Source organism: Rutilus rutilus (genome assembly GCF_951802725.1).
Source record: "Rutilus rutilus genome assembly, chromosome: 21".
Lineage (NCBI taxonomy): Eukaryota > Metazoa > Chordata > Actinopteri > Cypriniformes > Leuciscidae > Rutilus > Rutilus rutilus.
The window spans coordinates 17,465,809-17,609,987 of NC_140226.1; the positions used below are offsets into that span (position 1 = coordinate 17,465,809).

General features: G+C 38.1%; 2 protein-coding genes across 8 annotated transcripts; both read right to left on the bottom strand.

Annotated features, from left to right (window-relative positions):
- Nucleotides 1-924: 924 nt before the first annotated feature.
- On the bottom strand, nt 925-16,880 carry ccdc6a (coiled-coil domain containing 6a). Its single transcript, XM_084393221.1, has 9 exons — nt 16,441-16,880; nt 15,254-15,403; nt 13,262-13,390; nt 12,778-12,881; nt 12,515-12,675; nt 10,308-10,464; nt 7,176-7,276; nt 5,773-5,894; nt 925-2,160 (listed from the first exon to the last, which is right to left on the bottom strand). The coding sequence occupies exons 1-9, from the start codon at nt 16,738-16,740 to the stop codon at nt 1,981-1,983; spliced, it is 1,404 nt and encodes a 467-aa protein (XP_084249347.1). The 5' UTR covers nt 16,741-16,880; the 3' UTR covers nt 925-1,980.
- Nucleotides 16,881-21,789: 4,909 nt separating this feature from the next.
- Nucleotides 21,790-118,565, bottom strand: ank3a (ankyrin 3a). 7 transcript variants are annotated; one of them, XM_084393202.1, is made up of 49 exons: nt 118,310-118,565; nt 96,413-96,514; nt 94,878-94,976; nt 94,451-94,549; nt 92,599-92,697; nt 90,966-91,151; nt 90,246-90,269; nt 86,883-86,981; nt 86,117-86,215; nt 85,200-85,298; nt 82,384-82,581; nt 81,926-82,024; nt 81,638-81,736; nt 80,840-80,938; nt 80,478-80,675; nt 80,208-80,306; nt 77,091-77,288; nt 76,902-77,000; nt 76,664-76,762; nt 76,476-76,574; nt 75,609-75,704; nt 74,768-74,840; nt 74,119-74,157; nt 70,108-70,231; nt 66,780-66,791; nt 62,706-62,793; nt 59,745-59,795; nt 59,146-59,255; nt 58,025-58,057; nt 55,687-55,911; nt 55,258-55,412; nt 54,945-55,156; nt 54,002-54,209; nt 53,110-53,206; nt 51,887-52,115; nt 51,427-51,552; nt 49,148-49,270; nt 48,814-48,840; nt 48,158-48,236; nt 39,386-46,585; nt 38,628-38,702; nt 38,055-38,186; nt 37,773-37,916; nt 32,928-33,987; nt 31,845-32,025; nt 30,902-30,985; nt 30,476-30,610; nt 23,422-23,508; nt 21,790-21,927 (listed from the first exon to the last, which is right to left on the bottom strand). In XM_084393202.1, the coding sequence occupies exons 1-48, from the start codon at nt 118,424-118,426 to the stop codon at nt 23,446-23,448; spliced, it is 13,491 nt and encodes a 4,496-aa protein (XP_084249328.1). In that variant the 5' UTR covers nt 118,427-118,565; the 3' UTR covers nt 21,790-21,927; nt 23,422-23,445. The 7 variants fall into 7 exon arrangements, with proteins under 7 accessions (XP_084249328.1, XP_084249330.1, XP_084249329.1 ...); XM_084393204.1 differs by lacking the exons at nt 66,780-66,791; nt 74,119-74,157; XM_084393203.1 differs by lacking the exons at nt 66,780-66,791; nt 74,119-74,157 and having other exon boundaries at nt 62,706-62,808.
- Nucleotides 118,566-144,179: the final 25,614 nt, after the last annotated feature.

The window sequence follows — 144,179 nt, forward strand, 5'->3', positions numbered from 1 at the left end:
ATGTCTGTTCATGCAAACTGAAGTTTCACACACCCATTTAGAATTGCCTACTGATAGGACATCTTGGTAATGACTGAATGCCGAAAAGGAAATGGAACATCCTCAGAAACCGATCAATAGCACAGGAAACACATATGGTACTATTTGAAAGCTATAGTTTTCTACAGAACTCCACTGATTTAATATTTTCTAGGTCTTCAATATCAGCTTGTATTATCTAGCTCAGCGTTTCTCATCTGGTTTTATACTTGGAGCCAGACAGTGTTCCAATGCAGAATCAAAACTATTTTCTATCATATAAAAACGAACAAATGTTCTTTCAAATGAAGCAGTATTAATATTATTATGAACTGTAAAGGCCCTATGACATTCCTGAATAGGAAAATATAAATGTCTCTTGAGTTTTGGTTGTATTATGCTCTCGGCCCACAGAAATGAGTTAAGACTAAGTGTTTGTCTCATTTATGTCAGTTTCTTAGGATCATGATTTGAGGATGAGGGCATGCATCTCTTTCAAAAATGTACATCAATGGCTAGAAGTTTTTTTTTTTTTTTGCTTTTTGCAATTAAGATATTTGTTTTCTCTCATAATATAACCTTTTAACTAACTATTTTTAATGAATCATAGAAGGATATCAATTTAACGAACCTGGAAATTCATTGATTTAAAAAATATGTATTTTAAAATGTTTTGGACTCACATAAACCCTGGGTAGTTCATGTTAAAAAACATGAGCAATCACTCATGACTTCAGAAGCTTTCCCCCTGGATCTGACATCGAAAATGAAAGAAAACAACCTTCAGAATTACAATATACTTAAAGATTCAAAAGTCCAATCACTTGCACACACATTTCAGGCAAAAAAACAAATAAATAAGGAATCACGCATACAAGATTTTTTTTTTTTTTTTTTTTTTTTTTTGTACAAGCATTTAATCATGTTGAGTTATTATTCAACAGTACCTTGTTTTGTTGCATCAACATGTCGGTTCATATTTAGGTGTTATATGACACTGGCATTAAGCAAAATTCCCCATCTGAATAAGCATTCAGAGCACTCACTTTACAGCGAAGGCTCCGAGAGAGGTTGAGCTGCTGATCAGAAACCAGTATTGACTTTGTTTTTGTAGCGGGTCATGTTTGGATTCTAGCAGGGAGAGACTGGTCCCCGACCAGCAGTCGTGGGAAACCTCTATGGCTGTGCAGAAACACACAAACACCCGCACACACAAACACTATAATCCCACTATAATACACACGCAGAGAGGCAACAAGTGCTGTTTCAGTACAATTCAGTCTGTCTTCTTTACCATCTACATGCTGCCAACGAGAGACACACACACACACCTGTTTTACAAACAAAAGCGGCCTAAAACAAACAGACAATAAAACAAAAGAAAAAACTAAACATTTTACTGCCGCCCCCACGGCAAATGTGCTGGGATTCAGTTCTTTTTCAGCCTTTGTGAAGACAGTCATTTGAGAGGAAGGATTTATCCAATCGAGCATTCAGTTGTTTATTAAATGTAGAATTTTGATTCGACATAACAGTCAATCTTTTAAAACAATTAAGATTAAATGGGGGCATGGGAAAGATTTTCCACAAACAAAATGCAGACATTCGCGGCTGACAACCCTCTCGTACAATCTTCTAAACCTTTCCCAATTGTTTCCTGAGCCAGCTTGATCACTTGACACACACACACACACACACACACACACACAAAAAATGGTAAGAATAACGAAATTTAACGGCATGGGGGTGGTTATGGATCTGTCAGTCGGCCAAGCATCTACACATTCTCCCTTTTCACATTCCCATTCCTTTGGTTCCCCAGTTCAACTGTCCTCTAATTCCATATCCGCTCCAAAACCCTTCCAACCTTGCCCAGTGGAGGATCACTGAGTTGTTATCATTATAGTAGTAGTATAGCCTAGCTTGGAGCAGCCTAGCTTAAGGTAGCGCACGGTGCATGCATTAAGGCTGAGAGGGGGGATTCTGTGATGTCACAGAGTGGGAGGAGCCGGACTGAACCATCGGCTGTGCGGGTGGTGGAGGAGGAGGAGGGTGCTGTGCTCCAGAGTGTGTGTTCGGGGAGGGAGGCGGCGTCGGCCGCTTGAACTTATCTGGGCTGGTGCTCCTCCTTGGGGATGGCCTCTGTATGTGGGAAGGAAATAAAAGACAAGCTCATAATGTGATACTGGTCATTGGTCACTGGTACAGGGTCATTAATGTAAAAAAAAAAATATATTAATACTTTTATTCAGCAAAGACATATGTTACAAAAAAAATCTATTTTTTAGGGAAAAAAAATAAAAATTCTATAGCATTTCTAAGGATACTGATTTTTAGAAGGCAGCTGTCTGACTCGGAGATGATGAACGGGAACATGGTTTGTGTAATATAAGCAACACATTACTGGCTGATTGATAACGTAGTCAAGCCAAAGGCTAATCATATCAATTACTGCTATGTGTCCGACATTGTAGGGAGCGATACATAAAACGCATTACCATTCTGATACATACACTTGTAAACGACTCTAGTTCTAGTTCTTAGTTTCTAGTTCAAACATCTATGGCTGAATTTTATGACCAATATTTCCAACATCAACAACCTAAAGAGCTCTGACTTGTACAACCTGTCAGCTGCAGATTCATTTCGGCGTTGATAGTGTTGCAATAGAAATGCACAATTAGAGTCCGAGGATGTGAACAGCTCCGAGTAGAACGTCATGGGTTCTTGTAATCTTGTACATGGGTTCATGGGTAATCTTGTAATGACGGCATAGCCTGAACGCACCATAAACTTGTTGTTTTGGTTCAGGAGGAACTGTAAAAGGTGGCTGCTGTTTGTTTGCTGCGCTCGGTGACTGTCTGTCTGCAACTCTACATAGCCTTAAGAAACACGCTGACGGCGTGTGATGTCTGTGCGAGCAGGGTTGCATGGAGGTATGCAAATACATATGCTGACAGGCAGGTAGGACATCCAATCATTGCATTCAGACTGAATTATTGGACGAGTATTCTATTATTGATTGCTATAAGGATTTGAAGAGTTTCAACCAGTATAACAAAAAGTGTTCATGAAAAATCATCACCTTTAAAGGATAAAACTGTTGACTGCAGGGGGACTTTAAAATATTTTAAATTTAAATAATATTTCACAATATTAGAGTTTTTGCTGTTTTATCAATCAAACAAATGCAGCCTTGGTCAACATAAAAGACTTCTTTCAAAAACTTACCACAAACTTTTGAATGGAAGTGTAACTCATAAGTTATTCAAACACATTTCAACAGTTTCTAACAATTGCGGTCACGCTTTTGCTAAAATTAACACTAACACTCTTACACATAGAATGTGCACTGGTATCATCACCTCTAGTTTATTTGACACATGAGTGTTTACATGTGAAAACAGAGAGTGAAAGTGTAAATGTGACCCCTCTGAGTGTGTTGGAGGAGTCTGGCTCTGCTGTCACTCCTTGGTTTATCAAAACAAGCGGACTTTTTCATGGCACCGCGGGACATGAAAGTGAGCCAACCGCTCTTCGCTAAAACAAACAGATCACTGTTGCTATAGCCAACAGCTCCCCAACAAGAAAATATAATCCACTATGTTCAAATGGGTATTGGGAAAGCAAAAAGAAGCAAAAATAATGCTAATCCAAACATGTCACTAAATATTATTCTTCGAAAGCCTGAGGTGATCATCCATGTAGTAAGAAGATCAAATTCTTCATTACATAACCAAATCAGTTCAGCTCTCATACCAGACCATATCTGTTGAAAAGTACAAAGAATGTTGATCAAGTGACTGGATTTACTGACAGATTGCTAATACTACTGCAAAAACAACACACACAAGCATATCTTAGATTTTTTTTATTTGTCTTGATAACCTACCTCAGAAGTTTACCTAGAATATTTAAATTGTTTACAAAGGAGTTTTGTTAAAAGGACGAGCACTCGGATGAAGTCTTATTAAACATAAGTTCTTGCGTCTTAGTGTTGATGTTTTTGGTTATTTAGATTGCTATGTTAAAGCTTGCAATGAGCCATCCCATTAAGGGATGGTGAGGTTATTTACCTAGTCAGTCACTTCATCAGAAGTCTTTGCTGGTACATAGAGGGGTCATTTTTGTGCAACAGATATAAACATGATGACTTATTGCTGCTGCAACCAGGCTAATCTTACATTGTTGGCCTCCGCTCAACTGGACAATATCCAAAGGGTGTTGCGGAACATTCATAAGCTGAAATTGAGACCGGTTAAAATGGTTACTTCACTGCTGTACATTTATAGATCATTTATTTATCTGCTAGCTAACATTAACCAGATAAAGTGACACATTAAATCTACACTGCACCGGTCATTTATCTCAAATGGTACTAAACAGCTTGAAAAGGCAATATACACTTCCGTTCAAAAATCTGGGGTCAAGAAGTTTGTTTGTTTTAAAGAAAAATGTCAAACTTTGATTCGGCATGGATACACTAAATTGATCAAAAGTGGCAGTAAAGACATTTATTTAAATAAAATAAAAATGTATATAAGATTTATATTTCAAATAAATGCTATCTTTTGAACATTCTCCTCAAAGAATCCTGAAAAATCAGGATCCACAAAAATATTAAGCAGCACAACTGTTTTCAACATTGATAATAAGAAATGTTTACATGCAGCCCTTTCATTTGGAAATCAAAAGCTGAAGTGCGACCAATTATTCTGCTGCCATGAATGACAGAAAGTGATAAAGAATGTCTAGGTCTCGTCTCAGCTGGCATGAACCTGGTTCTGACACACATATAGAAAAAAATCTTCAAAGTAATTTTTAAACCACTTTGTCTGACTTTCCTAAACATTACTGCCATTTCACTTTTTTTGTGTGGGGAATAAAACTGTGCTTTTACCCTAGATAGTCAATATTTAATCTCAGCAAACCAGATAAAGGTGGTAATTTCATCAACATACTCTTTTTTTATGTTCCTTGGGTAAAGTGAAATGAAATGGTGAAAAAAAAAACGGACTGAATGGGTGTTTAACATCAAAAAACATTTTCTTACAATTCAATTTAAATTTAAATTAAAAAATTTAGTCCATCACTAAATGTGATGGGGTCATAGAGGTACCTACAGTATCATACTGTAGGTACCTCTATGTACAAAAACACTGTGGATGTCTTTGTTCAGTGAGTTTGTTATCTTATCAGGGTTTCTGCATTATAATACAATTGAAAATCTCTGTTACATAATACAAGTACCATGGCACCTTTGGGATTGTGATTGATAAGAACAAAGGTTTTGTGTGGTGTACTAGATTCTCTATTGAAGGGACTCCCTGCTATCTCTCCATCTGAAAGGTCAGAATACACTGCAAAGGACACAGCAAGGGAGGAGATGCAAGAGAAAAAGAGAATGCTGCTTTTGTGCTTTATCTTATTTAGATGGCTGAGGATTCCCGGAACTGGTCTATATTAACTTAAACATACAAAGGGGATGAGGAAGAGCATTCTGAGGTTGAGTGTTACCAGGTGATTCTAGGATGAGTCATCTAATGTCCTGTTAGCAATTCAACTGAATGGTGTTACGACGGATATTAACTGAAAACAGGCCATCCATGATACACACTACTTCCTGCATGAAAACATCTTGCTGCTCATCGACATGAGCTTGTGCAAAGAGTGAGTGTGTTACTGTATATATATACACATATATACACACACACTGATAGAGATGCTGGACATGTGCATATAGTGTACACGCACCTGTACAGCGTGTGAGGGTCCTGGGTGGATGTGTAGCCCGGGAGATGTGTAGTGGGGGAGTGGTGCTCGGCTCAGCGTGGCTGGAGGGGTGAAACCAACCGTGTGACTAGCGTAAGACAAACCTGGAATGAAAAAACAGCGTCTGCGAATCAGTTTTAGTGAGATCCTTTATACAGTTGTTTTTTGTCACATCTATGTAGTGCCAATATATCCAAAAAACGATGAAACCTGGCCCACCATACTGACAGTATGCAGAACAAATATAAATAGCTCTTGCAGATCACTCCTCTGGGATCATGGGAAAATGTATAAATAACTGGACTCCTTTTTCAATGGAACCTAATGAAAGAAGACTATAAACCAGCAATAGAATATAAAAAATGGCTTTCACTCCTTCAAATATGCACTGTTATACTTTCCATCATGCATATGTAAATTCTATCTAATAAACTAAAGCAAACTTTTTTCTTTTTTTTTTACATGATGCAACCCGTTAATGCTGTTTTTAAAAAAACAGCAATAAACAGTACACTGTGCCTAAATGCTGACTTTTTTCCCCTTATTTAAACACTCCTTATTGACATGAATCTTTGGACATTTGAACAACATACAATTTTGATTTACATAACTTGATATACTTGTTCATTGGGCACTTTTTTTTATCTTATTAAAGATTGTTTTAGTTTATTATCTAGTTAATCTATTTTGTGTTTATCAATACCTGCAATATATGCAAAGCAAATGTACCACCCATAAAAATCGCAGCATCGGTCTGAAAGAATCTTGTTTGAAGTCCTCAAAGGTTATTCATCAGTTTGTTCTCAGAATGGGAATGAAAGAAAGTCTTTGACCTATTATACCTTCACATCACAGCACAGTACAACTTGTATAATAATTAACACTCCATCAAAAACATGTTTGTCTAATCAATTATAATCTTATGAACTGACCAAAAGGCTGTGTGCCATAAGCCTTGAGTGTTATAAAGACAAAGCACATACAATCTGTTTATCATAAACACTTGTACAAAAGTCTGTACCAGTTTTTAAAGAAGTTTCTTGTGCTCATCAAGGCTGCATTTATTTGTATCAGAAATAAAAGTATAACTAGTAAATAAATATAAAAGTACAAGTAACTAACACTAATATTGTGCAATATTATTACAATTTAAGATAACGGTTTTCTATTTTAATTGTTTAAAATGTAATTTACTCCTGATGACGACAAAGAACAGCATTTTTTTTACTGCCACTTTTGATTAATTTAATGCGTCATTGCTGATAAAAGTATTAATTCCTTTAAAAAAATAAAAAAATCTTACTGACACCAAACTTTTGAACAGAACTGTATATTTTGCTATTAAAGAGAGATACATTTACAAAGCTAACTGTGTGGACACATACCAGGGGAGATGGGGCGGCTGGAGGAAGGAGAGGGGGTGTAGGGGATTGGGCTGGACACCGTACGAGCTCTCAGTCCCTGAGCAGACATCTCATTAAAATATCTAGAGAGAGAGAGAGAGAGATTCAATACAACTAAAATGCAATTTCCAAGGTTTAAACGTAGCCAAGGCTGTGATTCCCAAAAGCATCATAAGCCTAAATAGATCATAGAACTATTGCTACCAATGGTCTCTATAGCCATGTTTCCACCGCAGGAAATTTCCCAAGGAACTAGGAACTTTGGGGTGGTACTCGGTGTGTTTACACCGCAGGAACCAGGGTCTAAATGAAGTTCCGGATAAATACTCCCCCCTCCGAAAGTCCCTGCTCGCGAGGTAGTACTTTTTTCAAAGTTCAGGAACTTTCAGGGATGGGACTTGGGCGCTGAACATGCTGATTGGTTGAGTTCATGCCGCATTTTGATTGGTTGACTCCATGCAGCATTTTATTCAACCACCATCTGCTGCGTTGCTTGCAGTAACAGTCGTCTGCTATTCGAATCAACAATGGAGTTTAAAAAATACGGCCAATGGACCGACGACGAGGTTCAGACTTTATTAAGCTTAAAGAGATACTCCACTTTGTTTGGAAATAGGCTCATTTTACAACTCCCCCAGGGTTAAACAGTTGAGTTTTACCGTTTTCGAATCCATTCAGCTGAACTCCGGGTCTGGCGGCACCACTTTTAGCATAGCTTAGCATAGATCATTGAATCGGACAAGACCATTAACATCTCTCTCAAAAAAATGACCAAAGAGTTGATATTTTTCCTATTTAAAACGTGACTCTTCTGTAGTTACATCGTGTACTAAGAGCGACGGAAAATGAAAAGTTGCGATTTTCTAGGCTGATATGGCTAGGAACTATACTCTCATTCCTGCGTAATAATCAAGAAACTTTGCTGCCGTACCATGAGTCCAGCAGGCGTAATGATATGACGCAGCGCCTGAAAATAGTCCCCAGCTCGGTAACTTCCAACGTGACCGGGACTAAGCTTGTCTAACCCAGGGGTCGGCAACCCAAAATGTTGAAAGAGCCATATTGGACCAAAAAAAATTAAAATAAAAAATAAATCTGTCTGGTGCCGCAAAAAATTAAAAGCCTTATATAAGCCTTATAATGAAGGCAACACATGCTGTAAGTGTCTATATTAGCTTTATTAGCCCCCTAGTATCAAAATGATAAGTAGGCTACAAATACATAATAAGCATTCATGATTAAATGTTTATTTTCCCTGCAAGCGCATCCTGGAGAGAATGACGCACCACGTGACTACTCCCCAGTTAACACAGAACGTTCCCCTAATGTTATTTTTTGGTTATTTTTTTGGGAACCAAATACTTACGTTAGGGGAACGTTCTTTTTTGGTTTTATTTTTATGTAACAATAAAATAACGTTCCCAGAACGTTGCTGGGTGGTTACCATAAAAAATAACGTTCTGGGAACCATAAACTAACATTCTGAGAATGTTCTGGGTACCAAAAACTAACGTTATGGGAACCAAAAATTGTTAGCTGGGTCGTACGATCGTGCTTTAAGTTTAACTTCCATTATAATTTTTATGTATTATGTTTCGTTTTATTTATTCGTGTATTATTTTTAAAACGTTGAAAAACTTTAACCCTTTCACACGTAAGTTTAAAATATTCTGACTGACCCCCCAGCGTGAGTTTTTCAAGGCGACCGTTATTTAGAATGTGTCACTTTATGGTTTCCATGGTGACGCGTCATTGCGTGTCACGTGACACACCGCAGCAACAACAAAGCTGAATGAATGATGATCTGCTTTTATGTCATTTTTCCTTTTTTATTCAAAATATTCACAAATTTGTTAGATATGGCATGAAATATCTGATATTCCGATTGTCAAATATATGCAAGTGGAAGTGTTTTGTTGTTTAAACACCTTTATAACGATCGTGTTATTTGAGCTGTATGCGCGATGGGCGCCGCCATCTTAGTTTGTGCCGCAGACGCAGTTCAGATAATCGGATCTGTTGGATTTAAAACACGTGAATTCATCCCCTTCTCCCGAAATACGTAACAGTAAGATGCTGGTGAACTGGGAGAAGAATAGAGTAAACTTTAAAGTTACTTACACAATGTGTATCTGATATGAATAAAACGTGTCTAATTATAATGGAAAGGATTATTATTGCCTCTTCCTTTAACATCAGTGTGTATTTTACAAACTCTAAATGTATTTTTAGTACTTATATGTCTGAAACCTAAAATAAACATTATGTGGTTGAAAACACTGAAAAGTTGTGATATATGACAGCTCTGAGCGCGCCTGTCTCTGGCTCAGCGCCAGCCAACGCGCGAGAGCACATTTGAATTTAGCAGTTGATCACGTCATGCACTGACCGTTCTAATCACACCGATGTGATCGTACGTGCGAAATGTTTGTCATGTTTTTCCTCCTACAGAAATTATATTAAAACAAAAAATATTTTTTCCATTTTCATATTTTTGAAAAAGCCACTAGGGCGGCGCTTAAGGGTTGCCGACCCCCGGTCTAACCTATTAGACCTATTTTCAGGCGCTGCGTCGAAACTCTTTGGTCATTTTTTTGAGAGAGATGCTAATGGTCCTGTCCGATTCAATGATCTATGCTAAGCTATGCTAAAAGTGGTACCGCCAGACCCGGAGATCGGCTGAATGGATTCGAAAACGGTAAAACTCAACTGTTTAACTCTGGGGGAGTTGTAAAATGAGCCTATTTCCAAAAAAAGTGGAGTATCCCTTTAAATTCAGAGGATGAAATCCACTGGGAATTGTAAAGTCGCGCGCAGTCCTACGTCACTAGACTATTTGCCTAATCTTCACGGTACTGTAGATCGTGGTGAAAACGCGGCTACCAACAGGTCTGGGGGACAAAAGTTCTGGGACAAACTGTTCCGGGTAATTTCGGTGGAAACGCGGCTTATGATCAACTTAGCTCATGATGCTTTCGGGAAACACAGCCCTACGTTAAGAAAGACATGTCCGGTTATTTTCATATTTTCATATATCATATTCAGACCGTCCAAAACATTGTATATAGATAAGGTTATGATTCCAGTCATCTTTTCTGTATGTGTTCAATGCACCTCTCATCATCCATCTCAAGGCTGCTCTCGCTCTCTGACAGTTGTCTACACAGCGCCTCTCTTCTCTCCATTTCTCTCTGGAGTTTCCTCTGAAGACGGATGTTCTCTTCCCTCATCTGCCTTTCCTCCTCAATGTACTGAGCCCGCTTCTCTGTGTCTGGAGGGAGTGATGATGGAAAACAAACAAATGTTACAAAGATATACAAACTGTAATAAACTGAAGATGAAGAAGATGCTCCTTGAATCATTTTCAAAATACATGATTACATGATCATAATTTTAAACTTTCAAATACTAAGAAATATTTAGTCAAGCTAACATTTTCACTGCTTGAAGTCCACTTATAGTCTTAATAAATAAAACTTAAGTTAATATCTTTAAATAATTTAAGTAGTTTTAAAACACACACACACCCCCTTTAATGGGTGCGATACCATGAGCTAGATTAAGCTATGGTTGTCTTACAATGCAGATGTCTCCCTCTAGTGGCCATAACACAATTAAAAAAAGTATTCAAGCTAAGAATAAAACCACTGTGTGCATTGCAACTCACTGCAGTGTGCCACAAGCTAAGGCTGCATCCCAATCTGTACTACAAAAGTAAAACCATGTAATTCACTGGTCAGTATACAAGAGTACATCATAGTGTTGTCACGATACTGGAATTTCTAACTTCAATAAGGAAAAAAGACAAGAAAACAATTGGTAATAAAATAAGAACAAATAAACAAACTGCAAACAATAACACAAATAAATCGATTAAAATAAAGACAAACGAAAAACAGCATTACGTTTTTCAGGTGGGTCTAACAGTTTTCAGACAAGAAATGAAATAAAGAAATTTTTCTTTGTCTTTTGTGTAGGGCTGGGTATCATTCGAAAAGAATTTATACCGATACCTTGACTTTGATAACGGTTCCTGAACGATACTTTTTTCGATACCAATTTTATGAAATCCATTTTTAACAAGATTACATTATCTCAAAAAAACTTTGGTTTTATTTTTTTCAGATTGTTGACTTTTTTTTTTACAGACTCAGACACTAGAAGTCTTTGAGTCTGTAAAAAAAGCACCAATGCAAAAAAGTGCTTCATCAGATTTGTCGTGTTGCCGGTCTTGGCAGCAATCGTCATGTCGCAAATATTGCATGATGTTGGCATTGAGCCTGGTGAAATGTAGCCACACTTTTGATCTTTTCCAGATCTATTACATCTATGGGGGTTGGGACGCCTACACACTATAGCCTCACGTGTGAGCCAAACACTGACGTTGATGAGATTAACCCCTTAGGTATCGAACAACATGCAATGTTTTGATACTCGATAGTAGAGGCAATTCGGTCAGTACCTAAAAAGTATCGAACTCGATACCCAGCCCTAATTGATGAACATGACAGACAGCAGCAGGTTTATTAGGCTGCTGTCACTTTAAGACCATATCCAGCACGGATCCAATATACTGTTACACAACATGCGCTATCTCTCTCAACTATTTGCGTACCAAAACTGACTTGTGTTTACCTGAATACTCGCCAAGACGGGCATTTTGACAATGTTGTGTGTATTTGACTGTTTAAGCCCAATTCGCCACGAAAAACAACTCAATTTGGTACTCACAAGCTGTTTGAGAGGCGGCTTTATGTGTGCGCCACTTACATATAGATAAGTGGTGCGCATTCTTTTGATTTGAATGCGAAACCTGCGGGAATTAGTAAAATGATGAGTAATACCGGCACTATTCAACCAGAGCGAATGAGATGAGTGAGTGACAGAAGGCAAGTGTGTCAAACTGTAAATTCAGAGCGAAACAGCGCAGCTGGTATCAGTGTATTAAAACAGTATTGGAACTGTTTCAAATATTTCCGTATCGATACATATCGCAATATCAATATTTTTGACAACACTAGTACACCACAACATAAAATTGCACTTTAAAACCTCACTATCAAACTGTTAATATTTGCATCTTTTTATATTTACATGCAAACATTAGCTCAACAATCTGGCAATACCATCTGGGTATCTTTTAGTGTACTATTTCCACTGTACTATATTGGGTCATACTTATCCTAATCTGGAATTCTATTTAGTATGAATACCATGAGCGGATGTATCCAAATTTGCAGTGCAATTTGTTTTCCTCTGGTTGAGTATGATGGCAGAAAGACTGTGTTGGTGCAGGAGTGCGTAATGAGGCAAGGACTCACGCTGTAGTTCTGTAGTGCGGAGGCTGCGCTTCAGCCTCTCCACTTCACTCTTCAGGAAGCGGATGTGCCGCATCATGTTCTCGGGAGAGTCAATCTCCATGGAAACTTCACGTGGAGAGGGAGGGGCTGACACAGGCTGGTCAAGCTTCTCCTGCAAAATCCTGCCAATCAGAATGAAGAGGTAAAATTGTGAAATGTGTGCTTAGACATACAAAGTTTTTTTTACACTGAATAAAAAAAGACCACATTACAAGGGACATTACCTTTTCTCTGCCTCAAGTTTGTCCATGCGCTTCCAAAGCCGGTTGACCAGTGCCTCCTGCTCCTGTTCCAGAGTGTTTTCCAGATCAATCTTCTCACGCCGGAGCTGCACACATTACATGGAATTAATAAAACAATATGGCATTTTAACAATACAATGCATGGTCTTAAGGAAAAATGTTGGGCCACAATAATAATCGTGGGACTTTCTGAAAGTACAAATGATGTGTTTGTTCCTGAATAACCTGTTCTAATCCGAGAAGATTGCTGAATGCGTGTTCCAGAGCCAGGTACTGGCAGATGCCTAAGCTAACAAAAAAAAAAAAACGAGGTTATTGGAAGCACCTGTTCTGTTTTGAAAGCGCAACTGGTTTAGACCAATTGATCTGAAAAATTGTCTGTGCAATAGATGGTGGCCAGTCAAGAATGAGTGGTTTAGAGAGTAGAGACTATCTTGTTCTACAGGAAGTTGTTTGAAGAAGGTACCTGCTCTAGAGTGAGCTGTTTGGTGATGGTGTCGTTCTCCAGTTTTTTTATCTTCTTCATCAGTTTATTGACCTGGAACTCCTGCTCCTGCTCCAAATGCTGCTCCAACTCTGCCTTTTCATGCTGAAGCTGAAAACAAAAGAGCGAATAAGAGAAGAAAAGTAAAAAAAGATGCAACACAGTCCTGAATCTAAACATGATGGGCAAAGCCTGTGATGCAAAGCAGTAATGTTATACTGTCACATTTGACCCTGATGTCCTTTCCATGATAACTAATCGTTCATGGTAACTATCTTGAACGCTCATGCATAGTTACTAGTGTTGCAAATATACTAGGGCTGTCCCTGAAGTCGTCAGTTAGTTGTTCATTTAAGCCATTAGTCGATCAGTCCGGGGAGAAATACTCAACCATAATAATGAGTATTTAAAATATAAATGAAATGTTACAGCACGCTATCGCATAAAGCTTGCTGCAAACATTGCATGAATTTGTCTGCGATCAGAACGCAAACAAAAAATAACCTATAATTAATTAACAGCTTTATCTTAAAAAAAATGTAGGACTTAAATATAAATAAACATAAATATACAACAAACTGAAACCCTTAAAAGAGAAATATCAGTGCAAACATAATAAGGTCAATGAACAAGTAGCCTTAACATCAAATGAAAACTCAGAAGTCTGAACAAAAACTAAATAAATATACATTATATAAAAACGAATAAATAAATAAAAATGTATACCAGCAAACTGAAACACTACAATATGGCCAATCACTGATCTCCATCATCTTCACATTATGAGAAAGGAATAAGAGTTACTTTCTAATGTCCACATTGTCAGGGAGAAGTGAGCTTACTTACAATGAAGCCGTAACACTGGGCGGTACTAATTTGGCTTCCACACAAACACTTGGCTATTCACCTAATATTAGCACACATTTATCGGGCGGCCATGTAAAGTGGCTTACTTTACACTACTTATGTTTTAAATCAATCATGTTTGAGGTTGCACGTCACCTTTTTGTGGTCATTCTTTACCCTCTCGAAAGTTTTTTTTTCTGCTGAATAACGTTTAGTCGACTATTAGGAGGCAGCCATAGAATATACCGTGCAGTTTACCACTGCAACACATTTTAACCAGAAGAGTCTGCAACAGTGTTACAAATTCAATCCAAAACTCTTCCATACTGGGCCAACCTTTCATTGTTGAGCCATGTCTGCATATATTATATTTATATCACTAGTACCATTCAAAATTTGAGGTCAGTAAGATTTGTTTTTGAAAGAAATTAATAATTGTATTCAGAAAGAAATGCATTAAATTGATCAAACAGTAATCAATAAGACATAATGTTACAGAAGATTTCTATTTCAAATAATTGCTGTTCTTCTGAACTTTCTATTATAACAATATCATGATTTCCACAAAAATATTATGCAGCACAACTGTTTTCTTAAACACCCAAACAGCATATTTAAATGAATCTGGAGGTTCATGTGACACTGAAGAAACACATTATTTAAAAAAGGAAAACAGCTATTTCAAATTTTTCAGCCTTGGTAAGCATAAGAGACTTTCAAAAACATTACAAAATCTTACCGCCTTTTTAACGGTAGTGTAAATATTAATGAATCACACCAACTGTATACGCACACTATTTCCATAATCTCTCTCTTTACTCCTCCACACAATACAACACACCTACTAAACACACGCACCATAAACAATGTCATCTGGTCTCAGCTAAGAAGAGCCAGATTCAGTCTGACTAATGGCCACAACACCAAAATAATCTCTCACACGATTTAATGAGCTATTGTTCACCAGCTTAATTTAGTTGCCTCTGAACAATAACTTTGAAATAGGTGTCTCGCTGTATCTCAATGTGAAAGTTACCTTTAGGGGATGATTCTAAGGGCAAGCGATTGAATTTCCCACCCATGACCTCAAACGCCACTGATGGGCTCATTCCTTCTAGAGTTTCTCACCTGCATGAGCTTCCGGGACAAGTCATTGGTGAGGAACTCCTCTTCTTTCTCATAGTTGACAGCGAGCGTCTCCTTCTCTTTCTGCAGAGCCTGAATCTTCTTAAATAAAGTGTTGGAGATGAACTCCTCCTCTTGTTCTGCCCGCGCTTGCTGCAGAAAAAAAAAGGGAAAAAAAACTCTCATGCATTTGAAAAAGGCAATTATTCTTAAAGACTTCTCTTGGAAAAATAATTGACATTATATTTCCACATACTTCTGTAACCAAATAATTCATATTTGATCTTGAAACATGATTTCAAAACTATTATTTACCATATTTTAGATCACAAATACTGATTACAAAGGAAATAGGCATTCAGACAATAATTATTACTAGTATTGACAATGATACATTTAATACCCACTCTGCACAATAAATCCAGCAGAATTATTCAGAAATGCATTTCACACAGTAAACAACTGCACAACCAACAATAAACACATTCCACTATCAATTTCCACCATTACAGATTGCCAAAAATGCAAACGCAGTGGAAATAGGTGTCAGTGTTTCTATAGTGACACTTGAGTTTTGGCTCATTGTCTAAAATGCAGATGGTCTGATTCACATTCAGGATGTTGACGCATTAGAGCCAAATATTCAGAGTGCCAACTTCCCACCCTGACACAGGCCTCAAATATGAAGTCCTGATGACAACCTCATTCGCTCAACACAAAGTATCAGACGTGCAAAAACACGTTCTGCATTAGATGCATGATGATAATTAAGCTTGTGGTAAATCAGTAAACGCCTTATGTGGCCAGTATACACACACACACACACACACACACCTGCAGAGTACTACTAACCATATAAAACAACGTTGAGACGAAAAACATACATAAAGACAGATACATTGTAGGCTATAACAGTCCATGTTGAAATCTAAACTATTTTTAAGGAGCTGGCCTGTGATATACATTTTCACTGAAACTATGAACGTGCCATCAGGCTTTTGTTGGATATTTTCACAGTTAGCTCGAAGGCTAGCAGGTTTAGCGACCTTAAACTCTTTTATTTTCCCACAAACAAGTTAACTTGGCACCCCAATGTGGTGTATAATGTGCCTCAGACGTCTTTGCATGCCGTGATGGTGTTGTCAGGTGTGCCGCGGAGATTAAAGTGATAAAAACACGGGCTGACTCACGATGGTGACGCTAGCTTTGCGCAGGTCGCGGTTCTCCTCCTGCAGCGCTTTGCACTTCAACTTGAACGTCTCGAGCTCGATCTTCAGCACTTTGTTCTCCTGCTGCAGTGACGCGAGTCGGTTTGTCAGCTCCTCCAGTCGGGACTGCGAGATCACGACGCCCTGTGCTTTGCTGGCGGTGTTCGTTGTGGTCGTAGTGGTGTTGGAGGCGGCCGCCGAGGTGCAGGAGGACTGCGGGGTGGCGGAGCTGCTGCTGCTGCCCGCGCCGTCCGTGTCGCTCTCGCTCGCGCTGTCCGCCATGGTGTCGCGCGCTCGTTACCTAGTGCTCGCGACGGATTTCAATGGAGAGGAAGTGTGTTTCAGGGGCCAGGGAGAAAGAGGGATGGAGCAAGTGTGGCAACTAGACTGGAGAGGGAACGGTCCAAGAAATGACTGGGCGGTGCTGAAAGTGCAGGCGAATGGGGAGGGTGGCGCCGTCATGTGGCGGAGAGGACAGTGTGTGTTTTTTTGTTGTTGTTGTTTTTTTTTTTCATCCCAGTGACTTTTAATCCATTCTGGATTCTGCTAAAGCGGCCCTTACATTAGGTTACATCATTACGCCATAATGCAATGAGCAGTCTTCTTGTGTATCGTGAGTGAATCTTTGAATCATTCACTCAACCGTTTTTAAACACTGGCTCCTTTACGACCAAAACAAGAATATATATTTGTTATATTCTGATGCTTTTTGTTTTGTTTTATATAGCTCACATCTGTATTTGTTCATTTGTGAAAGTGTTTTTATTGGTGTCTCCACTGTATGGTGTAAAGTTTATGTAAAAATCTGTTATAGTGGCCCAGAAAAATATGCTGACACTTAAAAATAAATGTCATTGCTGTATATAGCAAAATATTAAACAGAACAACATTTATGCATATAGAAGCACACTTGTAAAGCAAAACATTTCACACTAATAATTTTAACTATAAAAAAACCCCCACAAAAACAATATTGTGACACTTTCTGGTTGTCAAACATATAGTAGTCATGTAACCAGTTAACGGGTTGAACTACACATGTGATCTAGCTTTATTTGTAATGTAAATTCTACTTGTTTTGATATTTTGTTATCAAATGCAATTAGGTGACATAAGTGTTCAAACACACCAAGTCACAGCTTGTTCTGCACTGTAACGCCTGGTAACACTCGTTTTTTACTATCACACAAGAGAGAAAAAACAAACCAATAAACTTATTTGACTTACCATGTCAGTCTTCAATATACAAGTTCACCCTTAGGGATGTAATATTTCTATAGAGTGGAAAGGTGTGATCGTTACCAATTGTACTGTGTTATTATAGGGGCCAAAGCATGTTTAGTTAAGTTAGATTTTGTGACAAAATGTTAGTTGATACATCATGATTGTTTTGCTCTGCAAGCTGTTTTCATGGTTCTGATTTCAGTAATGATATATGGAGCAAAGTTTAAAGAGAAGTCAGCATCTGTGTGAGGTACAACATGAGAAATTCAATTTCACACATTTCTAGAAAGAAAGATTGTATGTAGCCCACAAAAAAGTCATCAGGGCATATACTCTGTCAAAATGACACATATGAATCCAGTTATATTTAGTTACATGAAGAGTGTATCATATCTCTGCAGACATTTTCAAAGATGAGGATAAATAATCATAATGTCATGACTTACAGTGAGGAAAATAAGTATTTGAACACCCTGCTATTTTGCAAGTTCTCCCACTTAGAAATCATGGAGGGGTCTGAAATTGTCATCGTAGGTGCATGTCCACTGTGAGAGACATAATCTAAAAAAAAAAATCCAGAAATCACAATGTATGATTTTTTAACTATTTATTTGTATGATACAGCTGCAAATAAGTATTTGAACACCTGAGAAAATCAATGTTAATATTTGGTACAGTAGCCTTTGTTTGCAATTACAGAGGTCAAACGTCTCCTGTAGTTTTTCACCCGGTTTGCACACACTGCAGGAGGGATTTTGGCCCACTCCTCCACACAGATCTTCTCTAGATCAGTCAGGTTTCTGGGCTGTCGCTGAGAAACACGGAGTTTGAGCTCCCTCCAAAGATTCTCTATTGGGTTTAGGTCTGGAGACTGGCTAGGCCACGCCAGAACCTTGATATGCTTCTTACAGCCACTCCTTGGTTATCCTGGCTGTGTGCTTCGGGTCATTGTCATGTTGGAAGACCCAGCCTCGACCCATCTTCAATGCTCTAACTGAGGGAAGGAGGTTGTTCCCCAAAATCTCGCAATACATGGCCCCGGTCATCCTCTCCTTAATACAGTGCAGTCGCCCTGTCCCATGTGCAGAAAAACACCCCCAAAGCATGATGCTAACACCCCCATGCTTCACAGTAGGGATGGTGTTCTTGGGATGGTACTCATCATTCTTCTTCCTCCAAACACGTTTAGTGGAATTATGACCAAAAAGTTCTATTTTGGTCTCATCTGACCACATGACTTTCTCCCATGACTCCTCTGGATCATCCAAATGGTCGCAAACTTAAAACGGGCCTTGACATGTGCTGGTTTAAGCAGGGGAACCTTCCGTGCCATGCATGATTTCAAACCATGACGTCTTAGTGTATTACCAACAGTAACCTTGGAAACGGTGGTCCCAGCTCTTTTCAGGTCATTGACCAGCTCCTCCCGTGTAGTTCTGGGCTGATTTCTCACCTTTCTTAGGATCATTGAGACCCCACGAGGTGAGATCTTGCATGGAGCCCCAGTCCGAGGGAGATTGACATTCATGTTTAGCTTCTTCCATTTTCTAATGATTGCTCCAACAGTGGACCTTTTTTCACCAAGCTGCTTGGCAATTTCCCCGTAGCCCTTTCCAGCCTTGTGGAGGTGTACAATTTTGTCTCTAGTGTCTTTGGACAGCTCTTTGGTCTTGGCCATGTTAGTAGTTGATTTCTTACTGATTGTATGGGGTGGACAGGTGTCTTTATGCAGCTAACGACCTCAAACAGGTGCATCTAATTTAGGATAATAAATGGAGTGGAGGTGGACATTTTAAAGGCAGACTAACAGGTCTTTGAGAGTCAGAATTCTAGCTGATAGACAGGTGTTCAAATACTTATTTACAGCTGTATTACACAAATAAATAGGTAAAAAATCATATATTGTGATTTTTGGATTTTTTTTTTTTAGATTATGTCTCTCACAGTGGACATGCACCTACGATGACAATTTCAGACCCCTCCATGATTTCCAAGTGGGAGAACTTGCAAAATAGCAGGGTGTTCAAATACTTATTTTCCTCACTGTATGAACATAGATACACATTACATGCATAATAATACATTCAACTATGATGTGGTGCACAAAATACATAGATTGAAAAAGATGGTCAAATAACTGTAAATAAAAAATGCAGAAAGTTTGTAAAATCAAAGCGTTTATTTTTAAATCAGATTTTTGTAAGACATTTGAAACATTATGGTGGCATCATAGCTGCTAGTTTCTAAAAGAGAAGACCTCTAATAACCAAAGTGCTATTATAGTTACATTTAAATGGCTTCACTCGTTGTAAGAATTGTACATCAAAAATGTTGCTTAGGTGAAAACATATTATATTAAACAAAATCAACCACTGGACCATGCCAGGCCCCTCCCACAGTTTGATTGACATGTAACAGGGAAGCAGAACCACACCCCATCATGACCTAGTTTCCTTATAAAGTCTTTCAGATCTCATTGCCATAGCCAAGTTCAGCACACTTAAGGATATTTCACACCATACACACCACAAGCTAAAAAGACTTGAGCTCTATTGGAGGAAAACAAAACAAACAAACAAACAAACAAACAAAAAGTAATATCTAAAGAAAAATTATATATTATTAAAACCGATGCAGAACACTGCAACACATTGACTCTCTGGTCTAAAATATATCACACAATTTCAAAATTGGAAAAGATTTCTGGTAATACTTTAAATTAGAATGACCATCCAGTGTGTGTCATTTGTAATACATAAGCTATTAAATCTACAAGTAATAAAGGTCTAAAGACTTCCCACACATGTAAGGGTGACTCAGATGAAAAAGTTAAATATTCACCTAACCTGAAACAAATTGACAAAATGTTACTTCAAAACCTCAGCAATCAAAATGAAAAGAAAAAAATGAAGACATTCCTATCATGATAACAAACAGCCTTAAGGACAAAGAGAGACCTCTACATTGTACAGCCAATACACATGATACAGTGATAGTTGAACAGAGATGCTGATAACTAGCATATACATTCTGAACACCTCATACTTGCAGCGCTCAGGCTAATATCAGCAGACACTCTCTTTCATACAAATGATAACAGACACTACACTGAACTCCTAAGGAAGCAATCTGGTTAGAGCTTTTCGCACTTAACCGTTTCTACACGATGGACACCTGTAGGGTGACATTTTGGAATATAAAAGTCGAGACATGTTAGAGTTGTATGTGTACACAAGAAAAAGTCTTTTCTTATTTGTCTTTTTAAATACAGTGTTTTGCAAACTTAGAAAAAAGGTTCTTAAAATAAGGTGAACTGCATGCATCAAAATATTAGTCCTCTGTATGACTTCTTCACAGAATTTGATAAATTCCCATTTTGGGAATAGTTGAAATTCGCAGAGGATTTTAAGGAAATGTCCCCTGAAAACCGAACCAACTTTTCTCATATACAAACATACCTGCTATAATAATTAATTATACAAGAGCATGTGAAGTTTCACTGTCTTTAAAATGTCGAAAGCACTTATAAAGTGTATGTTTGCAGTGCTCTCGCCAAAACCTAACTACTAAATTTTATTTGATTTTTACATAATGTGATTTATGTACAGAAAAGTCCACCACATAATTTATTTTGTTTTATAAATTAAAAAAAAATTAAAACACAGGGATCCTCCTCCTGACGTCATGGGTCCACGGTAACGTGTAAGGCGAATGTAAGGTGTGGTTCAACAGCATCTATTGTTTTTTTCCCCCTAAAACACGAAAAAGAGCTTTTGTGCCATCTTTGGTCACAGGGAAATTTGTGTGAGTATACGGTTTGAAGTTTAAGGGGTATTTTGAATATACCCCTTCACTTATGCATCTGATATTCATGGCACACAAAACAGTTTCTGATTTCCTGATGGTCCAGGTCAGCATAGGTATTTACCAGCAAGAAAAATGAAGTGTAATCTCGTAGGTCCCCCAGAAACAGGAAGTAGAATTATACAGGACCCAACAGAGAGAGGAAGTAGAATTCGCCAGGACCCATCTCAGGAAGTAGAATTGATCAAGACCCCCTTGGAACAGGAAGTGTGTCAGCAGTGTGATGCATGCTCATGCGCAAGCGAATAGGCCAAAGTTCTGTCTCTTTGAAGACCATGCGTTTCAGAGTGGAAGCCATAGACGGTTTTTCAGGCCAAATGCCCCTTTTCATCTTTTGTGGCCCTGCCGCTCAGGAAACAGATCAACCATATACCTGCAAGCCTTGAGAGACACAAAACAGACCATAAAAGAATAAAAGTAATCTCTAATTGTAATGTAACAGTTATATGGGGAATGATTTGACATACAGAACCATTCAAAAGTTTAGGGTTACTAAGATTTTTCATGTTTTTGAAAATAAGTCTCATGCTCACCAAGGCTGTACTTGTTTCATCAAAACTTGTTAAAACGGTAATATTGTGAAATATTATTTGAGTCAATAACTTTCAGCAGCTATTACTCCAGCCATCAGTGTCACATGATCCTTCAAAAAAAAAAAAAAAAAAACCGTACAGACCCCAAACCTTTGAACAGTAGTACCAGGGGTAGGCTTAACCAATAAGCAAGGTAAGCGGGTGCTTAGGGCCCCAGGGAATCATCTGATTTGGTGACACATATTTGGCTAACACTCAAGTGCATGTTTGCGCTCTGGAGAGCGTGAAGTTTCTATTTACAATGTGTTTTTGCAGAGTTGCGCAATGTAGCCAATCACAGACATATCTGTTGATTTCTGAACGCAATGACAAATGAGAGGTGTTTAAGTTAGTCAGAATCCACTCACCACTCAAAACGGCAGTTTTTGTTTAGTGCTGAGTTCTAAACGCTCTTGAATCCTCTCATTATAATTAACAAAGGTAAATAAAGAGATTCAGAATGCAGTGTAGAGAGCTTCATTGATTATAATGGAACTTGGTGAGATCGCGATGAAATGAAATGAGTGACAGACATTTAGTGATTCTAAGGGGCGGGCGCTTTGCGTGCTTTCTTGGCTATATATAAACAAAATGATTAAATGTTTAGTTTCAAATTATTAAAGTGTGTTAGTAATTAAAATGATTTAATTTACAACTAAAGAAAATAATAATATATTGTGTTGGGTATAGCCTACTACACACTATTCGTGCACGTGACAATCTGACGGTCTGACGATACTCACCTCAGAGGAAAAAAAGTATGCTTTTGAGGTTTATAGGCCGTGTGTTTCGTGCCATGATTTTATTTGTCTTGATTTCTCAAAATGTGCTTTTCCCGTGTGCGCGAACTGCTGCACACTTGCATGAATGTACACAGGAATGCAGCAACTAAATATTTTCGCTTAATAATAGATTACATTTTCGGTTTGTTTTTCACCAAACACTACCATATGCCTTTAGAACACTTGGAATTCAGAGTGAGTTGCATGGGATTATTGTTTGAATTATTTATTTATTTTTAAGATTGTAGAAGGCCACATTCACTGCAAGTGCAAGCATGATTTTTTTTGTGTTTAATTTATTCTTTTGTAATACAAAAAAGTTATGTAATATGGCTTTAGAACAACATCAGGTTGACTAATAAATTGCTGAATTTTCAAAATCCCAAAGACAAGTTATGAAGGGGTAAATTTGCTTAGGGCCCCACATCACTAAGTCGTAGTACTGAGTAGTACATGAGGCACAGAGAATAATTAATAATATAAAAAAATAATAATAATAAACAGAGCTATTTGAAGTGTACCTGCCTATAGTGGTGAAGTCACATCTAAGAATGATGTTTTCTCTCTGAACGCTTTTCTTCCTTCTTCCTCGCCTTGGAAACGTCGCCCTGTTTACACATAAACAGAGAGAACAATCTGTATCAAAGAGATGGATAATTACTTCAACAAATCTTTTAGGAATAAATTATAGTTCAGAATCAATACAATCACCCTGAAAATAGCCAGACACCATCATTTGATAACCGTCTATCAGTAACAATTAACAGGAAGTTAATATTAAATAGATCAGGTCAGTTCATGTTATTTGTTCCTGTAGGAAAGGCATGGAAGGAAGGCAAAAAATGGTTAAAAGGGAAGGAAACAAGTTGAAGGTTAGAAGAGATAAGGCTGAAGAAACATTTTCATCAGTTTCGGTAAAAAATAAAATAATTCTCAATAAACCCTCACACAAATTCACAGCAAATACTTTTGGTTAGTTCTGGTCTCCAGTCTGTGTGGATATAATGAGGATTTCTGGTATCCAAATCTGTCTACTAGGCCAGTATACCAAAAACCTCATGTGCATTCATTATAGTTCCCTTTCGAAAGGGAACTCTACACTACGTCAGAATGACGCTATGGGGAACGCCTCAGGCGTGACAGGTGTCTGAAATAAATATCAACTCACGTCAATCATGTTGACCGGCGACAGCCTGTGCATCATCAGCTTGAATGATGAGCGCGCGACCTGGATGTATAAAGGGGAGCCTTGCACACATGACAACATCTTTTCGTCTTCAGGGACTGTTTGTCTGTTTTGAGAATATCGCTGAAGCGCGCGGGAGGCTCTCTCGAGAGCCTCTTGTGCAAACTGTGAGCGTTTTTCATTTAAAGATGCTCCGCTCTCGTCGGACCCTTTTCTCGAGGGAGGAGGGTTCAGCATCTGAGCCCCGTGGTGCACGCGATTTGTGAAACAATACTGTTTGGGTACGAGCCGTTCACAGCAGTTCCTGAGGGTGCTGACAGTGTTCATTAAGAAATATCTCGGCGCGCGTGAGAAAGAAAAAGTCCGTGCGCTGTCGGATGTTTCAACCTCGCGCCTGTTGACTTTCTTCTCGAGAGATGAAAGCCAAATATATTTTAACGACTCGTTCTCGCGCTTGCCGAGGCAGTGTGTAGATTACGAGAACGTATATTAAATATTAAAACAGTATTGTCTGGTGATTATGGCTGCATTTAATTCTATGAATTAAAATGATGGAATATTATCTGACTTTTAAGAAGTTAGATATTTAGTAATTCAGCCTATCATCCAGATCGCGTTATCCAGTGTTTTTGGCTGCATTTTAATTGAGGAATTAAAATGATGAGCAGCGAACAAAAAGAGCAGGTGTAATTCTGGTCTTTTTGTAAAATGTGAAATTAACATATTTCTGTTTCTTTTCAGACCACGTCTCCTGTTTTAGAGTCTGGGGCAAAATGTTTTGGGTAAGAAAATCTTGATTTACTTTTTCGATGGTCAGGTAGTAGGTCTTAACAGGCCTCCTTGACCATACAGTCCCCATTTTGCAACCGGACAGCGCTTGGGCCTCCCTGAGGTGAGCTCCCAGGATTTGACTGTCAAGGAGTAATGTGGTTATCAGGTCATAGGCCTCACTAGGCCTTCCTGAAAATAAGCTCCCACATACTGTGGTTGAATATGAGCTCCCACATTCTGTGGTTATCAAGTTATAGGCCTCACCAGGCCTTCTTGAATATGGGCTCCCACATACTGTGGTTATCAGGTCATAGGCCTCACTAGGCCTTCCTGAGTATGAGCTCCCACATACTGTGGTTGAATATGAGCTCCCACATACTGTAGTCGCCAGGTTATAGGCTTCACCAGGCCTTCCTGGTTATGAGCTTCCACATGTCAGGTTACAGGCCTCACCGGCCTTCCTGAATGTGAGCTCCCACATACTGTGGTAATCAGGTTACAGGCCTCATCCGGCCTTCCTGGTTATGAGCTCCCACATACTGTGGTCGCCAGGTTACAGGCCTTACTAGGCCTTCCTGAATATGAGCTCCCACATACTGTGGTCACCAGGTTACAGGCCTCACCGGCCTTCCTGGTGATGGGCTTCTACATGTCAGGTTACAGGCCCATCCGGCCTTCCTGAATGTGAGCTCCCACATTCTGTGGCCGCCAGGTTACAGGCCTCACCCGGCCTTCCTGAGTATGAGCTCCCACACACCGTGGTCGCAGGTCTTCCTAGTTATGAGCTTCCTCATGTCAGGTTATAGGCCTCATCCGGCTTTCCTGAATGTGAGTTCCCACATACTGTGGTCACCAGGTTTCAGGCCTCATAGGCCTTCCTGAGTATGAGCTCCCACATGCTGTGGTCGCCAGGTTTCAGGCCTCTCAGCCTTCCTGAGTGTTAAGCTCCCACATTCAGTGGTCACCAGGCTTCAGGCCTCCTAGGCCTTCCTGGTTATGAGTTTTCACATGTCAGGTTACAGGCCTCACCAGGCCTTCCTGGATGTGAACTCCCACGCACTGTGGTCGCTAGGGTATAGGCCTCACTGGTTGTGAGCGTCCACATGTCAGGATGCAGGCCTCATCAGGCCTTCCTGAATGTGAGCTCCCACGCATTGTGACTATCAGGCCTCGTCTGGCCTCCGGATCATTGGTTCCCACATGCTGTGGTTCCCAGGTTACAGGCCTCACCGGCCTCCTGGATACAAGCTCCCACATTCTGTGGTCGTCAGGTCACAGGCCTCAGCGGCCTTCCTGAGGATGAGCTCCCACTTACTGTGGTCGTCAGGTTATAGGCCTTACTAGGCCTTCCTGAGTATGAGCTCCCACATGCTGTGGTCGCCAGGTTAGAGGCCTCACCAGGCCTTCCTGGATTCAGAATGGATAAGTGCATGCACTTTCGTTTCATGCACTTTCTAAAATCCATATTTATGGTAGGGGTTATGCGCTGTACGCTTCGTTCCCTTTTTTATGTGTGGTTCAGACTCCGGTTTTTCACCTTGGGTCCCACTCTAGATGCGTCTTCTGTCGCAATGTTTTACGACAGGCGCTTCCCTTTCAAGCTATCTCCCACATTCTGTGGTTACAGGCCTCATTAGGCCTTTCTGAAGGTAGCCCCACATTGTGTGGCTGTCAGGTTACAGGCCTCTCCGGCCTTCCTGAATACGAGCTCCCACTTACTGTGGTCGCCAGGTCTCAGGCCTCACAGGCCTTCCTGAGTATGAGCTCCCACACGCTGTGGTCGCCAGGTTAGAGGCCTCACCAGGCCTTCCTGGATTCAGAATGGCTAAGTACACGCACTTTCGTTTCGTGTACTTTCTAAAATCCATATTTATGGTAAGGGTTATGCGCTGTCCGCTTCATTCCCTTTTTTACGTGGCTCAGACTCCGGTTTTTCACCTTGGGTCCCACTCTAGATGCGTCTTCTGTCGCAATGTTTTACGACAGGCGCTTCCCTTTCAAGCTATCTCCCACATTCTGTGGTTACAGGCCTCATTAGGCCTTTCTGAAGGTAGCCCCACATTGTGTGGCTGTCAGGTTACAGGCCTCTCCGGCCTTCCTGAATACGAGCTCCCACTTACTGTGGTCGCCAGGTCTCAGGCCTCACAGGCCTTCCTGAGTATGAGCTCCCACACGCTGTGGTCGCCAGGTTAGAGGCCTCACCAGGCCTTCCTGGATTCAGAATGGCTAAGTACACGCACTTTCGTTTCGTGTACTTTCTAAAATCCATATTTATGGTAAGGGTTATGCGCTGTCCGCTTCATTCCCTTTTTTACGTGGCTCAGACTCCGGTTCTTCACCTTGGGTCCCACTCTAGATGCGTCCTCTGTCGCAATGTTTTACGACAGGCGCTTCCCTTTCAGGCTATCTCCCACATTCTGTGGTTACAGGCCTCATTAGGCCTTTCTGAAGGTAGCCCCACATTGTGTGGCTGTCAGGTTACAGGCCTCTCCGGCCTTCCTGAATACGAGCTCCCACTTACTGTGGTCGCCAGGTTTCAGGCCTCACAGGCCTTCCTGAGTATGAGCTCCCACATACTGTGGTCGCCAGGTTAGAGGCCTTACCAGGCCTTCCTGGATTTGGACTGGCTAAGTACACGCACTTTCGTTTCGTGTACTTTCTAAAATCCAGATTTATGGTAAGGGTTATGCGCTGTCCGCTTCATTCCCTTTTTTACGTGGCTCAGACTCCGGTTCTTCACCTTGGGTCCCACTCTAGATGCGTCTTCTGTCGCAATGTTTTACGACAGGCGCTTCCCTTTCAGGCTATCTCCCACATTCTGTGGTTACAGGCCTCATTAGACCTTTCTGAAGGTAGCCCCACATTGTGTGGCTGTCAGGTTACAGGCCTCTCCGGCCTTCCTGAATACGAGCTCCCACTTACTGTGGTCGCCAGGTCTCAGGCCTCACAGGCCTTCCTGAGTATGAGCTCCCACATACTGTGGTCGCCAGGTTAGAGGCCTCACCAGGCCTTCCTGGATTCAGAATGGCTAAGTACACGCACTGTCGTTTCGTGTACCTTCTAAAATCCATATTTATGGTAAGGGTTATGCGCTGTCCGCTTCATTCCCTTTTTTACGTGGCTCAGACTCCAGTTCTTCACCTTGGGTCCCACTCTAGATGCGTCCTCTGTCGCAATGTTTTACGACAGGCGCTTCCCTTTCAGGCTATCTCCCACATTCTGTGGTTACAGGCCTCATTAGGCCTTTCTGAAGGTAGCCCCACATTGTGTGGCTGTCAGGTTACAGGCCTCAGCGGCCTTCCTGATATGAGCCCTCATGTACTGGAGCTCCCCACATGAGGGGGTCATCAGGTCTTAGGTCTCAGTAGACCTTCCTGGGTTTGAACCCTCTCTTACTTCCCCAGTGTTCGGATCGAGCACTGGGTAGACCCGTGGATTGAGTGGACGACTTCCGTCGTTTCTTGAGGTTAAGTCACACTCTCTGGGAGATCCCGTCTCTGTGATCCGGAACTGAATGGTTTCTGCCAGCTTTACAGGCCTTCAGTTTCTGGATGCCTTATCCAAGGCAACTTCCAGAGGCTCTGTCTTGGACAGACAGGCAATGGCCAGACTGTGAGTCTTAGTATAGATCACCAGGCCAGCCTGGTGGCATTTCAGGAGGCATGCTCCCCTGAATAGTGACTGGCTGGGAGTCCCTTGGGTCCCCTAGCCACACTCCCTAGAAGGGACCCCTTCTATTGGAAGTTGTGGTCCTAAGCCTTTGAGCTGGCCCAGATATACCCCCCATTAACTATGTTCTGGCGGTTTCTTGGTTCATTAGCTTGGGCTATGACCGGTAGGGAGTGCTGTCACTGACAGCCCGATGTGACCTAAGGGTGAGTGGTTCCAGTGTTTCTGATTTACTGGTTCGGACAGTTGTCACTGCCTTTGGGCACGCACTCCCCTCAGCATGGTGGCGTTGGTATATCGTTCCCCATAGCGTCATTCTGACGTAGTGTAGAGTTCCCTTTCGAAAGGGAACGTCTCAGGTTACGACTGTAACCTATGTTCCCTGAGAACAGGGAACGAGACACTACGTCTTCCTGCCATGCCTCGGGGCCTGCCTGCAACAGTCCCTTCAGACGATAGGATGTTGTCATGTGTGCAAGGCTCCCCTTTATACATCCAGGTCGCGCGCTCATCATTCAAGCTGATGATGCACAGGCTGTCGCCGGTCAACATGATTGACGTGAGTTGATATTTATTTCAGACACCTGTCACGCCTGAGGCGTTCCCCATAGCGTCATTCTGACGTAGTGTCTCGTTCCCTGTTCTCAGGGAACATAGGTTACAGTCGTAACCTGAGACGTTTTATTATTACAGCACATACACAACTATTCAAAAGTTTTGGGTCAGTAAGGGGTTTTTTTTATTTGAAAGAAATACATTTTTAATATTGTTATTCTGCAAGGATTCATTAAATTGATCAAAAGTGACAGTAAAGATATTTATAATGTAAAAAAAAAAAAACTATTCATCAAAGAATCCTAAAAGAATTGATCAGTTTCCACAAAAATATTATGCATTTAACTGTTTTCAACATTGATAATAACAATAATAATAATAATAATAATAAATGTTTCTTGAGCATCAAATCAGCATATTACAATGATTTCTGAAAGATCATGTGACACTGAAGACTGGAGTAATGATGCTGAAAATTCAGCTTTGCATCACAAGAATAAATTACATTTTAATATATATGAAAAAAGAAAATAATTCTTTTTAAATTATAATAATATTTCATAATATTAGTATATTTATTTTAAATTCAACCTTGAGTGGTGAGCATAAGAGACTTATCAAAAACATAAAAAAAAACCTTACTGAACCCACACTTTTGAAATGTATCATGAAATGCTTCTCGAGTAGTTTTCTTCACTGTGTTAATGAATTTCCTATTTCATGAAATAGGGCATATAGTCATGTGAAAAAGAAAGTACAGCCTCTTTGAATTTTTGGTTTTACGTATCAGGACAATAAAAAAAATCATCTGGTTGTTAGCAGCTCTTAAAAATAGGTAAATACAACCTCAGATGAACAACAGCACATGACATGATATTACACTGTGTCATTTATTTAACAAAATTAGAGACAAAATGGAGAAGCCATGTGTGGAAAAACGAAGTACACCCTACGATTTAATAGCTTGTAGAGCCACCTTTAGCAGCAATAACTTGAAATCTGTATGACTATGACTTTTTCAGTCTCTCATCGTTGTGGAGGATTTTGGCCCACTCTTCTTTACAACATTGCTTCAAATCATTGAGGTGGGCATTTGTTTATGCACGGCTCTCTTAAGGTCCTGCCACAGGAATTGAATCGGGTTGAGGACTGGACTTTGACTGGGCCGGTGCAACACCTTGATTCTTTTCTTTTTCAGACATTCTGTTGTAGATTTGCTGGTGTTCTTGGGATCATTGTCCTGTTGCAAGGCCTAATTTCGGATTCTTCATTAACATGCTAGTTGTTATTGGCAAAAAAATTTGATCCATTTTCCCAAAAGAGATTTTAAATGTATTATAATATTAATATGCAAGTATCCGGAAAGAGAAAAACTCCACACAGACTGTGCAAACCTCAGCATGTGCAGCGAGGTGGGTGTGGATGTCAGGGACCAGGGTGGCAGGCTCTCCTTGTGACTCCATGCCACTCCCCAAGCCCTGGTTTTCAGGAGTGGGAGTGTCCACACGGCAAATCACCTTTCGAATGATCTATGGATGGGTATTAAAGGTCAGAGGTCATCATGAATACTTGGCATGGAAAAATAAAAGAATGTGAGGAAAAACAGGAAAGGATTGGTTAAGGTTATAGAGGAGTGAGCTGCAAGAAAAATGTATTATGTATGTCTTTTAGTATTTAATCTTTGTCTCACTGCCTCTAAATCAGCTCTGAAGAGGTAAAGCTAAAAAACTACAAGCAACCTAAGGGAGTAAAATATGCCGCTAAATTAGAAATGGATAAGAAAGTAGGAGAAAAATAAACAAAGGGAACAATGGAGATACTTTTCTAGTGACGATGTTTCCATCTTCATCAATAAACTGTTCCTCTGAAACTGACTCGCCAGGAATGTTCCGCGCCTCCTCTCCCTAAAGCAAGACAGCGCTTAGTTCAATATGCAGACACATACCCAGGACACCTTCAAAAGCAGCACACCACACCTACAATTATGGTTCCACACACCCAGAGCCATGTGAACCTGCAAGCAAAGCTGGAACTTTAAATACGAGCCAACAAACCTTCATGCCCAGCATCACCACCAAAATCACACAAAGCATTAACAGAAACACACTCTTGTATGTGCATATATCACATGTATTTATCACACAAGCAAAAAGAAGATAAAATGTCGAAAAAGATGTGAACCCAAACCAAGCACCTGTAAGCACAAAGAAAAAGCAAACAACACACAGCAAGAATAAAGTGATGTAAAAATAAACATGCGATCAAAGATCAGATCACACTGAGTTTCTAACTGGACGAATCAGATTCACTCCACCAGCTACACCGAAATCAGACTCTGACCAAAATCGAATCTTAACCCGACCGTCCTGCAGTTTAGCAGGTGGATACCTTAAGAATGAGACGTCTACGAAACACTTTGGTGGTGACGGTACGCTCTTCATCCAGCCCAGTCTCTGTTGATGAGCGCTGCTAATGGATGCATATAAAATACATCTTAATATGTGCTGTATTTGTGTGATTTCAGTTCTCTCATTTAATTAGTCTAAATTGTCATCAGTGTATTCTTTTTTCTGGAGCAAATGCATGTATTAGGATGTGAAGGATTTCACACTTTCATTTAACATGAATTTGTATCTCATTCCACTGTAACAAAGTTAAGAGAGTTAGTTCATAACAGTTATCACAACTGAGGCAAAGGGAGCAGCAGAGTCTTGAACTGGCTGTAGCAGCATTATCTAATCAGCTATTATATGATGATCTCACCTGGACTTTGTGCTCAGCGATCAGAGCTCCTTCTTGCTTGCCCGCCCCTGTTTTCACACCACTGGCTGTTTCCTGAGACACTGAGCTGCGGGGCATGGCATTGGAGTGCTCACCATTTTGTCGAGGTTTGCCTGAATCACCTCTGGATGATGATGTCATTGAGTCGCTGGAGTTCTCCTGACTGCAAGAGGGTTGAAATGTACAAATGTAGCAAGTTAGGAACAAATAACTTGAAATGATACTGGGTAAGAATTAATTAAAAACAAACCCAGAGTTTACACTGCGTCATCCATCAAGATGGATTGACAAGTTCGCTACACAAGACTATAACAGACGTTGGGACCAGTGGCGTAGCATCTGGGCATGCAGGGTATGCATGTGCAAATGGGCCTGGGCCGATAGGGGGCCCCCCCCCATGGGGAACTTTTAATTAAAACGAGGGAATTCATTTTTAATTCGTGGCAGGGTTAGTGGGGCCATACAATTTTTTTTTTGCATATGGGCCCGGGACTGACTTGACTTCCCACTGTTTGGGACAGAATTCTTGTAATGCACAGAAAAAAGCAATTACACAAAATTTTATGATGAAAAGGCGTTCCTTGGTTTTTAACTGTTATAACTAGTGTGCTCACTCACAGAATCAGACACTGCTGCTTTTTACACAACCCATTTCCCGTTATGAATTATAATACCGCTTAGTTCATTACTCCGCAGGGTTGGATTACGTTCTCATCTCAACCGAACCACCCCAGAGTTAATTTTCAATCGGGCCGAGACCACCTCGTTCAGGTGATCTCGGAGCGATTGTTTTAGTGAAGATTTGAGCGCAATTGCTTAAAATATGCTTAAACAAACCGAACTAAGGGAAAAAACACACCAGGTTCTGAAACAAACGCTCCAAACAAGCCAGGTGTGGAAACAACCTTAGTCTCAATAGATGGTCTTTTTGGAAAAGTTACGGTATGATTTTCTAGTACTTCAAACACACTCAAAAGATCAAGTTTCAAATTTGATTTCTCTAGATATAATCCCTTCAAATGTGGGTTTATGTAAGCATAATAGTAACTGTGTAAAGTGAAGTACCTGTTGTCCTGTCTGTCCATGTAGTCTGACCCATGGCTCCGCCCTGAAGTGGGCGGCTCCGCATTAACGTTTGATGTCTCAGTGAGCCAGCCTGTGGAGAGCGAGCACATCTCAGACTCAATTTGTTCAACACCTCTCACTACCTCTCTCACTTTCTCCTTAGTCATCTCCTCATTCACTTCCCTCTCCCTCTCTCTGACGTGGCCTCCTGACACCTCCAATCGCTCCTGTCTCTTCTCGGCTTCCTCCTCCTCCTCCTCCTCCTCCTCCTCCTCCTCTCCTCCTGAGCCAGATTCCCTCAGGACCTCTGCCCAGGGTCGCAAAGGGGATGAATCATGATCTTTGACCTCTTTCAGAGTCACTCTCTCCTGTCCCTGCATGTTAACATTTGTTTCTTCTAATGGTGATGGTAATAATGGTGATGAGGGACTCTTACACTCTTCTTTCCCCTTGTATGTTAGGTCAGTCTGTTCCACCGTAGGGGACGATTTCAGTTGGAAGTGAAAAGACTCTTTTTCCTCATTTCCTTCTCTCTGTTCCCTTTGTTGAGATTCCTGGTTCCCCTGTCTATTGTGGTCCTGTTCGATCAGAGAGGGTTGGTCTGTTTTTGGGACAGACTGAAGTGGTACAGAGCAAACCGAGGAGTTTAGAGGAGGTTCATCATTGTCTAGTGGAGAAAGCTCAGGGATAATGTGTGAGTCAGGGTCACATGTGACAGCTGCGGGTTGTGTTGTGCATTTGGGGTTGTCGGGAGGGAGCTGAGAGTGTGTATGAGGATCAGGGGAGAGTATGTGTGTGTGTATTTCTGCAGATGTTTCAGAGAGAGTGTGAGGCTGGTTTACAGGTTTGGACAGGGGCAGGTCACAGGGTCTGGATGGGGTGATCCTGACAGACTCGTCCTCATTGTCCTGCACTAGCCCCCAGGAGGGGCAATAAGGGGGAGGATCAAAGGGCAGATCTAAGATTGCTTCGAGGTCATCAGAACTAGAGGGGCAGATAGGGGGTGTGGTGGGATAGGGGTTGGTAGTTGACTGCAGTTGAGCCAGGATGTTGTGGAAACCTGGGTGAGATGATACACAGATGGATGGACATGACAGGACACAATTACGATCACACACACACAAACACACACACACACACACACACACACACACATGCTTAAAGGAGAAGTATACCAACAATTATTTCCAGATTATTTCCTCAACCTCATGTTGTTTTGAAACTGCATTCTGTTCACTTTTTTTTTTAAAGAATCTTTGTACAAATGTTTTTTTTTCATACAATGATGGATTGAAACAACATGAGGAGGAGTAAATATTGACAATTTTCATTTTTTGGTGAACTATTTATTTAAATGTAGACAGACAACCACCTAAGCCCAACTTGAAGAACAAATGCAGTTTTAGACAGAATTTCCCAGAGCTTCAGCAGACGCACAGGCCAACAAACACACAGTTAATACACAATGAAAATGAAACAGATTCAGATTTCCAAAAACAGAGGGCTTGTGATTGCATATACACTACCATTCAAAAGTCCCCTGAAAAAAGTGATTTCTGAAGGATCATGTGACACTAAAGACTGAAGTAATGAAGCGGAAAATTCATATTTGCCATCACAGGAATAAATTACATTTTAAAATATATTAAAATAGAAAACAGTTATTTTAAATTCTAATAATATTTCACATTACAGTTGTACTGTATTTTTGACCAAATACATGCAGCCTTGGTGAGCATAAGAGACTTTTGAACGGTATATATGTGTATATGTACGTGTGATCTCCCCATAGTAAAAGAGCTGTGTGTGTTCATCTTTAACTTTGACTTTAAAAAAAGTACAGCATTAGAGTTAACATTATAGTCTAGAATAATAAAAAGTGGGTGTTACTTGTGCTAGTTGGACACCATTACATATGCTGCATAACTGCAAAGAAGCATAGTCTTAATTTCATAAGCCAAGTTTCCATCCAGTTTTTGCGCTATTGAAAAAAGTGAATTTGCGTTAAAAAAAGCTGGCTGAATTTCCAGTCTGTTTCCAATAAAATGGTGTGCGTAATGATGTAATCCCTAAAAAGATAAGTTTCGCTGTACTGCTAAAAAAATCTGCCCTTAGCTGTTTCCATATATAATTTCACATATATTGCAAATTATACTGTCTTTCGCATCCAAAATATTTGTAAAATGTAGGAAGTAATGAGACAACTGAAATTTGTCAACTTACTACTTACCATTTTCACAAATAATAGGCCATTATTATTATTATTATTAGGAAACTATTATTATTACTATTATTAGGAAATAGCTTATCCATGTTACTGCCTTTGTGTGACAAAACCCATGGGTTTGGACACATGGCAGCTCATTTGTCCTGTATGCAGAGTTTTAAGGTACAGTGAAATGTTCAGTATTTGCATTTGTCATGTAGCTTAGGACAGCTTCTAACCATAACATTAAAACAGACTTACGATTTTATTAATCGTGATTCTATCTACTACCAAATGGAATCAATTCACAAATTTCTAAAATCTTTTTTTTATTTTTTATGTTTGTTAATATCGTGATGTTGCCGGAACAAAGGTGGCGGGAGTCAACTGCGAGAGTAGTGCATCACCTGGACAGTTTAGAGTGTGCACAGGCTTGCAACGGGGGAAGCATTATAAATTAAGCTTACTTGGCAACAACAATTCCTATATCAATATCTTAACAAATAGAAAATAGCCTTAAATAATGTATAGTTACCTGAACACATCAAGCTTTTCTTGCGATCTTGCAGACTCTTATGTGTACAGGCATTTTTTACACACGAGAAACGCGTTCAACGTGGACGCAAGCGGTTGCCGTGGTAACGAACAATACCTGCTTGTAAAAAGTGAATGAACAAATTCTGTATCTGATGTTAAATCACTAAATATTGACAATGCCACAGCACGCATTATACTTTCTAACTCCAAATGATCGGCCACTGATCGGAACCAGCTGATAAACACTTCCTTGGATTCGATACATCTATAAACTTGACGCACACATAAACCGATCAATTTTAATGATGCAAAACATGCGTGCATGCTCATGCCGTGAGAGGCGAATATGAAAGGCTGAACGATGGCAGCGGTGTCTCAGTTTCCACCAGGCTAGAGTAAAATAGTAACGTATACTTTAAACTACTTTATTGAATAACTCCCGACCAATCACCACTAACAGTAGCTGCTGTTCATTTTGCAAACTGCTGCTCTACTATTCTCTTTTAAACATCTGGCATTTCCATCAGCTATATAGATAACCATTTTGAAGAAACCATTTTCGCACAAAAAAAAAAACTTGGATGGAAACCTGGCTATAGTCATAGTCAAGATGTGTGTTGCAACTCAATATGAGGAGGACTCAAAATCTGGCTAAACAAAAATGAGGATAATTATGTCTCTTCAGATGAAAAGCTCAATAGTAGAGGAGTTGGGACAGAGGGATGGAGTGGTGAGAGGCGGTCCTGGGGGCACGCAGGGGTAGTGACAGCACGCACAAGGGGGTAATGGCGTGGGCGGTGGCGAGAAGGAGGCAAGACACAGGCAACGGGATGTACAGGGAGAGAAAGAGGGGAGAAGAGAATGGCAGGGTGAGGGAGAGAGACAAATTCTACGTGCGGAAATGGGAGATGAAAGACTGAGAGCAAGAGAAGGAGAGAGAGAAGAGAGAGAGAAAGAAGACTTGAGAGGAGCACATGGGAAGAGAGAACTGGATGATGAGTCTTGGGCCACATCAGGATAAAGTTGTATGTGTTGTGTGATGGAGCATTGGGAGTGTGGGGCGACCAAAAAAAAAGAAAAAAAAAAAAGAACATGCAAGTTAGAAAGACATGACAATGACTGTGAATGACAAGAATGAACAGGAGGGGCTGGGGGGGATGAGGGATTGTACTGGAGGAGAGGAGAGGACATGTCATTTTGTAGCTGACAGAGGGGGGCATAGGAGATTGTCAGGAGGAGACGACTACGGAGAGAAGGATGATCTCCTTCTTTCTCTTCTTTTTCCCCTCTCTCTTTTTATCCCTTGCTCCAGGGCAGGGGAGGAGAGGAGAGAAGGATAGATGGAGGAGGAAGCAGATCGACAGCTAGAGAGGTAGAGGACAGCTGACTCTTTTAGCTGAGGCATGCGCTGTGGTCCAATATGTAAAAAAACAGCTGGTATATAACACTCTTACAAACTAATATCAAAACAGCTTAATCAGGATACAGCTGATAACAACATGCATTTGGTTTAGAATTAACTCTTTCCTGTCCTTTCAATAACAGAATTAATGTCATGGCTGAGAACTGTTTTATGTTCCACTGGCAATATTCTCTAGGGCATACATTAAAACTGTAAGAAAAGTGTGTACATGTGTAACAGGAAAATACTGTTTCGAACGGCCCTTCCTACACTTCTTGAGGCAAAGCATCATGCTGTGATTGCTTCACACTACATGACCATATACATGCATGTTCAAACCAGGTCCATGCATATGGTGTTGGGAGGAAGGGAAAGGGGTAACAGAAATGAAGAGTCTCTGAATACAGAAAGTCTTTAAAATAAGAGAATAGTAAGTGATTCAACACACTGTGTGTGTGATTGGGGCCTTTAAGAAGATGCTTGTGATCTGATCTTATATAAATGTGCCAAAGGCAATGTCTGAATGTAGACTTCAAGTACAAGATAGTTACTATTTGTGGTCCATCTGTGATTAACACTTTGGCAAATTGCACAGGGAGGTTGTAGAGGAAAAAACACAGGTGACAATAATAAAGGAATGAGTTGGAGGGTAGGGGGTGAGGTCAGGTGGGGGGGTCAGCTAGATGGGGCTAAACTTTACCATCCGCCTTTTCCTGGCACACAGCGCTATCATCTGCAAAACTTCTGGTGCCTGAAATGTTACCATAGTCAAATATGGGCCCTTCCAGCAGAGTCACAATATCCATCCGGTTCACTTTAGTCAGGACCGTCGTCAGTGCATCCGCTAAGAAAAAATTTTAAGTAACTTAATTTTATATGGTTAAGATATTATAATAACATCACAGTATAAGAAAGAAAGAAAAAAAAAAAAAAAAAAAAAAAAAAAACAGGCCAGGAGAGCTGGATAGAAATTGATTCTCACTTGTGGCGTTTTTCCCATCCCGACTGACCCACTTCTTAAGGAGCATAAAGCTCTGGGCTGTGAGAGAGTTTGGGTTCTCTGTGCGAATGTGGTTTATCTCATCTACAGAAAAATTCATCTCTCGAGCCAGCTCTATAGAACAGCAAAACACATCATATTATAACTAGCATCATATAACTAGCATCATCTCTGCACAGACAGTTAGTAAAAGGAAGACAGATATAAAGACAAATTAGTAATAAACTAAAAAATGCTACAACTTTTTTAGCCCTTCAACATTTGCTGTGCTCTGAGTTTGTTGAAGAATTCCTGTTTCTGACCTTAAAGTAAAGACTTGAAAATGTAATCAGAATGATACATCCAGGACTGCACTGCAATAACACATACCGCCACAAGAGGGCACTGCAGCAGAGCAGTGTTGAGAATTGTTTCCCTTTGATTATTAGATATCAAATTATCATTTGAATTCCTACTTAAATATTTCAAGTTTCAAAAGGACAATAATAAATAATTAGCACAATGTTAAGTGGAATGTAAAGTCAGTCATAATTTGTCAGTCATAGTGAGTCTCACCTGTCCAGCTCAGACCCAGGTGATCAGCCACAATGGCCATGCGAAGGTCTGTTCTCTCGCAGGGACTCTGTGGACCTGTCATGACATACAGAACATTACAAACATGTTACTTATTCACTTCAAATTAAAAATCCAGATGACTTCCTTCTTTTCTGGCCAAAACAAGGAAAAAATTAACAAAACTATTTTTCTGCAACAGAGGCTATGTACAGGAGCGGAAAAACCAAGAGATGTTTTTAGAATAGTACTGTGTTTGGCTAGAAAAGGAAGAACAGACAGATGGTGAACTACAATGTTCCAGCTACACAGTTGGTGCTCTGATTGTATATGTAAAACCAATTTTCCACAGAATCTATGCAGGCAATAACTATGAGTTTATACAATGGTATAAAAAATGAAAACAAAATATTAACAAAAAATTGATTTTGTTGAGATGAGGCATGCAGACAACATAGTATTGTACATTTTATCTAACAAAGTTCACAAACAATGAAGCAGATACAAATTCCTCAACAACGTTCCTTTAACCAACCCAGCACAGATACACTGTTCAGTGCCCCACCCCTTATTATGATAAATTATTTGTGGAAGGTAGGGGAGATCTGACAGGGACAGATACAGTACGGTACAGTCACACAGCACAGTGATGAGAGAATGACAAGAATGACAGCTATTGTTCACGCCACAGGCAATCCAATCAGTCACAAAGGCTCATGCAACTAAGGATCAAGTAAAGTTTTCAATAAAGTTTTACAAACTAGGCTTGATCTCCGCGACGGGGGGCGACCTGCGAGCCCCTTCGTTCTTACTGCCCTCCTTCCCTCCTCCAGTCCGCTTACTCCTCCTCCTCTCACTGCCCGCTGCCCTTGTGACCTTTGTCCTCGAGGGTGTGACCCTTCGGGAGGAGCCAGCGGAGAGGGAGGGCTGGGACTGAGAGGGGTCCGATAGTGAGGTGCTTCGTGATGTGCTGCTGTCCTCCTCCGATTGCGACTGCTCTCCCTGTGTCTGTTTCTCCTCGTCTGAAAGTCGTTCAGCCACCTTTATTGCTTCTCCGCTAACGTTCTTTAAGAACTCAATTGACTGCCTACACACCTCACTAAAGTTGCCTCTACCTGCCTCACTAACCGAAACACCGGAAGCACCAGATGACCTCTCTTTGAAAGGCAGCCTGGAGGGAACTACTGGTCGGACTAATCTCTCTGAGTCTGTGGGCTTACTTAACCTTGGAACTACCTGAGCTGTGACAGCTGAGTTAACTGCACCATTTCTTTTGATGTCCTTGACAGGAATTCTAGACTTGGGCTCAGGCGTTATGGATGCGGGATCCACTTTCCTTGCCTCTGGCCTCACAACCTGCTTGGGCTTCTGCTTTCCTGAACTGTGTGTGTTAAAACTGAAACCTGCTGCCTTGACTGGGAGTCTAGACTTTTGCTGCCTGTTCTCTGAGACTACTTTAGCCTGATGACTTTGAGTGCTAGCTTTCTCCAGTCTCTCCACAGACTCCCTACAAAACTGAGCTTCTATTCTACTAGCTTTCTGTAAGGTGGGTTCAGAAGATGACTGCAAATTGAAAACTACACTACCACACTGGATGTAGTTGGCCTGCACATTAGAGCACTCTAAGTTATTGTTGTTATTGTAGTTTTCTGAGGGGTAATCTTTTCTGCCGGTTGGGGAAGAGTTAGTGCTATCAAAGTGACTTTCAGCTAATTGAGACTCCAAGCTAATGTATTCCGGCATCTGACTGTCTGAGGACTCAGTTTTAACATCAGTCAGTTCAGCTGAGCCAGAGTCTTTCTTTATAGTAATGGAAGCTGCGATGCCCATCTTAATGGGGGTGCGTAATTTGGGGTCGACCTTGGAGGCTGTGACAGTGCATGAGGTGGTGTCAACGGATGGAGGTGCGTCCAGGCAGTCAGCACTGCCCTGCACTGTGCTGCCTCTGGATGGTGTTATATCTGTGGTTTCCTCTACCTTCCCCTCTACAGCTCTTTCCCCTGCCTTTGAGTGAGAGGTGACTACCCCCGCACTCCTGCCCCCTTTCCCCTTGTCCCCTGACTGCCCATCTGATGTATGCTCACCAATCTGGAAAAACTGAAGTCTCTCTTCAACAAAGTCCCTCTTGCTCATGTCAATAGCACCACTGCGGGTCATCTCAAACATCTTGCCCTCATGGAAGGGGAAAGGGTTGGGCTCACTAGTTGGGGTGCTCTCATCTGTTGGGGTTCTTGCTGGAGTGGTATCCGGCGTGGTTGCTTGTGATTTGTCGTCCACTGACAAAGTACAGGGCTTTGGATCTTCGTCTTTGTTTTTAGCATCAAAAGCTCCCTCCTCTCCCACATTGCCAGACCATGGATCGAAATCCAAGCCTTTAGTAGCCACAGTTTTAAATGTAGTGTTTATGCCCTCCTCTAGTTGGTGCTGGAAATAATTGTCTGCAAAACCTTGTCTATCAGGATGTCTTCCCTCCAAAGAATAGATTTTATCCTCTTTCCCATTGTCTGATTTTTTCCCAGATGACCTCTTTATTTGTGCCTTTTCCCCTGTTTCCTCATTTGGCGTGCTCTCCTCTTCAATCACTTCAAGTTTACTCTGGCTGAAAGACCGATCTCCTGCTTTTCCCTCATTCGACATGCTGGATGTTTTAGGGTCACTCAGTCCATCATCCTCATCTTGTAGGTCATAACCATCAAGAGAATCTATCTCAGTGGCATCTGTATCATGGGAAAATTCAGCAGTTGTTGCTAAAGAGCAATCAGTGATAGATTGATCATTTCCATTCTGTTCACATTCTACCTCTTCTCCTTTCACAATGCCATTGATACTTGATTCCTTGTGATGTGAGCCATTTCTCTCTGGTTTCCTAGGCTTAACACGTTTCTCACACTCCTCAGTCATTTTGAAGGTGTACTTCTTAGGGGGGGCAGGGTGAAAAACAGATTCATCATCACTAGAGTCACTGTTGTCAGCTCCAGGTGGGAGAGGGGAAGGAGGCTGGACTCTGATTACTGGCTCTGCAAGCAGATGCCTGTCATGTTCCTCTTGAAGGTTTACCTCTATCATCTCTGTTTCTGCTTCTGAGGAAGGACATGACCCCCTCTTTTCAGGGTCACCATGGTCAGTCTCTAAAGGTGGTGGTGGAGGGAACTCGATGTAAGCTATGCGTTTGTCTTTTGATCTTTTTCCAGACGAGTCTTGTTTTCTTTTTGAAGACTCTGATGATTGAGTGGCAGGTTTGGCTTTTTCTGCTGGTAATTCCTTGAAAATGAATGTCTTAGGCTGCTCCTCTTCCTCAGACTCCTCTGGGATTGGGCTAGGCATGCTAGCCATGGAACCAATGACAGGCTCTGGAGCCCTGGAGTTCAGGTCGTAGCTGACCTCCTCAGAGGTAGGTGTTTCAGGAGTTACCGGACTCTTCCCTGAACTGTCTATGAATGTCACCTGTTCTAATGTGTCATCTTCAGGGCTTCCCTGTGGAGATGGCGGCTGTTTCTGTTTAACAGAATAAAATGCTCCACGTGTTTCATGCACTGTCCTGCTCTCATGGCTTACTACTTTTTTGTATGTGCTCAACTGCCCAGTAGCTGTTTCTTTCTCATACTGTTTACCTACTTGAATGCTGACATACACAGGAAGAGGTTTAATGTCCGCAGTGACACCTGGGGTCACTTTTTCAATATACTCAACTTGGTTATCATCAACACCATTACAGACAATATTAACAATCTGCCTGCTAGAATCGGAGTTCACTACAGATGACAATTCACTAGGTGATTTGTTGGCACCTGAATTAGGGTGCTGTCTATTTCTGGCTATGTGAGACCCTGTTCTTTCAGATTTAATGGAGGAATCTAACTTTAAAGTACTACTTTGATGATGGTCTATAAAACTAGATGACACCCTAACAGGAATTTGTGATTCCGAGTTTTTTTTTAGAGCACTATTGCATTTTTCAGCATTACCAGGGTCTTCTCGAATTACCAACTCTGTGTAAATGATCTTTTTAGTTGTTTCTTCTTTTGTGGTATTTCCATCACTTAATGAGTGCTGCTCATTCTGTGAGTCATCTTTTTGCCTATCATGCACTAGGGTATGGGTGAGCTTTGTCTTTTGGCCTTTCAGTTGCCCATTGCCATGGTTTTCCCAAGTTCTGTATATTTTCCTGTCTTCATTGACAATTTGCTCCTTGCTGTAAATATTTTGGTGATGATTTGGTGAAGAGCTATCTGACCTATTTCTCTGTCTGTCACTCTGATTTTGGGCAAATGCTTGAGCCTTTCTAACATTATAACTATGGCCAACCTCACTATCTTTTTTGGGGCTTCTCTGACTTTCTGAAGACTCTGTTGACTTTGGGAGATTCCCCCCTGCAAAAACTTGGTAAACAGGGAGCTTACTTTCCTGCAGCTTCCTTACGGGGGATCCTGAAGTTTGTCCCCATTGTGGACCTTTATCTTGTTTCTGGGCCTCTGATTCAAATTTCATTCTTACTGAGCTAACCTTAGATGATGAGGGTTGGAAATATTTAGATGATTCACTTGCACTGCTAGCAGATGAGCAGTCCCCCTTTTTTGGGTCATCATTGTACTGAAGCAAGACCCGTCTTTCAGGACTGCTTGGCAGACTGGCACATTTTCTGTCGTGGGAACCATACTTATCCCTAAACCTGTCTCTGCTCCAGTCCTCTCCAGTCCCTCCATTTCTATGAACTGACCTCTCTGGGCTACTACAAGTTGAGCTGGGCCCAGAACGAGTCTCCCTTGCATCTTGTCTGCGATGCTTCTCAGGAGACTGAAGCTCATCATTCAGTTTTTCAGTTTTATCACGAAAGAATTGTGAGACTTCACTAAGTTTTTCCTCTGCCTCTTTGACAGTTCGGTCTACCCTGTCCTCATATTTTTGCTTCTCTCTGCTTTTATTCTGCCCGTCCTCAGAAACTCTCATCCAAATAGACCTTTTTGGACTGTCAGGATCAGAAGCATACTGCAACAAAGTGAGTTTGTCATAATTGTCATCATCTGATGATCTACCTGACCTATCAGGCTTTAGCATGAATTCTCTAATTGAGCCACTCTGTGTTCCCTCACCATAGTATCGAGACCTGTCAATCACAGATTCGTCTGAGTCTGAATGGGACGAGTCAAATTTTTCTGACAGGAGCATTTTTTCTGAAAACTTGTATGATTCTCCCCTAGTTTCGGATGATTCATCATCATGGTACTCCACTGACTGCTGACTAAGCAATTTCAAGGTCTTATCATTCTCCACAGAGACAGGCATGTGTATTCTGGAGTCCAGATAACAAGGAAGAGATTCTTCAGCTTCTATGTTGTCTTGTTGCTCATTGCCCATCCTATTTTGTATTTCTTTCATACCACTTTTGCCCTGAAATATGTACATTTCCTTCTCAGGGTGATTTTTTGTTTCTCTGATAATTACTTCAGTTGGTTCAGCTTTGTTGCCTTTCTCGATGTGAACCTCAATGATGCGCTCGACTTTGGGCATTGGGTCTAGAGGCCTAACAGATGAATCTGCCCCTTCACTGCTGCTTTTGTGCTCAAACAGGCCTGTTAACTCTCTGGATGGATCCTTTCCAGACTGGAAGGCCTTCATTATGTCTCGTACAGACATAGTTTCCTCCATCCTCTCAGATACAGCCTCTTTAGCAGGAGGTTTGTGGTACACCATTCTTGTAGTTGTTGTTATGTGAGTTTCCTCTTTGACCCGCATGCCTTTGCCCATCACATCATCCTCTGCATTGACTCTGGCTTGATAAGCTTTAACTCTTTCTTTGATGGACCCACCAGGTGATCGGGGCTCAGTGTCTGCACACCGCAGTGGAGGCTTTGTCATTCTAGCATCTTCCAATGCTGGGTCCTTAGGATCGTCTGGATGCTCATAGCTCCGTATGACATGTACAACCTCAGTGCGTGTTTCAGTGATGACAGGTGGAATCTCCTGAAAGAGGCCCTTGGGCCCCATTCCCTCTGCACTTTGGGGAGCTGAGGGGGTTCTCTCACTGCGAGTCTCAAACCCACTGTCAGAAAGCGGACTCTTGTCTTGGTCATGGGAGACGTCATCGGGAGAGTCCAGTGCGATTTCAGGACCAAACAATGCATCAGCTAGCTTTGAAAGTTCTTTTTCTGAAGGTGAAGGGCGCATGTTAGTTGGAGGCATTTTGAGCTTGTTCTCCTGTAATGCCATTGCAGGTTTCAGGACACGTTTCTGTTTCTCCTCTCCTTCTCTTCTTGCTTCCTCAGTTCTTTGTTTTGCCTCTGCTATTTTAGAAAGAGAGCTTGTACCAATGTCATTAGTTAGGTAATCAACAACTTTAGCAAGGTTAAAATCTCTGTCAGACACTGGTTTTGTTTTCATTTGAGGGGCTAATGTTTCATATCGAGGGGGGCATCTCCATTCATTTTGTTGATTATCATCTATGTCATCCTCTGGTACATCTTCTGTTTTGCTGTTTTTAATATTTGCCTTACTCTCCCTCAAAACATCCTTGCTAAGAATTTCACTGACTTTGACCAGGTCCTGTTTTACCTTCTCTACGATCTTGAAAGGCTCCTCATCGTCCACTTTATGTTCCTTAGAGTGAGAATGATAACCTTTGGAGCTTGAATTTGTATCAGTTTGTAAAATTGCAGACATTCTGATTAGATCCTCCTTCATGTCAGCAACATCTTTTAGTATTTCCTGGCTGTTAGACAAAGGGGATGAAGAGGTAGCAGATTTTAGTGTTCCTGGGGACATGTGCAGGGGAGTCTTGACAGGAGACAGAGTTCTGGCAAAAGAGGACTGAGTCTGGGTATTAACCTCTTGGGGCATGGCCTTTCTGGGGGACAGGAGAGCAGCTGTTGACTTGGAGACTTCAGGGAGCTTTTTAAACTGGTGTTCTGGTAAGACATTTATAACAGAATAGACAGGAACTGTAATTGTGCTGGAAGTTACAGATGTGGTAGAATTGGGAGGGGATCTGAGGGAGGCATACAGTGAGTTGGAAGCAGAGGAACGGATAGACTGGTAAGAGGATGAGGGAGTGGAGGACACTGACTTAAGAGTGCCATAGCCAGCAGAGCAGGAATTAAATGTTTTTTCCACTTCATCAAAGGCTGCATTCACATTTGTTGTTGCTGCATTTGTTGTGGCTTGAATTCTTTCCTGCAGGGTGCTGGTAAGATGGGTTGTTGGGGAGGAGGAGCGATATTTGGTTGGGGAAACTGTCCCATTGATCAGCGCAGCTGCTGTGGTGGCTGAGCCGGATTTCAATGGTGAGGAGAGGGACGATAGGAATCCTCTGGCAGAGGCATCAGTGTTGGTTCTGATGGAGGAAAAGCCCGGGACAGTTTTAATGGGGGAGCAGGTTGCTGGAGGGTTTGAGGTTACAACAGACTTGTATGGCAAACTTGAGCTGTAAATGTTTAGTGAAGACTTAGGTGAGGCTGGAGGGGTCATAGAAATGGAGGATCTTTCCAGCAAGGTCCCACCAGATGGTACTGGAGAGGTCCTGGCTGTGAGCCCTGTGAGGCCTTTAAGTGAAACTGTATCAGGGGAACTCTTCCCTGGAGAGGACAGAAGGGTGGGGGAGGCTTGGACTGGATACTGAGCACCTTGAACTACAGTCTTTATTGGTGAGGAGATTGTTCTGTAGGATCGAATCGGTGATGCAATGTCGCTGGCAGATTTGATGGAAGATGCTGGTGAACCTCCAATGATGGATTTGATGGGAGAAGCAGAGTTCACAGACCACACCGACCTCAGTGGGGAAGCTGAGGGGGTGTTGGATGAGGAGCTGGAGAGGGAGCCAAAACCAGACTTGGTCTGGCTAGGGACATTGACGGGAGAGCTTGTCGCCCAGGCCTGGTAGGTGCGCGTCGTAAAGACAGGCTTGTAAGCGTAGCCAGAAGACTGCGGCGTGGTTTTTGGAGTGGTGTTATGGCCTCTTTCAGCTGTTTCTAGCATAATCAAATTAATAAAAGTAAACAGAAATAGTTAAATAAGAGAGAAAAGAGAAACAAGATTTAGTCAGGGGATAAATCCAGAAACAACCAGTAGTGAAAATACTGAAAGTGTGGAGGCTTTTGACAATGGAAAGCTAAGTGGTAAAATAAAGTAATTCATGCATGTGGTAAATGGGTGGAGATGCAAAATGATGGTAAAATATCAGCTACTTAAATAAGATAACAAGCTCTAAAAATTCAGAAAATATGTTCAGATTTTAAGTGGAAAACAATTAATAGTCTCTCCATTTATGCTTAGGAATGTCATGTACCGGTGCTTCGTAAAGAGTACATTTAGATTCAGTCAATAGGATTTATGTCAAACTAGCATTATGCATTAGGCCTTAGTAATTTTTAAATTACAATTGCTAATATATATATATATATATATATATATATATATATATATATATATTTTTTTTTACATTGTTTTAAATTAATATTTACATTAATAATGAAATTTTAAAATAAAGGAGTGTGTTAAATAGCCTATTAGTTAAATAGGTATTAATACCTTATAAATATGACCAATTACAAGGCAGTTCAACAAGTTACAAAAAAACATCCTAAATAAATGAATAAGTAAGCAAGTGGTAAAATATTGATATTGAGTTCCATGGCTTTTTATCATGTGAAATTACAAGAACTGTCAATAAAACAAGCAAGTTATTTTGAAAATAATACAATAAATCACAATAAAAGAAAATATGTTCAGATTTTAAGTGGAAAAAAATGAATAGTCTATTAATTTATGCTTAGGAATGTCATAAGTACCGGTGCTTCGTAAAGAGTACATTTAGATTCAGTCAATAGGATTTATGTGCATTAAGCCTTGCAGGGTAAATGCAGCCCTGCCACTGTTTATTATATTGTTAATATTAAACAAAAATGAAGGGGGAAAAACTCACCGATCACAGCTGGTTAACTTTAATACATTTAACAAGACTATGATTGAACAGGAACACAAAATTATGTAATTTTTTTATTACAATCGCTACTATATATATATATATGATACATGATAAATCTGACCAATTACAAGGCAGTTTTAACAAGTTACAAAAAAACATCCTAAATAAATGAATAAGTAAGCAAGTGGTAAAATATTGATATTGTGTTCCATGGCTTTTTATCATGAGCAATTACAAGAACTGTCAATAAAACAAGCAAAATAACACAATAAATAACAATAAAACATAATGATGGGTTTATTCAAAAACACACCAGGCAATACACAACCTGTGTAGACAATGTGGTAGCAAATCATATAAAATGTCAAACAATGGAAAAAAACAACACACTACAAAGAAAAAAGAAAAAAAAAATGGAAAAAAGCAAGCAAACAAATGTAATTGTTTATGACTAATGTACACAAACATGATATACTGGCAGTTCTGTTTTCGAAAATGGTGAGATATGAGATTATTGTGCCTTCATATATATGCCTGTATCAGATGCCTATGTATGTGTGACATGTATGATTATGTCATGCTGATGTTTCAAGAACAAAGAAAATGTAGGACTCACTGGATGCTGGATCGGCCAGATAGCTGTAGCGCTTTCGCAATGCTAATGAGGCAAAGGTATGTCGTCGATCTTTGTCATTCTGCAATAACAAAAGTAAAAATCCTATGTAAGAACAAAGTGACAAAAATCGTAGTGCAATGATCTTTTAAGTGGCTAATTACTATAATTTCCTTTTGATTGTTTTGAAAGCACTGTATCAATGTTGGCCCAGATTTTTTCTTTTTTTGAAGGAATTATTTGATGTGGTACATTTATTTTAGGATATCAGTAAAACATTCCAATTGCTTCAGATTCTGTAAGGAATGTTGTGCTACATTTCACTTTGAAATGCGGTCTCCTGAGAGAGGGTCAACTAGACAAGCACAGCCCATTTGCTAACAGTGTGAAAGGTATTTTCCAGTGAAACTGCCTAATTGCTTCACTTTGAAAGAAAATTAAATAAAAAAAATCAAATCTGCAAAAGAGAAATGTGAAAAATGTTTCCAATAAGCCACAAAATAACAATGCTTTAAATCTACTGATAAACACAAAAAGGAGGCATGCACTTGCCTGACCAATGACCTGGTACAAAAGCTTTTGACCAATCACATAAATAAGCGTATGATCACATAAGCACCACACTAAAGTCAAAGGTGGACAAGTTATGAAATATGTACCTCATCATCAGGATCTGACTCCATTTCCTACAATTTCCCACGATGCATTGCAGCAATACATAATGGAGAGGCAGCAGCCGAGGATGGTGAGTATGTGAAGATGGCGTTGAAGGGAGAGGAGTAAGAGAAAGGGAGTTTAAAGATGACAGTAAGGGAATGGAAAAGGTAAAAAATGCAGATGCAGAGAGATTAAAAGAGAGCAAGACAAAAGGAAAGGCAAAATAAAGTTACAGCTAAAGCAGCAACACAAATAGCTCTGTGACAATGTTTAATAGTTGAAGACTAGATAACACTAAAGGAAATGTCACAGAATCATGTTTATGTTTGTTCTTACCTTCCTGTGTGTTGGCAGTGTGAAGTTAAGGTTGCAGATTGCACTCTGTGGCAGGCCTTTTGCGGTTTTAGGTTCTCTGAGGAAAGATATTCTCCCACATGGCTCTTGGCCCATATCTCTGACCTACAAAATCCATACACACACATAGAATGACAAAAAATCTTAACATATAACTCCAATCATATCAGTAGCCCGATAAAAGCTGTTTTAGTTTATATTGAGCTCATGGGATCTGCTATGTTGAGATCACATGACCAGTTGATACTAGTTATTTTCTTTAATTTATCTTGGAACCTTTTACATAATTATGTGTGAATTTGACCATTCATGCACAATAAGCTGTAAACGCAATTGAATTCGGGATTGCATACATCAAGCTTTAGCTGTGTCGATTCACATATGAATTGCAGCGCAAGCAACAGACAACGAAAAAGTCCTTTTTCGCGGCTTATTGTGATAAAACTCTACGCGTCAATAACTTTAAGAAGTACTGTGAAGTTAAAGACATGTAAGACTTGAGAAAATAGATTTTTGACAATTGTGAATCGATGCAGATTGGCAGAAGAATTGTGATTCATATGTGAATCGATTTTTTCCACCACTCCTAATATATACATATATATACTACATGCACCTTTAACTTATTTTATATCTTCGATTTTGGCATTTATTTACATTTTAAAATCCAGATTTAACTGTATAGCTGATTTACTTTATTATACTTGTTTAGTGAAATTCTGTATGTGCATCTTTAGTTTTTTTCAATCGATTTGACATTTCTCCAAATAATTGTGGTTGCTCTCAAAACAATTAAAAGCAAACTAAACAGTCTTTTGTTGGCGAAACAGTTAAATATTCACTGCAAAATGAAGCACTGCATTTTATTCTAGTAATGCGTTTATCAAAAATAAATACTAACATAAAAACTAATAGTGTGTTCTTTGTTGAATTGAACAAATTCAGGTATAGATACACAAATATATGAATGAAAATACATTTTTCGTGTCCTTTAATCATGTTATTCAAAGTTCTTTAATGAGTTTAGTTGTGTAGCAATGAGTTTTCTCCCCCAAAAATAATAAAATAAATAAATAAATAAATGAACTGCAACCATTGAATCAATTACTTCTTTTTTTTATCTTGCCTCTCATTCACATCTGGCCAGATAATTTTCACGAGTCTAAATATCCATATCCTTGACATGTTTGTGCCTCAACTTCAATATGGTGGAAGGAACACCAAACAACTACAAAACATCACTCCATTTGCTCCTGATCACCCTGCAGAAAGTGGATTTCATTGAGGGAGTTTAAAATGTGTATGGCCAAAAGACAGCATTGTGTGCCACAACACAAGTGGTTGAAATGGCAGCACATAAAGTGATGTTGCCTCTTCTATGTCCAGGGACATTGACTGGGGCACAACATTTATATTGGGCTGAACTCTATGTCCAACTTCTGTCAAGGAAAGGCCATAATTTATAACATGGTCAATTAGGGTGGCTCTGATTTCATTTGAAACTCGTCTTTAACCCTATCCTTCTACCTCTCTCCTCCCTCCTCTTACACCTTGCTCTCCCATTCCTCACTTTCCATGATGTCTTCTTATATTTTCTTCTCTTGCTCTTTCCACTATACCATTGCCCTCCACTCTACCTACCTCTTCTCCCTCTACTCTTCCCTCTTCCCCTTTATCTACATCCTCAACTCTTCTTGCTCCATCTCCTCTTTCTATTGACCTTATTCACAGCAGAGCCATCTTTGATTTTTAACTTCTTTTTTTGTCCAAGAAATTTCAGTAGACAAAAAACCCAGATAATATGAGCTGTGTAAAATTATAAGTGATCTAGGAGCTTTATAAAGCTTTTTACTGCGGATGTCGTTGAAAACACGGTAAGTCTATCCCTCACAGCCTCGCTTTCATACCTGTCATGGCACTGCTCTTAATAAGGTTTATACTATCTATTACTTTTTATTACTTTCTCTTTTTACCTCTTCCACAGTTCCTCCCTCTCAATAATACCTTTCCTCTACACCCTCTACCACCTCTCACTCTTACACCTCTTCCTTTTCTTCATCTCATTCTTCTGAGAATTCTTCTTCTTTCCCATTTTATAGTTGTTGTAGTTGAGATAGTTGTAAACAAATAGGAAATTTGCATTTCCTGTGAAAATGTTCAGATCAAAGCAGTTATCTGAGTTTGGAGAAATATGTCAAATCGACTGAGAAAAACTTTAATTGCTGGAAGAATTAGGATGAATGAGCCACTGTCTCTCAAACCTTGATGTTGAATGGGAGTCGGTTCTCTTTGAAGGCATAGAAGTTGAAGATGAGTTGCTGGCCACTCTTTGCCAGAGGAGAGATGTTACCGTAGAAATCTACATGAATGGGCTTACCCTCCAGAATCTGACAAAGAAACAAGGGACAGATCATAAGAAGCTGTACATTTATGTCTTTATATTGTCAATGATTTGTAAAAGAAAAGTGCTATTGTGTTTGAATATAGGAGAATATAAATGTGTGGGTGTTTTTATGAATATGGACTGAATGACAGGTACATGTTCTGACACTGTGAATATTCATGTATACACACATAAGAATTAACCAACTCATGATGACTCACTGTTTCCAAACACTGACAGTATGTTCATCGTTAATTATTTATGTGAACGTGTATAGTGCTGTGTGTGTGTGTGTGTGTGCATGTGTGAAGGCTAGAGTGTGAGTTACAGTTGCACACCTCAATGTCTTTGCTTCTTGCCACCTCCTCAAAGTTCTCCTGCTGCTCCAGAGTTTTGTCGACTTTGTCATCAGTCATGCAGAAGCAACGGAGGCGGGACTCTACAGGGTCGATCATTTTAGCAAACACCACAAACTTGGCCAGGTACGGAACACAGATCAGCTCTCGGTAGAGCTGAGATGCTAAACCCACTGTCTCACTGATCTGCTGACAGTCTGCCAACCAAAATCTACAGAAAGGAGAGGAGAGGGGGTGGGGGATTGCCTAGAATAAGGAAAATTCTCCCCAATTCTTCAATTTTTCACAAATATTTACAGTTCTTTCGCTGTTACAACTCCACGAGATGAAGAATCTTGGTTCTAAGATGTTTACATGATCTAAGTAATGGAAACAAAATATCAGCTGTTTGACACCACTGTTTGTACCAGTGGTGCTCAGCATGTCACTCAAAATCCCCAAAAAAGGCTACAAATCTATTGATTGTTTCATAGACAAAAAATGCAAATAACAAAATATGACTATAGAAGCATTTCTTTAGTATAAGAAAAGAAATATGTTTAACAGAAGAAGGAGAAAACATTTCTCATATCTTTTGTTGCTGATGTCAAAGGCTGTTCGTACCAATACCATTTTTTACATAAATTATTCTTATTAGCAGCTAGTCAAATTAGGAAGATCCCAACATGAACATGTTGCATGACATGCATATTCCCAAAAACAACTAACAAAAATATGTAACGTAAAATAAAATATAACCCAAACTACATTAAATGCAGGGTCAGTGGCAACGAGAATATGCATGGTTTAATTTTGCATATTGCTGGGCTTATGCAGTGCAAGGTAATATCAATTAATGCTAATTATTAATTAATTCATGTTTTATTTTTAAGAACATTATTGTTAGGAACTGACATTCACAAAAAAGTTATTTGCATAATTTAGAGAAATTTAATCAGAAAGATAAGCAGATCCTCACACTATTTATAGAAAAGGTGTCTGTTATTTAATGACCTTATGTGAACCTCTTCTCACTAACTCATTTTTCTAGGCAACAGTCTGCAGTCATATTTGAGTTCAATCAGCATCTGACTTTGCAGATGTGCAGATGAACACGATTAGAATGCTATAAATGAATCTAGGGCACCAATCCTCTACTGTCTCCCACTCTGAAGCACATGATTTGAATCTGCATGTGATAAACTCCAACATCAGCTGAGACTCACCTGGCAGACACATTTGTGGTGAAGGAAACACAGTCTGTGACAAAGGAGAGAGGAGTGGTCCCAGTGATGTCTTCCCACTGTGCAGGGGATGTTCCACCTAAAAAGATGCAACACTTTTAAACACTGGTGTCGGGAATCACTACAGAGCCTGTGATATCTGATGGGTTATGATACTTAATTTATTGGTTCTATTTATTCGATAGCAGTACGGAATTTGATGTCACTTGCAAATGCATGCTTTATCTCAGGGTACGTTTACACGACAACAATATGCTTAAAACGGAGAAGTTTTTCCTTTGAGTTTTCCGCGTACAGACGACACCATTGTCAAAACGATCCCCATTCACACGGAACCACGAAAATTACTAACAACCCTGTATTCTGCTGCTAGGCCATTAGATGGCGATGAAACACTATAGAGTAGACTGAACAAGTAATACGCATGTGCATGACGTCATCGTCTTCAGAGATTCGCGTTTTTGTTGTTTACATGGAGACCGTTTTCAAAAACTTGCACTTTGAAACCCGTTTTCAAAACTTTGCGTAAATGTAAACTAAGCTTCATGTAAACAAACGGCCAAAACGCATAAAAAGTTTTACGTTTTTAGTTGAAAAGTGTCGTGTAAACAGCCCCAATTGACCTGCTCTTTTAACTCTGTATACACCAAAGTGAACCCAAATGTTGCATTTAAATTCAGATGGGGGATCTCAAATCAATGTGCAGTTGTTGTTGCACATTCATTAAAGCCATCATGATTCATTTATATTTCTGCTCTCGAATGAAAGAAGCTCTGAAGTTTAAGTTTAAGTTAAGAAGGCAAAATTTAAACCTGACATTTTCACCCTTATCTCATTTAAAATACACATCCATAAACTTTCACTATTCACATGCCTGTGATGCTACAGAGCAGTCTAAGGCAGGGGGCAGGTTCTCCTTTGCGTCCATTAGCAATAGCCTCTTTGCATCTGGGCGGTACAGGGATTGTCATGGTGATGGGCTTGTGGAATTTCCTCCTTCTGGGCTCCACAGTAACAATCGGGCTGAAGGACGCACGGTTACCAGTGATGGTCCACACCATGTCCTCTGGCACTGGCTGTGCCTAAGAGCGAGAAACAGACAGAGAGAAAAGCAGTATTAAGAATAGGAGAAAAAACAGAAGAACTTCTATTTGCAGAGCATCTACAGTGTGCAAATTCGTGCATGCATGCTGTGTGTTTGTTGTTCATGTCTCTAGGCATATGCTTCTAACTAATTATCATTAGAATGTGAATATCTTTTTATTGCTTTAGTCTCCTGACTTGTTCCTTGTGTGATTTATACATCAGTTTCTATGCTATAGTCATGGGTTGTCTGCCAGGAAATGCATGTTGTAGTCACTATGTCCAAAGAATAGATGATATTCTGCTATTTTGTGTGCGTGTTGGGGGAGGAATATTCTACTATTGTGTGAGAGAGAGAAAGAAAGTTCCCAGAGCTCCTTGAGATGACAAGACAGGCCAGTTTTATGTAAACTTCTAAAATTACTTTATCTGGAAAATCATTCCGATCATTTTGTGAACCAGTTAGACAGACTCAGACAAAACAAATCGAACATTGTTTTAGCATGTAAGTGAGTTTTCATCTACACAAGCTCTTCACCAATATCATATTATATATTCTATAGTAAATATTAAATATATTTACTATAGAAACATCCTTTCCTGGTCCCTTATATTTCCAGTTTTTTGGAAAAAAACAAGAAACCATGTAAACATGACCTTGGAAATCATGTAAAAGTAAAATTAAGCTTGACTAAATATAATTTGACAACAACCATCCAGATAAGCCTTTATACCTGTAGTCCAACACGAATCTTCTTTGTAAGCGCTCCCTGGGGAAAGGCAGCCTTCACCATGGGAACCGCCTCACTATTCAGGACTCCGCCCTCAGGTCCCATGTGATCACTTTCTTGCTTGATGCGTGAAACCACCGCAAAGTACTGTGGGAAATCTTTTGTGATGATGCGGCAGATACGTTTTTTCTCCAGCTCTGCTAGACTGTCCATTTCTGTAATCACATATGAAATCACAAATCAACAAAGTCATGAAATTAAATGAAAGCTCCCCGCGAGGTAGTTTTAGTTATGTCATCAGCTGTTTGCACATTACCCTCATCCATGCCATTGAGGATTGAAGTGAGCTCTGTTACTTTGCAGTCATAATGATGTTCTTTCCAGGTCTCTCCATTATCGCTGCGTAGGACGATCAGCTCTCTCTCCTTTCCCCGCATAGAGCCGAAATGAGGAATTTCTACTATCACAGGCCTGAAAATGAAGTGAAGACAATAAAGGGGTGAACAGATAAATGCATTCACTAAAACCAAGCACTCAAAACCGGACAGCAAGATGGAGAATTGCACCATGCAAATTGAAATCAGAACTAATTTAAAGAGAATTTAAGTGAAGAAGAGAATTTAAGATGGAAACCCTTATATTACTCAGTCTGAATTAAGTCCCCTTAGAGATGATGTTTTTCATGATTTATCTGCTTTTACTGTGAAACTACAGATATTTTGAGCCACCTCAGAGGAACTCTTACCCCAAAAACTGTGCCCCGGATGGCCCCATCTCCACCAGTCTGCTCACAAGGCCCTCCCCCTCCACCATAGGGGGTGGGTACGCCAGGCGGTGGCGCTTTGCTAGGCGGCAGGTGATTCGTGTTGGTGCTGGACACTTCCTGGGTGGAACGATTATGCGCATACCATCATGACGACTTCCTCTCATCGACCCACCCCGAGCGTCCACCATGAAACTCACAAGGAACCTGTAAGAAGAGAATGAAGGAATAATGAAAGAGAGAGAGGGAAGGAAATTAAGAAAGAAAGAGGGACACCACGCTAAAACCACTACACAGACACGAACGAGTGAGAGACGATTCCCATGCTTTGATCACTGTACACCCAACACACGTGGTGAGGGAAGAGAGAGAGCGAGAGAGAAGGCAAAGGTCTAAGCAGAAACAGAAAAGAAGGAGAAACAGTAAGCGAGAACAGACCATTACAGCAAGAGAGATACAGACAGGAAAAACAATTAAAAAGAGTGACAGTGCTTCGAGCTGTTAAACCTGGCAGCATTTAATCCCTCATTCAACAGCAGCAGAGACACTTAGAAGAAACACAAGGGATTCCTTGAATATTGACTTACCAAAATATTACCAGTCACTGTACTCATGACTCGGAGTCAAATGCTATCCCGTTTACTGCCAAGATCAATTGTTTCGAAGCAGTGATCAGTGATCAACAGTGTGACCAGAAGCACCTCCACAGGTGGACAGAAAACCCCAAACACCCATTATCTGTTAATGTGAACTGAATGCAATTCTGTGTTTGTCACATGCACATGAGACCCTAACACTGGATGTGGGCTGGGCAGTGCAACAAAAATGCTAAATTGTGACATTTTTCAACCTACTGATGATATAAAATATTCCGCTCAAGATTTTGTGTTTTTGAAGTCTCTTATGTTCTCTTATGTTCACCAAGGCTGCATTTATTTGATCAAAAGTACAGTAAAAATAGAAATATTATTACAATTTAAAATAACGATTTTCTATTTTGATATTTTATAAAATGTAATTAAATTTGTTTATTTTAAAAATGTAATTCTTGTGATGGCAAAGCTGAATTTTCAGCAGCCATCATTACGCCAGTTTTCAGAGTCACATGATCCTTCAGAGATTATTCTAATATGCTGATTTGGTGCTCAAGAAACATTTCTTATTATTATCAATGTTAAAAACAGTTGTGCTGCTTAATATATGAGTGAAAACTGTGATACATTCATTTTTAAGATTCTTTGAGAAATACACATTTAAAAAGAACAGCATTTATTTGAAATTGAATTTTTTGTAACAAGTCTTTACTGTTATTTTTGATCAATTTAATTCATCCTTGGTGAAGACAAGTATTTAAAAACATTCTTGAAAAGAGTTGAAAAGCTTTTGTACAGTATTGTACTCTGATACATTTGCTCTAAAATGTCTTGAAAGTATGTTTTTGTTGTCAGAGGAATCATTTTCACCAAATATCCAGTGATTCCAACTAAAACAGTTTAATGTAGGAACTAAAATGGTTAAGTCAACGATCAAGGCATGTTTTTCACATTATTTTCAATAAATAAACAAATAAAAATCTCATAGAAGAATGATATTTAATTATTTCCTTTTATATGGGTCAAGTTCAACATAACAATAAATAGTAAAACAAACTGCTAACATATCTATAATAAATATATATTTAATATTCGAGATATGTCACCTCAAGAATTCCAGGAACAATATTGAGTGATGACGTAAACAAGTTTTTGAATTAGAGTAAACTTTAAATCAAGGACACTATAAACGCTCTCACACTCGCAAGACAAGGACAATGTCTACCGGTGTGGACTAACCATTGACCATCATTGTGAAATTCAGAATTAGTATTTTAAATCATCAGCAAAATTATCACAAATACACTGTTACATTTCAATATATTGCCCATTCCTAGTGAAAAAAAAAATGATGCAGCTTTAACAGGTGATTTCACACTGAGAAGTGAAGAACATGACAAAAACCTCCCTTTCATCACTAATTTTCTAATGTGCTGATGGTGGTAGTATTAGTGTGTGTAATGAGTGATCTGCAATTTATTTTAGAAATGTGCTGAAGTTGCTGATCTCTGAATGTATGTGAGGTCCATTTTCCACAGACCGGCTATTCACACACCCAGTGTGGAGGAGCGCTCACACAGATGAGGAGATAAAACAGGGAATAAAACACCGGAGAACAGGAAAGAGATAAAGAGTGAAAGAATACAGGAGAGAACAGATGAAAAATATAGGGAAAAGAAAGGACAGAAAGCTATAGAAAGAGTGATGTCACCGGACTCAGTTTTCACCTGGAGTCATACTGAGGAAGCGGGGAGGAAGGGCTGCAAAAGGAAAATTAACAGAAAGAACAGAAAGCAGGAGGTAAACATAAACAACATTCATTATTACAGTTGTTGTCATGGTAAAACAGCTGACATACAAGTAAGCAAATCAAAAATCAAACATCAAAAATCAGATCTTATGTGCAATGCAGAAGAAAGTGTGTGCGTGGAGTGGGGGGGAACCTAAAGGAAAACAAAATGTGCTTTATGCGAACAACTCAATGAAGTCAATGAAAAGCTTTTTGCATGCTTGCCCAAAACAGCATCATGTTTGCAGATTGGTTGGGTTAAATCACCTTCCACCAATCATAAATGGTATCATTATAATACACTAATGAAATGCTCTGTCCCCCCCTTAGGAGAAATAGGTGGTTAAAAGTAGGGAGTCAAGTTTTAGCATCGAAATGAATGGACAGAATTGCCGCTACAGGAAATGACTACACCTTTAAACTCTCATAAATAAAAGAAAATTCTACTGTGAAATAAGGGGGGTTGAGCACTGCCGTTCAAAAGTTATAGGTCAGTAAGAACGTATATTTTTTTAAACAAATTAAAACTTTGCATTAAATTGATTAAATGTGACAAAGACATTTATAATTTCACAAAATATTTCAATTTCAAATAAATGTTGTTCTTTTGAATTTTCAATACATAAAAAAAAAAAACTGAAAAAATATGTATTATGGTTTCCACAAAAAATATTAAGCAGCACAAGGATAATATAATGCAGAAAACTTAAGCAAAGCAGCTAAAAATTCAGCTTTGCCATCACAGGAATAAATTAAATTAATATGTAAATTATAAACTGTATTCTAAATTATTTATTATATTTTAATCAGTCATTTTAAATTGTTTCACAATATTACTGTTTTTCCTATAATTTTAATCAAATAAATGCAGCCTTGATGAGAATAAGGGACTTGCAAAAAATAAAATAAAAAAAATAATCGCACCTGACCCAAACTTTTGAACAGTAGTGTATAATAAACATCATATTTAAATCCAAATATAATAATGTCGTGGCTACTAATGTGTTTGCATCCTTTAAAATCGTGTTAAACAATCTAAACACAAAAACGTATTCTTACCCAGAGTGCACGGGACTGCACGCAGTGTTGTGTGAGTGGTCCACTGTGTCAGGGGTCCAACTGTACCGCCGCATACACTCATTGTTGTATTCACGAGTCACTGCGAGGTGCTGTAAACACATCCAAACATAATGATATGGGGTCAGGAAAGTTGCTTACCCCCATTTAAAAGGTGTGTGAAGGTTGTTAAAAAAAAAAAACATGTTACATTTAGAAATGATATGATAAAATGAAATATAATTTGATGACTCGGTTATCTAAAGATCTCCTGAGATGCCTTGTAAAACCACTGCCAAGATATGAAGTTAAGAAAACAATATGTCTTCGGAAACACCGCATTGATGCATCTGGATGAAACATGGCCTCAAACAGGACACTCAATAAGTGAAACAAAGTGAAATAGTGAGTGAAAGACCATGAAATAAACACTGACAGGGCTGCATATGGGGGTGGAGCTTATATTTATAAGCAAACAATAACACACAAATACCAATGAGCAACTAAATGAGAGAAAACGAGTGTGTTCGGATTTTTGGGGAATGAAAGAATGGAAAAAATGGAGAGTGATGACTAACATGGTCACGATCAAGAACCTGTACCTTATTCTGAGGGTCCACCATGTAGGAAATATCTTTAAATACACTCTGAAGCTTTAAAAGAAAAACACACATACAGGCATGTTTACGCTACTTGCTGTAAAGGAGGAAAGGGTGATCTTTGCTCTGCCAAACAAAAAGAGAGGAAATAAGTAGTGTGCTAAAAAAATGACAAAGTCTTTCTCTGATGTTGTTTAAAACCTAGTGATCTGTCTACCTAATCGAACCTAAATTGAACACTTGAATGATGCCCAAAAAGCTGTCAAGGCAGGCAGCTCAATCACTTTTGGAAGACAGCATCTGACACTGAAGGAAAAATAAAAACAGTTTAGTATGCAGTATCGCACTCTCTCTCTTGCACTCTCAAGGAACTCTCAAGGCTGTATGAATACTAAACCTCATAACACTTATGTTTAGTTAAGGCAAATGGTTGTCATATTTGATATGCTTAAGTGAATCCAATTCAAATTTTAATCAAACAAATTCAGTGGACTAATAACTATATCTCTGCATTCTTTAGGAATTCATTTTTCAAGAGTCTGGTGTGAACATTTGCTCCTGAAAATGGAAAGAGCAACCTAACTCTGAACAGGAAAACACATCATGGAAAAGCTTGACAGAGTCCAAGTGTGACTATCCATCTCTCTCCTTCTCCCTCTCTTTATCTTTCTGCCAGCGTCTGTTTATGGACAGATTGAGGTCAAGCATTTTGATTATTAGACTGAAAGTCTCAAGTCTTTCGAGTTTATTAAAAGGCACATTTGGAAATGAGAATGGGACAAAAGAGAAGAGTGTGTTTGTATCCGTGTGGATGGGGACCGGGCTTTCGCAAACCCCATGGGACCCAACACAAATATTCCAGGACATTTTGCTGTGTTGTGGAAAGTCCTGAGGAAGAATGCCAGACAATAAATGAAATAAAAAATAAAGCTTTAAATGAAGTGTCTGTAACTACTATGTAATAACATTTAAATTAAGCATTAGACACAATGCATTTATTGTTGTTACATGATAGTACTTTTATTTATTTTTTAAATACCTGCATGCATTTACAGCTGTAATTAATTTCTGTAATTACATCTATATTTACACTGTTGACCCTTCCCTTACACCTTAACACACCCTTAAACCTACCCATACCACCAAACTTGTCCTAACCTTACCTGTATCCCACATCAATAACAGCAAAAGTGTTTTGCAATACAACAAAAACAATAAGTTAACTGTACCTAACAATTTTTTCTGCAAGTACATAGTTGTTAAAAGCACACAATATAAAGTGTGAAAGTGCATAAAGCAAACCTTATTTTGTTTATGTTGTATATCATTTCTAGTGGTGACCAGTCAGTGTTGATGTAGATCAAGTGTGATATCTCAAAGCGGTGCAGTGGCACACACACATAGCACACGAATTTTAGGTAAAATAAATTTAAGTCAATTTTGAATATATTTTCTCAGTATTGAATGAATTAATTATATTTAAAATAAATTATAAACAGGGTTGTTATTGTTAACTAAACCTAAAAGTGAGACTTTTAGTTTATTACTATTAGTTATAAATTAGGGCTGTCACTAACAATTATTTTGGTAATCGAGTAATAGGTCGATTATTTTGACGATTAATTGAGTAATCTGGCATTTTTTGTGGTAATAAAAATAGATCTAAGCAAAGACCTAAGCCTTTAAAATGACTTAAAATACATATATAATAACAATGAGATAATAATATTTGGTTCAAATGAAGTATCAAATGCAAATAATCTGCAATTGCAATGCAAATGCTGATAAAATACATAATATATGCCTACATAATATAAACAATCATCTAATGTACATTATGTACTATAACAAATGCCTGCAGAGGGTGCCAACGGCCAGGTGTTGTTACACTTTACAGCAGATTAAATCCTTGTTTAATATTGGCCAAACAACATTTAATTCAAATGTTTACTTAATCTTTAATAACTGGCCACTGCTTTACTAAAGAAATGCTAAAGCCACTTTTCTTGAACAGCGAACGTTTTCTATAAGAATAATATGTGGACATCCAAACATGCAAACTCAGAGAAAGGGTTTAAACTTTTATTTTGAAATCACGATAATCAAGACGCATATTTAGAAATGTACTGACGTATTCTCCTGTGTTGGTGAAGGTTTACAAATGATTTCCCTTACAAATCGGATAAAATGGCGCACAATGCATTCCCAGATGAACGTTATGCAAACAAAACTCACAGCATATGCAGAGATGGAGTTTGAAACGCTCCATGCATATAAATGATAATTCATGTGGAGCAGCATTTAGTGTGAACGGAGCCGCTCTGAGACGCACAAAACCTCATTTTAACCCGCAGGGCATATATTTATTTAATTGAATCGCAGCCTTTGTGAATTCACAATAGCACTACGCTATGGTTTGGTTTTACGGTAATACATTGTGCAGGTATAATAATGCGGTTCATGGATTCTCATCCGTGGAATGAGCCACTTCGGTATTTTGCTGGTAACTCGACACGGGTAAAGAAAAAACTAATGAAAATTTCAACTGAAATTAAATTTTTACATTTTAAAATATTTAAACTACAGAAATAGAAATATTTTTAATAATAATAAAAGTGATCAAAGCACATAATTAACTGACTAAAATGAAAATGAAAATATAAAAGATATAAAAAAGATAAAAATAAAAGCTAATTCAAAATATGAATAAATAGTAAAGTAGTATAAAATATAATACAACACTGTTTATAAAAATGTTTTTTTTTACTTCATCTTTGATGTATTCATCACATTCTAAGCATTCTAGGATTGCCTTTCCTACTATGGATGATGCTATCTTAGTATTTGGCAAAAAGAAAGATAGAAATAAGAATTTCTTTATTCTTACTACTTTCTGGAAGTATGACACAGAGTATAACAATACTGAATGAGAGTGAGAGAGATAAAGAGAGTAGGGATTCTCACCGTGTCTTTGGTAGGGGCCAGCATCTCTTCAATCATCATGCTGTCTCGAGCGAAGGAGCTTCTGTTCAGAGTGTTGGACCTGTCTGAACTGAAGGAGCGCAGACTGGAGTGTGTAAGAAGTTCACATATGTACACACACACACAAGCAGATACACACAAACATAAAGCAAAAGACACAAACAGGGACGAACAAACATGAACACAAAACAAAAACACAAAAGTTACAACATGCAACATCCAGGGAGAACAAAAGCAAACCCCCTTCAGAGAAGAGAGGAGAGAAAGGGATGTCTGATGGACAGAGAGGAGGAAGTAAGAAGAAAACCGATATGGGCAGACCATGTAGAAGAGAAGTTGAATGGGCAACAGGGATGCTTATAATTAACTGGTTTACCCTTCATCAGAATTTTAACCGATTAATACTAGGGGTGACCCCGAATAGTCGAAGATTCGATGCTTCGATAGGAGGAGCCTGATTCGACTACCGATCTCACGGTCGAATCTTCGCAGAGGTGTTATGAAATGAGGATCATGCCACTTTGGCTATATGAGGGCGCTCAATGTCTGATTTCACATAGAACTAGCTTTTATGTCGTTAATATTCAGCCTATTATGATAATGCTGTATATAAAAATGTGCAAAGAAAGAAGCTTTTAATAAATATTTTTTTAACGTGCGTGAATAAATCCAAACACCCCGCGACAGATTTAAGTTTCACTTTCAATCCGTGACCGACAGAGGAGCGTCTTCGCGGCAAGGATTTAAATCTTTAACAATGTCTGGGATAAGAAAATCTAAAGTGTGGATGTACACCATCAGAAAGGATATTCTCCAAGGCTGGATTTAGCATCAGGAAAACCATAATCGCACTTCTGCCGGCCAACGTTTACACGTTTCACGCATAGACTGGGTTTCACGTTAGAATGTATTTTATCCGCGCGCACAATTTGAAAAGACTCCAACGGACACAGACAGAGTGAAAGACTGGATTTGTTCTCTCGATCAGGTAGGGTACAAGTGATTTCAAAACTTTTCAGCCGGTTCTAATTTGATTTTTGGATGCTGTGAACATTTTTAGCTAAAAAGACGGCCTCCAGTTTAGCATTTATTGTTGTTTCTGCAGTTAAAAAGACAAAGTTGAAAATTCTGGCTACTATCGTTATTTTAATAATTTCTTTATTTGTATTTTATTTATTAATCTGTCAGGGTTATCTAATTTAACTATTTGTGGCTTGTGTTTTGAATATATGTTCCTCTGCACTTTAGGCATTTTGCACACATTTGCTCATCTTGTGATTCTGATTTATTTCGTTTTGTATTTTTATTTTTATTTATTAGAAAGGTATATTCTGTTCTAATTTAATTTAGTAAATTAATTGTTTATTTTTTCGGTGCATCGATGTTGTGCTGTAGGCTGGCCTGCTCGCACAGGTAATTTAGCCGATTTAATTTGATTTGCATGTGAAATGCAAATCCTGTCTGCAGTGTGGCTTTCTGGAGTTCTTAGTTTTATTGATCCAAAATGTTTTTATACATTTTCTTCTATATCTTTGTGTGATTTTCTGTACATCGCGGCTTTGAAACGTTAAAGCCCCGCCCCCAGCCCCACCCCCATACACATGATTCGACTATTAGTCGACTATAGGCAAGACATGACGATTCTGATTCGACTATGAAAATCCATAGTCGGGGACAGCCCTAATTAATACTATCAGTTAAAATCAGTTATCAGTTTAAAAAGTAATTTAAGTAATTTTACAAGATATTGAAAAAAAATTGCTGCGTGGTTAAAAAATACACTACACACACGCAAATTTTTTTATAAGTCCGTGTATAAGACGCAATTTATTATTACATGCAAAAATAATCTAAAATACCGGTAAATAAAGCAAAATGTTTTCAAACATTATAAACACTATAGGCTATTTAGTTCCCCTCACTCCACAACAAATCCTTTCAATTTAATGGCATTTAGAACAGAACAAGAATGAAAAATATAAGTAGCTATATAAACGTCAAGCTAAAACTAATTCATTTAAAGCATAACTGAAACCGGAAACCAGCGTTGGGTTCTCGTAGCCTCCCTCTCTCATTCAGCACGAATCCAAATGTTTCCATATTTCACAATGTATTTGGATGCTAAAGCAATGTTTAGTATGTAAAATAGGCTATGTACTTCACTCATACAATATTGACATAAAACATCATCATTCACATATAAAAAAATAATAATTGTAATAAAAAAAAGTGCTTGGCTTAAGACCACATTGGGGCGATTCTACGGACTATTTAAATTGAGCAGTTTAACTTTTTATGTTTGGTTGACTATTTTTTGGCTGCGATGTCAAGTTAGTAATGTAATAACTGATATGTATAGTCTTCAGTCACATGATCCTTCAGAAATAATTTAAAACAGTTGTGGCTGCTTAATATTTTTGTAGAGATTGTAATATTTTCAGGTAATATTTGATGAATAGATTAATCTCTTTCTAAAAACTCTTACTGATCATAAACTTTTGAACTGTACTGTATATTTAAATTAACAGAGGTCTTACGCTTTGTATGCTAGTGCTAGTTAAATTTAACCTGATGTGTTTAAAATAATAAAATAAAAAAAATCCACTAAGAGCAGTTATAGCAAGCACCACTAATAATAAACTGACAATTTGAGCTAATTTCAAATGTACGACTGCATGTGCATGTGTGCACCCTTCTGCAGTGCTCTTAAAAATGCCTGGATCTCTGCAGGACAGCAGTCTTGGGTTGGTTGTACAGTGTGTGTATGAGAGATTGAAAATTCTGCAGCGATCAGCAGGATTTAAAGGTACAGCACTGTAGCGCACACAGCAGAACTGTGCACGAGGGTGTGTTTACGGAAGAAACGGTGTTGGTTTGTGTGCTAGTCTTCGGATGAATGGGTTTACAACCGTCTTTCTGTGTCCTCCTCTCGCACATCAGTTTCATTCGTCCTGATCGACATTGTTTTTATGGTTCTATAGTATTACAGCAGGTGAATCCATGTTCTCTGCAGTACACACTCTCTCAATTCCCTCCTCTGCATTACCTTATCTCTTTTTCTTTTCGTTCTTCATCATTTTCCTCCTTTACTATGCACTTCTTCTCTCTGTCTAATTATCTCGTTCTGAACAGAGACAGTATTTTAAAAGACGGCTGTACTATGGTTTTGTGTGCATTGCATGTGAAACAGCATACAAAGAAATGAATGAATATTTGTTCTCTTTTCCTAACAGGCTTAGCTATGTTATAATCATATGCCTCCTATCTAATGTTCTGCGATCAATGTGCAAATATGTCTGCTTGGAATAACTATTCTCTCTATGCTTCTCTATCAAAAGCACACTAGTGATTATAACCAAACATGCTTAGAACACCACATCTACTCTTAATTTTGCAATAAAATTGACCTGTGATCAATGTTGTGAGTAATGGCCAATTAAATGTGGCATTGCAACTGCTGACTGATCAGCTTGAAGCTTTTGTCCCTGGATGTTACATAGAGCATCACAACTGAAACAACAGCAAAACACAACATATATAAACACAGTCCATGCCACACTGAACAAAAACTCAAAGCAACCAAAATATAATAGTTAGCACACTAATCATTAATATTTCAGACATCAATAACATTTAAAACAATATTTCACAACACACAACTACTGCCCGCTTTTCCTTTTATTGAAACACTCCTCACATCTTTTCAATTTATAATCCGCCTTCAAAAGTGTTGGATGGCTTTTGTGTAACCGATAAGAAGCAGGTTTGGCTTCGGAGCCAGAAAGAACAAATCAAACGTCAACACAAGAGGAGTTCAGAGACCAGAACTCCATTTGAAATGCATGAATTTGTTTTATCAGGCCGAGGAGCTCAGGCCTCAGTGTATGAAAGGGATGAGACTCCATAGAAACGCACTGCACCAGATGACATGGTGGAGCGAGGCATGATGGGAGTTGTAGTACGTATGAAAAGGGGCAGTGACAGAAACGACAGCTACGGAGAGAGAAGGCGAAAGGCACAGAGAGAGAAAGGCAGAGAGTAAGACATCACTCTTACCTTATCCTGGGGCTAGAGAGAGTGAGAGAAGCGAAGAAAGAGAAAAGAGTAAAATGTACTGGACGTGGCAGAAGCAGTGAGAGTTAAGCATGGCACTGAGGCTCTGCCACAGCATGTGTTGTGCTCCTAGACAGGACTGGGTGTGTGTTTGGCAAAAACGAGCAACATTAGTAGCCCTATCTAAGAGCAAACAATGCCAGGCTGATGTTAACAAAACAAAAGAGGCAGAATATGAAACTGTAGAGTAGAATATCATTAAGAAACATCAAACAATCCAAACAGCAATAAGCATTTCTAAAGCAAGTAAAACTAATTTTCAGACATGAAACAGTATGTCTTACCTTGGCTAAGCAGCTGGGATACTGAGTATTTTGCAAATGACAATAATCTATACAGCTAATTTGACTCACATTTGACTATTTAATACCTCTTGTGTCAATATCCAAATACAGCAAACCATAGAGCTAATTCTTCCCCTTGAGCTACACAAGTGCTGAGCACAAAATTTAAATGATCAATTCAATAAATCCATCATAACTAAAGGTGATAACTGGAGACTGAAGGTCTGTATCCATCACATCACACCCTCACGTTCACACAAAAAGAGTCACGCACTTTCCAGGCTTTGTCACTCAGTGTTCCCTTCCCCGTGATGACGTCATTGTTTTCAGTCATTTATTCCACGTCCTCGAATGCTATGACAATTGGCACACAAAGGCCAGCCAATCAGAACTAAATGTCCCGTGCAACAACAGAAAATTAGGCTCCATTGTGCCACATAATGCTTGCATGACAGGACTGGTACCTTTCCATCCTAGTGTCCCCATTTATCTCACCTTCACTTATCATCCTTCTGCAACGACAACCAGATCCTGACGAGATGACCTCTTAAATGAGGGGATGGGCACAAAACACCACAAACGTGTGCCATCTGCACTAAACCTTTCTGAGAAACGTAGCTAGTTAGATTTTATAAAAGGTACTGAAAAACATTGTTCGAATTTGTACCTTTAGGCATACAACATCATGTGGCTTTTTTCTAAAATGTGTAATATATCTGATCAGATTTGGCGCTTACAAGGACATCATCCTTGTTATGAAGTGTCCTCAAGGCTGTCAAGATCCATTTGATCACGTTTCATTAATCATTAACAAAACATCTAGCCTACAATTAGTCACCCGAGCATTTTATGTGGTTATTTCCACTTGTATTTTTGCTAATCAAACAAAAAGCATATATAGACCATATAAATACCAAACCAACTTAGGTCAATGCATTAGGTTGTTCAAGCCACATAAATACTGTAAACTGTACGTTAAAATTTAAAGTGTTGATGGAGACAACATGTAATGTGACCATGTTTAGAGGGATAGATGGGGGTAAAATTAAATTAAAGGGAAAAATTATAAATGATTAATCAAGCCATTCTAGATCTTCTTTCAGACGAACACAATTGGAGATATATTTAAAAAATATCCTGGATATTTCAAGCTTTATAGTGGGAGTGAATGGGGGGCGAGATTTTGAAGCCCAAAAAAATGCACCCATCCATCATAAAAGTAATCCATACGTCTCCAGGGGGTTAATAAAGGCCTTCTGAAGTAAAGCGATGTGTTTGTGTAAAAAAAATATAGCTATAATAACTAGCTCCTGGCAGATGAACCTAAGCATACTGCACAAGTCGACTTGCGTCACAAGACTAAAGTCACACCGAGTCCAAAATTTGCGTCCGAAATTTTTGCACGTTAAAAAATAAATACGACCTCACGTTATGTCAATCACGCTTACACACTGCCTCCGAAACTTTTGTCCGTCATAAAAAATTCGGATCGGGTTCGATTTTCTGCATTTTTCGCATCTGTAGCAAGCATTTTGAATGGTGATTTGACAATTCAGAGCCACCGAATGACAAATACGAAAATTTTGGACTCTGACATGATGTAGGCCTATGACGTAGGATGTAGGAGTATCGTAAGCTTAGACGCCTCTCGTGGTTTAAACAAATAGGCTCCTCTTCTCTTATATCCAAATTCTCTGACATTTCTCCTTAAAATGTCTTGTTTTAGGCTTCTAATTCATGACTGGTGGTTTGTTTTGCTCTATCCTCTGCGCTTCCGCGTTCGTCAGGTAAGGGGTTACTCTTCCACCGCAAATGACTGCGTACGGCCGTCTGCCGGAAGCTAGTTATTAAAGCTAATTCAGTTTTAAACATGGATATTTTACTTACATTTATTAACACCCAGGAGCCATATGGATTATTTTTATTGATAAATGCATTTTTTTGGGCTTCAAAATCTCACCCTGTAAAAATAAAAAATAAATAAAAATCTATTTACACTGTATATCTCCAATCAATCTTACAATGTTTTTGCTGTTAATTATACTGTGTCTGGTTTTACAACAACTGGAAACTCTACTGTCTTCAGTTTTCATGTTTCAGTTTGCAACCATGAATTATTATTACTGTTAAAAATACAAAAGTTGCCCAGCAGAACATGCAACAATTTTGCCTAAAGTGGAATAACTGTATGATATTACCACTTTAAAAATATTAAATACTGTAAAGATGAATGTCTGCACTAAAAGTACAACAGGTGTTTTTCTGCTACTATTTGCATAACAATTTCTCATAATTTTATCCTGTCATCTAAAAACACTAGTGTCATGCACACTTTAACTTGAATGGCACATGGTGAGTTGAATTTGTGTAGTGGGAACAGTTTCCTGAGAACCAGAATATCCCAGTGTTTTTTTTTTTTTTTTCAGTAAACAACAGGATATGAAGACTGACAGCTCTGAATGCAGAGTGAATCTGGCCAAGATTTGGCTTTCTCTCCTTCCTGATGTTTACCTGATGTCTTTTTGTTCTTGAAGCATTTTACTAATGCAGACTGAAAGTCAATTCACAATGTCCTGTCATTAAAACAAAACGACCACAGCCTGGACTTGGTGGTTTAGTTTGCTTGCTTACTAGCACTCCGTTTACATGCCTTTTAAGACTAATGCTTTTAGAGAAGTCCAGCTGAACACTATTCCCTTGTCTAACTCCACATCCTAAATCTATCCACATCATCCTTCATCCAAACATCACCAAACATCTACACCTGCCATAACTTGCAGCACCATATAGGCTATTTTTGCCACTCATGGACAACCAGTGAATAGTTAACAAACAGCTTCATAAAAAAGCAAGCATCCATATAAATAAAGTATATTTACATTTACGCATTTGGCAGACGCTTTTATCCAAAGCCACTTACATTGCATTTCAAGGTACACATGTTACATTCTTATCAGTTGTTATATACAGTATATAAGTGCTGTTACCTGGCAGAGCGGGCTCCGATACTGAAACCCATGTACCCCTCCTGCGGCAGGGAGTCATCCCCCAACTCCCTCAGGTCCTGTGGCCGAAGATACTTCTCAGTCTCGCCAGTCATCGCATCTTCACCTGCAGGGATGAGACGGGCCTAAGGTGAGCTCACTTGAAGGTGAACGGGTAAGGTGACCTATCAGCAGCTGCGGCAATCAGCTTCCCTTCGTTCTTCTAATTAAATAAAACCCAAAGCGATTTACAGTTCAATTATTGCCAAGACAGTCCGACTAGAACAATCTGAGGTTAAGTGTCTTGCTCGAATGCAAGACTAATTTGTGGATCATCTCTTGTGGTGTAAATCTACCAGACCACACAGTCTAGTTGTGTCATGCAAACATCCAGCTTGCAGCTTCTAGATTATTCATCTATGTCACATAACACCTGGGTGTTTTTCTGTCCCTGCTGTGAATAACAAAAGCTTAGTTGGCAATATTTCACTAACACATAGAGGAAACAGTTATTGCTGCATCAGGACACCACTGCGTCTCCTGCTATAAAGCACGTTTCCATCACACCCCCAAGAGTTTCTTAAACCTGATGAAAAACAGCTAAAACCAGGCTATGCTGGTTTGCAGGTCTCTCACACTCAGCATGGTCTGTTTGCTGGTTTTAGGGGTTTGGAGCAAGCTGGGATCTAGCTACAATAAGGTAAGACTAGCAAATCATCTTAGCCTGGCAGCTTTTACGTGGTTTGTTTTCAGCAGGGAAAATATATAAATATGACAATAAAAAAATACAAATTAAGTTTAATAAAAGATCAAATTAAGTTTAATAGTTTAGTTTTACATTATATGATTTATGATAGTCCGTAAAAAAACCTTTTTAACCGACCTAAGATGGCTTGCTTAAGTTTGGACCTAATGGACCTAAGTTTGTTTAGTTTAATAACAGATTCAATTGTAACGGTTTTTGTAACCGTCGAAATTAACAAAGCTGTTATATTAAAAACCACTTGCAAAAAACAAACAAATAGTCACTATGCCAATGACAAAACAAGCAACGGCTGCGTCTCAAAACCTCGTTAGCTGCTAACATAACGTTAGACATTATCATCATAACATTCAACCGCGTCTAGGCAGATAGCTCTCGTGGTTTTCAGGGTGTCGTTATTTTACAAAATTAGGGCGCCTATGATGCACAAAATGACATCTAGGTAGGCAATGTTCTCAAGGTTTTGAGCCACAGCCAACATTTTTTATCATAAACGCGACTTTTGCTTGTCCTCCTCTCTCTCTCTGCGTGCTGCAGCCCCTCCCCTCCCGCTTCAGAACTCCTCTGTTTCCCTAACCGGCTCGCTAATTCCTTTCTACTCCGGTACCGAATTAACGACTTAATGACAGCGAACACTCATGACAAAGACTAATAGATGACCCTGTCTAGAAATAGAAGACACGACATTTGACGTCATTCTGAGTTTTAAAAGTGTAACGTTACATCTGAATAACATATCCGAGCAGTGTCCAGCCGGTGAACACAGTAACGTTATGCAGCAGAGCCCCAAAACACCGCAGTATTCTGACACAACGACTCACATAAAAGCGCTGCCATATCCCACTCCGATACTGATATATCCGGTATTAGCGTATTCCCCCGATATTTCGTTAAGTTCTCAATGAAGTCTGTATCCTCTGAGAAAATAACTGATGGTGAGGTTGGTCTATTCCGGTTGATCATGTGAGAGTCGGTCGTCCCGAGTCGACCAGAACTCTCGTGGCTGGATTTGCGAGATTTACATCCGTTCATTCGCCCGGTAAAAGTTAAATCACAAGGCAAGCCTGGGTCAAGTGAAGGAGGATCTACCAAAGCTGCGCTCTCACATGTCAGGGGAGCTCTGCTCTTTTTCCAGCCTCCCGCGTGAGCGCAAGCACACACGCGCGCACACACACACACACACACACACACACTGAACACGCGCGCGCGCGCGCGCAGGAGCAGGTCCGGTGTGTGTGTATGTGCTGCTGAAGATTTTGCAGGTCTAGCAGCAAGTGCAAGGTGGTAACAAGACACCAAGTACTGTCAACATAGTTCTCTCAGGAGAATGAAGGGAGGGAGACAGTGCAAGCGCTTCTCTAATGTGTGTGTGTGTGTGTGTGTGTGTGTGTGCTGGTTTGGCTACTTCCAAAGGGGTCAAATATAAAATAAAATAAAAATCCTCACAAATACAGAATGTTGAAGACTAACTTCTGGACATCTGAAATGGTTTTATTGATAATTTATTGATAAACCCTAATTTGGGGGCTTCAGACTGAAATCCACCCCAGAATCTTACAAGGTTAACAGGTCTGTTCCAGTGTTATTATTAATACTCCAACTATTAAAAACTGTTTAAAAATATAAAAAATATAAAAAAAAATAAAACCTGAAATACTGCTGAAAAATGTTTAAACGTTAATACAGCAGTTTAAATGCTAATACAAGTCTGTGTGGTAAAGTTTTATCAGCTAATATCAATAGGTCTCTCAGGCACACATTCAGAGTCACTGTAGAACATTCTACTCATTACAAAGTGATAAAGAACATTACATAACTAAGGAAGTTCACTCTTCTTTCAAATATATACTGTACAGTTATACACACAAGATCTCATTTTAATCATGTGTGTATTTTGCTGTATTTGGCACTGTGCTCTTTGTTGTGTGTGGGAGAGATCAGGCTTTACTTAAATGAATGAAATGTCCCGATAATGACAATTAAACTGACCTACACTGTGATAAAATGTTTTTATTTTATTTTTATTTTTTTATGAAGGGATTAAATGGTTCAACACAGCCCCGGAAAATATCAGGGAATTCAAAAGGTGTGATTTCTATGCCTGGATACTCGTGTAAATACAATTTTAAAACATAATAAATAAATAAAACATTAAATGAAAAATAATTTTTATAGTCATTATAAATGTCATATTTATGACAATAAAATATAGAAAAAAATTATGTTATTCAAAAAAACATTTTTTATTGTATGACAAAAAGCGGTTTTATTAATTTCATAATTAAAGAAAATAGAAAAGTATCTCTATGAAATAAAACTATTTTAAATGACATTACCAGTCATCACAAATAACTGGAAAAGTCATGGTTAAAAAAAGTCAAAAATCCTAAACCGTAATATTTTAAAACAACAAAAACTAATAAAAAGGACATAATTTGATTAAAAATTAACTTAAAATGAAAATGAAAACTGAAAACAAAAATTAAGGCTAATTCAAAATATTAATAAAACCTATAATAGCATTTAAATATACCAAAATAACTGGTTAGAAAGTAAATGTAATCATCTTAATTAAAATCTAGAAATGCAAAAAGGTTTCTGTAAGGTTTCTAATGCACATACTGCTCAGACAGCAGTTTCAACACTAGACTTCGACATTTTACTGTTTTATTATATTCCAAGATTGTCTCTCTCTCTCAGGTAGAGGGGTGGACACCTGTGGGTCCAGTCAGTGTCACCTGCGGGATTCTAAGTGTATCTGCTGACACACATGGTAACCGTACACCCTTATCTCTCTGTGTAACCATGGAGAGGGGTGCAGAGAGGGACATTATGCTCATGAATATTTCAGCGTTGAACCAGGAGACGAGAGAGAGAGAGTTTGGCATCATAGTCAACACGTGGAGTGTTTTCTTCTCCTCCTGATTCACTGCACGTCAGCTTCACTGCATCCCAGGCAACTGTATGAGTCACATACAGGCTTGTGTGGGCATGTTATTGTGTTTCTATGTGTGAGCATTTGTAAATATGTGTTTAAAGTCACGAAGGGGAAAAAAACTGTGTGTGTAAAGTTAGCATTCACAGGAAATCACAGCAATCACACTCGTGGTTATGTGCATACAGACTCAAGAAAACAGACACAGTGCACTGCAAAGCCAAACGAGAGGAACGCATCAAAGCCGAGGGAGTGTGTGCGTGAAGCGAGGGATGATTAAAAAAGGGAGAAAAAACAGAACTGCAAAAGCGTGTACCTTCTTCCCCATCAGTCTGGGCTTCATGATCTTTCACAGCTGTCAAACATACAGTGCACAGCAATAGGTTAAACATACACGCTCTCTCACACACACACACACACACACACACAGATTAATGAAGGCATATAGTGTTAGCCCAGTGAACATGGTGCAAGCTAGAGGGGAAACTGTCAAAATAACTAAATTTGAATATACCACTGGATGCAAGAATAGTTTAAATGATAATTCAATAATAAAGTGTGCATATGGTCACAGCGGAGTAAAGAGCTCTTTTCAGCATTATGAACCTACTGTATATAGTTCACAAAGAAAGAGTGAAACAGTGTGTGTGTGTGTGTGTGTACCTACTTAACTATTCTGGGGACAAATCTGTACCTTAAAGTGATCAAAACCTGACAAAATCTCCAAAAACCTCCCTAGGGACGTCCTCGTTTGTAAATCTGGTTTAAAAATAAAGTAATTAAAGGTTTTTTAAAAAATGTAAAAATGCAGAAGGTTTTGTGTGATGGGTAGGGTTAGTGAAAGGGGATAGAATATACAGTTTGTACAGTATAAAAACCATTACGTCTATGGAATGTCCCCATTTAGATAGCTAAGTAAACATGAGTGTGTGTGTGTGTTTAGATCAGTACTAGTTCAGCTGTACCTTCATCATCAGACATGTCAAGGAACTCATTCATGGTCTCCGGGACATTGATCTTGTGTTTCTCAGTTACAGGCTGGGCAAAAATGGAAAACATGCAAAATACAACAAAAGTTAGAGGTACTTTCATAAGAATAAATAGTATAAAGTAGCAAATTATATTGGCAATATGACATAATATGACAACTTTTTAAAAAATCACTGACAAACTATCAATGTAAAAAAAATATATGTTATTTTCATGTTATTGCCGATAACCAATAAAATTGCAGATTAAAGGTATAGCGGAGGATCTTTCCAAATTTTAGATAAGACCTCTCCACTTTTTGAATAAGTTTGATTGATTCACCAGAATGATTGACAATTAGGAGGACCAATAGTATAGGTGATCCACCCGGAAGTAAAAAATCCTACGCTATACCTTTAAATTAAAAATATAACAGTACAGTTATTTAAAAAAAAATGTAATTCACATTTTTCGGCAAAGGTAATCTAAATGTAAAAATAGAAGAAATGAGCCAGAATGATTAAATATCCAATATAGTTCGAAAAATAAAAAATTCGAATTGAAGTGTAATAAAAAAAATTAAAACAACATGGACTGAAATAATGAAATAATGAAATAATGTAAAATTTTAATTAAATTACTCAGACACTATGCTCAAAAGTGATTTGCATGATGCAGTTGGTTGGTGTGCATATGTCAGAATGCAAATGCGAAATGCAAAATTAATAAAAGAACAATTGCCGAGTATTCTAAGTTTATTGTGGACATTGTTGCTGCAGTGGAGGATGTTGAGGGAAGTGGAAGGGGTGGTCAGGAGACAGATAGTGAGTATGTTACCGTGGCAGTGAGGTTTTCATCCGTAACTCCTCTCAGTGTGTCCACTACGGAGATGTACCCAAGTCGCCGAGCAATGGAGAGAGCCGTGTTCCCATTCTGCCACACACACAAAACATTACTGTATACTATATTATCTGTAAATTAGGCATTTCTTATCATAATATGTAACATGCTTAATGTGAGTAAAGGAGAGAGAAGTGAAAGGTACACTACTCTGTAAGATTATTTAATATTTTTGAAAGAAGGCTGCATTTATTTGATCAAAAATACAGTAAAAACAGTAATAGTGTGAAGTATTATTACAATTGAAATAAATGTTTTCTAACTGAATATGTTTTAAAATGTAATTATAATATGCTAATTTGGTGCTCAAGAAACATTTCTTATAAATATCATTGTTGAAAATTATATATCTGAGTGAAACAGCTTCTCGAACAAGAAAAAATGTAGTCTGTAAAAATCAGACTTTGGATTTTGTCTGATTTTGTCCATCGGGAACTGATTTGATCATTGGATTGTTGTGGTTTGCTATTGATGCTTGTGACAGGTTGTCTCGCCCTCACGCCAGTAAACACGTCATCAGAGAAGAGGAGAGATATCGTTGCAAGAGGGAGGGGAAGTTACTTTAAAGATTAGAGGGCACATGAATTGTCGATTTTGATTTCATGCTTACTTTGATATTTTTGTGTAAACCACAATGCATTTTTTCAGGATTATTTGAAGAATAGAAAGTTCAGAAGAACAGCATTTATTTAAAATAGTTTTTCTTAAACAATGTAAAAGTCTTTACTGTCACTTTTGATCATTTTAATTCATTCTTGTTGAATAAAGTATGAATTTTTTTTTTTTAAATGCCTCCATACTCACCAGTGTGAGCTCATTGGCCGAAGCTCCATACTGAAGCAGCATATTAACGATGTGGGTGTGGCCTTGCTGTGCTGCCTGGTGAAGAGGTGTGTAACCGTTCTATGCACAGAACGACAGCGAGTCAGTAAAAGTCAGTTTACATGCAAATCAAGATAATGTATCTTTTGACAAGCTACAAACTAGCTCACTTTTGTTTTGGCATTAGGCCTGGCCTGATTCTCTAACAGGAAGTTAGCCATCTTCATGTTGCCATAGTGACACGCCACATGCAACGGAGTGTAACCACTCTATTAGGAGAATAAGAAGGACAAGTGAATATCAGACACTGATACAGACACGCAGCAGTTGACAATGAACCTCTGAATGAATCAGTCTGCTTGTGCTGGTTATGTAATTATGGAAATGCCACAAGTTCTGACCCCTGACCTTGGTTTGGCCATCAATTTCTGCTCCATGGTTCAACAGCACTTCAGCAACGCCTGCCCTGTCATCCTGTGCAGCCATGTGCAACGGCGTGAGACCGTTCTGTTTTACAAACACACAGAGTGAGTCAAACTACTTTTAATCTCCAAAATTGTGCTCTGTGTGTGTATATGTGAGTGTAAGTATGTTTACCTTATTGCCCATATTAACATTTGCATGTTTGGTGAGCAGCAGGGAGACAATGTCCACACTGCCCTCCTGTGCTGCCAGGTGGAGGGGGCTGATGCCCTGCCTGGTCACTGTGTTACACTCCGCCCCATATTCCAGCAACGTTGTCCCAATCTCCAATTTATTCTTCTTAGCTGCAATGTGGAGAGGTGTGTAGCCATTCTAGAGAGAGAGAGAGAAATAAGATGAAAAGTTTCAGTAATTTTTTTAGTACTTTTCTTTATTACACAAACCAAGCAGAGACTGCAAGAAGACTGTAAGAAGTAACCAAGCACTTCATTCCCCTCCAAATTCCCAACCTGTTATCATGGAGATTACATTAACATCACTCAAGGTACATCAACTCTGGGAAAAAGCAAGCCATGAAATTTAGAACTGCAAAAATCATATACTTAATCCGCATTTTTGTCTTGTTTTTCATAAAAATATCTAAAAATGCTAAAAACAAGATCAGTTTACATAAGATTTTTTTCCTCCTTGAGTAAAATATGAGATAAATATGAGATACGTAGGAGGAAAAGCATTATATTTCAATGCTTTTATGTTTCCTTGCATCCGCGAAACTTTGTATTCACTCACAAAAGTTTTGTTCCCCCGAGAATCTTTGCGCTTAATCCCAAAAGTTTTGTGTTCCTCTGAGAAAATGTGTTCAAAAATTAACACAAAAGCATTGAAATATATTTTCCCTCCCATCTCATTTTTTTCCAATCGCCTTGCCCCTTTAGTTTAGGCACTCCGAACAGACAAAATTTAGATTTGAATTAATTAACAAATTAATTCAAGACATATTATCTGACAACAAACCTTTATATCTTACACAATCTTTTACTGTTCACCTTTTACTAAAATGATCCTGTATTACTGTTTTAGATATGTTTACTAGAACACAAAATAAAAATAATGAGAAAGAAAATGATTTCTGCAGAGTTCAATGTGAGAATATGACCTGTTTAACAACTCTTCCATGCAGTTTGAGTGAGTTTAGTTTACTTTGCTTAAAGTTAATCAGATTTTATGCAATTTAACAAACTTTTCAGCCTTCATGACATCCTCTACAAATGTGCTTTGAACATGGCAAGAAAGTCACAAACAGCACGTAGTAACTCTTCAGATGTGATCTGGTATGTAGGGTCAGTAATAGTTTTGGTAAACAGCATGGAAGGGTTAATCCAGCAACCCAATCTCATACCTTCGCTGCAGATTGAGGAGATGCTCCCTGGTCCAGCAGTAACAGAGCCACTCTCTGATTATCATAGTGAGCAGCCACATGCAGCGGTGTTAACCCAGTCTACAATATACACACAGACCCCAACACGACCACAAGCACCCACGCCAGCATGCAACACACATACACACAAACATTGGACGCACGCATGCATGTCAGCACATACAGTACATAGGTGCACACACACACACACACACACACACACACGCACACGTACGCACACACACACACACACACACACACACACACACACACACACCATGTTAAGGTTAAGAGGGAAGAAATCCCAGCAAACCACATTAAGATTATGGAGGACCAAACCAGCAGAAATTAAAAATAAATAAATATATAACATGTATAATATATAACATGCATAAAAAATAATTAATTTTTTTTTTTTAAAAATAAATGACTTAAGACAACTATAATTCATTTTTATTTTTATTTAATCGTGAATTTATTTTTGTATTACTTTTTTCTTTCTTTATTACTTTCTTTCTTTCTTTTTATACTTTTTATTTTTCATTTATTTATGCATTCTTTTATTTTTATATCTATTTATTCCCACAAGTATTTATATTTATTTATTTATCTGTGCGCAACAAGTAAATGAGGGAAGCTTGCGTAGCTCCAGTGCATCATTGGTTGAGAGCTCACGTATAGAAGCGTTAGAAGATCTTAAGCGATTTCGGAGTTTGCGACGGGAGTTGTAAGTTATTTTCACCGGTTTGCATTACGTCGAATTATTTTGTAGTGACCACGGTTTTCCAGAAATAGAAACACGAAGCTGAAGCCAGCAACTAATGTGATCCTTCCTTACAACATTGTCATCAAGGCCAGTTGGTTTCTAGTTGTTGTTTTTGTGTAAATCACAGAGGAAATCTTGACTAGGTTTACTAGGTTTATTTGAACCTAGGTTTGCGATGCTTGGGGGAAATGCGGCCCTGGATTGGCAAGGTTTTCTCAGTGAAAAAAGTAATAAAAAAAGAAATTCAGGATTACATTTAATTCAAAAGGATATTTGTTTTATCAAGTCATTTTTCATTTATTTATTTTCCTATTATTACTATATATCTATTTATAATTTCTGCAGGTTTGGGCCTCCATATTAAGCAAGCGGCAATGAGCTGACACATAATATGAAGTTAAAAAAAAGACTTCCACAGGATGGGTGTGTCTTTCCTTAACACAGTTTAAGCTTCTATGTGATATTTCTGTATATCTGTATACTATTGTTGTACGTATTAAGAAGCTTAATCTTTGTTAAGGAAACCAGACCTTCATGACAGCACAATTGACGTAATGACTCGTCAGCTCTATGAGTCTCTCAATAAATCTAGTTATGTGGATGACAGTTATACTTTGTAGTTCAAGAATAATAAGAGGAACCATTTGGAGGAAGGTTGACACAGATGAACAGACGAAGACAAATGAAGGTCCTGTCCCAAATGACGCCCTCTGTCCTTGTGGTTTAAGGCGTCATGGTTTGGCTGGTTACTGTGGCCCAGTTAGCCCCTGCTGGTAGATGTTGTAACTACACCATCTGGCTACAAAAAGCAGGTTTCTCCATTGAAGGCCATTCAGAAGTAGCCAAGTATTCTGACCAATTGTTTTTTTTGCAAGAAACATTTCAAATGTAAATATTTCATTATATTTATATTATTATCAATATAATATTAAATTTTACCAGTGCCTAAATTTTGGGCTTTTATGGACTTTGCCAAGCTCAAGTGAAGTCCACATCAAGTGAACATTTTGGGGTAAGACCAAGCTGTATTATGAAATGCACAAGGCGACTCATATAAATGTTGCATCACTATACAAATGTGCAATGATGTATGCATATGTTCACCAACCTTGCCTGCTGCATCTGGTGCAGCTTTCTTCTGCAGTAGAAGATTGGCAACTTCTAACTGCCCATACTTTGCAGCCACATGCAGGGGAGTGAATCCTTTCTGTGGATGTATATATGGCCATGAAAGAGAACAAAAAACAGTGAAAAGGATTCTCATGACAGAGTCAGCTTGAATCATCTGATCAGTCTCAGATGTTTGAACCCCACTGTGTGTGGGCATACAGCACAAACACACACACACACACACACACACACACACACACACACACACCTTAGTTGCTGCAGAGAGGGAGGTTCCCTGCTCCAGCAAGAGAGCTGCTATTTCCTGATGGCCCTCCCGGGCGGCGAGGTGGAGAGGGGTGTAGCCGGAGGTGGTGGCAGCATTGGGAAGTGCCCCCTTCTGAAGCAACTGCTGCACAATATCCAACTTTCCCAGACGGCTAGCTATATGCAGGGCTGTTTGGTCATCCTAGAAATTGTCGTTATGGAAATAGAGAGTGGGAGAGAGAGAGATGAGATGAGAGGCAAAACTGCAAAGCACATTTATCATCTGTCATGTTCTAATCATGTATGTGGTGGGATGTGGACAGAGGTTTATTCAAATTTGAGCTTGTGAGTGTGTGTGTGTCTCACCTTGGCTTTGATGTCCACTTTAGCACCATTCTGTAGCAGGTAGCTGACAACATCAGCCTGGCCGGCCCTTGCTGCCATGTGCAGTGCTGTTTCACCTCTCTACAATACAACATTTGTGCCCAGAACATTTGATGAAGTGCATGTGATTTGCAAGCTTTAATATATTAATTAAAAATGAGTTATAAACTTATTATATAACAATATTATTCATGTTATGGAGTACTTTTAATGCAAACAAATTCAAAGGAGTGTATGAATTGTATTATTCAGTATGCCAGTATAGCCAATTATAAAAATTCTACTAAAATATATATTTAAAAAAAAAATTGCTATCAACCAAAACTTTTCCATGATTACATTTTGTATTGATCTTCTCATTCAGATAAATAACACACACACACACACACACACACACACACACACACACATATATACATATACATATATATATATATACATATATATTATACTGTACATATATTTTTATCTAAAAATATCCACCTCAAAACAGAAAAGAGGAAGTGAAATCATGAGTCTTTGCTAAGCCATTTTTCATGCTTGACAAGATTAATCAAATATAACATGTCCACCCCATCACATAAAATATGATATACATTTTTTATTAACTATTTTTTTGTATTAATTTAGATTGAGATGGCAAAATGCAATATACTAACACACAAAGTTGTGTGTTTGATAGAATGTTTAAAATGATAGAAATACATATTTAAAAAATCACCTTTATATTTCACAGAATATATGTCTGTGAGTGACTCTATACTAAAAGAGGAAACGTACCACGTTGGTGGTGTTGGGTGAGGCTCCGTGATGTGTGAGCTGTTTCACTATGTTCTCATGACCCATAAACGCAGCAACGTGGATAGGCGTCAACCCCGACTACAAACAATAAAAATATGAAATATGAAAACCTAACTATAATGTGCTATTACATTTTAGAAACATATCTAAAACTATGAACATTAAACTCATTTCAAAACTAGACAATACATTTCTAGTGCTTTTATGGCACTATATCGCATCACATATGTTTTTGATGAAAGTTCAATCATCATATCTCTCTCTTACCTCAGTGACTGCCTGCATTGATGCTCCATGTTTCAGCAGCAGTTCCATCACCTTTACTCTGTTCTTCTTACAGGCAATATGAAGAGGTGTGAAACCGTTCTGTTGATGTGAACATAAACATGTTCTGCTTGACTGAGACAAAACCCACAAAAACCTCCTTTTGGTTGAATGAACCCATGGCATTCACTAATAAAGCTTTGTGATCTTGTTCATTTCAAGTTATTTCTGAGGTTCAGATTTATTTTTAAACTGTCATCAGAATGTCTCAGAATTACTATGGCAACACGCTCAGCTGTGTATTGTGGAGTGAGAGATTAGCATTCATACAGCTGCATCTGGTAACAGAGGAAAATTAACCATGTCACCCTGAGAAAGAAATGCAGAGAGAAAAAGGAAAGAGCGAGAAGGTATTTTATGAGTTTGATTGTGTATGGTTCTCTTTTTCCCTCTGCTCTCACCAGGGCTTTAGCGTTAGGGTTGGCCTTCTTATCAACGATGACTTTGGCCACTTTGTAATGTCCGCAGTGAGCGGCCACGTGCAGTGCCGTCAGGTAATCGTTGGTGACATCATCCACGGGGGCATTGTGCTGGAGGAGCAGCTGGACACAGTTCAGGTGATCCCCTTGGGTCGCCATGTGCAGAGGAGACAGACCGTTCTATGGTAAACCAAAAAATAGCATTTAACAAGATTAATAGATAGTGGTTGATCAATACAGATTTTTTTTTCATGGCAGAAGCCGATGTCTTAGAGCAAGGTGGCCGACGGCCAATATACAGCCAATATAAATTATATCACATCACACTATTTAATTTACAGATAGTAAATAAACCCATGCTGCAATGAAAGTTACATTTATTTTAAATAATATTTACTAAAATGAAAAAGTTTAAAGATTTGTAAAACATGACTACAAAGGAAGTAAGCTGGTACGATTGTGTGCATTGGGAATCATATTTTCTCAAATAAAGGGCAGTAAAGGTAAATGTTCATACAGTACACAGTGAATATGACATGAATATGAACACAAAGATTTTCCAAAACGAAAAACTTATCGGCCATTGCCGATAATTAAAAAATGCCAAATATTGGCCACTATAATCAGCCTTGACCAGCCTTGATCGGTCGACCACTAATGATCAATTAAAATAAAGGTGCAGGCCACTGCAAAAAAAGGGCCACTGTCTATTGTCAATAAAGTGGCAATTTATGAAGCACAGCTCACAAAGAAGTCACTTTCAAAACAAGAAGCTGTCTGTTGGTCAAAGCAGAGAATTTGCATGACCAACGGAATGAATTTACGTGAAATCTGCTTGGGGAAAACGTTCACCCCCTAGCGAAATTCCTGATCGCCTGGATTCCATTTGAAATTACCGTATTCGACTGCGGAAATTCACCGAACAATGGTAAGTGTGACAACACCCTTAAAGGGATACTCCACTTTTTTCGGAAATATGCTCATTTTACATCTCCCCCAGAGTTAAACAGTTGAGTTTTACCGTTTTAGAATCCATTCAGCCGAACTCCGGGTCTGACGGTACCACTTTTAGCATAGCTTAGCACAGATCATTGATTCTGATGAATCCAGTAGCATTTCTTTCAAAATGACCAAAGAGTTTCAATATTTTTCCTATTTAAAACTTGACTCTTCTGTAGTTAAACCGTGTACTAAGATCGACGGAAAATGAAAAGTTGCGATTTTCTAAGCCTATATGACTAGGAACTACTCTCATTCCGGCGTAATAATCAAGGAACTGTGCGGCTGCACCATGAGTGCAGCAGGCGTAGTGATATGACGCAGCGCCTGAAAATAGGTCTAATAGGTTAAACAAACTTAGTCCCGGTCACGTTGGAAGAAGTTACTGAGCTGGGGACTATTTTTAGGCGCTGCGTCATATCACTACGCCTGCTGCACCCATGGTACAGACACACAGTTCCTTGATTATTACGCAGGAATGAGAGTAGTTCCTAGCCATATCAGCCTAGAAAATCGCAACTTTTCATTTTCCGTCGATCTTAGTACACGGTTTAACTACAGAAGAGTCAAGTTTTAAATAGGAAAAATATTGAAACTTTTTGGTCATTTTGAAAGAAATGCTACTGGACTAATCAGAATCAATGATCTGTGCTAAGCTATGCTAAAAGTGGTACCGTCAGAACCGGAGTTCGGCTGAATGGATTCTAAAACGGTAAAACTCAACTGTTTAACTCTGGGGGAGATGTAAAATGAGCTTATTTCCGAAAAAAGTGGAGTATCCCTTTAAAGGTGCAGTGTGTGATTTTTTTTGCAGCATCTAGTGGTGAGGTTACGAATTGCAACCAACAGAAGTTACGGTGGCCAACAGTAAAAGAAGTCGTCGTCTGAGACAGCAGAGAGCAGCCAGTTAAGCAATGAGGTTTCTTTACAAAGATAAATTAAGAAATTATGTTAACTTAATTATTCAGTAAAACCATTTGTTATTGCGAATATTATTGTTACTTGTTCATCGTTGTGTCAGTATTTTATTCGCTGACTTTAGCTAGCTTCTTTGCACGAAGAACAACATAGTGACGAAACGCGTATGTCTGTTAAGGACTACTGTAGAAACATGGTGTCGGACAATGAATATTTCAATGTAAGGGGACCCGCGGTGTATGTAGATAGAAATGGCTCATTCTAAGGTAATAAAAACATAATGGTGCATCATGTTATTGAGTACTTTTAATGCAAACAAATTCAAAGGAGTATATGAATTTTATTATTCAGTATGCCAGTAAGGTAAGTAAGTAAGGTCTTTATACACCACTGAAAACATAGTTTTCATAGACCCTCCACTCAATGCACCTTTAACTGTTCTCTACAAAACTGACTGGATTACTTCTATACCATAGCTAAATATTGAAACGGACTGTTCTACACAAAACCTGCAGGATAGCCATAAAAATATCAAATGTGCAAAGAGGGCCAATGTTTAAAAAAAGCTCATACACTATGTGAAGAAATTGATGCATTTACGTTAAGTCAGTCATTTTGAGTAAGTATGTAAGTATGACAGGAAATCCCTCCTGCTTTGGCACCTAAATCCACAATATATGGTGAAATGATAGCAAAGAGAGAGAGAGAGAGAGGGGGCCTGATAAATATGTTGTTGCTTCTGTTGAAATATTGGCCACATGGGGGCAGTCTTAGGCATGGCCAGAAATTATGGGTAGACCAGCAATCACACCTGCATATCCACATTCACACACAAACGTGGGGGGAAATAATATGTGGGGTCAAAAAAGTAGATGTCTTACTTTCGTCTTGGACAAGATGGGAGCTCCCCTGTCCAGCAGCATCTCAACAACCTGCTCATGTCCACTTCGTGCACCGCAATGCAATGGGGTTAAACCATCCTATAATAAGCACACACAGATACATGTACAGGCCAACACAAAGATAAAATGTTGGATTAGATTAAATTGTACCCTCTGAGATCATACTCTTAAGAACAGCTGATACCACAGACAAACCTCAGCACCTTCAGATGCTCCACTGACACTACAGTACATGCTGACCTGTTTGATATTTCTTGCAAAGCTATTCATTTCAATGTACTGCATTTTACACTTCATTGGATCTTGCCTGCCTGTCTTACGTTACTTATGTGCCTGCACTGAAGACTATATATAATTGAATCATTGAATTGTGCGCCCTTAGGAATTCTAAGCTAATAAGTAACAAACTGTTGACAACTTGACATGTTTACAAGGTGCATAATGTTCTCTGAAACTTGGTCTCATCTGAGACATCCCTGAGGTAAAAGGTCAAAAATGACTTTCTATATATAACTGTAGGAATGTCCTAAGAAGCTGTCTGACATTTTCCTTAAGGTAAAGTACACTGAAGTACAGATTCATTCAGGCAACGTCATTTCTTCTTGTTATTCCTGGGGGGGATAATCATTAATGATCATTAAATTGATCACAAATGACAGTAATGTTACAAAAGAGTTGAATTTCGCTTTCTTTAAAGAATCATTTCTGAAGGATTATGAAACGTGGAATAGTGTTTTTTATGAAAAAATTGAAAACAGTTATTTTAAATTGTAATAATATTTCATAATATTACTTCTTTAACTGTATTTTCGATCAAATAAATGCAGCCTTGGCGAGCATAAAAGACTTCTTTCAAAACATTTGTGTGTGTGTGTGTGTGTGTGTGTGTGTATTACCTTGGTCTTGGCATCAATTTTTGATCCTCGGTCCAACAGCAACTTCACCATGTTTCCATTTCCTCTCTTAGCCGCCACATGCAGTGGAGTGATGTCATTCTGCATGCGACCCACACAAACATCAGAAGATACACAGCGGGTACAAAAGATGTAGTCACAATCAGACTTCACAGAGGATCTAAATTACATAACTATGTATAAAATAATAATATAACAATCATAATAATGATAATAATAATAGTTTTATGGAAGCATACACATTATCCTGAACTGCATATGAGATGCATTGTGTCTGTGTGACCCTCGAGCTGAAGTAGATTCATGCATGCGCTTGTTTGGACTGTGCCGGCCATATGACAGTTTAGAGCTTTCAGTTGGTAGGGCATTTGGCAGATTCACACACACACACACACACACACACACACATACATGTGAGCATGTGTGCACACAAAGAGCCTTAGGCAGATCATTTAGCTCATTCATCAAAGCACTTATGGAGCATTTTAGGCTTCAGTCTGGTTACAATTCTGTAAGCAACATTAATGCAATACTGCCCCGTCTGATGCTCAGAGGAACTGCATGTCCACGATCAAACTGAAACCAGGTCTAGCTGCATTTTGAATGGAAATCAATGCACCTGAAAATCCTATTATAAATGTGTGGACTGAACTCAGTAAATAATTTGGAAAGATTTAAGAGAAGATTTAAACAGACTATGGGGAACCTTTTGCCCTATAATCTGTTATCATTGTCCACTAAAGCTTACCCTTGCCATGAAGTCCACTGCTGCTCCTCTGTTTAACAGTAGTGTTGCAACGTTGATGTTCCCATAATGGGCAGCAATGTGAAGAGGAGTGAAACCGCTCTGATAAAAAAAGAAAGAAAAAAAAAAAGACACAGAACAGAATGGTTAAATTTTTTTTACTTTCAGTCCATTAAATTACCTGCACTTTTTATGTCAAATGCCTAGACATTTGCATTGTGTTTGGGATTATCTAAAGACAGTTGCTGCGTCCGAATTCTCATTCTATATAGTAGGAACCACATTTGGTTTGAAACGTACTTTGCAACCGTTAAAAAAGTATGTTCTACTGTATATAGTATCTCCAGTGGACACATGGGATAGTGTAAGTGTCCATCAAATGCACACTTCAGAATCTCACCAGAGGAAGTAGGTATTTTTCGCCTACTGTTTTATGAATACTATGAATTTGTACGTATACTACTCGGCTCACATACTGTTTTTCACCTACTATATAGAATGGAAGTAGGCATATTCGGACGCAGCGATTGAGTGTTCAAGACAACTTGTCAAATTTTTACAGAAAAATGTATATGCAAAATCCTCTTGCTACTAAATACTATCTTCTCTTTAATGGTTAAACGAAATTATATAGTCATATTACAAAGGCTAATAAGATTTAGCTATTTATACTGTATTCACTACATTCTTCAATAGAAACTGGATCTGAGTGTCTGGATCTGAGAGTTATATCAAAACATCAACTATTTTTGGACTATAAGAACATTTTGAATATGAGACGCAGTTGTCAAGGCGAGATGGAGGTGTCTTGTAGGCTGCATTGCAGCAAAGGCCTTCCAGTCATGGAGATTTCCATCTCAATTAGCCAATAATCCGACACAAAGCAGGTGGTTCTCAGCATAGCCCTTCCCTTCTGTTTGCGCTCTCATCTCCAAGGGAACGGGGCTCCACCCATTTTGAGGGGAATTATTGCAATTTTTAGCCACAGGCGTGAATGGAAAAACAGCAGGGGTTTAAACATTTCCAGTTGCACACTAATAAACCAGAGACAAGAGACAACACATACTGTCACCTATTCTCAGATTATCACCATAAAGTCATCATGACCAATGCATTCAAATTTCTATTCCCTCAGAAAATCCTTTAAATGTTTATGTAGATAATTATACTGGAATGAGTACATTAGGAATATGACTTTAGCCATATGTTTTTGTTTGCAATTTGGCAATGCTCTCTATCATGCAAAACTGTGAAATATAAATCTACACAGTCAAACTGCTGTTGCTTGCCGTGTGGGCAAACCTGACCATGCACATGTGCAGATTCTTTTTGCAACATTGCAACAATCCTAAACAGCTAGATTTCCAGCTGTTTAAGTGAAACCGAGGGAGTTTTTGTCTAAAGGCCCATGCACAAGCCCCAGGGAGGAGGACTAAACTGACAGACCGTCTCATCTCTGTAGCTGGCCAGCCGGGTTCCTCTTTCACAGCCAAACCAAGTGAAAAATGTTGGAACAACATGCTTCTTCCAGTTAGTAATAAAAGTTATTTAAAAGGTCAAACTTAAAATTTTACCGTTTTCTCACTTCTACAGTAGCAGGATGTGCCAGTGAAGTGACCTTTGCATTATGTAATACTCTCATTCTAATGACTTCTCTTTGAATCTCCAAAAGGCCAGATGGACTTTCACAAACTTTATAAATGTTTTCACACAGTCCAAATTACTGTATTGCAATGATTCTTATTTGTCATAAGAATATATTAAATGTTTTTAATTGCTTGACTTTTAAGACATGAAAAGCGATATACTCCTTAAAGCTACACTGTGTAATTTTTTAAGTTGATTATTTGCAAAAAAAACTTTGTTCTTTCAAAATGATATGTACTCATTAATGTGTAATTACTTCTACCGACTAATCAAGTATTCTCGTAAGCATAGAATCTGCCATTTAGAATACATACGAGCGAGTCGCTCGAATGGCGGCAGCCATGTTGCGCCTCCATCTTGAAAATACATTAGCCAAAGAGGGACATACCTGGGAATTCAAGCTTCGCCTTTCGCGTTTTTACACTCAGTGGCGCCGTGACGAATGCGAGGGGGAGATTACTCGCGACTACCGGCAGATTTGAAATAATACGGCCACCGTAGGAGTTAAAACGCCCTCGGAATGGGAGCGGCTAGAAAGTAATATTCAGTTGGTAGTCATAAACAATTTCACCGCTAGATGGGAGAAAATCCTACACAGTGTAGCTTTAAAAACCCCATGAAATGGTTTGATGGTTGGAAAAGAAAACAGAATGTTAGCACAACCAAATCCAGACCGAATCAACATTTTGGAGGACAATATCAATATTTTGGCCTGTTTCCTTTAAAAGAGAATTAAATTAAATTAAATTAAATTAAATTAAATTAATGTGCATCTGCTTAAAGTTATTTTTGTGACTAAACCCACGAAAAAGCTCCAATTTTGATATCATGCGATCTTAAAATGTTTGACCTAGGTAATGTCTAGTCTCAGCCTACCGCTGTCTGAACGTCTGATGCATATGGCACACTTAACTGGAAACACTTCAGGATTTTCGAATTCGTCATCTGATTGGTTGAATTCTACAGTATGTCCGGGAGAACTGTGTTAGGTGTTCTTTAACGGTCCGTCATGCAACAAAGATGCTGTGACGCCAAAACCCCTCGTGGAGGTAGAGCGCCGTCGTGTTTACAACTGTGACGATGAGCGCTTATCAGGATCAACTAAACGCTGGATTTTCAAAAGTATGTGAAGCATGTAAAATTTGTGGCATAGGCGCTTTAAAATACGTCCAAGAGTTTTACACACCAGTCTGTTATTGTAGGGAGATCGACGTTACATTTTCACACCCCTAAACATGACACAGAAAAAAACGAACTGTGATTGGTTGCTTTACACGTCAGTCAGACAGCCTCTAGATCTTGTGCTTTATTTACTCCACATGTTGAGGGTTCTTAACCTCGAGAAAATCTCTCTACAAACAGCAGTATCTCAGATCAAAGGGCTCTAAAAAATGAAACACTTGAACCAACAGTTTATATTCACCACTATCAACATCATTACCAGCAACCACTGATAAAACCCTTTAACCAATCAGAAAGCTGCATGTTGAGATGTGGAACCACGGCCCATAGCTGCAGAAATCAAAGCATGCTTCAGCCCTCCACCCAAAGCATTGTCTCATTCCTCCATCCCCACATAGCAAATAAGAGAAGAGAAAACAGGAAATGATACGAAAATAGAGATGGTACAACAAGGGTGGGGGCAACACTAGGGGGTGTTCTAGGCAAAGCAGGGGGTGGAGGTGGGGGTCAACAGCTTAATGTTTATCATGGGTATACCTCTGTTGTTCTATTCACCATCATCTACGTTGAGATGTGAGGAAAGGAAAGAATGGGCAGTTAGTGAACACTGACAGGTAAACGAAGGACATGTCACATGTATCTAAAGACAGGACTAAGTGTGGGTGAGTGTTTAGTTACACTTTATTTCGATGGTCTACTTTAGACATTCAACTAACTATAAGTAACTATGCAACTACATGTCAACTAACTTTCATTCATTTGCAACTACATGTCAGCTAACTTTCATTAGAGTATTAGTAGACTATTAGGTTAGGGTTAAGGCAAGTAGAATAAGTTGGCATGTATTTGCAAAGTTACTTATAGTCAGTGGAATGTCTGTTGGGGAGCATCACAATAAAGCGTTAGCATATATTAAGCACACAGTCTACTAATACTCTAATGACTGGTAGTTGACATGTAGTTGCAAAGTTACTTAAACTTAGTGGAATGCCTAAAGCGGACTATCAAAATAAAGTGTTTACGAGTGTTTTTAAGGACAAAATAACACCTAAAATCACATTTAAAAGCAAAACATATAGAGTATATGGTGAGGTACTCTTAATTACATTAAAAAATATGAGAAAAAAAGATGTGTGAAAGTAAGTGTGTGCACAAGAGAGTGTGTGGGTGGTAGAGGAGTATATATATGTGACCAGGATGGTGCAGTTTCAGTAAGAACTTTGGGATTTAAAGAAAATAAGTGACTTTCAGACAGACCTTGGACTCAACATCCGCGTTGTGGTCATTCTGAAGAAGCAGAGCTGCAGATTTGGTGTCGTCCTTGCGGGCTGCAATGTGGAGCGCAGGCAGACGGACTTTACCTTTCGTGTCATTCTCTAACAACAGAGAAACCACCTGATCATGACCCTGCTGCAAGGCTACCGCTAACGGTGTAAAGCCATCCTAAAGAGAGGAAGAGCAACAAACAGGCCTGATTATCAATTCATATACCTTAGTTTACATATATTACTGTATTTTGTTTCATAATATATACACATCTGTTCAAAAGTTTGAAGTCAGTAAACTATTTTAAAGAATACTCTTATTTAGCAGGAATGCATTAAATTGATCAAAAATGACAGTAAAGACATTTATAATGTTACAAAAAAAAATCTATTTTCAATAAATGCTGTTCTTTTAAACTTTCTATTTATCAATATATTGCAGTTTCCACAAAAATTCCAAACAGAGAAATTGTTTTCAGCAGTGGTAATAATAAATGTTTCTAAAGCATCAAATCAACATATTAGAATGATTTCTAAAGGATCATGTGACTGAAGACTGGAGTAATGATGCTGAAAATTCAGCCATCACAGGAATAAATTACATTTTTATATATTTATTTTATACTGCAATAATATTTCACAACATTACTGTTTTTACTGTATTTCTGATCTAATTACTGCAACCTTGGTGAGCATAAGAGACTTCTTTAAAAAAATATGAAAACATCTTACCGACCCCAAAACTTTTACCATTTTATATATATATATAGTACTGTGGGGGGGGGGTATTTACATGCCTAAGACTTTTGCACAGTACTATATATATATATATATATATATATATATATATATATATATATATACACACAACCCTATTTTCAGAAAAGTTGGGACATTTTGTAAAATGCAATAAAAATCTACAATATGTGATTTGTTAATTCTCTTGAACCTTTTTTTTAATTGACAAAAGTACAAAGAAAAATTTCCCAATGTTTTCACTGACCAAAATAACTATGTTGTAAATATATATATTTTTTTATTTTGATGGCTGCAACAAAGCTCCAAAAAAGTTGGGGCAGAGGCATGTTTACCAGTGTGTCACATCACCTTTCCTTTTAATTACACTTTTTAATCATTTGGGAATTGAGGATACTAATGTTGAAGTTTGCAAGTGGAATTTTTTACCCAATCTCGCTTGATGTAAGACATTTGATCAACAGACAATGGTCGCCGTTGTCTGATTCTCCTTTTTATGATGGGCCATACATTTTCAGTTGGTCAGTGAAAACATTGGAAATATTTTCTTGCTACATTTGTCAGTTAAATAAAGGTTCAAGAGAACAAATCCCAGATTCTTGATTTTATTGAATTTTTCCCAGCTGTGTGTGTGTGTGTGTGTGTGTGTGTGTGTGTGTGTGTGTGTGTGTGTGTGTGTGTGTGTGTGTGTGTGTATATGTATATATTCTGTGTATGAGAAAAAGAGATGTGGGGAGGAGGACTGAGGCAAGCAGAAAGCACTTACAACTCAAGGTCACCCAGGCTCACCTCAATAATCAATAAAAGACTCACACACCCACAAAAACACTCAAACACACACACACACACACACACACACACACACAAACCTCTGTAGCAATGCTCTGGCTGGAGTTGTTCTCTAGGAGGAAGCGCACCACATCCAAATGGTTTTCCTGTGCGGCCATGTACAGTGGGGTAAAGCCATTCTGAAAAAACATTACATTAATGTAATACTGTACATTTGAATCATTAGTCAGTCAGTATTTTTCTCACTCTTTTCCCTTTTCCCGTTATTTATCTTAGTCTTACCTTACTATTGCAAAACCTATATTTCAAGCTGCCATTTAAAAAATGACCTTGGCATTAAAACTATTCCCAAAACAACACTTCAGAAGCCTCACAGCATTTTTAGACCCATGTGATGCGCCCTGTAATATATATGAACTGAAACAACAAATGTTTTAAAAGCCATCAAAAGCAGACCTGAGACTCTAATTGAAATGCACCAAATTTAATGTTTCATAGACACGCTGTTTACCCCAGCTACACTCTGCTGAGCAACCCACCCCCTCCTCTCGGCGAAGAAAAATCAATCAGAAGTGAACATTTTTATTTCGAATTTCTTAATAAGAAATATCTTGATGTTGTAACTAGACATACAGATTACCATGGCAACTCTGTCATTCTTAATATTTTTTTTAGATTTCCCCAGAGAGGACAGACCCCATTACACCCCCACCCCCACCCCCCGCCTTAACCTAAGTGACCCTGTTCCCATGGCAACACAGAGATGCTGACAGTGCAGGTAAAGAGAGAGCAATACTTTGTGATGATGGAGCATCAAGCAGGGACACAGACACAATCTGCCTTCATCATCATGTTTTACCCATTCTATGTCTTAGCACTTTTGCTGTGAGTTCAAAAATCAATTTCATGTCATTTTATGCATATATGTGTAATTCTAATAGCATTGGATTAAAAATAAAAGGAATATGTGATTGAAAATGGAATTTCCTTGCTCCTTTAACAAAAAAGATTTCAATCTACCATGTAGACATACTCCCCCGCAAAACATGATCATTCTAAAGGTCAGAGAAAGGGTAAAACAACTGTCATTATAAAAATATATCACTTGACTAACTTCATAACTGTAGCATTTATAAAAAATACATTTTTCGAGTGTTTACATCTGTATGTACTGTGTTGAGATCAGAGCAGGAAATCCTGTTATTACTGGCACACCAGTAATGTAGGTGGCCTTCATAACTTACTGAGCTCAAGTTCAAAGCAGTGTGTGTGTGTGTGTGAATGCGTGTATATTTGGGTGTTTATTGACTGGTCATCTAAAATAGCAACAGATTGAGAGAGTATGTGCGCTGCCTTGCAGAAAAGCTGGTTGATCCAACTAAATGATGCGTGCATGTGCATATGCATTCCCTGCTAGAATTTTTTTATTTTTTATTTTAAAGTTGCCTTCCATCGCCCGCATTTTTGATAATTTTCACAAAACTTTCATGGCCCCCAGAATATTTTTCAGTATGAATATATTCATATATCCAAAAAAAAAAAAAAAAGAGCCTCTGCTTTTAAAAAAACTAATTATTTTATTCTAGCTTTATGTATTGTTTTTTTATTTTTTTATCAATACTTTAATGTGGGTAAGTTTCATAAAAAAGCAACATTTTGAACAAAAAGTTGAGAAAATCAAGTTTTTTTTAAAGACTACAAAGTGCAAAAGCAATGCTTTTATCGCTTGTTTCTTCTTCTTTTTTGCCTGTGTTTTGATCCGGATGTTCTGTACTCTTTCAGAAGACACGTAATAGCGCCCCTACCGTATAACACTGAAAACATGGAAAGCCGGATCATTTCGTAATTGGTAGCGTTCTCACAAATGAGCAAAAATGGCGTCAATGGCGGGGAAAGAGTTAAAAGTGTGTTTGTGGAGTATGAAGTGTGTACCTGGCTCTGTGCATTGACGCTGGCCCCATTGGTCACTAGCTCTCTCACCACATCCGTCTGTCCCGCCAGTGAGGCGATGTGCAGCGCCGTGTTTCCTTTCTGGATTAGAATAGATAGAGAAACAACAGCGAGAGAGAATGAGTGGCATATCATGATTAATCCTCTACCACCTGTTTGTGTCACCCCATCCAAAGGGGTGTTTTGTCCCACTGGCATCCCACCACCACCATTCCGTCCCCTTTGCCAGAGAGGTGTTGTTTCCGCTGGCCTGTAAATTACCTCCACACACACACTTCATTCCTGCAGAGTGAATGCAGCACTAGAGGCTTTTTATACCCAGTGTGAACATGACCATGTGATATCAAACACCGATACAAACATCTCCTCAAGCTGTGTGTGTGTGTGTGTGTGTGTGTGTCAAACTGACCTTGGTTGCTGCATCTACGTCGGCACCCAGTTTGAGCAGCTCGGCCACCACCTCCACATGCCCCTCTTTGGATGCCAGATGCAATGCATTCAACCCATTCTGAAACACACAATGCAAGTTTTCCTAGTGAACAGGATGGTTATGGTTACCAGCAGCATACCAATACAAACCAGCCTGGACCAGTATGGAAATATATACCCACATATCATATTCATAAACTTCTGTGCATCTATCTATATCTATATAACCATCTATCTATCTATCTATCTATCTATCTATATATCTATATATATATATATATACTGTGTGTATTAATGTATTAATGTAAATTAATGCCTTAATTTAAAAAGTTTGATTTGCATTGAGAGCAATGCAAATCAAACTAGCTTTTAGGCTAACTGAAATAAAACCATGCCAATCTCTAGGTATGGTGAATGCTATGTGATGATGTGGGGCTATTTTAATTCCAAAGGCCAAGGGAACTTTATCAGGATGCATAGTATCCTGGATCCATGAAGTAACTGGCCTTTAAAAATAAAAATCTGCCTGCCTCTATGGGAATTTAACATAGGGGTGTACTAACTTATGCACCATGTATTTTAAGGAAGAACATTTATTCATTTACGATACATTATTCATTCACAAAGAAAATTGGTGTCCTTAAAGGTTGGATTTTTCCTAATTTTTTAAATTAAGGCATTAAGTTCAATTTCCAAAATATGATTTTTTATTCCTCTTTTTAGTCAACTTTAGCATGGGTGTATTAACTTATGCATTGCACTGTGTATATATATATATATATATATATATATATATAGATAGAGATCACTTAAGGAAAATGTCACAGCTTGATCTCTAAGCAAAATGTTGTGAGGGAATCAGAAAGACTGATTTCTTTGACTCGCAAATCCTAAAAATCCATAAAGTTTTCTGTTTTCAGATCCTTCATATCACCAAATTCAAGAATTTGTTTTTTTAATGTTTTTGAAAGAAGTCTCTTATGCTAACCAAGGCTGCACTTATTTGATAAAAAATTCAGTAGAAACAGTAATATCGTAAAATATTGCAAGTACTCCAGTCTTCAGTCACATGATCCTTCAGAAATCATTCTAATAAGCTGATTCGGTGCTCAATAAACATTTATTATTATCAATGTTGAAAACATTTGTGCTTCTTCATATTATTGTGGAAAACTGTGATACTGTACATTATCTTCTGGATTATTTTATGAATAGAAAGAACAGCATTTATTTGAAACAGAAATATTTTGTAACATTATAAATGTATATACTGCTTAATGCTTTATCAATTTAATGCATCCTTGCTGAATAAAAATATAAATTTCTTCCCAAAAAATAAAACAAAACTATCTACGTCATATAGACATAAAGAACACCATCTGTGTATTCTAACAGTAAAAATGTACAGTACAACCATCCAACAGCATCACAAAACAGCACTTATGGAAATAACATTCTTAGTAATGATAACGATATTGTTACATCCTGTCATATAGAGACAGAAATAATTCATACCTGATTACAGATGTTGATGTCGACACCAGTCTTCAGGTAGTCAAGGACCTTCTCAAGGTTCCCTGCCCTCGCTGCCCGCAGGTAACTGGCATTGCTGTCCGGCTGCAAGTAATTAGAGAAAATGCAGAAGTTTATTATTCTGATGACAGGCTTAAAGGTTCAATCCAGGGCAACTGAGGTCAAATGAACAAACCAAACATATTTACAGCTTTCAGCTCACTGAAAAGCAATGAAATTAAAAGAATTCATACCAACTCCATCTTTACTCGGTGCCATTTGTCTCCAAAAACACACATACACACATCCAGGGAAACATCAGCTTTTGTTTACAAGTCAACGTCCTACAGAGAAGCTACGATTGTAGCGTGACAGAGGATCAACGTTTCACCGAACACCTAGAACCATTGGCAGTCTATCACAGAGCTGATATCCCAGCGTTCAAGTTGAAAATCCAGCCAAAAACAGCTCTGGTCTCTCATCAACGGATACGCAACAGAACGCTAAATAACAGCTATTATTCTGACACAGGTTTCCGCCCACTCTCCCTCTGATCTTTCAGTCTCTCACTCAGAATTAGTTCTCTTCTCAGGCGTATATGAGGAAGAGAGCATGATTTGGCGAGAAAATACGATGTGTTTGTATGCGTGTGCCTCGTGAATGTGTCTTCTTTTGTCAGCCTCAGTTTGATTCAGGGACACTGCTGTTGACAGAAGAGGACACACAGCAAAATTTCAGTAGCGTTTACCTCACTCACACATAAGCACGCATTCTTTTTTATGAAGAATATGACAGGCTTATCTCAGAGACACACTCACATGGGGAATTCCTCTAAATGAGCAGCTATATTTAGTTCTAACTAAACCCAGGACAAACTCCTCCACATATCTACCATCAATGTGTGTGTGTGTGTTGGCAAGAAGGTCTGGAAAGAAAGGTTCACTTTCCAAAAGTAACTCATATGAGTTTGACAAGAAGAGGCCAAGCTGGCATATCACAGAGATAAATGATCATTTATGCACATTCATCTAGTGACAAAAACTCTCAACATATTGCACAGAAAATGACAGATGTGTTTTTGTAACAGTGTTCTTTTGTGAGATTCACAGTTCATAATGAACTCTAAGCTCATTAGCTAGCCATTTATTCGACCTATTCTGCTGGGAGAACCTCCATTTTCTGTGTGTGCGCTTGTATCATAAGACACTTACAGTCTGTGCCGTATGAAATGATGGATTAAAATCACATGCAAGAGATGCCTTTGCTCAGAGGGTAATGCTTACGGTAAACTAATTCTGCCCCACACATACACAATAAAAAAGACTGAGAGAAAGGACATTTTATGTGTGTGGTGGTCTTTTTTGTGATTTCACCTCTTATCTCTGAGTTAATGAGTTTTTCCAGTTTGTCACCCATAACTCCTTCCCTGGAGGATTCTGTCTGGGAAAATAACACCCATCCACACCCACTTATATATATATATATATATCCAAGGAACGAGTTGCCATTGAATAGGAAGGACCTCCTGTCCTATCATCACAGTGACCTTGAGCAAGACTCTTAACCCTTCATTACTCTGATGGGATTCTCTGTACTATAAGTTTAATAAAAGTTTTGGATAAAAAAGCTGCTCAGTGACAAGTTCAAACATCTGGGGTCGTAAGACTTTTTTTATGTTTTTGAAAGAAGTCTTTTATGTTCACCAAAGCTGCTTTTATTTGATCAAAAATACAGTAATAACAGTAATATTGTTACTGTTACACTTGAAAATACATTCTGTTGCACTATTACTACAATATAAATCAACTGTTTTTTTTGTTGTTTTTTTTATGTTTTAAATTGTAATTTATTCTTGTAATGGCAAAGCTGAACTTTCAGCATCATTACTCTAGTCTTCAGTGTCACATGATCCTTCAGAAATCATACTATTATGCTGATTTGCTGCTCAAGAAACATTTATTATTATCTGTTGAAAACAGTTGTGCTGCTTAATATTTCTGTTAAAATTGTGAATTTTGAGTCACTTTTGATCAATTTAATGCATCCTTGATTAAAAGTATTAATCTATTTCATACAACAACAACAACAACAACAACAACAAAAACTTTGCACTGACCCTAAACTTTAGACTTTGAAGCGTAAACTAATGCCGAACCTGCTAACCAGTGCTTAAGTCTGTTGCATTAGGCAAGGCAAGGCAAGGCAAGGCATTAGAATAAAGGACACACAGGAAAATTAACACTACACAACATAGTCTATCTTAAACCATTTACACAATGCACAAACATGTAAACATTCATATACAACCCACAAAGTAGCATCACAGAACACCAAAAACATCCATAAAACATTTGACTCTAATCTTTACATAACCTTAACACTCATAACGTGAACACACTCTTTATTCGACCTTGGTAATTTCCACAGCATTCAGACATTTATCTCCATCAGAACAGATCCTTCATCTTTTGTGTCACTTTAGTATTACACAAAACCTTACATACTTCAGTAACCACAGAGAATAAATATTTTCTCAGTAAGTAAAACAGTGGGAGGTTGTGAGAAACTAGCTAAAAATGTATGACTGAATGCAAACTCAAAAAAAGTCCTGTCCTACTGTTGACACACACACACACACACAAGTCATGAATTGGCATTGTGTAAAGATTACGCTTTGATAAACTGGTGCCATGTCTTACAAGTAGCTTCCTGTAAATGCTAAAAAAAAATCTTTATATTTACAGGTTGATGTTACAGTTTCTTGGTGTTTATACTATAATGTAATGCACAGACATGCACTAACCAAAGATCAGTTTTTGATATACTTCCCCCAACACCAAAATTAAAAGTACATAAATATTTCCCTGTGACACTGGTGTTAGCAACCTGTGTGTCAAGTGTCGAGCTCTGAATCATTATAAATGCTCCCGTTGTATAATTCATCTCAATGTGAAAGGCCTCTCTGTTTTAAAATAGTAAGCAACTAAGCATCAATATTTCATTGTGGGAAATCCGGTGAACACTTTATGCATGTACAGTACACACACGGTACAGTGGAAACGCTCTGTGCTACCTCTATACACACAGTTTCGGACACACAAACACACACCCAGTGACCAATAAGACACATCTTACATAAGACATTCTCTAGGGTACAAATGTTATTAAAACATCAGAGATACTGGACTGAAAGGAAGACATGGGGAAAGAAGAGAAAAGGTCATAGCTGATTAAAATGATGTGACACTGCTTATGAAAATGTCCGTACAGCTGTTGTTCATAAAAGATTAAGAGAAAGCGAGCATTTAAATAGTTGACCCAATAATACCCCAGTCTCTGCCTCTCTGTCCCAGTGTCTCTTCAGTTCCTAGATAAGCAGTGAGCTCGAATACTGCATGATTGGCAAAAAACAAAGCTACCCGTCAGTGTGGCTGCAGACAGGGTGACTACACACACACACACACACACATACACACACACAAGCCTGTCCTTTGAACAGACAACATCAGCATCAGTATATGCAGCTACAGTCAAACAATGCAAAACATGTTGTGATTTACAGCAGGATTGGACCACTTGTGGTTGGTTTTGCAATGGTGTTGGTCAGTTTAGACCATCTGGGTCGGGCATAATGACCACAAGTGAAGCTGTCCGGTATTGTTTCGTTTTAAAATCCCTCCTCCACTCCTTTTCAGCCTGTCCGTTTTGATTCGCACTTCAACCATTTTTAAAACATACCTAAAACCAACTGGTGACTGATTCATAGCCATTGTTCTTAAATTAAAATCAAAATATTCACCATATATATTATAAGTTTATAAGTACAGATGCACCGATGTAGAAACCGATACCAAGTCAATAATAAAGTTCATATTATGGCTGATAACAAACTATCTATACAACTACTTTGTTTAAAAAAAAGAAAAAGAAACTAAAACACAATAAAAACTATCATTACATGCACACAGCGACTCTTAAAGGGGAAGAAATAGTAACTTAAAGAGTTAAATATTTGACATAATGTATCACTATTCATTACTGCTGAAGTAGATGGAGATCTAAATCTTATTAATGGCCAATATGACCGAACGACAGAGAGACAGACAGATAGATAGATAGATCCAAATCCAGGACTGCAATGTCTTTCCAACCTCAGCATCACAATAAAACTGAAGACCCACAGTCACAACAGCTTAAAGAGGTAGAATCATTCAGTCATGAATGTACAGTATAAAGCTTTGTTAGGTAAATGACATAGATAAAGTGGTCTAGAACAGTAGTGAGCACGGCAATCACTCTGCTTATATTACCATGCATGCACACACGCATCAAGGTCAGTAAAAAAGCACTAGAGCAAAGGTAGAGTTGGAGCGCCTGACCAACATGAATGTCCACACTAACACTAACAAACATGAAGCAGATATTATTTTTGCATGTGATACAACTCAACAGACAACAGAGCCACTCTCCAAACAAACAGTTATTCTCTAATATCTGTGAGGACATTCAGCTCTGCAGGATTCTGCAAACAAAATCTGGAAATCTGAGCCCAGCAAGACCAATAGAGCAGACTTTGCGCCATTTAAACTGCAGAGGGTCTAGCAGAGAGTTTAAAATGACCAAAGGTGTCAGATATATCATGTATTCAAGAAATATGTTAATAAAATGTTTGAAAAACTAAATCTGACTCAAGGTGTAGCAGATAAAGAGCAAGAGCATTTCAGGGTCTCTTACACAATGACCCAAGCATCCCCAACCAACAAATCTTACATTTTCCCAACCATTCCCAACAGACCTATTTAAAAACAACACACACTTCCCAACCATTCCAGTCATATTTGTAGAGTACTTACGGAGGAAAAATAGTCAGCAGCCTCTTCCACCGCCATTTTTCCTGCAGTCCCACAGAAACCCGATCACTTACTTCTTTAGCTCTGCGGCCAGCAAGGTGCCATTCAGTCATGTGACGTGTAAAAAATGCCCTGGCAGCAGGATGCTCAAAGACACACTTCCACCTGACGTGTGTGTGGGTACGGATTCAAGGATACAAAGCTCTCCGGTACTACAGTAAAATAAATACAAAGTCACTTTGAATCTAACCTGCTCTGTTCTTCCTTTCTCTTATACAACTTGACCTCTCCTTCTGCGTCAAAGAAAATCGACTTCTCGGTTTTCTTTGACTGTTCACAATCCTGTCCAAAACGATCTCCCTCTTTCTATTTATCCAATGGGCACCAGCTCCAATCTTCATTCAACACAGACAAAATATCATGTTTTATGTGCTTTCCCACTACCTCTCTGATTCTCTCTCTATCTGTTTCTGTCATACACACAGAACACAGAGGGTGGGGGTCTTTTGAATAGTGATATGAGGTGTTAAGGGGGTCCAAATATAGCAGCTGATTCTAATGCATTTGCAAATAGGACTATGGCAGACTCCCTTTCCCTCCATTCTGCAGTCTCCCCCTCCCTGCAAACCCTTATGTGCCTGGTTTGTATTGTCTGAATGCTTATCTACTCCCTTTTTGAATAAAAAGAGCGTCTGTGTTTAGGACTGCTGGGGGTCGGTCTATTAGGCTGAATGCTGGGTTCATGGTGCAGCTTAAAAAAGGATTAGGGGGCATTTCCCCCCAGTATTAGGGCCACCGCACCATCATGTAAACACGCACCCCAGCTGTACCTCTGACAAAGGGATGAAGCGTGTCACACATTATACAGTGTCGTTTACATACTGTGCTTGCACTGTGTGTATCTTAGTGTCTGTTTGAATATACTGTTTAGTTGAATGTACCGTTGGGTGTTTGTTATTTTCCGTGTATTATCAGTATGTGTTTATGGAAAAGGGGAGTGGCCTAGAGCTGTGTGTTAGACAGACACATACTGTGTGAACATATGGAGAGCTAACTGGCATTGACAATTTGATTTTACAACAAAAAAATATTTTACTCTTGTGTTTGTTCATTATTGAGATTTAACCATATAAAATGTATAGCTTGTATCAAGAGATTTTTAATATACATTTTTTTTTAAGTAGTGAATTATTTTAACAACAAACTTTTTTTTTAAAGGTGAATCTCATAAAAACATTCTCAATGATAATTACTTTTTTTTTTACAAAGAAATAGCATAAATTAATGTATAAGAAATGCTACCATGATGTATGGATATTTTAAATGCAAATTTAAATAATAGTATTTATTTAACAATTTATTTATTTAATTCAAATATACAGAATTAATACAAATACATTTTAAAATATCTTTAAACAGAAAATAGTTATTTTAAATTGTTATAATATTTCACAGTATTTTTTTTATCAATTCTATAATATAAATATTGTAGTGATCTATTTATGTTTATAATATAATATATAATAAAATATTTTTGCATTAGGGTAATGAAAATTAGATTTATAATCTGAAAAATAAAAATCTTAATATTTTTATATTTATGCAAAAAAAATATTTCTTGCTCTTTTCTTTTAATTTGGGGTGTGAAACATGGACATGCTTTTGAAAGACATATTTCTTTTAGACATGGACATGCTTTTGAAAGACATATTTCTTTTAGACATATTTCCTGTTACACACCACATCTGCAATACTATTTATTTTTTTGCAGTGATTATTTATGTACGCTGTTGCTTCATGTTTCATGGAATTCTTTCTGTATAACATGTAGACATATACAGTAGACATGCATCTGAACATACAGGCATTCACACGCACACACACACACACACACACTTTGATTATGCAGAGAGGCATCCCATGATGCTTTGGGGTGCATCACAGGTCTCCTCGTTCTGGGATGGTGGCGTTGCTATGGCAACAGAGGAGGAGGGGAAAGAGAATGTGATCTGAAGGAGCTCAAGATGTTCGGTAACCGTGGTGATGGTTTCCCTCAATGACCTCCACCTCATCAGCCAATCATGGAGAGTGTATGAGAGTCATCATTCTCTCTCTCAAATACAGTCAGACACAGAGGTATTCACAAGGGCTACACCTGCTTTAAACCCATGGGCACTGGAGGATTTCCATGCTTTCAGAAATAGGGCATAATTATACATTCTAGAAAGATAAATGAGCTTCGCTCCTACATGACGAAATGCCAACACAGACTGGATGTAGCAATACAATATTTAAGTATGCATTTTCACTCAGTTTGTAAGTGAGTGATGTGTCAGGCTGTCAGTACTGTGTCTGGATGTCTGTTTGTTATTAGTGCTGATGTTGTTTGTGAGTGTCCACTGTGTTTGCTGAAAATGTGAAATGTAATGCCCGTCTGCAACAATCTTCTTACATGTAAAGCAGAGGTATGGCAGGGAAAGGTCTATGTCAGGCACAGATGACATCACCAGAATGTGCCTGATATCCAGACTCACACTGGACCCTAGTGGAGAGATTCAATACTACTGACTCTACCTAACAGAAACAGATAGACAATCACATCTATTGTCCTGTTTGTTACATTTTAAATGGCAAAATGTTAAAGTACACATGAAATCAAAACCTATTGACCCTATTTACTTTCCTAATGCATGGTACAGGTCGTATTGTGAATGATTAATCAGAGCAAGTTGGCAACGGGCAAGATGCACGGAATAAGAGAAAAAATGTCTTTGGATGTCAGAATCGGAAAGCAAAAAAAAGGTCTTAATTTTTACAGCATACCATCGTCAAAAAGACGCCCTTTGAAGCTAAATGCAGACGTTTATGGTTGCAAGCCATTAAATAGATAGACTGGACTGATGAAACCTGTGACGATTACCCTTCTATTAATGCATGAATTTGATTTAAACAATAGGTCTACATAATATTCACACATGCAGTTCATAGGGGGCAAAATCACACAATTCTGACTTTTTTTCTCACAAATGTGAGTTCATATCTCATAAGTTCATATGTGTGAGTTTATATCACAACTAAAAAAAGAAAAGAAAAGTCAATTGCTGGATATAAAGTCGCAATTCTGAGGGGAAAAAAGGCAGAATATCGAGTTTAAATCTTACAATTCAGATTTTTCTTCTCAGAATTGTGAGATATAAACTCGGAATTGCGAGAAAAAAAGTCAGAATTGTCAAAATTATGTAAAATCACCCAAATAAAAAAGGTTACAAATGAAAGTTCAGGTTGACGTTAAGCCTGGCAGCTGTCAGCAAGGGTGCAGGAATACACAAAGACGATAACAATGACGATGATGACAGTGACGACGACAACAACCATGATAATGATGATGATTCAAAACACAGATTTTAATAAAAATCCACAAAGTAATGCACATAATGTTCAGACTGACGCAACTACACACGCTAATTTAAACGTTTACCAGACCAACACTGAGTGAAAATGAGGAACTAATATATACATGGAGATGAACTAAACAACGAACAGCTGTGATGAGGATTAGTGTCCATGGAAACAGATGAGTGGCGGGAAAACTCAAACAAAGGAACACTAAAAGTCCATGAAAACTAAACTAACAAACACAACTGATATATCGTGACAGCAACGCACAATTTATGACACTTGGTGATAATAATAATAAGATTTATATAACCTCCACAGATTATGTATTGTCAATTTACAATATTATATTAATGATTATTATTATTGATGAACTAATTTAGCAAGTCTACAATCAGCCAATCAACAAATCAGTCAATTAATGAGTCAATCAGAGATGTACTGAATAGTTCATGTGAGTTCGGGCAGCTGGAAGTGCTTTAAACTCTCTCCTGTTCTCTCTGAGGGGCAGCAGTTAATGTGTGCCGGCATGCATGAACTTGCGAGTGTGTGTGTCTGTGGGTCTCTGGAGGCAGAACAGCAGCGTGTGACCCAGAATCATGCTTCTACAAGGAATTTATCATTACAGACCCCAACCATCCTCCATAAAACCATATCTGACACACACACACACACACACACACACACACAGTGAGAAGTAAAACGTTAAACTAATTTTCTGAAAAAGTGTGTGTGTGGCCTCAGCACCCAGGTGCAGACAGCCTGCAGATGTGGGATGCAATATTGTACACATCTTTCTTACTTAAGTCTGTTGTAATTGTGTTCAGAAAATATTGTCTAGAATAGTCTATACTTTCTAAACTCAACGGCTATCCAAAACACAAACATTACCTGGTTCTATCAGTTTTTTTTATAGATATTTCATTTATACTTCATCTGGAATTAATTATAATTGCTTTAGTGGTATGCTATATAGATCATACATTAAAGATATTCTTAATTATACATACAGAGTGTAATTTTCAGTGCCATCCCAACAAGTGTTGAGGAGGACTGGAGATGTCCATCCAGCTGTGGGACTGAGATTAGCTGGATTCATGGATTATAATTACACTGGGAATTTAAAGTCAGGTGAGAAGGATAATCCCAACCCCCGTCATTAGGACAGAGAGAAAAGAGAGAGGCTAACTGAGTGAGCAGCGAAGACACAAAAAGTATGGAGGTAAAAAGGCTCCACAGGCTTACAAGTATCTTGAGATATCATGCTATGAAACACTGTGAATCTGGATTAAAGAAAAGTAATAAAGGAACTAAGTGTTGACAAGACCATGGCCGTAATGTAATGTGGGTGTGTTTAATCTTTTGTGAATTAGTGAGACAATAAGAGATGGAGGATGCAAGTGAGAATGAGAGAGCAAGAGCGTGTGTGAAACTTCTGCAAGTCATGTATGATATTAGTCTTCTACTGAGTGTCCAAAGTGTCACAAAAAATCCAGAAACACTGTACAACATTCAATAGCCATGATTGAATGCTCACAGAAATATTGATTTTAAATAAGAGCCACTTCCACATGGAGTACTGTATACGAAACAAACATAAAAAATGATTGCTAAAGAAGAAATACTTTTTTCAGCAGATGCTTTTAATTGATCATATAAACTGACAGAATTCATAACATCAAATAAATTCTGTTCTTTCTATTTCTAAACTTTCTAATCACCGAAGAATCCTGAACAAAATGAATTGCGGTTTCCACAAAAATACTTAGCAGCACAATCGGTTTCAAAATTTATAATGATTAGAAAAGTTTCCGAATATTAAAATGATTTCTTAAGGATCATGTGTTACTGAAGACTGGAGTAATGACTGATGCCAAGTAAAACCTAGCCCCAACCAGACACACACAAAAAAAAAAAGTTCAGCTGAATCAGAGTATGTTTGTGTGCCAGGATTTAACCAAATGCTATGACAGAAATCCATGAGAACCTTGAGATATAAATGTTTCATGCCCTTTACATAAAGATAAGTAACCACATGCTCCGTTTCTAACATATTCTAATGCAGAATACAGGATCAAATCGGTGCACATGCTCGATGAATGACTGTCACACACTCCTCCATTTAGAAGTGTGTGTGTGTGAGATATTATCTGGCACCCAGACTGTAGCAGATGAGAGAGGAGGGAAAGGCCATCTGCCTGTATTACTCCCCCCCGTGCCCTCAAACACCCCCAAACACATACACACACACACACCTCAAAATATCTCAAATGTACACACATGCTGTTTGAAGACCATGAGCCAAGATATTGCATCAGTCACTCGCTTTCCTCCTTAGAGCTAATGGTCGTTCTGTAAAACCTGAATTGAATGCATTTTGCGGAAGAACATTGTTTTTGTTGTATATTGTTTTGGTTCATTCTAGGGGTGTAACAATATATCGTGTCACAATAAATCGCAATACAAAACTGCATCAATATGTATCGTGGATAGTGACAATATGTATTGCGTATAGTTCACCCAAAATAAAAATTTCTGTGTGAGAAAAAATTCACGTTTACAGAGTTTCAGTGTCAGTACTACATTAAACTACTATATATCATGTTTAATATAATGTATAATAATGTAATGGGAGAATATTTGTGGGTCCTGATAATGCCAAATGTCTTATGTTACCAGTAAAAAGTGGCCTATATTATTTTAAGTATTTCTAGTCAGTGACAGAGTGCAAGCATATTCGTCTAAAATAATTCTGTATTTTCAGCTTCAGAATTATGAATATTTTTATTCTGGTGTCACTATTGTCCTGTACATTGGGTTACCAGCACCAAGTCCAAGCCTATTAATTTCCACACCCATTGTAATATAAAATTTAACATTTTAATCAACAGTAAATTTTGTTAATCTTTTACCATATGTCTTGGAGTATTGCAATAATATCGTATCGTGAGTTCAGTATCGTGATATGTATCGAATCGTGACACGAGGGTATCGTTACACTCCTAGTTCATTCTCATAACTAAAAGAGAGAGAAAGAGATTATCCTACTGCTCATAAAACATTTACTACTAGGCTTAAAGGCACAATATGTAAGATTGTTGGATTAAAACATCCCAAAACTACTAAAACAGTGCTATATATTTGTTGAATAGTGCACTTGCATTATCTTAAATGTTTCCAACAATGTTTAAATCCAGAAAAATCTGCTATTTTAACCAGTGTAACAGCCCAAGTCATTGCGTCGCCTGTCAATGACGCCATATCCACGCTACCCTTGATTTCCAGTTTTACTTCCATAGAAACACCAAAGATGCTTTAATATTATGTTTTATTGACAGAAAACGAATCATTGTTATATAGCACAATCGCGTTAGTCTTATTGTTTGAATCTCTCCTTTTCTTGATTTACAGCGAATGACATGCTTATACCGTGCCTCAGAGACAACACAACTTTGTGAAGTGGCTAATATAGCATAATCAGAAATCGATCAGGCTTACTACAATGTGCAACAAGCGTCTCATAGCAGCCACTGAACGAACGCTTTGCTTCATACCACACAATAACGTTAATAAAACTTTAATACATTAGCTCACTCATGAACTTGATTTCTGCCCGAGTCCCTTCAGATTGCTTTCCATCGGCTGTGGAGGTGAAGACGACAACTCCCATGATTCCATGCTCATTTTGTTTTGAATAAACGACCTCTAGCGGCGAAACTTACATACTCTGCCTTTAAAGGGATAGTTCGGCCAAAAATGATATTTAACCCATGATTTACTTACTCACCCTCAAGCCGTTCGAGATGCATATGTCAATCTTTTTTCAGACGAACACATTTTCAGTTATTTTAGAAAATGTCTTAGAACTTTCAGTGGTTATAATGTAAATCTAAAATAACTGAAAATGTGTTCGTCTGAAAAAAGATTGACATATGCGTCTCGAACGGCTTGAGGGTGAGTAAATCATGGGTTAAATATCATTTCTGGCCGAACTATCCCTTTAAGAGATAACCAGTTTAGATAGAAAGGATCTCAATCTGATTACCTGAAGATGGTACTGAAGCTATATGCATTAATCTCTCTTGAAAATAAATTCCAGCACAGCGTTGTAACAACAAACCTATGGCACTCCCACACCACACACGCATCAAAGTAGCCGGAGAAACTTTTCTTATTTTACGGATATGACTAGACATGCACGGGAAAGAGGAGTTTGTAAGAAATTTCTCAACAAAACCATTCCGAGTCCACGCTTTCATGACGTAATGATGCTTTGACTGTCAAGTAGAAGTCTACCGCGGAGCTCGTGAAACAACTTTGATAACTATGAAATAGCATGAATAAACAATGACCAATTGCATTTTTATGAACAAATTAGACATTCTTGTTAAGTGTTACCTAAATTGTTTAAATTCAAACCAAACCAGAACTTGTAATATTGACATTCCAAGTTATATCAAACAACTTAAAGCTATGAGGACCTGCCAGCTCACCATAAAACTTTAAAAAGATATATAACCTTTCAAAGACACACACGCATCTCTGTTGAGTTTACAGTAAAGGAGTTTTATAAGGGCAGACAGTCTGGCTGCTGCGCTGAGAATGTACCAGAGCTGATATAACAACACTCTGAACACAATCAATAGAGAGCTGCTGGGTAATAGGCCATTATCAGACAGAGTACCTTTGACTGGCATTTACAGGATAGAAGCAAAAGTGTTCTAAAAAGAATTACAGTGCAGAGAGAATGAACACAATAAGATGGACAGAAAGAGCAAGAGAAATATTTACAGAAACAATGTCGTGATTTTTTTAAAAGAAATCGATTTCTATTTCAAATAAATGCTGTACTTTAAACTTTTTATTCCTCGAAGAATCCTGAAAAAAAAAAAAAAAAAAAAATGTAAGTAGCACAACAGTTTTAAACATTGGTATATAACACTGGTCTACAGCCAAAATGCTGAAGTCAGACTTTACTATGTCTAGGTCACTGAGAATGAAAATTATGCTTTAAATGGTTGATTGTTGCTATTGGGCCCTTGACTGAATGGCGGAGGAAAAGTGAGTAATAAGGGAAGGGATCTCAATTTAAACCAGAAATGACTTAAAAGCAAGTAGTAAATAAATAAATAAGTAATTATTAATAATTATTCAAATAAACAAATAATTATTCATAGATTTATTCATAGATCCAGTCAAATATGTTTTATGTTTTGAAGTATATTAGTTATTTTTAACAAACAAATGTTTAAATTTGTAATACACCCTTATTATGATCTATATTGAACATGACATAAGAATTAACAGTAGCTGGATATAATTCCAAAATGGAAATGTGGGAATTTCCTGAATAATGCGTCACAGAGAAAGAAGTAGAAAAGTATAAAGAAAACTATAAAAGAACACAAAAATTTATGTTTTGAAGTATATTAGTTATTTTTAACAAACAAATGTTTAAATTTGTAATTTTTAAAATGAAGTACTTAAAAAATATATATATATATATATGATTTTATGATTTTCAAGTCAGTAAAAAGTAGATCAAGAATCGTTTTGGTATCGGATTGTGACTCAGAATCGGATTGGATCATGAGATGCCTAGATTCCCACCCCTAGTTTGGACAGTACTTGTTTTTATTTTTAGCTGGTATTGCCTCATACATGATATGAATTGTATCATGTTATTCCTGTAAGTCATGGATGATCAATCATAACCAAGCTTACATCAATCTGTTGAACACAATGCCCTATTTCAGCTCTAGAAATCATACAGCAGGGGTGCAAAATGCAATTCCTAGAGGGCCACACACTGTATACAAAAACAAAAAAAATCCATAAAATAGGGCACAATGTACTGTATATAAATATGAAGGAATTTTCCGTATTGGTATTTTACAGGTGTTTTACCTGTATTTTGAATTACGCTTTGCATTAGGGTTGTGTTTTAAGGATTAACAGAAAAATACATTAAATTACTGGATAATATCCTGGTAGAAAATATCCTGGCAGGAGCATTAAAAGCTCCATTTAATGAATACCAGAGACAAGCCAGTTTTTTGCCTTTTGTTTCATAATAAATTTGATACATATAACCATTTTGCTGGTTTTTAAAGTGTTACACAAACAGGACAGGTGAAAAGTATTATCTACACAATACACAGGCTTAAAATGTAAAAACTTAAATATCTTGGAAACAGTAGCCATTCAGTTGTTTTAATTGTCATATTTTAATTCAGCACAACAAAATACACAATCTCTGAAGCAGACGACTTCTAAAAAATTGTAGACCATAATAATAAGAAATGTTCCTTGAGCATATAGATTATATTATATATTTCTATAATATATAATTATATATTATAGAAAACAGAAATGTTCAATTCCATTATTTTACACAATATTACTGTTTTTACTGTATTTTTTATTAAATAAATGCAGCTTTGTTGAGCATAAAATACTTCTTTCAAAACTAACCCTTAACTTTTGAATGGTACTGTAGTACGTATACTAAAGAAAGCAGACAGATCATTAACATAATATGGAGTGTTAGTATACATACAAAGGTACTCCACCCCCAACAGACATATAAACTGAAGAACATACTTCTAAGGTTAGCAGTGAACTCACTTACAAACATGTTGTGTAAGCATGTTGACTACTCAATTACAAACCCTCACTCACACAAGGAGACTTTCATGGTGTCGCTGACTAAGAAGAAGCTATAATATACTGTAACCTAATTTCTGATCACATGATTCTCACATGCACACATCTTTTAAGAAATCACTCACTCACTCACAGACACACACCTTCATGTCATACACCCTTAATATGATCTATATTGAACATGACATAAGAATTAACAGTAGCTGGATATAATTCCAAAATGGAAATGTGGGAATTTCCTGAATAATGCGTCACAGAGAAAGAAATTAAGTATACAAGAAAGAAAGAAAGAACGAAAGAAAGAAAGAATTATCACAGCAGCCTTTTAAATTATGAATAATGTAACAAAAGACTTTGTTCAATTAAAAACTCATGACTGAATTTCTGCACCATTTGAAAGTCTGAAACATCTATTGACTAGCACTCATTTAGTGAATCTGTTCGTTTGTGTGATTGATTCCAATGATAGTTTGAATCAACACTCAGTGTTCCAAGAAGTTCCTGCACAGCATTTTATGTGTGCTTTTTAAAACATCAATATATAGGTACTTTTTTTTCCTGTAAAAAAAAAACTGGGATGCATTAGCAGCCAGACAAACACACTGTACAGTACACAGAAAGTATCTGCCTAGTCAGTGTGATCTCAACTAGGGATGGAACGCTTACCGGTTTCACGATATACCACAATAAAATGTCCTCGTGGTTAGTATTATCGTTTAAAATTTAATTATCACGGAAACCGTGTTCGATTATCGCGATTTTGAAAACTTGCGGTGAATCCTGTCCAGGCAGCATCAGTCTGACAGCCGCGGCATGCAACGTTGTTTTTGTGTACGAGAAGACATGGCGGAAAGCCCCAAAAATCCCCCTGCCGCGGCTGCATTTTCTCAGAGACGTCCGATATTGTATGTACTATTCTCTGTTATTGTTAAGCCCCACTAAAGATATACAAAATATTGTAAAGCAATATTGTTTTTGTTCACTATATTCCAAGACTTCTGAAGCCATTCGATAGCTTAATGTGAGGTACAAATGGATATTTAAGTCGTTAAAGTGAATGGAAACCCAGCAAACACAGAACGTTGGCACAACGTACCCAACCTTCTAACAACGTTTTAACAACATGGCCAAAAAGGTTGCTATAACTACGCTGTGTGGTGAAGGTTGTTACAGCGTTGTGTTGTCTCATTCTTTATCGAGCAAGGATACGTGAGTATTGTGTTTAATTTACCTCAGCTAGATGCGTATCTATCAGATTTTGTTCCCTCGTCAAAAAGCTGCGTATTACATTTAAAATAACTGTATTTTCATTTTATAGTATATGTAAATACATTCATTTGTTTTTCATTAATGTATTTTATAACAATACAAAGAGCAATGTGGAAATTCATTAAAATAACAAAATTTATCAAAATGTATTATCTGAATTATCATATTTTAATGAAACGAGATTGTGCGTCCGCGGTGCACTGTTATAATGCGTTGCTATTGACGACGGTCATATCATTTAATGTGTATGCTTAAAAAAAGTGCATAGAACTGCTAATTTAATTGTTGTTTGTTGATTTCCAAATATGAAACTTGTTGAAATGTTTTAAGAGGGCATATCTGTTCTTTTTGAACATTTTCATCTATTTTTAACAAAACTGTGATAATATTGATGATCGTGATAATTTGTGTCACTATAATCGTGATATGAAATTTTCATTCCGTTACATCCCTAATCTCAACATGGCAGCTCCCATTAGAAGAAAACACAAATATAAATAAACACATTTCTAGACTACTGACTGTCTTATCTCATATGTGCATTATTTTAATATTTTTTTTAAAGTACAAATCACTTCTTTAGGAGTAAAACCTTTTACAGGGCAAAAAGTCAAATCCGTTAAATTCTATACACTACCATTCAAAATACTGCATTAATTTGGTCAAAAATACAGTGAAAACAGTAATATATTATAACAAATTTAAAAACAAATTTTCTATTCAATATTTTTTTTTCTCATTTTCATTTGTATTTTACATTTGACTCTTGTGGAAATATGGGTGTGAGTAAGGAGGTACGGTTGTGCATGAGTGTGTGATCTGTCCTCTGACACACAGTGTTCTCAGCAGGGAACTGAAGCTCTATATGGAGCCTCAAGCATGTATCAACCTTTAACAGACAACTGATAAAGCTCATAGACCAACACAAACACTCGAGGAAATGTCAAGTGATACAAATGTAAAATATGTTGTTTATAGCTTTATAGAAAAATATAAAGCCCATTTTCATAAAAGCCCACTGACCCATGGATTTCTGTTGACTTCTATCCAATAGACATTACCCTCACACAAACATTTCTGCAATTAAGCCATTTTCCTTATTGGAACGTCAATTTTTACTGTCCTTGTGGATACATTTGGTACCCACAATGTAAGCAAACACACACACACGATTATTACCATAAATATACTTGTTTACACCTGTTCTCTCCTACCCTGGACACCTTAAACATCTGCTACTCATGTTTCACTGAATGAATAATAGACAATAAGTCCTGGCATTATCCACCTTTAATGACAATTACAATCACAAATGCAGTTATTTGTTATTGTAGATCTGCTTTAAATGAATGAAAAACAATCTTATAACTGCGACAGACGTAGTACATCCTGAAATGCCTGAATACTGCAACAGACACTTGCATTTACAGGCAAGCATATATGGTAACAAAGCGTGAGAGAGGGAGAAAGAGGGAGAAAGAGGGAGTGAAAGACACAGTGATCTAGGCCATAATTGATGATCACATGATCACAGAGAAGAACAAAGCATCTGAATAGATGGATAACGGGCCCTTCTCCACCTCTCCAACAAAATCACCCTCTTCATCTCCCCCTCGATGTGTGTGTCTCTCTCATGCGCTGCTCTCTATCACCCCCTTCCCCTCCCCCACACCATTCCTTCTTCATGTTTGTGTGTGTGAGCGAGAGAGAGAGAGACACTATTACACGGCTTCTCTCATTAATGGAGTGGAGCGAAGCTCATTCATCACACTGTCCTGCCACATGCACATACGTGACTGTATATTCTGCTGTAGGGGCTCCACAAGGCATGAGTATTCACCAGGGACAAACCCCAAAAAAGTATTTAACTCCTCTGACCTCTCACTGCCCAGTGCACTTTTTCATTCATTTAGTTTTTACCACTGAAAATATATATATATATAGTAATTGCATCATTAGAAAAACAAGTCTGTACCAAAAACCCAGTTAACAGCTATTAATTATAAAAGAAAAAAACTCTTACATTATTTTTACTATTCACAAAAACCCAGTCTGTTCCAGCCATGAGAAGATCAATGAAAACAGTTAACTATTAATAAAAAGATACAGAATCTTGTTTAGATAATTTTTCAGAAAATGTAAACAATTTGTAAAAAAATAATAAAAAAAAATAACTATGTTTTTACACATATAGCCTACATTTACAATAATATAATCCTATTATGCACATTTTTTGGTTAACTGATTAATTAAACATGATTAATCTCATGATATCCAGGCATCTTTATAAAGTTAGAAAGATATAAAATGAAAGTAATAATATCAAACTTTGTTTAGGCATTAAAATGACTGCATTAAACATTTTATTTAATAAGTTATTTTTGACTACACACACACAAAAAAAAAAATTATTGTGTAGGTTTTTTCCTCTTAAAATGGTCACAGATGCCCTATAGCTAAAGTGGGTGCAGGCATTGAACAAAAATGTATGCACTCTTAAAAGGGGTGGAATAATGCCCTTTTCACAAGCCTGTCCCTTTAAATGCAAATGAGCTGCCTACATTTTTGTTTAAGAAATGAAAAACTACACACTCCATCAATTAGTGTTAGAAGAACTGTTGCCAGCATATAACATGCTAGAAACATAATAAACACAGCAATAACGATCCAATCATAGACTCTTAAGCATTTGCTTATTAAAATCCATACAGCAACTTTTTTCCTTTTCTTGTGCAGTGTATATGAGATTTTAAGAGAAATAACAAACCATGCATTATGAAGTTTAATCAAAGATTAATGTAAATGAACTATATGAACTATATTTTTAGATTTGAACTATAAAGCTGATATTTTCCAGCTGAAACAAAAAAGTAAAAAAGAAATTATCTTTATATTGCCCTCTGTTATCTGTTCTTCCCCTAACATAAGGAATGCACCATCTCTTAAACTGAACTTTTCTCAATGATCATCTGCTCAAAGACGATTGTGAATATCAACAACTGGTCAGTGAATTGAGCTCAAACTTGATTCAAATGTCCTGGAGGATCCAGCAGCTTCACTTCTTCATGAGTGAGTTCTATATCAGGATTCACTGTCCCGGAGCACACAAGTATAACATCTAACCTTCATATGACCTCTGCCAATGGCAATCAGCTGGTCTCTCTGCCTCTACCTCTCTCTGTTATTTTACATTCATTATCTCTGTCCATTTCTGTAATATAAGATGAAGACACGTTCAAAGAGGAGGATCTTCTAAGACCACAGCGACACCTTCATGTAACAGATTGTTTCAAGACATTCTAAACAGACACCTGAAAAAAAAAAAAAAAAAAATTCAGGCATGCACATGCAAGTTGTTATAGCACTTTGTGAAATGTACACCAACTTTGACCCCTGAGAGATGAGGCCTTTCACAACAACACCCTGTGGACTGATCTGAGATCAGGTCAGTGCCACTCAGACGGCCTGACTCCCAAAGCACAACAGATGTTCCCTGTTCCCTGTTCCCACGGCAACCCTCAGCATAACCTGGGATGCAGAAATCTACGTTGTGTGACACCACTTTAAAACATGAGATCTGTAGCTGTGTTTGAATCAAACACTGAAATAAACAGAGAATCCCACTCTATGAGGAATACAAGTGAATCATTTTGATATATACTACTGCAGTGGTTCTCAACTCCAGTCCTCAGGACCCGCTGCTCTGCACATTTTGTATGTCTGTCTTATCTGACACACTCAGTTCAGTTCATGGAGTCTCTCCTAATGAGATGATGATCTGATTCAGGTGTGTTAAATAAGGGAGACATACAAAATGTGCAGAGCAGTGGGTCCCGAGGACTGGAGGTGAGAACCACTGTACTACTGTACTAAATGATAATACCATATTCATACTCCATGGTATTACCAGGGCCACATCCACCATGGACATCGAGGGTGACACATGTTCTTGAATATTACAATTAAAGCTTGCTCAATGGGTCTTTCAATGGTCAATTCTTCAATCATTACACATTTGGTTCCCAATTTTGGGTATTGCCATGATACAGTACATATCCAAAAAAGCATGGTATTACCACTGAATGTTTTATAGTAGAGGTACTGGGATACCCTGATTGTACAAGCAGACAAAATAACCATCCAGAACCCCACATAAAAAAAAAAAAAAACTATCTTTGGCAAACTAGACTTCCTAACTGCTCTCCTATTAGATGCATGTGATGTAATTGTGTGCGTATGCCGTGTGTGTGTGTGTGTGAGAATGCACATGTGTGTCTCTGTCCCACAATGCCAAGGCAATTACCTCCTCTATGCAAGAGTGCGACACAGATTAACATCCATCTTTTTGTCTCTCTGTTTTTCAATCATAGGTATAGAGACACACTGTCCTCTATTTTCTCTCATACTTTCATTTCATCACTCTACCTCCTGATACATTCTTAATTCTAGAAATAAGATGAGGTCAAATTCCTTTTTCCAATGTTATTATGTATTATTATCTATAAAACACTATCTTTCTCTCATAATTTATCTTTCAATGTATTTGATTGGCATGGCTGTTTGCATACAATTTTGCCAAAGCATCAATAGAAAAAGACCAAAAGAAAGAAAGAAAGAATAAATAAATAAACAAATAAACAAATAAATAAATAAATAAATAGTGATAGCAATGGTAATGGAAAAGATCAAATTAAATAAAATAAAATAATAAAATATACTGTAAGAAAAAAAAAATAGTAGGGTGTCAGTAATGATTATGAAAATAATCAAATTAAATACAATGAAAACTTAAACCAACAAAAGAAAAAAAATACTTCACATAAAATAAAACAAACTGGTCTAACAATAATTTTAAATAAAAAATACATTGATATTGTCGAATGTCAATTCTCTCTCTCAAACCTTTAAAAAAAAATTGTATTTCAATGCTTTGTTGGTATAACAAATTCTGGTACATTAGTAGAGGTTGAAACTCTGTTTCTCTCACACACACACATAAAACAGCAAAGGTCAACAGATGTGAGCATAGCTCGGTGTGTTGATCACAGGTAAGACACATGTTAAAGGAGGCAGGAGGCAGCCACTCATCGCCAACACAAGGATCCTTCAGGTCTCAAACCACATCACAAAACACACTCCAGTTTAAAATTACACAGCAGCAACATAACAACAAATAGGAATCGCAGAGATACTGCTGAAGAAGATCTGTCTGGGTGTGGTGGATATAGGTTGTGTGTATGTGTGTTGTGTCTCTATAATATGAAATGATAGACAGTTAGCACTGTTCACATCTGCATTCTTCATTCCATCACTCTTCAGAACAAACATCAATAAATTAGTATATGATGTATAATACACGAATGTCTGTGTGCACACACACACGTTTCAGAGGACAGTAAAATCTCTCAGAACATGCTGCAGTGTGATGCTCTCATTTTTAACCTGAACGCATAAGAGGACGAACACTCAAACACACACACACACACACACACACATCACGGCTGGTTGTTTATGGGACATATGTGTGCGTTTATGTGAAGGCGAGCGGTAAATGTTAAGTGTAACCTTGGCACTGCAGCACAGATTTAACACACTCACACATACACACACACACGCTAAACTCACTGGCAGTAACAGGCGAGATGTTGTCGTCCCACAAACCCAATCAATCTCCCTGTAATAACATGTATGTGTGCGGGTGTATTCCCAATCCCAGTACCTTTTTCTTTTGTTCCCGCAGTTGTTTCTTGCTCTTCCTCTTCTTTTCCTTTTCATCCTCCAGAGCATTAATATCCACATCTTTATTCTTCTTAATCTGAGACGCTGCATGAGCCATTATCAAGCATCAGCCACGTCCCCACAGCAACCATACATACACACTCACACAAATACACTAGATAAACGTCCAGAATACAGAAGATCTCCAATTCCCTAAAATACTCCAAAAAAATCCCTCCAAGTGGAAGAGAAAGATCCCATCCAGAAAAAAAAAAGAAAAAAAAAATCGACTACTCCGTTTGCTTGCCTCCAGCCTTTATCATTGGCAGTTCAAGGAACCATATCCAGAGAGAAGAAGATACAGGAAAAGAAAGAAAGAAAGAGGGTGGGAGAGAGAAAGAGAGATGGATGGGGACACCAACATCACCAGGCACCAGTGAACGACTGAAGGAGAGAAAGAAAGCGAGAGAGAGGGTGGAGGAGGGCAGCTGGGGTGGTTACTACGGAAACCACGTTCTCTTCTCAGCCGTCCCCAAACGGTCCTACCTGAACCGTGTACACGACAACCAACATCAGTGTGTGTGAGTGTGAATATATGCGCATATATGTAGCCCCCCACCAGCACCGTGTGTGTGTGAGTGTGCATGGTGGTTGTAGGGGAGGGGTGTCGCACAATTTAGCTCATGCATGTGCGATCACTCTCGCTCACACACACACACATAATTCGATGTGAGGGAGGGTACCACTACTACTCCAACCCCATTATGTTAATGGTTGACCCACACAAAATGGAAAAAGAGGTATATTTTTGCATATTAAACTAGTTGTATATGCACACACACTTAGACATGTGGACAATATTTTGTGCATTGGTAGCATCATTATATTTAGATCATATTTATTTGGGATTTGGGGTGAATTCATGGTTAAGGCCAGCAGAAATCGGTGTGGCCATAAAGCCCAGTGTCTTCCCCATAGGGAAACAAGAGAGATGAATGAACACAAGTGAAAAAAACAACAACCGTGGTTCACACACGGTTGACAGCTCTCGGCTTCTCTCTGATGTCATTGACATTCTGAGTATGGAATGACGGCAGCCATGTTGGTTTTCGCCTGCGTTATCAGCCACCTGAGTGCAGCAGGGTCCTCGGCAACTCCAAGACTGCCTCATTCACTGCCTGTACAAAACACCCTGCACTTAATGTGTGCGTGACAGAAGGAAAGAATAAAAAAACACCAAAAAGGCCAATCAATTTCACTCTTTTGAATGACATGCATTGTTCAACTACATGCTAAACATGTGGTAATGTTTTTAAGGGAAAGTTCACTCAAAAATAATAATTCTGTCATCATTTACTAACCTTCATTTCATTATAAACTATGACTTTTTTTCTTCCATGGAACACCAAAGGAAATGTTAGGCAGAATGGTCATATTGCTCTTTTCAATGAAATGTAAGCAAGTGCAAAATAATATATGGAAACTCTACCTTAGATCTTTTGTGCTCCACAAAGAAAAGTCAAACAGGTTTGGAATGACATAAGGGTGAATAAGTTATGAGTTTTCATTTGAACAATAAATATTCACCCGATAATTAGTTATAGGCCTATATAATATTGGTCTTCACACGCTGCAGCTCATTAACTCATCATGTGTTATATTCATCTGATATGAATTATTCAATCACAATAAACAGAACAAGGTATAAAATGAATGTGTAATTTATATTGTCTTTACTAAGATTTTTCACTTTCTATTTAATGAATGCCTACCCTGGTAATCCAGAGTTCTCATGAGAGCACAAGTTGAATTTGCTCAGCGAGTTACTCTGGTGTTGAGTAATGATGCTCATTAATATGCCCCTCGATCTGAGCTGCACCAATCACATCGGGTTATCTGATATAGGCGGGCCAGAGGCGAGCCAAATGGATGACGACAGCGCTGTGACGTCGAAGTCATTAGTAAACATTGCAAGATGGCTATGGATGAATACCAGTTGTTTGAAACGGCTTTGGCCGCTACAATGAACGAGTTAGACTTGATTTTTATCTAAAACAGGAACAGAAGACGCCGCTCGAATCGTTCCTTTGCAAGAAGGACGTTTTTGCGGTTTCGCCGACCGGATACGGTAAGAGTCTAATCTACCAGTTAGCTCCGCTGGTAGCTAAGCGTATGGGGTTTATTGTTGTGATTGGTCGTAGTGTTATCCAATTGCGTGCAGTGAGATTTTCAAATGCATGCTTGGTGCCGCCCCTCGAGCTGGACAATTTTCATTAGTCGACGCCAGACCATTAATCTTTTAAATTTAGGTCTGGATTTCCAGGCTAATGAATACCATTGGTAAATTATTAATAAGTGATTAATACTATTTGTGTGCAGACCAATTATATAAATCTCTTTCTATTTAACAAAAGTCTTGAGTGGTATTCATTGATAATATATTTAACTGAAAATCAGTTATACCATTTTGTGACCATCATCTTATGTTTGTGATTTGTACTAATTTGCATCAATGTCTCTTTTTGAAAGAGGTACCAAGGGGTAAAATTTTTTTTTATCTTTTACTACAATACTGCTTTACATTGTCTTTAAGTCCCAGTCAGACTGACCAAGTGGTCTGTTTTGGCTCACTCTCAGCCTGGCTCAGTTCCCTTTGCTCTGAATACACTGTTACTGCCACAAACACAACTCAGAAGGGTCCATTTACCAGTCAGACTGGGCAAAAAGCCCAACACATATACGACCTCTGTCTGGGAACACTGTTTTTAACTTAATACTTTTGTTCTTATAAACACACACTATCTCAGCAACCTTTTTTTTTGTACCCCTCTTCTTAAAAAGTCCAACCAACCATCCAACAAAACTATGACCACTATCAAATAATTGGTTGTAAATGTGCAACTCCTAGACCATAAGAGCTGATCACAGCACTTTAGAGTCCATGATTCCTGAAAAGCTGATTCATAATTCATTGGCACACTGAGCAAAGCTTGTGCTCATGCGGTCACGGTTTCCCTCCTCCCTTGGGACAGTGTGTGCACATTCCCAGCTCACCCGTATCAACAAAGGGACCATTTCCACCCCATCACACCTTGGGGAATTACCCATGATGCATATGTGCTAAGTTGTTGAACCCAGTGACCCCTGAAGTCAGGCACAAGCAGAAATGCACCCCTGCGCACCTCCACCAACAGTGACCAGTTCGGCAGTCAATTCAAACTGACCAGTGATAATAGTCACCACAGCTGGACCAGACAGATCAGATAACCAGTCTGAACCCATCAAATCAGCTACTTTCAGATCAGACAAACAAAACAAATCAATAGCTTCCATTGAAAACACTCTGCCAATTAATGTGTGGAAGACCTAATAAATAATAAGGACCATGAACTCCCACAAAACCTGCCTTCAGTACAGAATTGTCAGATTAAGAAGAGGGACAGGTTTGGCTGGTTAGCAACTATCTATACTCACGGCCATATATATGTTAAGTCTTATGCAAATGTCTTTACTTCACTTTTGATCAATTTAATCATGCATCCATGTTGAATGAATCTATTCATTTTTCCCCAAACTTTTGAACAGACAACTAAATAACAAATGTTTCATTCTATTTATATTAGATGTGTTTTTTGTAACCATTAAAGGAACTATTTCCCCTGTCTACTGCCTTTGATGTCACAGCTCATGACAGTCGCCATGAAGGGTTCTGGACATAAACCATGCCATTTCAATAGTCACAAGCCAATGCCAAATTTAGGGCCTCGGGGCTCAGAGCCACTGCCGAAGGGAACATACGGAAAGGTTATCCTAAAATAAAAATAAAAAATAACTCAACCATTTAACAATGACACTGGCAACTTCGAATTAAATTATTTCCAACCAACAAACTATATCGAATAAAAAAAATGTAAAAATTTGATTACTCAAAAAAATTAAGTTGCTCCAACCAGCCCTGGAACCAATTAATTTTATCTACTTCAGATAAAATCCACAGCTATCATATAGCATGTATATTTAATGAACAAGTAAGATAACTTGTCACTGTTAGCGCAGTCATTGCTAATAAAGTCTATGTAGTGTGTCATGATTCTTCTCTTCAGCACAATGGTAACCACAAAAACTTCAACATTACAAAACATTAAACTCAAACAGGTCTTTATCTTTACTAAAAAAAACACACATAAAATAACACTTAATTTCAAAATTGACTCTCCTTATCCAGTCCTATGCAAAGCATGCTGGTAACTAGAAATCCACTGTACCCAATTTCCAAAGTTATCAAGAAAATTTTATTAAGTTACTACAACTTTTGTACAAATTGTTTTTAATTCAATTAATGCAGAAATGAGTTAAATTTCATACAATATTAAGCTAATGTAATCATCAACATAATTATGTCACATGAACTCAAGAAAATAATGTTTGCAACTTCACAAACAAAAAGGTTTGATTAAATCAATAAATACATTTGTGGAAACAGGTCCCCTGCTGGCCCTGTGTCGTCAGATTGGCATTTGCTAAACGTGTGTCCTTTACGTGTAGCTGCTGTAAATTTCAGTGGGGACCCTGCCCTAAATTCACTTTTAGACACAAAAGTATAGGGATGATTTAAAAATAGTGCAGGGATCATTTAAAAATTAAAATCCTAAAAGTCGCAAAATAGCACCTTTAAATTCACAGCTGAACACTGAGGACAATAACCAATGTATACAAATGTTACTGCTTAAACGTGGCACAGCAAATATATACATGCAAATCAATTCTCTAAGTTGTTATACAGTACTTCAATATCCACACACTTCTGATCCTAGTACTTACAGTGGTGCTCTACTGCCCTCTTGTGGTTTGAAAGAGGAATTAAAGCAATGTGAAAATGGAAAAATATATTTTTTAACTAAAAATAAATAAATAAAATATAGGCCTATTTGAAATAACAGACAAAACTTGCTCTACATTATACTTTGGTCTTCCTATTAAAAAATAAAACAATATGCATATAAAAAATTTTTTTTTTTTTTAAATAAATAAATAAATATATAGTTGTCCACCTTCTATACAGATGATAAAAACATTCTGTGCAATGTATGAAATCATTGAATAACAGAGAACTAATGTAGTCAAAACATACAATGTTATATTGTGGGCATGTCTCTTAATCTCACTAGCCAATCAAAGCATCTGACTAAAGCTTCTAGACACAGTGTTTCTTAACCGGTGGGTCATGACCCTGTTTTTTACAGTCTATGGTCATGACCCTATTTTTTACAGTCTATGGTCATGACCCAAAAGTGGGTCTCAAGACAGTTTTGAGTGAGTCGCGGAGTGTGTAGTCTAAGAAACAATGGAAAGAAAAACGTTGTTCTAAATGTTAGACGGCATTTGTTAGACGCAGTTTAATTAGCCTAAAGAGTGCGATTCAATATCTGCTGTCAGATTAGATGTTGTTGTCAGGCTATATGTCAGTGTCATTATTCTACCTTCGAAACTTGTTACGAAATAAAAAGTCTCTCACCTCAGAAAAACGAATTTCCTGTCCCGTCAGTCATTATAATGTGCTCGCGGCACACACTGAGTAGGCTATCACCACACTATACTGAAAGAGCGAATGAAATTACAAACATACAAAGACGTAGTTACGGTGTCAATTAGTAAGACATGAATACCAAAGAGTGCCAATAAAATTATGTAACTGGTTCGTCATGTGTTAGCTGGGAAGGATTTGCAAGCAGGTACGATGTTCATTCTATTCACCAGGATCAGTATCCATATGTTTAAGGCCTATTAACAGTTCATTAGTATTGTGCATTTACCATGGTAACTAGTTTTTGTAACCTTAACCCAAAATACCACTTTATTTTCACTTTGTGTTATTTTCTATATTTTTGATGACTGTGGTGGCTCATACCAACTTACTGTACTAATGTTATTGTATTAACAAAAACTAGTTTAGGACTGCTATTTAGCCTTGCCTTATACTGTTTATTCATCAGTGTACGTGATATTGTTACAGTTTATGTGTGTTAAGTTATGTGCTTGTATGTGTTTGCTTGGTTGAAATTCCTAAAAATCTGGGTCTTAATGCCAATGGGAAAAATTTGGGTTCTGTTCTAGACGTTCAACTGAAAACCTGCAAACACATGCCTTTATAGGTCACATCCAGTCAAAGGTGAATGGTCAACTTGTGTTAGTGTAGTGTTACAGTCATTTAACGTGCAAGTGGACACCTGTTCAAATTCTGACCAAATATGTGACCCTGGAACACAAAACCAGTCATACGGGTGAATTTTTTTTAATTGATGTAAATTTCCATTGATGTATGGTTTGTTAGGATAGGACAATATTTGGCCGAGATACAACTATTTGAAAAACTGGAATCTGAGGTTCCATAAAAAAATCGAAATATTGAGAAAATCGCCTTTAAAGTTGTCCATTTATGTTCGCGCTTTAGCTGCATCCACTCACAAAATACATTTTTATATATTTACGGTAGGAAATTTACAAAATATCTTCATGGATCATGATCTTTACTTATTATCCTAATGATTTTTGGCATAAAATTAAAATTGAGAATTTCGACCCATACAATGTATTGTTGGCTATTGCCACAAATATACCCGTGCGACTTATGACTGGTTTTGTGATCCAGGGTCACATATAATTGTTTTGGTTAAAAAAAAAAATCCATCACATGATCTTGACAGCCACTTTAAACAGAGATCTAAAAATCCCGGTCTCACATTATACATGGAAAAAAGTGGATTCTCCCCCTCTCTCTTTATATTTTATATGTTTCTCTCTTTATAATGAAGCCAGGTCACACTCTATTACTTCCTCTCCTCTCTTGAGAAATAACAGGTGACATTAACTCTCTGGCTCTGTATGTTAACCTAGTTAGCCCACATTACACACACACACACGTTTGGTTTTCATGTTTTATGGGGACGTTCCATAGACGTAATGATTTTTAAACTGTACAAACCGTATATTCTAACCCCTAACCCAACCAATGTTTTCAAAAAACCAATATAATATAATATATGATTTATACACGGTTTTCCCACAAGGACAAGGATTTCGGATATTGTCATCTTTGTGGGGACATTTTGTCCCCATGACGTATAATATACCTGAAACACACACACACGAGCACGCGCGCACACACAGACACAGATGTTCAAACTGGAAACCATTACCTTCCTTAACCACAAGGGGACAGAGTGTGTTACACAGGGTAAATGTCACTGTTTCCACATGCTAGAGCATAATACACACTCAAGGCCTCACAATTTTGAGCCTTCTTGACATATATACAGAAAAGACCATAAGTGTAAACAAACAAGATGCAGAGAATGCCCATGGTATTTGTCTTTTAAGCTCAAGTTAGCTGTATCAAAATAAGTAAGATCCCTGAAAAACACTTATGCAACATTAAGAGTAACGGATCGATCGCAAAGTGGGCCCTTTTATTCTTGCAAATGGCCAGTCTTCGGTGTCACAGCAGCAAATCAAATTTCCTGTCGCCATAGTGATGCCACCCAAGTGTTTTGAAATGCTAATGGTGCTTTTTGCTAACCATTATGTCACAGTGACAGAATTGTCTATGTAAACACTGCAAAGATTGGGACAACCATGTTTACATTACCATTCCAAACTTTTTTTTCAAAAGAAGTCTCTTATGCTCACCAATTCTGCATTTATTTAATCCAAAATACAGTAAAAACAGTCCGATTGTGAAATAATATTACAATTTTAAATAACGGTTTTCTATTTTCATATATTTTAAAATGTAATTTATTCCTGTGAGTGATGCAAAGCTGAATTTTCAGCATCATTACTCCAGTCTTCAGTGTCACACGAACCTTTAAAAATCATTCTAAAATGCTGATTTGCTGCTCAGGAAACATTTCTTCTTATTATCAATGTTACTTCCAGGGGATAAAAGTTTAGCTAGTTAGCTGGTTTAGCCAGTTAAACGTTAGCATTCTGCAGGTCAAAAGCATGTTTCTCCTCTTAAATTAAACAGCACCTGATCTTTACTAAACAAATATGGCCGGCTTTGCTCTAGGGCGCCCTACAAAACTATGTTTACACATTTGATTAAAATGATTACCAAATCTATTCCTAATGAATATCTTTTCAAATCCATTACTTCAGTATGTCACTAACAACCTCAGCAGGGCCTGCAGACGTGAATGTTTAAACTTTCCACCCGTGATCTTCCAGATGAAGAAGCTCATAAAATGAAGAGAGAAGAAGTTTCCCCAATTATTAGCAAAAAAGAAAATGCAGGGGGGGGACTGAAATGATTTTACGCTCTGGTAGAGCTGGTTATTTCAGTGCATAATGATGAACTGTGTCTGTGGAAAGGTCCAGTGAAGGAGGGCGTAAAGAAATCCAAAAACCTGAGGTACTCGAATGACATTAAATGCAGAACCTAGTTGTGTCGTTGATGACGATAGAAAAATTATGCAATCCAGCTCCACTCCTAGCATGTTGAATCTAAATATATGCCTTATATAGTAATAAGAATTAATATGTGAATGCAAGTCTGCAGTTTTTCTATGTGTGTGTGTGCGTGTGACATATCTTTGAGTGTGACCATATGTGTGTGCCCATCAGTGGGTCTGTATGCCATCTGCTTGCTTGTGCTGGCACAGGAGTTTCTCTAAGCTGTCAATTTCACAGCCTCGATCCAAACACTTACACGGGTGCTATTTTACAGACTAAGTAAGCTTTATATGCAAACTCCAAAAACTTTAAGAAATCTTACTGACTAGTTTGACGTTCGGTGTATGTGCATGTAAATGTGTGTAACCCATGTGTAGGTTTTGAGTGGTGTCACTTGTATCATATGTTCAATATATGTCACTGTGGGTCTGAACCAGTATTGCATTACACACTCACACACACACTAAGCTTAGCCATGTCAATCACCTTCACCACTTCAAAGCTGAATCTACGTGACAGAGATGCACCTCAAGCAGTTCATCTCTACAGCAAATCTTCTGAATTCAAGCACGTCATACACACATTCAGGGAGGGCTGATTACAAATATGCAAAAACCAGTTAGTCCTCCTTCCTGTGGCAGGTGGCAAGTCCCAAATAAGTCCCACTGATGTCCCACAAGTCCCAAATAAGTTCTCAGAACTAGGTTTAGCTGTCTATAACATTTTGAATGGGAACAATTCTCTCTTTTACAGAATTCTAAATAATGTATCTTATATGGCCTAATTAATTTTAGAAAAATACTAATTGAAAAGCACATTTAAAAATTCCTTGCAAAAGTAATATATAAAAAAAATAGCTTAAATATGCTAAACTTTGTACAAAAAAAGTCTGTGATTTCCAGAAAATGTATTTCATATTCAAATAAGTACTGTTGCATTTGCTTGTCTGGCTAATAATGGGTTTTATTTCCTGGAACATCACTTTGATGTTTCCCAATGGTCCCAACTTGAAAGTTAAATATTATTATGATGGCCACTAATCCTCAAACACATTTCAGTGGACACACATGCAAGCAAACACACATTTATCTCCAGGCTATAATTATAAGAATAGCCTAGCTAAACAAGTATGCGAGTCAGACTCCCCATCCTGTCATCTTGTGTTCTGCTGTGTCACAGATCAATCTAGTTTGCTTAATTAAGCACACTGGCAGTGACTCAGTGACAGCTGGAGTCTGAGTTAGCATACATGCTAACAACAATCAGAACAGGATCTGTCACTGTTAGCGTGCTAATCGCTAATCAGTTTAAGAGATCAGAGGATTAATTTCACTAGTTAGTCAGCACAGAGACAGAAAAGTACATGCAAATGTACCTGTAGAAACAATATCAAGGCAGGATTAGGGATTCAGTTGTCCTGTCAAATGCTAAACAACATTTTGTGATAAAGCAACTACATAGGCTACATTTCACGTTTAATGTGTTTTTTGAAAACAGAAAGTTGCAATTACAACCGACTTGGAAACCTAAAAATGATTAGCACATTTGTGTTTATCAAATGTTATAATTACAATATATACAAATGACAGTAGTACACTATTATTGATGAGATATTACACCTACTTCTTTCCCTGCTGATGAAAAGGAAAAAAGCAATTCAGCTTATGGCCATTTACACAGATATCCGCACTGTATCCGCAAGCTCCCAGTTTTTTCTAATGGGACAAATTTGGCAGTGGCAGAACAAATCGCAAGTCAAAGTGGCAGTGCTTGCCAAACTCATGTACAAAATCAATGAAATAGAATTTAGTTTCTATGTGGTCAAAAAATGACATGGATAAAAAGCACAGTTCTCAAAATTTCTCCAAAAGTCACAATTAAACAGAAGCAGTGACAGATCTTTTTCTTATTGTGATGTACATCAGAATGAAACAGATTATCTAGAAGAAACAGTGACTTGGTTTAATGCATCATTTGTTTTTTTGCATAGAGGCGGATCTGAATGCGAGCTTGCAAACTATTAGAAAGGGTTTTTGCAGACAACATGATTGGAGAAGTCTGGCATATGTCACCTGAGAGAAGTCTGCCATTCAAAGTAAAAAAAATTACAAAGGTTAAACATATGCAAGTATGAATCATTCATTCAATTAGATATGCAATATATGCAAAAAACAACAAAAAAACATGCAATTAGAAAATTGAATTTTCAATTCAAGATGACTTCAAGATGGCAATTAGCTAAAACAGTAGCGAGTAACGTTGCGCTGGCATGTTCCACGCTGGCTTACGTGTAGGGAAAATGTAAGATTACAAACAAAAAAATGCTTGATAAGAAGCACAAATATAAAAAACTCTAAGCATATTGATTTGAAAAAGAAACTGAACTTTTTTTTATAATACTGACTATAAAATGACTATATATACACATACATATCACATTCAGGTGAGTGATATGAGCGATTGAGCGTACATAAACATGCATTCGTACAAACCAATTCATCAGTATTCTGGCTTCTAAAATCATCTCTCGTGTATGCTCATATACGAGAGAGAGAGAGACAGACAGGGGAAGAGAAAGAGCAAAGGAGAGAGGCGACTGCTGATATTCAGTCTGAAACCCCGCCCCAGGGTCGTCAAGGCAACGGACACAGGAGAGTAACCAATGGCGACACAAATAGAGCACCATGAAAAACACCCTCACTCTGAGAAAAGAACACAATAAATACACACCCTCCTTCCATAAGCTAAGCCCATTTCACACACTCATTAACAGCTTTAATGCAGAAATTACACTGCACTTACAGACCCTCTTTCTCAGTCTATTTCGACCTTCTACAACAACATTATATCACCCAGACATCTCAAGATCACCTAGACACAAAACACACACACACACACACACAGGCTACACACTTGAAAACGGGTCACAATTGTCCCTGCTTCACACCGGCCCTTTCATTCCCATCTCACACACACTCCTAATCCTGTAATATGGCTGCCAGTGCGCTGTCGTCTATCCGTGTGTGACAGACTGCTTGTTTCAGCGCCTGTGTCTGTGCGTCTTCATGTTTGTGCGCAGCCAGACTTCAAAGCATCCCGTTCCTTCCACCTGCCAAGAAGATGAATCCGAAGCCTAGAGCGAGCTATGCCAGTTTGCACATCTCTGTGTGTGTGTGTGTGTGTGTATTTCTGGGACGACCCTTCTCGGGGTCAGATAGCACTGTGAAAAGAAGGAATTGAGACCCTTGCTGTGGCTTGATATATGAATATTAATGGCTCGTTCACAGTGACAGTGATTGTCAGCGACAAAGCTACCAAAAGTAATTCATTTTTAACGTGAATATGTGGTTTGAGTTGAACGTGAGCAACAGACTATGAGCGACATGACAAAGATGAGCATGATGCTCACGAATATAGAACATGAATATAGTGATTACTGATAAGCAACTGCCAACATCAAGTGATTTAATTGCTGTCAGCGTAAATGAAAAATCAAAATGATTGTCTTATGGTCAAGGATTATCAATAATTTGCTCCACCCACAAAACAGCTTGACTTCTTGGTCATCATTTACTCACCCTAAGTTGTTCCAAACCTGCATGCATTTTTTTCTTCTGCTGAACACAAAAAATCTTTTAAAGATTGTTGGTAACCAAGGAGTTGATGGGCATCATTGACTTCATTATTCAATATTCTTTTGTGAGATATCTTGGATATCTTGAAGGTATCTTGAACTCTGTCAACTCTGTTCGACCCAGATTTAATCAGCGGTTTGGAAAATGGATGGATGGATGATTCAGCTGCGGACGCCATCTTCTGTCGAGACACTGGAATTCATTCGGCACGAGCCTTACAGTGCATTATGGGTATTCTCTAGCCGTTGAGTGTACATCAGTTGTACACTCGTTATTGCGGTGCATTATGGGATTGAACGAGTGCACTCGATAACGTCCAGTATGGCTTCGGACACCACTACAAATAGCTGTCCCCTAAATAGTGCCCTATTTGAAGGTATAGGGGTTGATTTCAGACACAGCCGAAGTGTGGAATGTTGGACACTTCATGCACTCAATTTGCGCAGCTTTAATTACGTAGCAGAAGGTGAGGGGTGATCAGACTCAGCTAATGACAAAACCTTCAATATTTAATTCATACACTACACAGTTGAGTACAGTATATAAGTACATAGTAAGTGCACAATGTACAGTAGTGCGTCACTTGGGACACAACTAATGTTTGAAGCTTCATATTATTAGCATTTCCTGTGGCATTGCCTCCTTAAGATGAATCGCTTGTTGTATTCCTCATTTGTATTCCGCTTTAAATAAACACTTCTGCTAAATGAATAAATGTGAATCTATTTTATAATTATGGTGACACTTTAGACTAGGATCCAATTCTCACTATTTACTAACTATTAACAACGACTTTTGCCTCAAACTCCTAATTACTGCTTATTAATAGTTAGTAAGGTAGTTGTTTAGTTTAGGTATTGGGTAGGATTAAGGGATGTAGAATATGGTGATGTAGAATAACGCATTAATATGTCCTTTACAAGTACTAATAAACAGTCAATATCCTAGTAATATGCATGCTAATAAGCAACTAGTTAATAGTGAGAATTGGACCCTAAAGTGTTACCATAAATATATATTATAATACACAATTTAGTAAAATATGTTATAAAACATAACATATTGTTAATACAAATAAATATAAAAAATATGTTTTGAAATTAACCCTCCAAATTAAAAACTTACGAATATAGAAACATTAAATTATGAATCTATTCAAGTAATTTGGACCTGGCACAGATGCAGTCCTAACCTATATATAACCTAACGCAAAGACACCTATAGGGACATTTTTCCACAATACAATCAATCCTATAAATTTAATCCAGTCCCGCCCAATCTATTTTTTAATATCCTGTTTCACTCTGAAACATGTCATACTATGGAAGTTCCTAAACACTGTTTTTCATTTACAACCCAAGAGAGAACAATATCTAGGTCTAAACCACAATATTACCAGAAGTCAAAGGGTGGTTATTAACCACACTAAGAGCTGGTACACACAGACACACGCTCAGCCATCAGAGCAAATCTACTGCTACTTCCCATCAGTGTAATTCTTCATCAGTTCTCATTTGTGCCCCGTCAAACTGCTCTGCACACACGACCATACACTCTTACACAGGGCTGATAATCTCTTATGAAAAGCTATGCTTCATTTGGTTATTTTGACATAAGCCTTTGATGATTAATTGAAGATTAATAACCAATCTATCTCTCTGTGTTCATTTAGCACATAATCACCAATTTCAAGTAAGCTCAAGGCCAAACCTGATCCGACATCTGTTCATCTCATGAAATGAACGTGAGAGGACATAATCTGATGTTTTTGCCATATTCTTAACCAAAATTCAATATCCCATTTGTGTGTGTAAGAGTACAATGAGTGTGTGATTGATGGATTAGACAGATTGTCGTATAGATTAAGAAGGAAAGAATGTCAATATGGCCGCAGAAGAAGGGATGGGAAAAAGATAGACAAAAAGGTTGATCTGAATCATTCACACTTCATCAAAAAAAAAAAAAAAAAAAAAGTGTAGGAGAATCAGATTTAAAAAAAAAGATGTGTTTTTGTTTCGGTTCTAAAGGTTTCATTTCCTTTTGTTTTCCTCTCTGCTTATTTGCTGTGCATTCTGGGTAAGAATACAGGAAAGATAGAAGTTTGACAGTTCCTATCATCACAGACTAAAATGTGAATAATTTGGTGAAATTCTCATAAATGGAAGATGAAGTATTTGAAACTTGTTTTTCAAACTCTTTTTGCAGTTCTGTTTGGTGACACTAACACATCAATTACACACTACACCTCTGAAGATTTCATTTACATTTTTAAGAGAAAATAAGTTTTTCATATAAGTTAAAGGGGTCATATAATGGTACATGCACTTTTACAAATTGATTGTACTGAAATGTGTGTTGGCAGAGCCTGTACACAACCATCATATAATGATAAAAATCCATCCAGTGGTTTTTTTTTTTATCTCCTTATATGTTTTTCCCTGTCTCAAATCAAGCCGTTCGATTTTGTGACGTCATAAAATCGACGCCCCTCCCACGATTGTTGATTGACAGCAGCGTTTCAACACAGACCCGCCCTCGCTCGTGAGCGAGCTGTCAATCATAGTCCGCGCGGTCATTGTTGATACGCTGGAGCACTGTCTATGAGCAAAATGGCGTCTAAGCGATTGTGGTGTTCTGTTCTTGGGTGTAATAACGAACACAGCAGTCATTTTGATGTTCCTAAATCCGAACCGCTGAAGACGCAGTGGCTGAGTTTTGTTTTCGAAGGGAATATTCCCCACGATCAACGTCAATGCTTTCATGTTTGTGCGAATCATTTCACACACCAGACTGCTTTATAAACGAGAGTCAGTATAAAGCTGGTTTTGCTAAGAAGCTGCTCCTGAAAAAAGGATCGGTACCAACTATTCGTGTTCCTGCTGCACCTCCAGAAGAACTGAAGTGAGTGTAACGTTTTATTAACCTTTATATTAATATTTATATTAATCTTTGCAAATCACTTGCTGCACGCTTCACGATGAATGCGGCTAAGGTTTACACTCAGGGTACATTACGGCATGTTTTCTATGTACGACGTTCTCAATATAATTCATAATCCCACGTTTATAATGAACAACGCGTTATGGTTATTGTGTTATTATTACAAACGGTGTACGCACAGAACAGAGGGGCGGGGTGAGCAAAGCTCATTATCATTTAAAGACACGTGCACTTAAACGGCGTGCTGAAAACAGAGCTGTTTTTGACCAGGTAAAATTTGTGTTTTCTTACAATACTAATGAGAATTTTTTATTAAAGTATATTACAAACTTTTAATTTAGACCCTAAAGAATCATATTAGCTTGTACAAAAATGGCATTATATGACCCCTTTAAAACCAATAGAAATAATGCACTGATAAAATTATCCAGTATGATAAGCTGATTAATTTTTTATAATTAATAATTTTATTATGGTTTATAACTAATAATAATAATGACCAAAATCCTGTGTAATTTTGTCTACATAAATGAATCTACATAAGTTATCTATAATTTAAATAAAACATTTAACAAAAACAAAACCAATCAAAGTGAGTTTAATAATTGACAGTATGAAAAATGGATATTCATTTTGAGATTTGCTAAAGGTTTTTATTTAACAGAGTTCTTTAATAACTGTAAGTGAAAAGCAGAAGAGCAATTATACAGAATATCCAATATCGACCAAAGCAAATAAATTAGAATATTTCTCAAATCTGCACATAGCAAAATGGTATTGATATATCATGCATCCCAAAATAAAATGTATAGTGTTGTAGAGGTTAAGGTTCAGGGATTGTAACTGTAAGGTTTTTGGGTCAATCCGCATCAGTCATCATCACCACTGTGCCCTTAAATAAGGCACTTAACCCTAAGTTTCTCCAAGCATACTGTCCCTGTAATAAGCTTATGGCACCATTCCAAAACGAAATCCCACGAAATACGCAGAATTCACTACATCTCCCGTTCAACCCTGATTCTGTACAAATAAAGAAAGTGTCCACTTTTCAATGTAAACAACATTGTTAAACATGGCTATTGGGAAAAAATAACTTGTTCTAACCCAACAAACTTAGATTTTTGTCAGATTTCTGGTTTTAGAAATAAAGGATGATCTTTTTCTTCCTGTTCTGTGCACTTCTCACCTAAAACTTTTATAACAAGACAAACACACTGTGTGTGTGTTTACATTACTGTGTACTTCTAATCTGTTCCGGCTCTGTCTGCACAGCCATAAAGTAATACCGAACACTACTTTAAGAGAACAAAAGGATATATGTGTGTACATACACACAATGACATCCACAAGCCATGTTTATATAACTCTTTTCAGTCATGTGGGAGTTTCTCATTTAGTCCAACATAATACACCATTAGCACTGCCAATTCTTTCTCTTGAACTTCTAGCTCTCTTTGTGAGGGTGATCGCTGGTCTCAGGTGCATTTCTGAACTGAGATTCTAGCGCTGGAATACGGCCAAGACAGAGAGAGGGAGGAACAGGCAAATGTAGGCAGATCTCTCTGGTGATGTTTCTGAAATAGAGCTCTCTAAACACACGCTCAGTGACACAGAAGCCCTTCAATCATTTCTACATCTTCAAACAACATCATTTGGTCTTTTTTCTGCTCCAGTTCTCTTAGTAATCTCATTAGATCTTTGACTGTCACAGGACATTTAGCATCCATCTTCTTCTACATTTTAATTTCAACAGATTATCTAATGATCAAGACTGTTAGAGCCAAATTAAGTTCTCTAATATGTTCTTGATTATATTAATAATATTAATTATATTCATATTTTGAATTTACTATATTATGTATTTTAAAGATTAGTATCACCATACCCAACACAATAACTACAACAATGTACAAAAGTCACACAAACTCAATAAAAAACCCATAAAGGTGTCAGAAATCTTTCACATCTGTCTTGGCGGACAGCCTTTGCCACACTCAGTATCACATAATCTGCATATGCAAGTACACACACTACAATGAAGCTGTTTTGAGTGGGGCATGTCTGTTGTCTCCAATGGTGTTGCATTTACACGTTCGCACCATCATAGTGGATATAAATTAAGCAAATCACACTTCTCACCCACAACCACACTCACAAACACACATTTGCCTCATCCATTCTCAAAAGACACAGAAACAGAGGGTCTCGTGAATGTTTCTAAGGCCACCAGGATTCTCTGATTGTTGCATCTGTGGTTTCAGTTGGTTCTAACTTTTATTCTAAATTTAGAATACAAATTGAAGATTATTTATTAATCATTATTTCTGAATAAAAATGTTTACACGCAGGTTTTGTGCACAAATACATACATATACACAATCAGTGCATGAGACCTGTTGATTTATTGCAAGTCAAGAATTAGTCATCTCACTGGTGGAGTAAGTGCATATCAAAACAACTCATTATAAAGGCACAAACAACTATTCCAGTAATTATTAGTAGTTTCAGTAAACAGGGTGTGTAATGGATAATCAGGTAAAATTGTTCTTCCTCTCTTACGCATAGTGTTAAACTACTGTTATTGCAACACCATGGGACTAAAAGTATGGAAACCTCAAACAACAACAACGGTAAGCTGTGCTGATGCAATGTTTACACACCTATAATTATCTCTTATGTAATTTATATTCAAAGCTTTCGATTGTGTGTCTTTCAAACATATGCGGTGTGATGGTCGTTGAATGTTTATTGATTTATGCTAATAACCCAAGGGTTGTAGATTCGAACCCCCATGAGGGCTTCCCCACGTGCCCTTGTGCAAGGCACTTAACCCCAGGTTACTCCAAAGGGACCGTTTCTGTTGTAAATGTAGTGCACTACAAGCTGTTTTGTATGATAAATGGAAACGAAGGCAACTGCTAAGTATAATCTATCTTTCTGTAAAAATGCTGGAGTTTAGTACAGGGTGAGTAAAAAAAAAAAAGCATGTCAGTTCACTCTGCGGCCGTACTGGTAACAGCCCCAGACAGTTGTAGGTAATAGGGTAAAGTTTCTATTTACAGTACTTTACTAGTGAAGCTTAAATGGGGACATGGGAACATTTTGACATACTGTTTTGTTGATCAAGTTTCAGTACCAAATACAGTACTTAAATACTGAAGAGAATTATTTACGTTCCCAGCAGTCTGTGCATTAAGGGTGCAGACAGTGCAATCGGTTGTCCAGAATGTGTGATATGGGCCAAAGAGCTTCATCTCTGCAGAGCCAAATGGCCAGCAGCACTAGTACCCCAGACTGCCTCATCAGCACTTCACTGTTACAGCTCACTAATGCTGCAGACTCTTTCCTGAAAGAGTTATATCAGTTACTTACACATAACACATGGATTCACACTTGTTTGCATACACATGCACACCACTACGACAATGCGCCAGATGCCTACATCTAGATCTGCTGTCAATAATTCTGTAAATACTTTTAACACCAGGGCTGATAGAAGGTTATGCATATGGATTTGCTAATTAATCATGGTAATTAATATTAATGAGTGTTAGGTCAAAATATAGCCTTAAAGCCAGAAGACACATTACCCCTAGTGTCTATATGCTCAGCATGGGGTCTTAACTGCACTCTTTCTGTCTCTCTCTCCCTGACAGGTGTACAGTTTCTCTCCTCTCCGATCCGTCTCGGGGTGCCCTTCCGTGTGCTAAATATTTCTCGGGGCTGGCGTTTGGAACCGGGAGTGTGTTGGATACTCCAGCAGACACCGGAGAGGCTGGGAAAATGTGTCTGTTTGCTCAGGAGTGGGATTAAGATTACAGAGAGAGCGAACAAATTTTGCTTGAGTATCAGTCACACTTTCCCTTTTAACCTACATTTACTCATTTACTCACCCTCATGTTGTTCCAAACCTTTATGACTTTCTATCTTCTGTGGAACATATTAGACCACTAGTAAAAGGGGTCACTTTCATAACTCCATGCTTGAACCCTAATTAAATGTGTTCTTCAGGAGTTGATTAGACATACTTTGTTGCAATGTTGAGAAAACACTTCTTAAAAGTGAAATGATTTCTGTAAATCCAGTGATTAAGGGCTGTGTGCGTCTCAGTTTTCAGTGATCGGCTCATGACTAGTGTCTGGTCTGTGTGTGCGATTACACAAACCTGGAAGACGTTTTGAACATATGAAGACTTCAGATGCAAGTGCCATCTGAAATTTTCTTCAAGAATGATCATTTTTATCAAGCTCGTATATTAAAGTTCAATAATTTCACTTAAATGGCAATGCAAATGACCTATTAATTGTCATTTAAGTGAAATTACTTGTACTAAAATATACAAGCTTTATAAAAAATTATCATTCTAGAAGAAAATTTCAGATAGCACTTAGAGGCTTTTGCATCTGAACTCTTCATAATCAATAGATTATGGATAATCAAAGGAAATTTTAAAAGATAAAATCAAAGTAGTGCCATTGTGAGAACAGCATGTAATCATGTTATCAATCAAAAAGTAACTGTAGTTTGATTATGAGTATTTTAAAATATAATCGTATTACAAATACTTATTTTTTTGGAATATGATTACATACTCCAGATTACATGTAATCAGTTACTACCCAGCACTGGTTGTTGTGTTCCACAGAAGAAAGTTGTACAGTTTTAGAACTACATTAGGATGAATAAATTATGGCAGAAATTTTTTTCAATTTTAAATTTTTTTACTTTAAAGGTATAGTGGAGGATTTTCTTTTTCCGGGTGGATCATCAAGACTATTGGTCCTCCTAGTTGTCAATCATTCTGGTGATATGTTTACGTAAGGCCGTCGTACGTGCTCGTCCCTAGGTAGTTTTCGCTTTCTGCGCATGCGCACTTTCAGGTGTATATGTGTGGTGAGCTACGGTTTCAGCCATTCATTGAAGCTCGCCCGTTCTCACCGGGTTTTTTCAAAATGTCTGAGGGTCGCAAGAGAAAAAGTGTCTACGAATTGTATGACAAGAGAAAGGCCTCTGAAGAAAGAAACAAGAACAGAGTGTTTTTGGGAGAATATTTCACACGCTGGCGTGCGCTAAAAGCACAGGTTGGGCTTCCCACTGATGCCTCAGTCGCGAAGTTTCTACTCGACCGGTAAAGTTTGGCATGCTATTTGGAGAAATCCATTTAAAATCACTGCTAGTAAAAGTTAATGTAAGCTATGATTAGCGATGCTAGCCCTGGCACAAGTCACGCACTAGGCTCGTGCATGCTCTCTCGTGCACACGTTTAATAGGCGTTCCCTCTCGGGAGCAGGTAGAGTGTTGCGCATGTGCATTTTTTTTTTAAGTGGAGAGGGCGGTTCTTTTCTAAAATTCGGGAAAATCCTCCACTATACCTTTAAGGATCATAAAGTGTGGGGAAAACAAGAGTGATGAAAAGTGGTACTTTCTCTACAAAGTTCATCAACACAAAGAAATTAGATACATAATAATCAATAATCAAAGTGTTTTCGTGATTATCTCTCAATATGTTCAGATATTATGCTAATATTTAGACTGATATGAACCAGTCATTGTGAAATCATGTGACTTGATATTTTCAGGTTTAAGGAAAATAATTTTCTGTTGATTGCAGCAGCGTTTAGGCCAGTTCAGTTTAGTTAGGAACTAGGAAGCTCTGATGAAAGTATTTATGTGTGCACAAATCTATGTGACTGTATTCACATGTGAACACATGTGTCTGCGCATGTGTAGTTGAGCAGACTGATAGATTGCCCCTCTGCCAAAAGCTCCATGGCAACGGTTTTTCTAGCTGTTATGATTTAGTGCCCTCAGCCCCTTTAAATACACTGTCTCTCCATTTAGACTAACCCTCCCTCGCTCTCTTTGTTTACATCATCTCCTGCTCTCACACTTTTATGTTCCCATGCTTTCTGTCAGCACTTTAAGTCAAGATCTTTTCGGATTCTCTCTACCTTCATCAAAAGAAAAGCGGTTTGTTCTCTTGATCCCTCTTTCAGAAATCTCTGCTTGCCATTTCTCTCTTTCATTCTGTTCTCACACTGTACTTATCTTTCCTTCTTTCCTTTCCTCTTGAATGTTTCCTTTCTTGCTCTCTTCCTGCTAGCATACCAACATTATGTCTCTAATTCCTTCCTTCCTAAATGATTTTTCCTCCATCCTTCCTGAATGTTTTTCTTTCTCCTTTACTTTTTGCATACCAACTATCTTTCTCTCCTTCCTACTTAATTTTTTTCCTCCAATCTTTAATTTTCCTCCATCCTTCCTTTCAGTACCAATCTTTAATTCCTTCCTTCCTTACCAACAATCTTCCTTCACCACTTTCTTTCTTTTCATCTTTTTCTTTCTTCCTTCCAGCATGCCAACAATCTTTATTTCTTTCCTTCCTTTCTAAATATTTTTTCTTTTTTCCTTCCTCTTTTCTTTACAACAATCTTTCTTTCTATCCTTCCTTCCTGAATGTTCCTTCCTTCACCGATCAATTTTTTTCCTTCCTAATTCATTTTTATTCATTACCTCCTTCAAGCATACCAACAATCCATTCTTCCTTATTTCCCTCCTTCCATACCAACTCTTTCTTTCTTTCCTTCCTTCCCTTCCACCATACAAACACACTTTATTTACCTCTTTTGACAGGTCTGATCTCTCTGGCCAGAGTAGTCGGATCTCTCATATTTGCTAATCTCTCCAAACTGAATTCACATCTGTGTTTCAGTTATGATGTGCATGACCGCTGCAAAGTGCGTGTCTGTGTGTGTCAGCCAGAAGGACATGATGGTGGCAGAGGGGCAATAATGGAGCACCACACCCGCACACAGACTCACTTACATCCATGGACACGCAAATGTCAAAGCACACACTCATACAAGCACATCATGTGAGAAAAGTGTAGTTGTGTGTGGCTGAGAGAGATGAAGTCAGAGAAAATTAGAAAACGAGGAACCATCCATTTCACAAAATGGCATTTGTGAAGGAAACAAGAAATATGGAGGAGAGAAAAAGAGAAAAATGTTTGCTGTTTTATATATATATATATATATATATATATATATATATATATATATATATATATATATATATATTTATTATTTTGACTGTTGATTGGGCTGATAAAGAAAAAAATATCGAAATATCAATCTCTAATTTTAAAATGCAAAATATTTCATATGACGTCAATGTATGCTATTTAAAGGCACGATTCTGATGACAGCTTTTGTACTTCTTTGTGTCTGTCTGTCCTGTCTAAATCTCTCTTTCTCTTGTTTCCATGACTACAATCATTAACACATGGTTATTTCACAGTGTAGTAACAAAGCAGGCCAAGACACATGCACGCACAGGCACAAACCATTAAAACGCTGACAAAATGCCTTCCATGCCAAAACCTTTTACTAATGGCTGAGGTAAATGATGCCAGTCTGAGGGGTAATGAAATATCCTTGGAGCCTGTACTACACTGCACAAAAATCATTTTGTTCATCATAAAAAAACGATTTGAAAATAGGTTTAAAAAAGAACATAAAATACTTCATACAAAATAAGTTCTTAAGAAATGTTTATTCTTGAGTCAATTTTAATCTTCTTTTAATGATGAAAACAAGACAAAAATAGTAAAAAATACAAACAAATATAATTTTTTTTTGCAGTGTAGAAGGCTTTAGGCTTATTTTGTTCTTTGCCCAAATAGGATTGCAACTACTAACACTATATCATTAAACATATGTTTGTGTAACGTGAACATTACTATGTGTAAGTGTGTTTCAGCTGCTCTCAGTTTGTGTGTTTTTAGATATGAATGTTATTTCGACATAAGAATCTCCACACACCAAATGACTCATTAAGAACAAGTACACACTCATAAACACACACAGAACTACAGCCAAAAATGGAGGGGCCACTGGCAATAGGTGAAAATCCTTTAATTGTTGAGTTGTGTGTTGCAAGGGGGGAGTTGTTCCCTTGAGGGCTCAAAGATACCATCAGCTTCAAAACCAAAGAAGAGCAACTGCTTTAAAGTATTTGTGTCAGACATCAGACTACATACACACACATCAACTGACATGCTGATAATCAGGTTTGTAAATGTAGTTCAAATATGCGTTTCATTTCAGTGTGCGTGTATAAGACACATGATTCCTGGGTAAAGCAATTTTGTTGTTTTTCCTCAAATTCCCAAATAACTTTATGACAGGACCTGTCAATCACACAGCATTCCACAATATGCAAATTCAGATATAGAGAGACAAACAAACGCACAGATGCGTAAACAAGCATGCACAAACTTGTGCTTGCACAAGTACACTTCTGAAAAGAGCACAACACAAAGTGTTCATATAAGCAAACGCACAACACACAGCCTCATGAGATGGACATGCCGTCATGAACGCATGACCGTTTGCACGTCCTCTTTTCATCTCACTCGCACACACACCACCAAAAATTAAGCAAAACATTTTTTTTTTAAATAGGCTGATCGACCTATTGACCTAAACCACACCCACTAATAACCATCTTCTGACATACCAAGAAATCATCTAGCAAAACATGCCTCACGGTTAAACACGCACATGTATGCACACACACACAAAAAAGATTAAATATTAGGCTGTTTTGGTAAATAAAATAAAAATAAAAATAAAGTATTTAAATATACTGATTGACAGCCAACACAAATGACAATAGAGTCAATGCATTGAGATAGCAGTCTTCAGATCAATAATAAAAAAATTATAAAAAATTATAATCAATACTAAAAATCAAATACCCAAAGTTCCCAATCAAAGGCCTGACATACATCTCCCTTATTGTCTTTTTTTTTTTTTTTCAGTGGGTTTAAAGCATCTTCATCAATCCATCATGAGCAAACAACAGCCAAAACCACAATAACACAACATTATGCAATTCTACCTTACCTTCTTTCCTTTCTTTTTACGGTGCGCTGGTTTGGAGCTACTTTTTTCTTTGGCTTCTTCACTCATTTTGGGAAAGCTGATCCAATCAGACACCCTGAGTGATCCTCCTTATTCCAACATCCACTCGGACCAACGCGGACCAGGCAGAGAAGTCCATTAAATCTTCGCTGATGGTGTTTGTTTATGAGAGAGATGCTGAGAGGCAAGCGCACGCTCTCTTGTGTGAACTCTCTCCCTCTCTGTTCCAGAAGACTCGCCTACTTCTGTCTGGTGTTCCCCAGAAAGGGTGTGGAGAGATAGTGGAGCGAAAGAGAGAGTGAGGGAGAGGGAGAGAAGGAGGGGACACGGAGAGACAGGAAAAAGAAATGAGATGTTGATGGACAGATTAGTTGAGATCAGAGAAAGAAGAAATACAGGGGAGTGTAATCCTGTTGAATAGCCTAACCGCTTTGATCTGTTAAGGACACCCACACAGACGCTCCTAATATTCATAGAGAGATAGAGAGAGAGAGAGAGAAAGAGAGAGACGGGGGAGAGAACACATTAAATAAGAGTGAAACAAAATGAGGTGTAAAAGAACCATTAAATGAAATGAAAGAAAGAACAATAGCTGTAAATGACAGAGAAACTCTTATTCTCACACAGTAAATGGAGATCCATTCAGATTGCTGCCAATAGTCCTCTCATGTGCTCTCTGAGAATGTGTGCGCGTTTGCAAGTGTGCACGGAGTGAAATATTAAATGTGACACCTCTGTGCTGTGTGTGTACGTGTGTATGAGGGTGTCTAAACGTGTGTGTATGCGCAGGGCTGGACCAGCATGCATCAGGTCCTTCCAGAAAAGGAAGACTCCTCCAGCACGGTGCCAAGAGATCAGCTTACTAACAGGGAGAGAGAGACAGGGAACAGAGAGAGAGAGAGAGAGAGAGAGAGAAACATTTGTGTAGTGAAACCTAAAGAGTTTTATTTTTACTTTTATTGTATTAATAGAACTACTTTGTATTATTTTATTGTAGATATAGTCTACCGTTCAGAAGTTCAGGGCTGACAAGATGTTGTTTTAAGTGTCTTATGCTAATCAAGGCTGCTTTTATTTTAGTAAATATACAGTAAAAACAATAATATTTTGAAATTTTTCTATTTTAATATATTTTAATTTTAAGCAGAAATTACTTCAGTCTTCAGTGTCACATGATCCTTCAGAAATCATAATTATGCTGATTTGGTGCTTAAAAACATTATCAATGTTGACAACAGCTGTGCTGATTAATATATTTTTGTTGAAACTGTGATCATTTTTTTCAGGATTTCTTTAATTTATGTGAAATAGAAATCTTTGTAACAACATTGAACTCTTTAAAGTAATTTTTTATCAATTTAATGCATCCTTACTGAATAAAATATACATTTCTTTGGGGGGGAAAAAGACGTATCCACAACAAACTTTTGAACGGTATGTATGTGCATACATACATGAATGTACAATAGGGACCAAAAATGTTTTCTTATTTAACAGAATTAATTTTTTCCCCTTTCAGTTTTATGTGTATATTGGTGATATTCTATGTTAATAATGTAAAAAATAATATACTTTAAACTGAATCTGAATTTTAAAAACACCTCTCCAATTCTAATTTTACACTGAACTATTTTCAACAATTATTAATTCAAATTCAAACAACACATACATGTATATGCCATACGCACTCTCACACACAGGCTGCAGTGTCTGGCATGTTTGGTAAAGGCAAATATAGGCTAATTATATGGGACATCGTGAGGGTGAGTATATGACAACATTTTAATTTTTCAAGGAAACTATTCCTCTAAGAATCACCCATTACATGCTTGCTTTATTTGTTAGAAAAACATGCAATAACATGTGTCTTTCTCAAGGGGTTTGTGATATAACGTTCTTCAGCGTATGATATGAGAGC

Coding starts and splice junctions, on each gene's coding strand:
- ccdc6a (XM_084393221.1), bottom strand. CDS start 16,740: ATGGCGGACAGCGCGAGCGAGAGCGACACGGACGGCGCGGGCAGCAGC. Junction 10,465..12,514: donor CCGCACTACAGAACTACAGC/GTGAGTCCTTGC, acceptor CACTCCCTCCAG/ACACAGAGAAGCGGGCTCAG. Junction 5,895..7,175: donor CAGCCGCCCCATCTCCCCTG/GTATGTGTCCAC, acceptor TTTTCATTCCAG/GTTTGTCTTACGCTAGTCAC.
- ank3a (XM_084393202.1), bottom strand. CDS start 118,426: ATGGCTCATGCAGCGTCTCAGATTAAGAAGAATAAAGATGTGGATATT. Junction 77,001..77,090: donor ATGTTAATATGGGCAATAAG/GTAAACATACTT, acceptor TTTGTAAAACAG/AACGGTCTCACGCCGTTGCA. Junction 53,207..54,001: donor ACTGCTCTGTAGCATCACAG/GCATGTGAATAG, acceptor GCATCTTTTTAG/GTGGAACATCCCCTGCACAG.